General features: G+C 36.2%; 1 protein-coding gene across 6 annotated transcripts; it reads right to left on the reverse strand.

Annotated features, from left to right (window-relative positions):
• Positions 1 to 6,516: 6,516 nt before the first annotated feature.
• Positions 6,517 to 82,378, reverse strand: SUCO (SUN domain containing ossification factor). Of its 6 annotated transcripts, none has more exons than XM_053606307.1 (24): positions 82,004 to 82,378; positions 55,219 to 55,333; positions 53,506 to 53,616; positions 51,350 to 51,504; positions 50,619 to 50,756; positions 50,242 to 50,392; positions 43,147 to 43,270; positions 42,327 to 42,451; positions 41,775 to 41,842; positions 40,820 to 40,927; positions 39,235 to 39,340; positions 36,851 to 36,871; positions 36,614 to 36,669; positions 36,026 to 36,117; positions 34,711 to 34,776; positions 29,159 to 29,227; positions 28,317 to 28,407; positions 24,717 to 25,880; positions 23,653 to 23,740; positions 21,701 to 21,805; positions 19,947 to 20,101; positions 19,368 to 19,459; positions 9,477 to 9,532; positions 6,517 to 8,549 (listed from the first exon to the last, which is right to left on the reverse strand). In XM_053606307.1, the coding sequence occupies exons 1-24, from the start codon at positions 82,063 to 82,065 to the stop codon at positions 8,106 to 8,108; spliced, it is 3,762 nt and encodes a 1,253-aa protein (XP_053462282.1). In that variant the 5' UTR covers positions 82,066 to 82,378; the 3' UTR covers positions 6,517 to 8,105. The 6 variants fall into 6 exon arrangements, with proteins under 6 accessions (XP_053462282.1, XP_053462281.1, XP_053462280.1 ...); XM_053606306.1 differs by having other exon boundaries at positions 9,477 to 9,529; positions 42,327 to 42,463; positions 82,004 to 82,333; XM_053606305.1 differs by having other exon boundaries at positions 42,327 to 42,463; positions 82,004 to 82,333.
• Positions 82,379 to 115,262: the final 32,884 nt, after the last annotated feature.

Genomic DNA, 115,262 nt, shown 5'->3' on the forward strand with positions numbered 1-115,262 from the left:
CGAAGAGCAAGAGCATACGTATGTTTATTTTATATGACATGTGACATGATGTTGTCTACAAAGTTGCTGCTCAATAACTATACAATCAAGTTCCACCAAAGAAATTACATTAAAAATCTCATGGTGTTTTAAGTAAGTTTACAATTTTTCTTGGGCCACATCCATAGCTATGCTGGGCTGCATGTGGCCTGTAGGCCATGGGTTGGATACCCCTGGTAGACGTTTTGTCCATTAAATCAGCCTGAGTGCCATTATCCTTGTAGTGACACTTTCTCACCTTCCCAGCCTGAGGGGGAACATGCTTTCTCTCATCAGTGAACTGTTACTTTTCCCAAGTGTCCTTATCTTTTTTTTTAATTGAGACAGTTTCACTTTGTCATCCTCAAGGGAGTGCAGTGGCCTCATAGCTCACAGCAACCTCAAACTTTTGGGCTCAAGTGATTCTCTTGCCTCAGCCTCCCTAGTAGCTGGGACTACAGGTACCCACCACAACACCCGGCTATTTTTTCATTTGTTTAGCAGGCCCCAGCAGCCTTTGAACCCACCAGCCCCGGAGCATGTGGCCAGTGCCCTAAGCACTGAGCTAAGGCGGCCCAGCCCTTATCTCTTTATTTATCTTCCTCTAGAACAAAGAAGCCCATGTAGTTAGACACCTCATTTTGGTGAGCTTTTCCTCATGCTTTCCACTTTTACCCTTTCTTCTAACAGCCATGCTTACTGGTGCCACCTGCTGTGTTTGTGGGTAAAACCTCCCACTTCTAAGCAGGCTCTGTTTGTGTCTGAGTGAGGGTAGAACTATGGGCCTCTGTAGATGTGGGCCCCCCATTTCTTCTTCATTGAATCATTTGTTGTCTACTACCAGGATTTTGAAAGTGGCCAGATGAAAGGGCTCTGGTGTGATTTTTCCTGTGTCCTCCAGGTCTCTTTTCAGAGGTCAGTTTCTCTTCTCCCCCCTTCTACTCCCACCTCCAAGGAAAGGAAGCAGGGACTTAAACCACATTGCATTAAACAGGTTTTAAACCTGTTTGGGAGTTACAGAGCCCTTTGTGAAGCAGGGAAAAAGACTCCAAGTATCCTAGCACCCTGGAAGGCCGAGGTGGAAGGATTGTTTGAGCTCAGGAGTTTGAGACCAGCCTGAGCAAGAGTGAGACTCCGTCTTTCAAAAAAAAAAAGAAAGAAAAGAAAAGAAAGAAAGAGAAAGAAAGAGAGGGAGGGAGGGAGGGAGGGAGGGAGGGAGGGAGGGAGGGAGGGAGGGAGGGAGGGAGGGAGGGAGGGAGGGAAGGAAGGAAGGAAGGAAGGAAGGAAGGAAGGAAGGAAGGAAGGAAGGAAGGAAGGAAGGAAGGAAGGAAGGAAGGAAGGAAGGAAGGCCAAGATGGGGCATATATCTGTAGTCCCAACTATTTGGGAAGCTCAGACAGGCGGGTCGCTTGAGCCTAGGCATTTGAAGTTGTAGTGAGCTACGATGATGCCACTATGCTTTAGCTGGGATGACAGACAGAGATTCTGCCTCAAAATAATAATAAATAAAATTAAAATGCATTTATAAAAAAAATTAAAAATTGTGCATTGAATTTCAGGTTTCCCACACACCCTCTTTCAAGCCCTGATTAAGAACTCCCATCCTAAACCAGTGACTCTGGAGGGCCCTTGAGATCCATCATATCTTTGGGAAGGATGCTTCAAATTCTACCCCACGTTCCCCTCTCACTCTGAGACACATGCCGGCACCATCCTCTGGGAAACCTTTTGAATAATGAAAAATGGATTCCACATGTGTCCTCATATTATTCAAGAAAAGCATTTCCCCAGGCGTGTTCCCTCTTTGATCGGCAATCTTTCTTTCTGTAAGAGAGAATTATAACAAAAGCACGATATTGTTCTGAGATAAACACCTATCAAGCTTGATCTGGTCCTTGATTCAGACTTCTGAACTTAGTCTCTCTGGTCATTTATGTCTTTAGTTTCCTCCACATCGATTACATTTAAAACTAAGTTCTCATATTTACTTTGGAGGTTTTTATAATGTGCTTTATGGAGAAAGTCAATGAAGTAGGTAAAGAAATAACTCATGTATCTCCATTCCTTGCCTAAAAGGAATTAAAATGCCCACGGTACCCATCGATTTTAGGAACAGAAATTTATTGTTGATTAGCCCAGAACAGGATCCTAAAGTATCTTTGACCACAGACAACAGCTGCTCTCCTAACCTCAGCTAGCCATCACCTCAAACATAAGCTTATGATCCCCAGGGGGCTGACAGCAGTTTAGAGGCCCCACATCTCCTGATTTTCATGAACAGAAAAATTCATGATGGTTGTTCAGGAATGACATCTTTGTATGCTAAGAGACGGCCAAGAGGAGGTATAGAAATCTGAGGATCTCCTTCCTAAGAAAGAAATAGAAATTCATCTGGTCAACAACCAGATGAAATCTGTTTGCCATTACAATATGATTGACTAAAAGAGATCTAGTTAGCACCAGGCACAGACTCTCCATCCTAATAACATATGAAGAGGCTTACTAAATGTTCACAGTCATATAAACCAATAGAGATGGCTTTAACTTGATCTATACCCCTAGTAAAGATTTAAACCCTCTACAACATCCAGTTTTACTTCCTTGATAGAATTGTAACTAGGCAAACAAGGGTGTGCCACAGCTAGCCTGGGATAGGCAATTTGGCACTGTGGCAAATAGTCTGCTTATTTGTGGGCAACTCGGTAAACTCAATTGCTCTTAGACGACAGACTTGAGACCTGAGCTAATGAAGTCCAGCGGGGCTCATGTGACACTCACGAGTGGTGTTGTGGGGCGTTAGGGGGAAATCAGAGACTCTAAGGGTAAAACGACAGCCACAACTTCCGTTCTCTGCTGTTAGTAGTTGTTATTTTTAAGTAGAGATTCTTTGATCTGATGTGTATTACCATTTCATGATTCCTCAAATCAATACTCTTTTTCTTGTGGGGATTTTGAGTCATTTTAGTACTTTCTCTTTTAAAGTTCCATAAACCCCAATAAATAAGAATTCTGATTGCCTGCTAAAAATCTGGGGAGGGCAGATTTTTTTCTTTACCACTGATATAAATCCTGTTTGCTGCCTGGACCTTCGAATAGAGTTCCTGTCACCTTAAGGCTAACAGCTGTGGCAATCCCTGTCTAATCTATAGTGTCCATAAAACATTGCTTTTGCTTCATGAAACAAAATGCCTCTTCGAAAGAACATGTATTATTATCTGTTGACTGCATGCTATTTATAGTTTTGGCACATTTTTCCTCAATTGGGCATGTTCTCTTAAGACTTTTCATTTGTTTCACTTAAAGGACTCTTCAAACTTCCGATTCCCTTTTTTTTTTCTTTTTTCCATAATAAAATTTGGTGCCCATAGTTTGATCTTAAAGAGTACTCTGGTTTTTCCAAAAGTTCTATTACAAAATGTTAAGTTTGGAGCTTTCCTGACAACTAATTTTTTAAAAAAGTAATGCTCAGAGGACAGATATTAAGTGCAATATTCTGGCCCAAGTGGCTGTTGAGAGTACAGGGTTACTGCATTTCTGAGTCCTAAGTATCACCAGGCTGTGACTATAACATAAGGATTTTATGACATAAGTTCTACCAGCTTAATGCCAGAAATCAGTGCTTCTACAAATGGTCCCCTGAATCCTTCTGAATTCCTCAGAGGGCTGCCTCAGGTATTGTCGGGTGGTGTTCCACATGACTCCTCCAGGGGGCGTTAGCATGGCGGTTAACTGCTTAAGCATTGAAGTCATGCAGACAAATGGAGGTTGAATCCTTCCTCCTCCACTTCCTAACTTTATGACCTTCCTTTCAGTTTACTCACCTTTAAATTGGGACAATAATAGACTTAAACATATAGGCCATTAAATGAGAGAATATACGTACGGTCCTTTAGCACTGTCTCGGCACAAAGTGAGTGCTACTCTGTCCAACGGGAATAAGCATTTCAACTAGACAAGGAAGAGGACTAAAGGTTGTGAGAAGTTAAAGATTTCAGGGAATTTTACTGATGATTGAATTTGAATTCCAGAAATGAGAATATTAATAGCCATAATATGAGGCTTCTTGTGGTTCTAAAATAAATAGGCATCTAGGATATATGAAATTCACTTTAATGGTTTTCAGGCATAAAACTGTGGTAAGGCTTTATATACTGGGTAGTAGAAGAAGGTGGCAAGGTCTCTGCAGCAGCCCAGCAGAGTTCTGGAGGGGCCTATTAATCCTTCTGATGGAAAAACTGAGGGCAGTCTTCCTCAGAGCACACTGGGCTCAAAACTCACTTCAGTGGTGTGGACTGAAGCCGGAGATGATACAGTGACACCAGGCACAATGTGCTCCTTTCTTGAATCCTGCTGGCTTGATGTAGGGAAACCAGGGATGAGAGAAGCTGAGCAGCCAGACATTAACAGCTCCATGGAGTGCGAGTGATGGGGTAGTTATTAGCACACCTGATCCTCAGAACAACCATTTAAGTAGGTGCCATTATCTCCATTTACAAATGAAAACCTGATGTTTAATTGGATTGAATTCCCCAGCACTATATCCAGCAAATAGGAAATCAGGCCATCTCACTTCAAAGCGTCTACTCTTATAACATCTCCCTGGGAAGTTGGCTTTTTTAAAACCATTCTTGGATTAAAGCTTATTTTTTAATCCCCTACTCATTTTTCTTTTTAGAATCACAAATGTTTGCGTTTGCTCAAAAAGATTTCCCAAGTGTTACAACAGAAGATACTTGTTTGGATTTTAGTATTTGCTGATCTACTTCTCAAAAAAAGTGAGAACGATCTGGCAGTCCAGGGTATATGACTTAACAATAGCAAGTGATGAACTCTCTGATAAACAAATACTCTAAAATTAACTTTGAAATAGATTAAGTAGAGTATAATGCGCAGGTCATGAATGTATGTCTTAATATTACATAAATATTTACAGATTGAGGTAAAATTTACAGTGGTAACATCAACACATAATTCAAAAAAACTCTTTTGAGTGCTCAGTTTGGTAGCTCACTCACTAAAACTGAAATGATTCAGAGAACACACAAATCCCACGTGAGGAAGAAATGCAATGTAATATAGTCTGTTATTTTTTTTTAAAAAAGACTAATCAGACAATACAGTCAAATGAACCTTGACTGTATCCTGAACCAAACAAAAAAGTATATGTATGTGTGAGTGAGGGCAACTACAGACATTTTTTATTATAGACTGTAAATCAGATATTATGGAATTATTTTCTTAGGTATGATACTGGTATCGTGGTTGTGTAGGCAAATGTCCTTATTCTAGGAAAATACATGTATTTAGGGGTAAAGGGTCCTGATGTCCCAACTTACTTTCAAAAGCTTCAGTCCCCCCGATTTTTATATATACAAATAGGTACACACACATAACACACACACACACATTTTATCTATACATATGTAGACAGACACAAATATATGTATATAAAATAAGATACAAAGAAAAATGGTTACAACTGGTAAATCTGCGTAAACGTATATGGGTGGTTCAACTTTTCTATGGATTTAAAATTTTTCAAATCAAGACGTTGAAGAAAAGCATGTACTAAAGTTTTTGTTTAATGAAATGAGTTAAAAAAGCAGTATTTCTAAAGTGATATGTTACTTAATATACTGTGACTTGAAATAGATAAACGAGGTTAAGTTTATATCTGGTTATTTTATGTTCATGCCTACAAGTATATACATTCAAATTGAGGACACACTTAAAAATGGAAAAATCAATGAGCAGCAAAGATAAGCAGAGGAAATGGAGACACAGAGTCGAAAATGGTTGCTGCCAGGGGAAGCAAGAAATCCTCGGTGGCGAAAGGCAGGTGGCAGTGGGGGTGGGTATGAAAAAGCACAGAATAGAAACTGCTGTTTTTCTGTGCAAGTCTTGTAAACTATTTTATTTCTCAAATTGTATGTATGTATAACTTCAATAAATATTTTTTAAAATCCAATTAAAGGAACTGTTTTACTTTGCAACCTTGTCCTTACCAATCACTTACTTTCCTTTCATTTCATGCTGTTTTAATGTCTTACTTAAGATTAGGAAAAAATAAAATTAGGCTGCTCATCATGAAATATTAAAACCCTATTTATACATACACACACGATTTGCTTCTAGTACTAGGCACAAATCTACTAATGGAAAGAATTTTCACTCCTTGTTTTAAAGTTTTTTTTCTTTTCAAGTAGTTCTGAGAGAGGAAAAATAAACCCCCAAGTTGCAAAATGTTAGGCTCTATTTAGACAAAGAAAAGTAAAAATAAATATTAAAAACTGTCATTTTAGTATTTGAAAAGCTGAAATTATGATAGTATTAGGGAACAAAGTATTCACGTGAAAGCCTAATCAGTTCCTACTTGGCTAAAATGTGATGAATATTTAATGGGAAGCTTAGCTTTAAAAGTAGCAAAAACTCACATCTCTTTTCAAAGGTCAGTAATAAATTTGTGAGTTCTCTTTCAAAAGACAGAAGAACCAGTAATTAATAAAGACAAGTGTTCAGATTTATTTGGAAATTCACAGTTTCTAATGGCACTACAGCTCCGTAGTTACATACTGAAAGTCCTCTTTACACGCACACAGATCACCTAACTTCCCACTCTGTATCTGCTCTGCTCTCATCTGGACCTCTTCTCAAGGGGCTTCTATACAATCAGGCCCTCTTGCTCTGAACGGCTAACTGTGCAGACTAGAAAAATTAAATCTTCTAAAACATACTGTTACCCTAAAGCAGCAACTTAAACAAACAAAAAAGGCTTTAAATAAGTCACATTACAAACAATACCTAAGAAAGGTATTAGACAAGTTTAAAAAGTTATTACTAAAAGTGCTTAATAAGTTATAACTTAAATCTCACAACACAAAATGGTCACTTCTCTCCCTTTCAAAAAGAAATGTGTTACACTTTTGCTCATTACTGTATAATCACACACTGAGAAATCACTGAATTCAAATACAGTCACTGCTGATTATTTTTAAAGACACAAATGAAGACAGACGCATTGACATCACACATATATACCTCTGCACATTTGTAGCCAATATGAAGCAAACGTCAAGGAACAATGACCTCTTTAGACTTAACCAATTAGACAAAGCTTAACAAACTCACTAGCTGGTTCTGAGTTTATGTACATAGGCAGTGATTATATCAGAAAAACCTGGAGTCATTTGCCAAACCTTCAAATTTTATATTTGTAGTAATAGAAAACTGTGGGGTGAATGTTTAGAGAATTAGTGTTTACTGTAAATGTTTAAAATGTAATGTAGCTAAAGAAAACCTTTGTAAATGGTTAAATGTGTTTAAAAGGTAAATTTATCAAAAATTTGTTCACAAGTACTAGTTATTTGCAAAAAAAAAAAAAAAAAAAAATACCGTAGCTTGTTTTTTTCCTATTGAGTTTGTAACTAAGGAAAAAGTCTAAATAAGTCTAAATGAAAATAACATTAACATCATCACCATTTAGCTAGAAGAACAGAATTTAAATTGCAGCAAGTGTTTATTTCCAGTGAGTTTGCTAAACAGAGACTAGTTGGCAAGTCCTTAGGATTGTTATACTGTCTGACCCACGCTGCCGAGCTTCAGACACAGACCATCTTAAAAGTCTTGTAGTGTTTGCAGCTTCAAAAATCTAACAAAGTTATAAAAGAAATCAAAGGACAGAAAAAGTTCTCCCTCCTCTTCCAGTGGCATTATAAATAGACAAAAGGCACATAAATATGGGAAGGTGCAAGAAATAGGAACAAAGCTAAAGGAAGAGGTTTAGGCTTTCATTCCTATCCCACCCAAGGACTGGGCTTCCAAATTACTTTTGTCCCAGTAATTAATCTGTGAAAAAAATCTTTATAAAATGTCTACCATTGTCCTTGTAGGAAGTGATCAGCCTTGTAAAACTGCAGCTCATTAACCAAGATTGACACAATCCCATCTACTTTTTAAAAAGGCAAAAACCATAATTTCTGAATACTTTTCCCATTAATATTTTCTCCCTCCCCCCAAACCCTTCAAATACCACAGACTGTTCTTCAGAGAACAAAAAAAAGTCTCCAGTATGAAAAGTTCAATTAATTTTAGGTATGTCCCGAGACTGCTGTAACACCAAATGTTCCCACGGTGATCTCTTTGTTTCCTTTGATTATGTCATGCAGGCTCGGCAATGATCCTGACTTAGTCTGTATTAGAGTTTTTATCAATTTGCCTTGGTCTTGGACTTTAGATCGCCTTCGTTTTAAAGCCCTCTTCTCAGTTTTTGTCTTTTGAGACTGTCCATTGCACAGACTTGTGCAAGCTGAAATGCCACAAAAATAGGACTCTTCTGACTGTGATGAAGTTTCTGAGCTTCCTTCTGATGGAGGACCCTTGTAAGAAGAGTGATAAACTTCTCCCATATTAGAAAAATCTCTCTGGTTCGTAAAGGGCTTCTTTCCTTTTATGTCTCCATTAGCTACAGGGTGCAATGGATCTGCAGACTTTATGGTCTCAATTTTTTCAATTTTGTACTTGCAGCGTTTCTTCTGTAATACAAGTAAAACAAACGTTAGGCATGAAAATACCCATAGATACCTTATCAAACATCTAGAGAGCTGAAGTACTGGAGAAAAGTGCCACCTCCTGGTGAAAATAGAACAGTGTTATCAATAGCATGTATACACACACACACAGTTATATTCTATGTAGACAGTATCATCACCTTTCCTTTTTGTAAATATGTACTATTCACTCAAAACTCTTTAAATTGCTTATTTGCTACCTGTAATTTAAGGAGTGAAAACTAACATTTGAATATCTATTATGTGCCAGATATTGTACAGGCAGCTTTTATGTGTATCTTATTTACTAACCCTAAGAGGTGGTTATTTTATCTTTGGTTCCTAAAAGAGAAAACCAAAGTAAAGAAGTTTGATTCTTTGCCTAAGGTACATAGTAAGAATCTAGGTTGAAATTCCATTTTAGGCTATTTGGCTATAAAGCCCAAGTTCTTTCATCTAGAGAGAATTATTGCTAATCAAAAGGAGTATAACTTAATGTGAAAATTACTAGAATAGTACATGCACTTTGCCTGGCATGTATTAGGTACATAACAAATAGTGACTATCATCCAAAGGTCTGTAAACTTTTTCTGTAAAGAATCAGATAGTAAATAGGGTTCACATCCTGTCTCCCGCCTTGCATATTCTTCGTTTCATTCATATTTTATATCCCTTTAAAAATGAGAAAACTCTTCTAGGCACTTGGCCCATCTAACAAAATAGGCCACAGGCCACAAATGGCTTGGGGGTTATAGTTCATTGATCCCTGTAAACATTTATTTATATCATTACCATGATTGAAAATACATGTAAGTTAAGGATTACTTAAAGGTTATGTTAAACTTTTCAGCCTATTTCTTCACTTATTACCACATAGCACACCAATAAACTTAGAAAGAAACAAAGTATTACCTTTTTTTCTGGAGAGAACTTAAGGGGTTCTACAATATACAAATCATTTGGATCTACTGTAAGAAAAAAAAGCAGATACAAAATGAAAAGTAGATGTTACAATTAAATACTAAAAAAAAATCATACTTTAATGACCTTATTAATAGAACTAATGAATTTATATCAGATTTTAACTACATATTTATGTATTTTAAATTAGTAAGCCAAAAGAAGCATAGATGGCATCATTCTTATTTTGCATCTTCAAATAACTAGGCCTCCATGTTAAGTTTTCAACCAATATTTATTTGGTTATCAACAGCACTGTAAGAATTCTTCTTTAGGCCTTACTTTCTTATCTGATAACTCAATTCTACACTGTGTTGAAAAGGTGGATTAAAATGTGCAACAAGCAGCTGTGATCACATAGGAAGCCAGTTAGAGGGACACACACACAACAAAAGAAATCCAAGAAATTTTTGTTTAATTGTTTATTATTATAATCAAAACTATGAACTCCAAAATTTAAAAATAGCTTGGAACATGTAACATATATATATAACCAAGCAATAATAAACAAGCACTACCAGCATGGTAAGAAAATTAGATCTATTAGTTTTAGCTAAAAGTTTCTGCAGAAATATAAAACAAGAATAAAAGACCTGGATGATTTTTTTAAAAAACTATGAAAAGAACTCCTAAAAATGGAAAAGATAACTGAAATTAAAAACTCAATGAATTAATTTAATAACAGATTTGACACAAATGACTGTTGGCCTGGAAGATAGATCAGAAGGAATCATCCAAAACACAGCACATAGTCTGGGCATGGCTCACGCCTTTAATCTTGGCACTGGAGACTCAGGAGGACTGCTTGAGCTCAGGAGTTTGAGACTAGCCTGAGCTGGTCTGAGTAGCACGATCCTAACCCACAGCTAATATTTTACTGAATGGAGTAAAACTGAAAGCTTTTCCTCTTAGAACTGGAACCAGACAAGGTTGTCCTCTGTCACCTTTACTATTCAACATAGTGCTGGAAGTTCTAGCCAATACAATTAGGCAAGACAAGGAAATAAAGGGAATCCAAATGGGAGCAGAGGAGGTCAAACTCTCCCTCTTTGCTGACGACATGATCTTATACTTAGAGAATCCCAAAGACTCAACCACAAGACTCCTAGAAGTCATCAAAAAATACAGTAATGTTTCAGGATATAAATGTCCACAAGTCAATAGCCTTTGTATATGCCAATAACAGTGAAAATGAGAAGCTAATTAAGGACACAACTCCCTTCACCATAGTTCCAAAGAAAATGAAAAACCTAAGAATATACCAGATATTATACAGATATATTCTTTATAGAGGTGAAGGACCTCTATAAAGAAAATTATGAAATCCTCAGAAAGGAAATAGCAGAGGATATTAACAAATGGAAGAACACACCATGCTCATGGATGGGAAGAATCAACATTGTTAAAATGTCTATACTTCCCAAAGCATTCTACCTATTCAATGCCATTCCTATCAAAATACCAACATCGTACTTTCAAGATTTGGAAAAAATGATTCTGCGTTTTGTATGGAACCAGAAAAAACCCCGTATAGCTAAGGCAGTTCTTAGTAATAAAAATAAAGCTGGGGGTATCAGCATACCTGTTTTTAGTCTGTACTACAAAGCCATAGTGGTCAAGACAGCATGGTACTGGCACAAAAACAGAGACATAGACACTTGGAATCGAATTGAAAACCAAAAAATTAAACTAACATCTTACAACCAATAAACCAAACAAGAACATACCTTGGGGGAAAGACTCCCTATTCAATAAATGGTGTTGGGAGAACTGGATGTCTACATGTAAAAGACTGAAACTGGACCCACACCTTTCCCCACTCACAAAAATTGATTCAAGATGGATAAAGGACTTAAATTTAAGGCATGAAACAATAAAAATCCTCAAAGAAAGCATAGGAAAAATACTGGAAGATACTGGCCTGGGGAAAGACTTCATGAAGAAGACTGCCATGGCAATTGCAACAACAACAAAAATAAACAAATGGGACTTCATTAAACTGAAAAGCTTCTGTACAGCTAAGGAGACGACAACCAAAGCAAAGAGACAACCTACACAATGGGAAAGGATATTTGCATATTTTCAATCAGACAAAAGCTTGATAACTAGGATCTATAGAGAACTCAAATTAATCCACATGAAAAAAGCCAACAATCCCATATATCAATGGGCAAGAGACATGAATAGAACTTTCTCTAAAGAAGACAGACGAATGGCTAACAAACATGAAAAAATGCTCATCATCCCTATATATTAGAGAAATGCAATTCAAAACAACCCTGAGATACCATCTAACCCCAGTGAGAATGGCCCACATCACAAAATCTCAAAACTGCAGATGCTAGCGTGGATGTGGAGAGAAGGGAACACTTTTACACTGCTGGTGGGACTGCAAACCAGTACAACCTTTCTGGAAGGAAGTATGGAGAAACCTCAAAGCACTCAAGCTAGACCGCCCATTTGATCCTGCAATCCCATTACTGGGCATCTACCCAGAAGGAAAAAAATCCTTTTATCGTAAGGACACTTGTACTCGACTTTTTCTTGCAGCTCAATTTACAATAGCCAAAATGTGGAAACAGCCTAAATGCCCACCAACCCAGGAATGGATTAACAAGCTGTAGTATATGTATACCATGGAATACTACTCAGCTATTAAAAAAAATGGAGACTCTACATCCTTTGTATTAACCTGGATGTATTCTTAGTAAAGCATCACAAGAATGGAGAAGCATGAATCCTATGTGCTCAATTTTGATATGAGGACAATTAATGACAATTAAGGTTATGGGGTGGGAGGAAAAGCAGAAAGAGAGACCAAGGGAGGGGGGTGGGGCCTTGATGTGTGCCACACTTTCTGAGGGCAAGACATGATTGCAAGAGGGACTTTACCTAACAATTGCAATCAGTGTAACCTGGTTTATTGTACCCTCAATGAATCCCCAACAATAAAAAAAATAAAGAAAGAAAAGAAAAATTAGCTGGATTGGGTATTGTTACTTGGGAAGCGGAGGCAGAAGGATTGCTTAAACCCAGAAGTTTGAAGTTGCTGTGAACTAGGCTGAGGCCAAGGCAGTCTAGCCTGGGGCAAGAAACTGAGGCCATCACAAAACAAAACAAAACACATAAACAAAACAAAAAAACCCCACATAGCTGGGCACAGTGGCTCCAACCTACAGTGAACTGTGATGATGCTACCACACTCTAGCCCAGGCAACAGAGCAAGGACTGTCTCAAAAAGCAAAACCAAACAAAAACACAAAAAACAGCAAAAAAGGGGGCAAAAAGATGGAAAATGGACACAACAAAGAGGCATAGGGAGAAGGACTAGGATGTCTAATTAGATTCAAGAATTTAAAAGAGAATGGAGAAGAGGTTACTATCTGGCATACAAAATGATGGCTGAGTTTTCCACAACTGATAAAAGATATCTACCAATCCAGAGATTCAAAGGGTCAAAGACAAAAATCTCAAATAGGATTAAAGAAAAAAATTACATTTCACGGCACTCTACCGAGGGCCATAAAGTGAGACTCCGTCTCTACAAAAAAAAAAAAAGAAAAAGAAAAAAATTACATTTCAAGTTAAAGGAAACTAACGACAAACTAAAGATCTGAAGAATAAAGTAATTAGAAGTGTAAATTCAAATGAACATTAAGTGCAAAAAGTAATAATAACCTTGTTGAGTTAAAATTAAGCAAAAAATAAACAATATAACAAGAACAATGATTATACAAATCAGGTTAGGGATAAGTAAAAGTTTTATGATCTCTGTATTGTATAGGAGGAGGAAATATTTGTAGTTTCTAGAGTAACAAATAAAAGAATAAAAGCAGCACATAACTTTCAACCTAATGGAAATATCAACTTCCTTCTCAACCAAAAATCCTAACAAAGAAAAGGTGGAAAAAAAGAACAGATTAACAAAAGATAAAATGCAAACACCTTTGTGCTAATAAATTTTAACATTCAGATGAAATGATTAAGTTCTCAAAATTTGTAATTTAAAGTGACAGGAAAACCCAGGTCCTATATATAACCTGAATAAAAGGTCCAAAACTCATTTTACAGAGAAAATTTCAGACCTATGTAACTTTACTGACTCAAACATGAAATAATCTTAAGGTCCTCCTGATAACAGGAAAAAAAGAAAACAGGGACAGCATTGCCTATCTTTTATCAGTTTTATATATCAAAGCCCAACATGAAAAATAAAATATTACATGCCAACCCTTTTAAGAGTAGGTACGAAATTCATGATTACCAAATATACTTATGTAAAAATAACATATACAGTAACAAAATTCATATACATTTATATCATGACCAACTGATATTTAAGAATGCAATAACAGTTCAACATTAGGAAACAAATTAATGTAATTCATTTCCATAACCTAACAAGATGACTAATCATTTCAAAAGAAGCTAAAAACTATATGCAAAATTAAACAGATAGGCAAGCTACAAAAAAGAAAGGAACTTCCTCAGATAAAAGGTACCTACAAAACACTTATGACAAATAATGAAACACTGAAAACCTTCCCTTAGGGAATAAGGCAAAGATGCTCGTCAACCTCTTTTATTTATCACTGTAGAAAATGCCACCATCACAGTTAGTTAGGAAAGCAAAGGAAAGCTATTAAAGATTGGCAAGAAGAAACAAAAACTGTTTTTATTGTCAGAAGATGTGCCTGAATTCAAAGAAAATCTAAAATAACCTATAAATGAACTACTCAGTTAGATAATATTGCATATATAAACATCTAGGTTTCTAGTCCAGGATATAAGACGCTTAGAGGATACCACTTTGTCCAACCAAGTAAAAAGCTTGAACAAATTGAAAAACCAACATGTCTTTTTAGATCTATCAGAGATGTGTAGTCACAGGACAAACTATTAACCACAGACAGATGGATACAAAGAATCATAACTTACTGGAAAAGAAATCCAGAAGCAGAAAACTCTTGAGGCAGCGGTTCTCAACCTGTGGGTCACGACCCCTTTGTAACAATGAAAATACTCCTGCATAGCAGATACTTACATTACGATTCATAACAGTATCACAATTACAGTTATGAAGTAGCAACGAAAATAATTTTATGGTTGGGGGTCACGACAACATGAGGAACTGTATTAAACGGTCTCAGCATTTGGAAGGTTGAGAACCACTGTTCTGAGGGAACCAGCACCCGGTTAGGAAACCCTACACTGTAACTGATCAATTAGAGCAGGGGTCCTCAAACTTTTTAAACATGGGGCCAGTTCACTATCCCTCAGACCATTGGAGGGCTGGACTACAGTTTAAAGAAAAACTATGAACAAATTCCTATGCACACTGCACATATCTTATTTTGAAGTAAAAAAACAAAATAGGAACAAATACAATCACACTGCTGTATGTGACCAGCGGGCTGTAGTTTGAGGATCCCTGAGTTAGAGGCTCACAGTGGACAAGATTGTGAGTTAAAAGCCTCAGGAAGTCTGAGTCATTGTAGGGGGAGGCTTATACTTTAATAAACTTTACTACCAGGAGCACTACCATCCTTATCATTTTGAAATATACGATAGCATTCTATTCTTTTTTTTTTTTTTTGCAGTTTTTGGCTGGGGCTGGGTTTGAACCCACCACCTCTGGCATATGGGGCCAGCGCCCTACTCCTGTGAGCCACAGGTGCTGCCCAGCATTCTATTCTTAACAAGGCCTGACCTCAGGAGAAACTATTAGGAGGGCCTCATCTGCTAGTGTTTTAACAGAACCTAACTCACCCGGGAAAGAGAAATACTCACCAACTTGTCCCACCTCAATGGGGTTGGGGAAGGAATGAAAAGCACTGGCAAAGGGGCAGAGGCTCATCAAAAGACTAGGACCTAATCACAGGATTACCAAATGCTTCCCTGACTCCACACCTTACTATTATACATTACTAAAGGCCTATTTTCACTTTCAACAAAAAATTATAAGGAATAATTAAAGAAAAAAAACAGAATTATAAAATCAGAATTTTTTTAAATTATAATTTATATGCTAAGGACTTCAAATGAAAAAAGTAGACAACATGCAAAAATAGATGGATAATGTAAGCAAAGAGATGAAATTCTAAGAAGGAACAACAAATGAATGCCAGAGATCAAAAACATGATTGCCAGAAACAAAGAATGGACTGGACATGACTGAAGAAAGCATACCTTAAACTTCAGGATATGATGTTATTTACAATATCAAAAAGAATAACATACTTAGGAATAAATCTAACCAAAACGGTTAGAAAGAATGAAAGAAATTAAAGAAGATACAAATAAATGTAAATACATTCTGTGTTAATTAAAGCCTTAACACTGTTGTATATACTACCCAAAATGATCTGTAGATTCAGTGCAAGGGCACTGTATGTCAAAGTAGAAAAGTTCACTCTAAAATTCATACGAAATCTCAAGGGAACCAGAATAACCAAAAGAATTTTTAAAAGAACAAAATTAGACAACTCACACTTCCAGACGTCAAAACACATTACTACATACATATAATGCTACAGAAATCAACAGTGTAGCAGTGGCATAAAGACAGAGCAATGGAATAAAATAAGGCGGCCATCCTGAATATGGTTAAAAGATACTCAACAAGAGTACCAAGAACACTCCAACATAGAGTGCTGGGAAAACTGGACAGTCACACGCAAAAGAATGAAACTGTACTCTTACAATATATACAAAAATTAATACAAAATGAATTAAAGACCCAAATTTCTAAAATTCCTAGAAGAAAACAAAGTGGAAATGCTTCATGACCTTGGACTTCAGTGATTTCTTAGATATGATGCCAAAATTACAGGCAACAAAAAGAAAACAAACAAATGGAAACACTTCAAACTTTAAAACTCTGAACATCAAAGGATACATTCAACAGAGTAAAAAGGTAACATAATGAAAGAAAATATTTACAGACCATACATCTGAGAACTTCAAAATAGAAAGTTAAATAATATGTTGAAAAGACACTGAACATCAATAATCATCAGAGATATGCAAATCAAACTCACAATAAGATATTACCTCATACCCATTTGGATGACTGCTACCAAAAAAAAAAAAAAAAACCCCCCCCAAAAAAAGAAAGAAAATAACAACTGCTAGTGAGGATGGGGAGAAACTAGAACCCCTCTGCATTGTTAGTAGAATTATAAAATGGTACAACTATGAAAAACAGTATGGAAGTTCTTCAAAAAATTAAAAACAGAAATACCATATGTTCAGCAATCCCACTTCTGGGTATACATCCAGAAGAATCAAAAGCAGGGTCTCGTAGAGTTATTTGTCTACCCATGTTCATAGAAGTACTAGGCACAATACCCAAGAGGAGAAGCAACCCAAATGTCCATCAACAGATGAATGGACCCAAAAATGTGGTATATACGTGCAATGAAATATCATTCAACTTTACAATGGAAATCCTGTCACACACTACTGGATAAACATGAAAGACATGCTAAGTAAAGTAAAACCAATCACAGAAAGACAAATACTGTACGATTCCACTTACATGGAGTATCTAAAAAGTAGTTAAATTCATAGGAACAGAAAATGGAATAGTAGTTAGCAGGGGTTGGAGGGGGGAGGAAAATAGTTGTTTAATGGGCATAGAGTTTCAGATTGGCAAGATGAAAACATTCTGGAGTTCTGTTTTATAACAATGTTAACTTACTTATTATTACTGAACTGTATGCTTAAAAATGGTTAAGATGGAAAATTTTATGTTTATGTGCTATTCACCACAATTTAAAATAAAACAAGACAAGGTCCCTTCTCACAGAGATTGTAAGCAAAAAATAAGGCAAGTAAAAGAGTTCGAATCAAAGCAAATTATATGATAAATGCCATAAAAATAGATCTAACTTAAACAAGAGAAGAAATAAATTAATTGACTAACATAAGAATTAGGGCTAAAGTCAGTCCTGTACCTGCCTATTGTACTCAGCTTTCTTTACTTGTGAAGATAAATCAAGATGACACTGTTGTTCAAAATAGAAATAATTCTATTATCAGGTATAAAAGGCTTCTATTTGCACTTAAAGAGCTAGATAAAAATGGCAGTTATAGTAAAAGTGTCATGTTTTCACTTAATTTAAAATAAAACTAAAAACACTGGGAAGGAAAAATATCTCTAACATATTTCCTAATTGCATGAATATGCTTAAATAAGGAATAAATACACATCTGCCAGAATGGCTGAAGACCAAAAATACCAGATGTTAACTAGGATGTGGAGCAACTGGTACTCTCACACACAGCTGATGGAAGGGCAAATCCACATAACACTTTGGAAAACTGTGTGGCAGTGTTTACTAAACTGACCTGTTATCCACTGACTCCCCTTCTAGGTGTGTACCTAACACAAATGCACATGTGTGCTCACCAAAAGATATGTAATAGCCTCAAAAGGAAAATAACCCCAAATGGAAACGAATAATGTACACTATACAGAGGGCACCAAGTAAATGTATACTTGTTTTAGGAAAGGAAAAAACTATATTAAAATTGTAATACTCAAGTTAGCTTTGACTTCTGCAATTCTAAGACGTGCTCAAATGTGTGGTGTAGTCATCTTCTGTTACTGGTATATACTGAGTATTACAATTTTAGTACAGATTTTTCCTTTCTTAAAATGTACATACTTTTTTGGGCACTCTCTGTATTTGTATAAAGGAATACGGTACATAAATAAGAACAAAAAAAGGAATACTCTCAATAACATGGAATCTCACAATAGTTGGAAGTCAAAACACTGGCCACTCTGGGAAGAAATGTGTCACTAATGATTGAAAGAGCACTTTTTGAGATGCTAGATGATGTTCTGCTTCTTAATCTGGACATTGTTTACACCACTGTGTTCAGTTTATGAAAATTCATCAAGCTTTACAAATAATAATTAACTCTCTTGTATGTAATAATTGAATTAAAAATTTCACTTATAACCAAAACAAAGATAAAAAAGAGAAAGAAGCAGAAAGGAGGAAGAGATTTATTAGCCCTAAGTAAATATACATAATAATTCTATAAGCTTTGTGAGTAACAATAAACCATTGAAGGTCAGGAATGATTACTTAAGTGGTTAAATCAGTGGAAACTTGCTACTCAGTTACTAAATCTTAAAGAAAGAGATAATAGTTAATGATTATTAAGAAAGCACTACTAATTGAAATATGTAATTAATTTGGTTATTTTAATATTGCTATGAAGACAAATTTCTATGTCTCTTAATAAACATTAATTAATTACAAAGATACTGAAGAAAACAGCCACTCAGAAAACATCTATTCATTTAACTGGAAGTATTTATAGGTATTGAGTGTTAGACAATGGAACCAATCAGACTCTGAGGCTATAAAAGAGACAGATAAGACTTGCTCAGAAAGTGCCTCATAGTCCTAAACTGGAGACAAAAGGGGTCCTACCTGTATAAGAAGAGGAGGCAGATAAGCACAGGATGCTATGGGAGCACATTCAGGTTTTCCATATCTGTTGAACTTTCTCAAACACCCCTTTCTAAAAAGAAATACTTCTAAACAGGAGCATGTGCAAACAAAGCTAACGAATGCTAATCAAACATATACTAAAGCCCACCTCCCCACCCTCTGGGATTTAAGAAACAAAGACATAAAAATGTGAAAATGATAAAGCGGCTTTGACACAGAACAAACACAAAGGCTATATATGTATGCATTTTTCGTTGCACAGGTCACAAACACAATACTGACATTATACTTATGCCAGAAGTAAGCTAGTTTCATGTTTTTATGCGCGCGCGCACACACACACACACATTGCATAGCCATGAAAATCTACCTTCTTTGCCAGTTAACTGTAGGGACTTGGATCTGATGAGTGGGAATGAAGTTCTTCTTTTCAAATTCATATCATCATAGGAAGAAAAACACCTAACACATTAAGAAAAATTAATATAAAATTAATAATTATTATTAATTATTATTTTTATTAATATAAAAATTAATATCTACTCTGGTAGATGATGCTCAATGGAGGTGACTGAGAACAACACATACCACATAGGACTAACTGTAACACTCTAATCATTGCTAATGTAAGTTAAAAAACCAAAGATCTTTGTCTACAAGGTACTAAATTAAAATATTTATTTTCTTCCTCCTTTTGAACAACTTTCTCAACCCAAATATTTCGAGGGTTTTAAGCACTTACTGTTAGTGTTTTTTCTATTATAGTCCACAGAGCCAATCAGGCATAGGACCAACTCACTAGTCCATGAGTTTTTGTTAACGTTTTGGCTTCAAAATAATCAAATAGCAGAAGAAATTACCTCAATGTCCCCTTATCTGCTCAAAATTTCCCCCAAATATAAAAGGCATAGTAAAAAAAGAAAACTGTAAAATATAATGCTGACATTACCTTTTAGGGCTTGGATACTGGTTACTTTTAGGAAGTTTTGAAATATAATCTCCATCAAATTGAGAAGTGTTTCGACAACGCTGCATACAAAGCATCAGTCCCAAGACAACACAAAGAACTAAAGATATGACAAGATAACTCTGTCGATCTGAAACCTGAGATGAGAATAGGGTTAAATAATAATAATAGTAAAATCATACTAGAAAATATGTAGTGGCATTTAAAATTCAAAGGACAAATCATTTTAATTTTTTCAGTTTGTTTCAAAACCATAAATGCAGGACATGCTTTGAAAATGAACTATTAAATCAATGTTTTTCTTCTTCTCTCCCCACTAATTCTTTCTTTGAAAAATTTCAAACTTACGGAAAAGTTTAAAAAAATAGTACAATAAACGTATTTATGCCTTTCGTGTATGTTTGCCAATTGTTAATACTATCATATTTGGTTTGTCTTTCCATTTGCACTATTTCTTCCTCAGGGAGAAAAAAAAAAAAAACTCGTGCTTCACTCATTCTTTCCCATTTTATAAGACTGAACCACCAACCAGTTATTTAAGGCAAAAACCTGGAGACCATCCTTAATTTCTCATCCCTTCACACCCAACATTTCAACAAAGCTTGTCACTGTCTTTCTTCCTCTTAAGTATATCCTGAATTCAATAATTTTATATTATACTCCACTTCTAAAATCCTAGTCTAAGCCAGCATCACATCATCCAGGTTACTGCAATCACCCCCTAATTGGCTTCCTCTCTGCTGCTGCTCTTGCTGTTCCCCAACAGGCAATTCTCCACAGAGCAACAAATTGAGGAGTTTCTCACAGTGTTAACCATTAGGATACGACCCACACTTCTTTACTCAATACATTCCAATGACATACAATGATTCAAATAATATTCAAAGTCTAAAATGCCTACAAAGTGCTACATGACCAGGGCTCCGATATCTTCAACCCATATCTCAGCCTCACTTTTCTCACTCAATAGGCTCCAGCCATCTTAGCCTTCTTTCCGCCCTCAAACACGTCACACTGTGTCAAATCTCGGGTCCTTCATCCTAGTTTTGCTAATAACAAGTTTGTTCTCATCACAGGCAATAGGTGGCAGCTAACTCTTCTTGAACACTCAGTTCTAATGCCACCTCTTCAGATAGGCCTTCCAAAATCACTCTAGCTAAAGAAGCATTCCTACCACCACCATACACACATGCTGCTTCTTCGTTTTTTTTCCCCCATTTATTTCATGGCATTGGTTAGGAGAAATTATCACTTGTTTACAAATTCACTATATGTATTCTATCCCTCCTCCATAACACAAATTTTGTGAGGCCAGACACGATTCATTGTTATATACCACAACCTAGAACTATAAAAGCCCATGTCTCACATATACTAGATACTAAATAAAATTCTTATTAAACCAACAACATTTTTGCTTTGTTAAGCAACTTTATAAGCCTTTTTTAACTGAAAATGAAGTGTAAGCTGCTATTCAGTGCTTGCAATGATGGCCTATCAGAATACTCTTACACTTACAAGTAAGGCCTAAATTATGAAGTCATGCTTTATAGTGATTATGACAATATAGTCCCCAAACTTAAAATACTCCACATTCTGGTATTCTGAAAAAGTTCTCCATAAATGATAATTTTGTTTGGTTGAAGTTTATAGGTAGCATATTCATGTTAATAAGCTTGCCTTCATGACAACCTCCATATATGTACTATGTCTCACAATACTGGAATAACAATTACCTCCTGTTTTAATTCTACCACTGTTGTTGATAAATTTGAAACCAGTTGTGTCATGTTAGTCAACTGTGCCTGTAGCAACTGGATGGCTTCAGTTTGCCGCTGATCCTATGATAAAGAAATAAATATTATTTTTCTTTGTGTTTCATTTGTATATTAACTACGCTATAAATTAAAGTAAAATAATCTGGAAAAATCACTATGTTTTCTAAAACAAATGTATTAATAATAAGCTCTTAAAAAGAAATATTAAGAAGAAATATTATAAACTTTGACCAGATATTTAAAAACCCACCAAAGCACTTCAAGAATTTGGGAATGCATTCAACTCTCCCTTCCCCCCAATTTTTTCTGCCTCGTACTGCTACGATGTGAAATACTGTATAATAGAAGTTGATAAATTACTTTTCAAATTAATATGGGCAATATATGCTTCTAATCAAGATTTACTTCCAATAGTGCTAATATACATCGAAAAATACTTAGAAAAGTCTTTGAGACACATAAAAAGGGAAAATACAGAAGAGGGGAAATCATTGTATTAAAATTAATGAAGACCTAAATACTGTGATCATATGTCAGAAGACTTACTGTTACTACTTTCAAGATGTCAATTCTCCAAATTCATCTATGAATTTAGTATAATCCCAATCAAGATTCAAATAAGATTTTTGTGGGGATTTTGTTTAATTTTTTTTTTTTTTTTTGGTAGAGACTGACAAGCTAATTCTAAAATCCATATAGCAATGTAAAAAAACCTAGTCGAAAAAATCTCAGAAAAGAAAAATACTGGGGGACTTAATGCTACTGGACTTCAAGTGTTACAATAAAGCTATAGCAATGGCAAAATAGTGGTATTAGCATTAAGATAGACAAACAGATTAACAGAAGCCAAGAAACAGACTCATGGTCAATTGGGTTTTTTTCAAAAGTGCAAAGGAAATTCAGTGGGGAAAGGACAGTCTTTTAAACAAATGATGCTAAAACAAATGGATATTCACATGCCTTCCCCTTCCTACCCACCCCCCAAACCCTTTATCTATACCTTGGAAAAGGAATCACAACCCTGCTGTAAACCTAAAACCATAAACCTTCTAGAAGAAAACAAGGGAAAAAAATTGTGGTTTTGCATTAGGCAAAAATTCCACACAACAAAGAGAAAATTTATAAACTGGGCTTCAATAAATTAAAAACATCTGTTCTTCAAAACACACTCTAAAGAAAATGAGAGAACAAGCAATGGATTGGGAGAAAATATTTGCTAAGCATATCTCTAGTAATGTAGTTTAAAGAACTCCTAAACCTTAAAAACAGAAAAATAAACCAATAAAGGAAGAATCACAATCATAATGTCCCATGAATAGGAGAGTAAAACTAAACTAACTAAAACAAACCCTGTACAGCCTCAGCTTCTTCTTACCTCACTGTGCCCTAGTCCCAAATAACTTCTTAGAAAATCTCAGTGTAAATTTCTTTACTGTGATAATCCATATATCACATTTAAATCTATAATACTGAACTTTTTCTCTTAAACTCAAGATACAGGAATGAGCACTACCACTAGTTCTATCGCATCACTATATATATAGCTCTAGCCAACAGATAAGAGAAAAAAATAAAACGTATGAGGATCAAAAAGAAACAAAGCTGTTCTTATTTGCAGTCAGTAAGATTATTTACATAAAAAACCACAGAAGATTTTACAGTTTAATGAAGCTAAAGTCCACTGTACTTCTTCTACCTATATACACACACAAAAAGGGTAATGTGAATAATCTTTAAGAAAATTTTTTCTGAAAGAGATGATGATGCTAACATCTAGTTTTCCAAACAAGAGGCCATAATTAGTTATCAGAGGAAAAGTGAACCAACCCTACTTATCTTTTTACCAGTGAAATTCTATAAAATTTAATGAAAATTTATATAAAATACAAATAAGTATGAAGGAGACCAACCTGCTCCTCTGCTATTCTTGAAGTATTCTGAAGTTTTACTATTGTTTTATTAAAAGCCTTTTGCATTTCTTCCATTTGTTTTCGGTACCTACAGAATAAGAATTGGTTTAAATTAACTTTAATTTCTTATTTACTCACTCAGTACTAGAAACACTTCTCATTTCAATGTATAAGTCCATTTTTATAAAATGACCTTATTCAGACCTGTGTAACACAGGAACATGTGCAAAGGTATAATAAAGAGGTCCCTTGAGGTATTTGTACTTTGACATCAATTCTATACATCTTAGGGCTATATAAAATTTAGTGGAGTAGAGAAAGGCAATTAACTAAGTGGACATACACATACACACACAATTGCCAATAAACTGTATGTATGAATAAGAAAGAAATTCCATTTAGGACATGACTAAGTGACGTCTTATTAGTAGTGTTTCAGTTTAAGGTGTAAGAAAAGGTGGTATCTAGATATTTGGTGCCTAGATTGATTGTAACATGTTGGGGGAGAAGCCCTAAGGACAGTCAATGGGTATTTAAGTGATTAAAAAAAATACTGTGCCTGGGGTCTTCATCACTGCAAAAATGTACTGGCACTATCTATGGCATTTACAAGCACAGAACATAATTAGAACTAGAACTAGAACCTGTTTAAAAGAGTGAAATGTTGCCTTATCATCCAATTCAATCCATCCATTCTTGCCTTCACTTATCTAAACTATTAAATGATATAGGGTCCAGTTCCACTAAGAGCTTTAAGGCCTATATACATTAAACAACAAAAGTAGCTAAAGTTAAGCAAGAGAAGAAAGGAAAAAGTGAGTATAAATAACTCAAACTTGTTACTAAACTAATAACAAAGCTTTTATGCCATTGAGAAGTACTTCTAAAACTTTTTTTAAAAGTTCGTTCATTAAGTCTTCCATCAGCAAACAGCTTTCTCTAGCTAAAACTGTGTTTATTACTACTACATCATGAGATAATTAAATCCTTTTCTTCTGTAATCACAGATCACATTTTGCTACTTAACTTGTGATACAATTGTGCTAATTCAAAATAAAGTTTACCTTTGGCTAAGCTCCTCCAGATAGCGACCACTGAGAGACATGTTAACTTCTAAGGCTTTAATACGATTATTAAGTCTCATAAATACTGACTCCTTTTGGTTTGATCCATGTACAAGATTTCCATTAGCATATCCTAGATCTGTAGAATTTTGCAATTCAGCATAAAAATCTGTAGCTGTCCTCTGTAACCCTTTCAAAAGGGCATCTTCGGGAGATTGTTCTTCTTCTTTTACTTCAGGTAGTGAAGAAGAATCCACAACAGGAGTCAAAATTTGCTTTGGTGTGTCAGCTATATTCATTTTGGCTTCCCCATCTTCATTGTCTGGCACAGTGGCTGTGTTTAAAGGTGGCACTATTGTTTCAGATAACTTTGTGGTAATGTGCATGGAGTTCATATCTTCTTTTATTACATTATCTATTACCTCATTAACTTTGTTTGTTTCATAGATAACAGATGGCTTCTCTATAGAACTAAAGCTCTCAGACTTTTTTCCTGTTTCATTATCAACCTCAATAGAGTGTTCCTGGGGAATTATTTGTGATGGTGTATGTCCTGCCGTGTACTTAACAGATTCAGATATTTCTATGTCAGATAATGAACTAATTTCTGGAGTAATATCTAAGAGAACAGACTGAGAAAGAGTTTGTGGATGGCTTGGTTCAAGTTCAATTGCATCTACAGTGTGATTCATCAAATCACCTTGGTGCACACTACTTAAGTCACCAAGAACAACAATTTCAGCTTCCCTTTCCACATCTTTACTGTCCAATTCTCCTTTTGAAGGTTGCAATACTGAAATTTCTACTGATTCTGCAGGTAGCAGTAATGGTGGCTGAGCTGACACAAGATAATTTTTTCCTTTACTCCAAGCAGTTCTGCTGCGCTGCCAATAAAGAGCAACTCTAACTGAACACCATTTAAATATATATTCAGAAAAACTAGAAATACAACAAACTGTGGTCAGTTCACTGCAAAATATTTGTGTCTCTGACTCAAACCAGGGCGATGATTCATCCTCCTGTTCACCGCTGCCCAGAAGGGTCACTGTAGATGGACTTGCCTCCTCTTCTTCCTCTTGAACTAACTGTACAATGGGACTCTCTTTTGCAGTATCTGGTGTTGATGGCTCCGTGTCATGCATGTGTATTTCAGCAGTTATATACCTAAAAATATATATTACAATTACAATCACTTTACTTGAAAGTCTAAAGTTAAAATATGTTTAAGGAAAATAAACATATACATAAGATTAAAGGAAAGCTGGAAATACAGAAGAAATTCAAATTATTTTTTGATGAATTTTTTACCTTCATTTTTATTATAAAAACAAATACTGCTCAGAATTGGCAACAGAAAGATCATTTATCAAGTTACCAGTCAAATGACTCAAACCACATTTAAACCTATCAAACTTGCTTTCTTTTAACCTGTTTAAGACTTATAAGTGAATAGTTCCGTTCACTGAATGTATAGTATACCTTTCCTCCTATAAAATAGTCACCAAATCTTTACAAGCCTCACAACCCATTACAGATCAGAATTAAGGTAACCAACAGCTATAAGCTCCAGAACTACAACTAGAATCCAGGATTTTTAATACTTATAAGCATCCTCTGTGCTTGAATAACCTATTTTCAAAGGGCAGCTAGATTTCTCAAAGATAATTTTCTGAAGATGATCTGAAGAACTTCAATCTGGCATTAAAGACACACACAAGATTTTCTGCTTTAGGAAGAAAAAACATCCTTCCCACCACAATAATCTTAATGTTGCCCATGCTAATTTTCTACTATTAAAAGCCAAATACTTAAAAACATAAATAAAACTTCTGGCTTAGGATAAACTAGCAGTGTCACTGATTCTGTTCTATTTGGGGGCTCGAGTACATATGTGTATGCAGTAGAGGCAAGTGGGCAGGTAGAATTGATGAGAACAGTGTTGTAAATTATCATGTCTGTGGTTCCTTCCAAGGTAAAGATAATTAATTTTCAAATGCAGCCTTTCAGCACAAAAGTACAATATGAAAAAAATACAGTAATTTGAATACCAAAAATGTCTTCAAATAAAGACTAATGTCATAATAGCAAAGACAGGAGGTGATAAAATACTATCTACAAAGTGAACTTTCAGGGCGGTGCCTGTGGCTCAAGGAGCAAGGTGCCAGGCCCATATACCGTGGGTGGCAGGTTCAAACCTGGCCCTGGCTAAAAAACAAAACAAAAACTGCAAAGTGAGCTTTCATTTTATTGACAGTGAAATAGTAAATGGACCAAATTAAAACAATTAGGTCATGCTTTCTACAGAGAAAATTATTTATAATGCTGTGTGTGTGTGTTAAAAATTAATGTATTTGAATACCAAAAATGTTATACACCAATATAGTAAGATCTATACTTAAACTCAATCAAACCTAGGAAAAGAATATAAGTCAGCTTTTCAAAATAACTTTAAAAGTAACACCCTGTCCTGGATTCTCTCATTTTCATATATTTTCCTCAAAGGACTGCTATATAAAAGTATTATATAGGACTGCATTAAAAAGTATTTAAGACAAATATGAAGAAACATTAAGTAAAAAATTGTGAGAAAGTATACCTAGACATACTTCACACATCAATTTTATCTGCAATTCATATAGTTTTTGGAAATGATCGATTTTACTTCCACTAAGATCTCTTAAAAAGTGTATACAAATTTTTGGCACCCACCGTGTATTTCTCATTACACTTTTCAAAGCATAAAATCTCATTTTTGAGTTAGTAAGTACTTAGGAATTGCAGTTCAAAGCATACTCACTGTAGGTCTCCTTACATACTACCTTGAACTATTTCATGTTCAAGTATCTGAACCTCTTAAGTAGAGTTCCTCTAAGAGAAAAGATTTTCAAAGTTTTGCAGGGAATATATCTAAGGAAATATAAATTAAATCTACAAATAACTGTAGAACTATTCACAATCATTCAAATCATTAGAGACTAAGAAGCGTCAAAAATTAAGCCTCTCTGGTAGAAAAGACAAAAAAAAAAAAAAAGAGCATATTTTATCCGATACCTATATCTATATATGTCCCTGCCCAAATCCTCCACTGCAACCTGGAGAAAGACCTATATGATTCAGAGAAATGGAACACTATGAGAGCTCACTCTGTGACAAACACAAAACTCAAGAACCACTACTCACTAAGTATTCCAGGTATCCTGAGTAGCTTTCTAGGGATACCAAAGATACATAATCAACACTTTTCAACTTGAACTTAATAAACAAAAGCTGGTCTTTATAATTTGTTCTCAAGCCTATACCTGTAGAATCAGGTCAATTACTTGCAATGGGGAAAAGATTAGTATTGTAAATAATGGAAGCAATACACAATATAAAAACAACAAATATTTACTCTGGAATGAAGTGTACTCCCACAGCACAAATGCTAATGGAAGAAGCAACTCACAGATGCTGTAAGTGGCCAACAGAATGTCTGTCCCATGATTCAGAGCTCACTATAAATAATCATTTCACACACAAATCACAAGTTCTTTTTGTTATACTAGTATACTTAGCTCTCCATTTTAACAGAACTCTATTTAATATCACAGTATAACTTACTCAGGAGGTGGAACAGGAGTTGAAACAGGAGTTGATTCAGGCATTTTAGGTGCAGGTGTGGCAGTGGCATTTTCAGATATACTTTTATTTCCTATTTTAAGAAAGATGCCCATGTTGAGTTCAGTTTTTAAAAGCTGTACGATGAAAATATTTTACTATAACAAAGAACTTTAGTTTCTTGTAGAAGAAAAAAGTCAAATAGGTTTGCTATTGCAGAATTTTTTTTTTAATCAAAGTTTTTTAGAAAGAACTGATCATATACGATCATTGCTACAAGTAATGCATATTTGCATTTTCTCAGATAATTAAATCAAGTCAGATAACTATGAATTCTGTATAATCTTATGTGATTAGTAGTCTTTTAGATATTCAAAGTTTTTAAAGAGAATGAAAGAAAATAAATAGGTAATTTGAAGTGTGTTTAGAACTAAGCATTTTTACAAAAAGGGCAAGATTACTTCTCCTTCCTAATAATATTTTATTTGCTATTCTCCAAGGAAAAGATGGCTTCCTAAATCTAGTAGTTATTTGATACACAGAAGGAAAACATATTCAAAATATCATTAGGATATGAAAACCTCAGTAAAGAGATAAGGGATAAAATCATTACTATTACAATAGGGGAGAATAAAAATAAATTCATGAATTTTATACAGACAAGATCCTAGAACTTGCAGAATTCAAATAAACAATGAATAATAGAAGATCAGTAAGCTCCTTTGAGCAATTTTTATATTTCTAAATGAAAATTCTTATTTTCTTGGCTCAGTACTTGAGTTTCCGAACTAGAAAGACTCCTTGGAATACTAGCTCTTTAAAAGACCCATAAAGTGATTAGGTACCTTCTGTCAGGTCTTCAGTTTTTGCTCCCAGAATATTAGCAGCAATATTCACCATATTTAGAATGGCATCTAAAACAAAATTCAATCAGAAAAAATACCAATACACCTAAATATTCTCTTATACATTAATATCAGATAGTCAAAAAGTCATTTATAATGATCTTTTTGCATGTTTTGGCAAGTTACCTTTTTATTCACCTGACTACTAAAGTCCAGTACAGGACACAAATAAATTTCAGCTAAAAGTTTAAGTATAAATCTGAACTTTTGTATTCAGAAGAAATTTTAAATTTAAATATATGTTGGGGAGGTTGGGGCGGGTGAGGCTTCCCCAAACCTTTTACCAAACACTGTTTTCAGCATATTAGAAAATTTAAGTATAGGGGCGGCACCTGGGGCTCAAGGAGTAGGGCTCCGGTCCCATATGCTGGAGGTGGCAGGTTCAAACCCAGCCCCGGCCAAAAACCAAAAAAAAAAAAAAAATTTTGAGCATACATCCTATACTGGGAGAGGGAAAAAAATGTGATAATCAAAATCCACATTTTAATAGAAAAACTTTTTTCTTTAAAAAGGCTCTACAGTTTAAAAGAAAAAACTTGACAAACAAAAGTATTCCCTAAATGGGTGATTATCACAGGAAAAATTAAAAAAACAGGCATATTATCTTACGAAAAGCAGAAAATAACTAGTAGCATATAATATCTATTGGTAGTATAATCAAATGTCGACTGACACTGCATAGAATTAAATTTCTCTAATAACTTTTAAAAACTGGCTAAAATGTTTTTAGAATATAAAGCGTACAAATTCTTTTGTGAATTAGGGGGAAATGGATATGGGGCAGATTAATTAAAAGTTAATATCACAAAACAAAGGATTATAGGTAGAACTGCATGCTTGCTAATCTTGCCTCTCTTTCCAAGGAGGATATACAAAAAAGTGGTACAAAAACCTCAAAATCTATGTAAACAGACATTATTTATACATGAGGACAACAAAATAGTAGAACTCCATAAAAAAGTTAGTGCTAGGAATAAGGAGGCTTCCTTCCAGTAATGTAATGTAATATAATTTCAAATGATACTAACTTCCATCCCCAATCTAATCTTTGAAATTCCACTAGAACAGCGGTTTTCAACCTGTGGGTCGTGACCCACAGGAACTGTATTAAAGGGCCGCAGCATTAGGAAGGTTGAGAACCACTGCACTAGAAGTACACCACTCTTCTGTTACAATACTAAGATCTCCCAGCTACTTATTAAGGCTTGTAAGTTATTTCCATCTTAGTTTCCTTTCCTAAAACAGATCCACAAAAAGAGAGAGAGACATCCACAGGGTTTCATCATACTTTCAATGAAAACCAGAGATGTGACAAGCAGGAAAGGATCTAACAGAGAAAAATTAGTACATCAAGAAAACTGGGATCACTGTCACACAGAGCTGATCCTACAAATAAAAGTTTTAGTGTTGGAGAAAGCACTAGGAGATTTCAGACTGTTTTAAAGGTGATTTCTAGGAGACAGTTATAATTTTGATCTTTACATAATTAAGATTCTAAACTCTGAATGATAACAAAGCATGGTAATTTGTTTCCAATCAGTATGACACAAGGGCTTGATATATGCCATTTTAAAATATTTAAATAAAACATTTAAATGCATGGCCTTTCAACCTGACAAACTGTTGAATGGAGAAGCAGACTTGGTTCTTATTATGGCTAATGAGATGTCTCAGCAGGAAATAATGACACAAATGGAAATTCCATATTTCCTCACAAACTAAGATAAAGTTAGGAATGGAGGATGTTATTTCCTCATAAACCCACTTTTATTTAATACCAACCAATACTGTAGTATTAGATATGACTCTACTTACGCTGCAGCCTGAAGTTTAGTCAAAGCTGACTACTTTACAAAACCCAAATCATGGAACCAACAGTCTACTTCTTCAGTGCTTTAAAGTGAGATTTTACCTTAGACTTCAAATTTTTTGGCATTTATTATTAATGAATTCAAGAAAAGAGCACATGTTAATCTGTATAAATTAGCTTTAGAGTATTTTTTCATGAACCTGTATTTTGACACTAGTATCTACAAAAAGTTCATTTATTCTATCCCCGCTTTTAAAATAGTATTTATTGCCACCATTTTGGGGGACTTGGTAACAAAAGCAAAATTTAGCAAATTTCTAAATAGTTAGTGGCCCATCTAACCTAAAAGAAGTAATTTCTCCACATTCACAAAACATTGCCTAATCTAGTCTTGTTTTTTGTCTTTTGAAAGAAAGAATATTTGTAAATATTCTACTTTGACCATTCTCAACTTGCATCCAAACAGATGACAGCTTGTTACCATGAATATCTGGCCAATGAAGTCTCCAAAATAAGTAATAATTTCAAATACAGTCCCAAAATAGATAATCGTCCCTAATTTCTTCTGGATTAGTCAACTCCTTTAATTTCTGAATTGAGCAATTTATTCATCCCACCTAATTCCTTTAGAAATAAAATTCTAAGGGCCAAATATCTTCATGTTATTATTCAATCTCCAGTATACCAATGATTCCTTTTGATACAGAAAACAAGGAGGCTGCTGAAGGGTTTATATCTATGCTGTAACATAACAAGATAAACTAATAAAGAGCTACTACCTCTTATGTGTACTATCTCTGAAGTATGCCCACTTCCATCTTCTAGGAAAATGGTCCTCCTAGGACCTTAATAATTATATATATTCACAAAAATACTGTGACTTAAAAGAAAACAAAAACTACATTTTGCTTTAAACATGCACATATCTACATGTAGGTGTCATGGTGATTTTAATAAAATACAGACCATATATGTGAGAGTAAAGGGAGACGTGCACAAATGTTGAAGTAGATAGCGGCCTGGCAAATTCAGATAACAAAGCACAAGGAAAGCAGAGTAGTATGAAGAATTCTCATTAACATAAGAAATTCAAACCTTTTAGTTTAAGAATGTAAACAAAAGAATAAGGCAGAGGAGCTGCCAGAACTGGCATACACATGAAACCAAGAATGCAGTTTTAAGAGTTTTTTTTTTTTCTTTTCAGCAGTTAAGTATATTACATGGTATCAACAAAGTCTAAATAGGCAGTGTACACGCTCTGTGACAGTGGTTCTCAACCTTCCTAATGCCACGGTCCTTTAATATAGTTCCTGTGGGTTGTGACTCACAGGTTGAGAACTGCTGCTCTATGACATCCAAGTCTCATCAGAAGCAACAAACTCTGGTGATATGCATTTCCTTTAATGGCTAACTACTTAATAGAAAAAAAAGGGAGGGGGAGTTTATTTTATGATCAAAGCCACAGAACTCTATTTTCTAGGAACTATTTCTTCTTAAAAATAAAAAAATGAGTTAGGTTTAAAATAGGTTAATTTCAAGCTAATTTAGAAAGTGATGATGATAGTCAAAATTAGACATTATCATGCCAGATAACTACTATTTGCTTCTTAAAGTTATACTGTCTTGGAGGGTATAGCTAAATCAGACTGAAAAACGTCCCCAACTCTTCAGAGAAGACTAAAAGGACACACAGATACAGAAGACAGCAGTGTCAGACCATGTCTGTAAGGTTTTGTGATGGCAGTCTTACTCCTCAGTTCCCACTGTCTATCTTGTTCTCAAACTTAAATAAGAGGAGATCATTTTAAATACCATTTCCCATGCTTATTCTCAGATACCAGCTTCCCATCCATTTTGTCTTACTATACAAATTCTTTCAACGTTTAAAACACTGGAAGGTAAACACTGCCTTTCCAGAAATTATTGAAAAGAAAAACTTAAGTGATGTGTTACCAAGAAACACATCGTCAAGGAGAAAGATCCAAAAAGGAGGATCTAAACAAGATTCTATGACTAATAAGCTTAAATAATACATTGGTCAGAGAACAGATTACGAACAGAGAAATGTCCTCCACTGATACACAGTTATGTTTAATGGCATCCTGGAATTAATCCCATAGGTGCATAGAGAAATAATATCCAGAACATCAACAACGTTTTCCTTTATCTTAAACTACGGCAAGACATTACTTCCCTAAGGAGCCTCCTCCTTTCCAGTAATCTTTTAGTCTGGGGAAGTATTTTCTAATCCTATAAAATACTGATGCTTCTAGAGCTAACTTGGTATTATTAAGCTTCTCATGTAAGTGACAGAATAATGACTGACAAGTAACACTCAGAATACAAATTTAAAGGAACAACAATATTACTATCCAGCCAGATAAAATAGCATAATTTCTTTCACTAGTAAAAAAATCACATCTCAAAGCAGCAACTGAGACACCTATGTTTATATCATCATCTACGTAGGTAAGGTTCCTATTTAGAAGTAATCACTAATACACATATCTAAAAAGTCAAGCAATAAAGTAAAATAAAGTATATTGAACTAATATATAACAAATAATACTTTGTAATATGAGTGTGTAATCAAGGACTCTCCTTCTGCAGTTACTTTTTAATACTCTTCCTCCCATCCTTTACAAAAAATCTACTGAAATCCACATTCCTCTATGAGGAGCAAGAGGGAAAGAAGTGAGAAAAGGTAGGAAGGAAAGATGAAAAGAAAGAGAAGTGATTGCTAATTCTATACAGTATGGCTATACAAAATACTTAAGTGGCTATATAAAGGGTCTAACTAAGTATATATACACTATTGGTGGAATATCTAAAAAAGTTATAGTCGATGTGCACAGTGATACTAGCATTCAAGCAATTCAACAAGAGCAACAAGTGAAAAGCATGACAGCTAGTTTCCTTGCTTACAAAATTTATTTTTATTAAATTATTAATCTCCAAATAGAAAACTCCTCCGAGTTAGTCTAATATTCTTCAGGAATAACCAAAAATAACATTAAAATATACCTATCCCCATTCTACCAGTAAAAATAAAGTGCCAGTCAGGTAATGGTCTTTCCTGTAGTCTCCATTAGGTTCAGATACTACTTTGGAATAACAACAAACTAAGCCACTAAGTGTCTTAGCATTGTTTCTTTAGTTTACAGAGAGTACATTAGCCATTAGCAATAGCAGAATCATTATTGTTATATAATATTATTATGGATAATATTATTATGGATAAGAACAGTCTTCATATGTTGTGATTAAATAGGAAACGAAGCCTACCCATAGATTAACAGATCCTCATTTGCTAGGATTTTACTGATACAAAAACCTTGTTAGTAATTCTATCCCAGGTAAATTCACAGCCTTTCTTCATTACAAGGAATGGGCCTCAAAATATGAGTACTTAGAAACACCTTTATAATCTTCCATTTTTCTCTTTCTTTTTATCCATGCTTCCTATTTCATGTCCATAAAAATACTTTTCTTTTTTTTTAATTTTTTTATTTAAAAAAATAAAAAAATTATTTTTTTCATAAAAATACTTTTCAAGTAGCTTTGGTTTCAACTCAAAGTTCAACATTGGTAAACCATATCACAACAAAATGTCCGTGTACATCAGAATGAAAAGTTGAGAAACACATTAGTAATGTGAACAGGAAAATCTCAAAACACTCACTTGTAGCAGAACCAAGAAGATTTTTCGATGATTTATCTTCCCCAGTATTATAATCCAGTGGATAATCTGTTTAGAGAGAGAAAATGAAAGTACTTACGCTGAGAACTACCCTGTTTCCCCGAAAATAAGACAGTGTCTTATTTTAAGGTGTGCTCCCAAAGATGCGCTAGGTCTTATTTTCAGGGGACGTCTTATCTTTCCTGTAAGTAGGTCTTATTTTCGGAGGATGTCTTATTTTCGGGGAAACGGGGTAGCTCCAGTAATAACTGTTTAAAAAGCTCAAATTAAGTCCTGTCAAAGTCAACTGACATTTAAAACATTTTATAATAAATATGAATTATACATCTAAAACAAGTTCCTAAAAAGTAAATAAGATTCGGAAATCACTTAACAAACTGATACCAACCAAGGAAATTAATTGCCATGCTTACCAAAATTTTAACCACATTTATAAGACTTTTATTCAAGCTTTCAATATACTTTCCCAACTCTTAGTCAACATCTTCGTTTCACTTATGGGAGAATTAAAAGAAGGAAAATTCAGACTGCCCAAAGTATGATTTAAGACAACTTGAACTAGGACTTAAAGCAGAAATGGAGTGTGCTATAAAACTTTCCCCTACCTCCTGAAGCTCATGGAAGTTTTTCAAAAGCTCAGGCTTTAAGCTCTTTGGCTCATGGCAAATCAAAGGAATTAATGCACACAGCTACCTTATAAGTTTAACAGTTTGGGGGACCTGGCCCAGAGATATAATCATAATTTATAGCACTGATTTTATGGAAGGGAATTTCAGTTATAATTAACTGATTAATAAACCTGGAACACAATACAGTAACAGAGTAATTATACTGGTGAGTGGGTTGAAGAAAAAAACTTGTTATTAGGATTGAAAATAAGCTAAAGTCTAAAGAGCAGTCATACTGATTTTAATCTATATTCACCATTAGATTTTAAAAAGTAAAAAAATATGTATTATCAGGGCGGTGCCTGTGGCTCGGTGGGTAGGGCGCTGGCCCCATATACGAAGGGTGGAGGGTTCAAACCCGGCCCCAGCCAAACTGTAACAACAACAACAAAAATAGTCAGGTATTGTGGCGGGTGCCCGTATTCCCAGCTACTTGGAGGCTGAGGCAAGAGAATCACCTAAGCCCAAGAGCTGGAGGTTGCTATGAGCTGTGACACCATAGCACTCTACCCAGGGTGACAAAGTGAGATTCTGTCTCTTAAAAAAAAAAAAAGTGACACTCTCTCAAAAGAGGGGAAAAAAAAAGAAAAAAAAATATGTATTATAGTCACCTATTTAAAGTTACTTACCATAGTCTTCATCAAATAGTTCTTGACGTTCTAAGTGATACTGGGAATCAGCAATTTCTTCATATTCTTCTACCATGCTAGTGCCAAATACCCTATCAACAACAATTTTATTAAAGACTTCCAAAACAAAACAGTTAAGATATGTCTCTTCCAAAAAATAACATCAACTTTGGTTATGTTTTGAGGGCCAGTGGCCTTTGGATTCCAAAATAATGGCCGTTCCTTACATTTTTACTTATTTACTATTTCCACTAAAATGTAAAACTAATCTATTTAAAAATATTTAGAAATATAATGACAAAGTTTTTATATGTGTATCAGTCTAAAATGTTTCTATATATATTATCATCATAGCAAAACAGCAAGCAATTTAAACCAAATACAAAAAATGAGGTTTATTTTTTAACAGAGGATATTTTGACTTTTTTCCAAAATGCATTCAAGGGAAAGAAAGGTTTCATGGTTCCTATTTCATGGTATGAACTTCACATAAGAAAAAATTATTTCTTCACTTGAAATACATTGGAATTTTAATATCTCATTTTTTAAAAAATAAATACCCAGAACATGTATTTTGTTCTGCATTACCTTATAAGACTTAATGGACAAAAGTGCTCTGATCCAAAATGTGATACCAGCTCCACCTAAAGAATAAAAAGTACATGAAATGGGAAGCTAGGAAAGTACATATACTCAGCTTTTTCATTATAACATTTCTAAAAATAAAGCCTTCATTTCCCCAAAAATCAATACTTGTAAAGTTTTTGTAATGCATTAATACACTATGTCCTGTTACTCAATATTGCAAAAGAGAAGGTTGCTAACCTTTATGTACTTGATGAACATCTGAAGCAAGAAAAAGGAAAAGAAAAAGAAATCAGTTCCAAAGTCCAGATAACATGCCACAAGCAACTTTAAACACGTGTAAATTATACCGCATAAAGTACAGAAAGCAATATACTGTAATGGATAAAACTGTAGTATTCTCAATTCTTTGCAGAAATTAAAGCAATGATTTAAATTTTTACCACCACAACTAGAGAGTATTATCTAAATAACTGTAAGGAAAGAAATTAAGTCATATAATTAACTAATATAAAATTCACTGCCATTTTATCTGTTAGATATGCAAGCATTCTAAAAGCAATAAACTGTATCTAGAAACAGTCTTAAATTACCTTAAATACTATAGCTATGTGTTGTGTACATATATATATTTGAATTCATATATTGATACATATGCAGATATATAAGCACTATACTATGTATAGACACTGATAAAAGGAATAGTATATTATGAAATATTTACACTTATAGAATACTGTATACAAGTTGTTTCATAAATAGAACACATTTTTGGTATGCAATGTTATTTCAAGTATAATTTATAGGAGTAGAAGATTGTCTATTGATTCAATACGGCACCAGTCACATATACCAAAGGTGGTGGGTTCAAACCCAACCTGGCCAGCTAACCAACAATGACTACTGCAACAAAAAATAGCCAGGCGTTGTGGCAAGCGCCTGTAGTCCCAGCTACTTGGGAGGCTGAGGCAACAGAATCACTTGAACCCAAGAGTTTGAGGTTGCTGTGAGCTGTGACATCACAGCACTTTACCAAGGGCAACATAGTGAGACTCTGTCTCAAGAAAAAAAAAAATCAGTTTGTAGATTTCAGGTTAGTTCTTTTAGGAAAATGAAATGTATATAACGTTTGTTGCTACAAAATGACTCAGAAAGCATTTTTTGCTTCTAGACTCAATTCAACCAAACATGATTTTTTACAAAACTAATCATCAAAATGCTCTAGTCTCTCACCATAAAAAGGACAACATAGAAGAGTTTTATATGGTATTATTTTATGCTAATGAAATATTCTTCTGTTGTTAGAAAAGTAGCCGGTCGAAGGAATGATTTTCTACTATTTCATCACATGTAAACTGTTTTATTTGCAAAATTAAATGTATCAACTGGCAAATGACTTTTAACATTTTTTCCTCTTCACAGTATAGGAAGTATACCAAACAGATCATTAAATAATTACTCAGTATTCATTCTAAAAGGAATTGAAGATGATCTTTTATATTTTAGAATTCTATTGAATTATTAACTGAGAACATCAATTAATTTTCAAAACAGAATTTAGCATTTTTATGCTCAGACTAAGAATACTACAAGTTTAACCATTTATAGAAGTCAATTTATTACATGCTTTAAAGAGACAGTAAAATCACAGAAGACGAAATTAAGTAGCAGCTGTAAGTTCTCACATTCAAAGAAGAAAGGACAGAAATCTGAATTGCTGCCGTTCCAAAAGGTCAAATTATGAATAAAACAGTACTCTATGGTATGGCTACTATTTTAAAGTAAAAAAGGGGAGGATGGAAGGAGAGGAGTAGGAATTTCTCCTACCTTACCTAAATCTAATTCAAAAGTGATCATTCTACTTGATTAGTTGGTAGAAGCAGCAGAGGGAATATTTAATATCAGTGCTTAAAAAGTCACTTCATTTGAAACTGATACTTAGACACAGAATATTTCATTTGAAATTACAAAAGAAAAGGTTTTAAAAGCCTTTCCAATCAAATAATTGGATATTACAATTAAAATGATTCAGGAATCAGATTGTAAGACTTCAGCAACTAGTCAACAATTTGGATTTCAAAATAGAAGTATAATACTATGAGATGACATTTGCATGAAGAGTTATAATTTGAAATCTTATCAGAACCACAAATAAAAAAGACTTGCCTAAGTTTCCAGTGACATACAAGGAAATGTATTAACATTTTTCTCATAAAATAATGTACATGGTATCCCAAAGGTCACCTCTAAAAGTCATCATACATAGGGAAAATGAGAAATTGTAGCTCAATGCACCTTTACTTACAAAATATTCATTATAAAATTCTACAAAGAGGTGCCCAACACGTAGAAAATATTTTGTAAACATTTTGTAAAATTTTGTAATGGATATTTTGTAAAATAAAGATACATTTAGCAACAATTTCCCATTTTCCCTTTATAGTGACGTTAGAGGTGACCTTTGGGACACCTTGTATATCCAAGCAACAACTGTTTTATTAAATGGTATATTAACAATCAATTTCCTCTGAATTTTTATGATTTCTAAATTGGCTGGGGTGTATAAAGTGTGAATAACAGACATATTTTTTTATAGAACATAGTCCTGTATTTGTAAACATTACCTTCACATATTTTGCATACATTTGTTCATCTAAAGGGAAACTCTGGACATTCCGCTCATCTCTACCATGGAAAGTACCCAACTTAATCCATTTATTTGTAGGATATCTAGGATATAAAGTATAAATATTTTTGAAAAATTATAAACCACATATTAAAAGAAATTCCATCATATTTTCAAAATATATCCTGTACATTTTTTCCCTCTCCAGGTGAACACATTAACTTAACATAGTTTAAACAGATCATGACCCTGAATTACATAAATACATTATCTTTTCTAACTAAACTGATAGGCTCCTCTCTACTGAGAAAGAATACCTGGAAAAATCACACCATTAGACAGAAGCAGGGCCAGTACAACTTTGGGGGCTTTGAGAGGACTTTGTGGAGGTTTTAAAATAGAAAGCAAACAAGACATTATCTTGGGAGAAGGTGATACAACTCTGCACGTACTGACAAGTTATGATGATGTAAAGTATAAATATAAGTACTGATGGAAAGGGAATCAGAAAAAAAAACACTATTATTAATCATATTTGAATTTGACATAATATAGCTCTTCTCTTTTAAAAGGAAATATAATATGAAAATCTAAAACTATTGTTTTTGTTTACTGCAACATTTAAAGAACTCAAAATAATGAGCTTTCTTTCCACACATTAAAAAAAATCCACTTTACTTGTCAGTGCTATATATGTTCATGTGACATGTAAGAAAACTGCAACTTACAGAAAAAGGAAATGATGTGAACAATATTAGTGGCAAAATAATAGATGGAATTATCAGAGATATTCAGAACTTATTTCAAAAACTATTATCTATGTGATGCAGAGTATAAGGTAAAGGAAGAAACACCACGGAAAACCTTTAATGATCAATGACAGAAAAGTTACATAAACAAAAGCACCCTATATGGCATATCGTGGGTGCCCAATAAGTGTTAATGGAATGATTAAACACCTCTGCTGAAGAAAAAAATACTAAGTAAACATTAAAAACGGTATGTTTAAAAGACAAAGGGATATTCTCAGGATGTAACAAGTAAAAAAGGAAATATTTTTTATAGAGTAATTAAATGCGTAAGAAAGACTAGAAGGAATATAGTATCATGCTAACAAGGGTTATCTTTAGTTGATGCAGTTCTTTTCCAAATTTCTTACAATGTTTATTTCTTTCATAATCATACATACAAAAAAGGGTTCATAATATACTTTAACAAAAATATAACTGATAATATGTAGAATAAAAGGAAACTCCTGTACATGTATGTTTTTAATAACTTTTTAAAGAAATATTTGTAAATAATAGAGTATAATGAGTAGGAGTAAGGACTTAGAATTCACAGAATTCTGCATTCCAATCTTGGCTGTGTAAGTCATTTGACCTAGGCAAGCTTTGTAACCTCTTCATATCTGTTTCTTCATCTTATATAAGTTATATAAGTTAATGAAAGTAATTAACAAGAGCCTACAATACAGTAGTACTAGTACTGTCACCATAAACCAACAATAAAATGTTGAAGTCAAAAGAGTGACCCATTTCTTTTATTCTAAAGATTCAATATCAACCAGCTTTAAAACGTACCTGTCACTGATAGAAACCAGAAAGTCTTTAGGAGTAGAAGAAAATAATTCATAATTTGCAATATCAAACTGTTTTACTTGAATTGGTTCACAGAGTTCAATAACAAACCTTCAGAAAGAACACAAGACAATTATTTAGATAAACCAACTAAAACAACAGTATTAAATACATTCAATTTGTATAAACCAGACATCCACTAAAAGTTACTCACTAATATTTTTTAAATGCTAAAGGCATATTATAAAGTTACCGCAACAAAATATTAGGAAAAGAGGAAGATTTTTTTCTCTACTTCCAATTCCATTCTACTAAAGGCCATCCTTTAAGGACAAGCCTTCTTAAAATGCCAATGGGATCATGCCACTTCCTTTCTTAAAACAAATACTGCCCTCCATAATCTTTTATCTATGATAAAGAGTTCAAAATGTTTAAGCTGGGCATATAGCATTGGATGACATAATTATAAATAAACTAAGTGCCCATCTTATCTATCTTATCTCTACTATTCTAATCGTACCTTTACTCTTGTCACACTTAATAGCCCCCCCAAAATAATTATAAAAAATTATGCTCCTTTTAGCACTGTTCTTTTATTGTTACAGTTCCTAAATACTTATGCCTCCATCTGCCACTTCCTTCTTGGATTCAGCTCAGAATTATCTCTTCTAAAAAGCCCTCTCTCATACCCTGTGGTTATCCATCATTTCTCTCTTTCTATAATACCCTTTTAACTGTATTTTTTATAGCATTTCATAATTGCTTAATCAAGTCTGCCATTGTTTGCTTTTTATGACCTCCTTAAAAGGAAAGGCATTTTGTCCTTTTGCACAGTACCAACACTAATAAATCATAAATGTTTATTAAATGATATAAATAAACAATCTAATCCTAATATAAAAGCTCAACATTATGTGTACACACATAGAATTACTTTTTAAAATTTTGTATTACTTACCAAATTTTAGTGCTACAAGGATTCAACATATAAAGATCCATATTTTCTATAAGAATAGCAGATGTGCTCTATTTTTTAAAAAAAGGAAAGTGAATAAATTACTTAAGGAAAAATAATGAAAAAATATTTATTTCAATTCTAAAGATTTCTAGGACTTACATATTTTTACAATACACCACACCTAAGATTCTGAAATACTCATCTGGGAAAGTAGCTAAGATTTTACCAGTTATGACTACGGCATTAAAATTAGCCTTATAACAACACATTTAAAATTCATTGCCTGTTACTGTAAAACAAAATAATTTTCTGCTAGGTATTTCCTTTTTAAAATTTCATACATGTTGTGAAAGTTAAAAAACAGGGTACTATGTATAAGCCAATATAACTAAGAATTCATATAAGAAAACATCTTAAAAGGCATATCCTATATTTATTAGTGATCTAGGAAAATAGTTCATGTTAAAATATAGCTCCCAATAACAAATGTTTATATTTTAACAAGTCATTGGTTTCCATTTTGTTAAAAAACAAAAACTTAAGTTAAAGTACCTTGGCTTCCGGATTAGCTGCCAGAATTTTGGCACCACATTCTACTGAGGCATAATTATTTCGATTTTTCTGGACCTTTTTCGTGGCATGTGAACCTCCATTAGAAGATGGATGCATTGACTGACCTGCAGACAAACCTTATTATAAACACATATTTGATGATTAAGATTGAAAATATCCCTAGCAATACAATGATCTCAAAAGCAACAAGCTACCTTCTACAGAAAAATAAGTTTTAATGCTTAAGGAATATTTTAAAAGTCTGTAAGAAATTCAAAATGCTTTACCTCAATAAACAAATCAACTACAAAAACCGTATTACTTGATTTCCTTCAAAGTAATATAACTCACAAAATGAAGCTTGTACATGAGAATAAAAGCTTTTTGTATTTACATTTTATTCTATTAAGCATAATTCTATGTGTAACCCCAAAATAAAGAATTCTTTAACTCTTGAGACTTATTCTACAAAAGCAAAAAGAAAATGTAATACTTATTCCAATTGTAAATGGATAGGACTCAGAACTTTCCATACTTCAATTTTCTTATAAATTGAGATGAAAATCGCAGTTCTGCCTTCACTTTATCCTTACTTAATCATGTGCAAGAATGGCTTTTAATTAAGATTAAAACAATTATATACAGATAAATGCATATGAGTAATCAACAGTAGCTTGTAAGTTTCACCTTTAAAGAGTTTTCAAAAGTAAGTGTCATTTTATTTTACCAATTAAAAAAAGAAAACCATATTCAAACCACCCCCTAAAATTTAAAAAAAAAAAAAAATTTTTTAAATACTCCTAGTTAGTGCTTCCCTTACTTTTTTCTTTTTCTACTTCCATAACTTTCTTCTTCCATTCATCAAATGTTGGTATATCTTCTGGATCTTTGGGACTTGCTACAGATGTAGGGTCAATTTCTCCTGGTTTTGCATAATCAGAACTCTAAGAGAAATGCCAAAAAAGAATGAGATTTCAACTTTCAAACACAAATTAATAAATTATAAAAATAAATACAAATGTTTTTATTAAATAAAAGTCCAATTTTATAATGAATGCTATTTCAGAAAAAGGAAAAAGGTAAACAGAAAAGTTTTAGTTTACTTAAAAATTTAATTTTTCCTAAACCTCTGATTTAGAATGTATTCCTACAAATGTTAGCAATGTAAGCAAGGGTTGTTAAAAAAAAAAAAAAAAAGAAAGAAAGAAAACTTATATACCATGCAATTACTCATAAACTGTACAAATTAATATTTTACTTCTAGTATATCCACCTTAAAATCTAAATTATTTTAAAATAACACATCCATAAAATAATCTAAGATATAGGATATATTATTTCCAGAAAATCCTTAACAAGAAGTATCATGCATACAAAACTTTTAAGGTGAATTAAAAAACCTCAATGTGAACAAACAAAACTTTAAATTTTAGAAGAAAAACTTCCTTTATGAATAAGGCTCATAAAAGGATTTAAGAAGATGTAAAATGCATAAATAATTTTTAAAAGATGATAAATTTAACTAGATTAATATCAAAAAATTAAATAGAAGACCATAAACTATAAGGATCAATAAGCCAAAGAAAAACAGAGTATCTGCAACACATTCAGCCAACAGATTATTATTACCACTATAAAGAGTACCTATAAATAAATAAGCAGAGGAGATGGGAGAAAGGATAAAAACAATAAATTCAGCAAAAAAGATATAATTTCAGTAGTAATCACAGAATCCAAATGAAAACCAGAGATATCACATAAATTATACCAAGATAATGGAAGTTAAAATTTGACCATCTATGGCCAAGTATGGCATGACCCTGAAGGGAATTTAAAAAATGTAACAATTTTAAGTAAAGATGTGTATACTCACTAAATCCAGTCCTGAGTATAAATGCCAGTGAAAATGCACACATGCACCTTCAAAATATGCATAAGAATGCTCAATGTAACATTTTTTTAATATCAAAAATAAAAAACAACCTAAATATCCATTAATTGAAGAATGGATCAACTGTGGCAGAACAGCTACAACAGAGCAGTGGAAATAATGAAGGGACAAATCTTAAAAACAATGTTAAGTAAAATGCTACATAAGGCAAGAAGAATGTCATTTCACACTGTTTCAAAATATGGGACATAACAGCACATATTGTTTATAGTTATTTGGAAATCTCTAAAATTAAAAACAAAAGAAAAAAACCCCACCAAATTGAAGATAGTGGTTAGATCTGAATAGAAGGAATGTAACTGAGGAAGGAAATACAATTTTGATTTTTTTTTTTCCTTAAACAGAAAAATGAATGCATAGGCCAGTTGCAGTGGCTCATGCCTGTAATCCTAGCATTCCAGGCAGCTGAGGCTGGTGGATCACTTGAGTTCAGGAGTTCGAGACTAGCCCGAGCAAGAGGGAGACCCCCATCTCTACTAAGTGTTATGGCTGGTGCCTGAAATCCTAGCTACTCAGGAGGCTAAGGCAGGAGGATCACTTGAACTCAGGTGTTGGAGATTGTTGTGAGCTAAGCTGCCGCGAAGGCACTCAAGCCTCAGCAACAGAGTAACACTCTGTCTCAAATTAAAAAAAATAAAAGGAAAAAATGAGTACATATATGTTTATTCAATTATTAAAGCATTTCTGTATTCCTAAAACAATGCTTAATGTGACCATGTCTTAAGAAGTATACAGTAAAGTCTATTTAGACAGCTAACTCGAGTAAATAGCACAAGTCTCATTTGGTATATATTTGCTATATTAAGTCATGCTTTTGAGTACTAACATGAAACACCCATAACTATAATTTCTTTTTTCTTAAAAGGAAGTAGAACAATTTCCAAACCTCCCTTCAAGAAGATTTCCCAATTTAGTCCCCACCCAACTTCCATCCTAAATTGCTTAATAGACCAAGCTAACTTACTTAAAGTCCATGGCTATTAAAAAAAAAATGGCAGAAAATAAAAGATTGAAGAGTGGCACCACCAATTTTATTTTTTAAAAAAATGTAATAAAATCTAGTTTTAGGCCGGGTGCAGTGGATAAGGCCTGTAATCCTAGCACTCTGGGGGGCTGAGGCAGGCAGACTGCCTGAGGTAAAGTCAGACCCCATCTCTAAAAATAGGCAGGCAATCTTTACCTAGCAAATGCAATCAGTGTAACCTAATTCTTTGTACCCTCAAAGAATCCCAAACAATAAATAAAATAAAATAAAAATAGCCAGGTGTTGTGGCGAGCACCTGTAGCCCCAGCTACTCGGGAGGCTGAGGCAAGAAGATTACTTAAGCCTAAGAGTTTAAGGTTAATTTTGAGCTATGACGCCACAGCACTCTACTAAGGGTGACAACATGAGACTCTGTCACACACACACAAAAAAATCTAGTTCTATATATTGAAAACATAAACAAGAAACAGTTATAAAAATTAGCCTAGCTAAAATTCTGAAGAGTAAAGCCCAAATACAGTAAGAACATACACATACCCATTGAGCCCCAGGCAAAACAATCAGTATTTCCTCTTAACAAAAAATAAGAGAACTAAACAATACAATAAAATCACTTTGGCAATGCAGTTATCTACAAACAATATGATATAATCATTTTATATGGATTGTCTATAAGTATGGCAAATAGTACCTCAGATCCTTTAGATCCTCAGATCCTTTAGATCTGTGTCTGTAATCCCTTAGGAACTGAGCCACATAACAAGAGGTATAAGTAGCTGGCCAGAACCAGAGAAGCTTCATCTGTATTTACAAGTAATCCCCATTGCTCGCATCACGGCCTGAGCTCTGCCTCCTGTCAAGTCAGCAGTGGCATTCTCACAGGAGCGGGAGCCCTACGGTAAACTGTGTGTTGCAAGGGATCTAGGTTGTTTAATCCTTATGAGAATCTAATGCCTGACGATCTGTGGTAGAGCTGATGTGGGGATGCTAGTGCTGGAGAGTGGGCTGCAAATATAGATTCTTGTTAGCAGAGAGGTTTAACTGCACAGAGACCATAATAAATCAACTGCTTGCAGACTTATATTAAAAACCTTATCAGTGAGTGGCAAGTGACAATTAAGCATCTTTCTTCAACTGTAAAGCTGCAGCTGGTGACAGGCTTTATAGTGGCAAGCGAGTTGATGTACTTGAACTGTACAGCTGCATCTAATGGCAGACCTTAGGACACAATCCAACACTAATTTTAGTTCGTGTGTGATCTGCCCATTATTTTATTTATCACTTCTGTCCTCACCTCTTTCCCACACTATGCACTTATCTCAGTCATAGTTTTGATAAGCCCACAAGCCAAGCCTAGCAAAAATGAGTAAAAAACAAATGCCTCTGGAGAACTTTTACAGAAAGAGGGAAAAGACCCACTGATGAGACAAAAAGACTCTAAAATAGTTACTGTAGCAACAAAAATAATTTTATGGTTTGGGGTCACCACAACATGAGGAACTGTATGAAAGGGTCACAGCCTTAGGAAGGTTGAGAACCACTGCTCTAAAGGGTGCCGACAAAATGAAAGCTACATTTAAAAGAAAATACCAAGAATGCTACTTAAATTATGGGCTCACTGCAACAGATGATTCGCATTGTCCAAGTTTGTTTTGTATAAGACAGTAGAACTTCGATAGCTATCTCCCTTTATTGACCACCTCCTTAAGCTGACCTAATTTTCTCACACTGTACATGCACCACTTGTATTATTACAGTAGGCCTAGTTCCTTATTTTGACCACCTAGTTATATGCTGACCAGTTAGTTACTGTCTCTAGGGTGATCTACTGTATGTGGTAACCAGCTATCCAATGAAGCCACAAAACTTTCAAAACTGCTCTGCCACATAAAGATTAAGCACCCTGCATTAAAATACAAGTCCTTGGAGTTTTCAAAAGGAAAAAACGTGAACATGAAAAACAAGCAATTATTGAAGTCCACCACTTCATCAAACATGTCTAAGAATGGAGCACCATTCTTATGGGCTAACTGCATTACTAAAGCCAAGAAGCCCTTTCCTCTTGGTGAAGAGTTGATCCCGACTATTGCTAAGGACATTTAACATGAACTTTCAGGAGAGAATGTAAAGTAGCACATGTTCCTCTTTCAGCTAGCACCATGAGGAGATGAACTGATGAAACAGCAGAGGATATTGAAGCACAATTGTTAGAGGATTAATGAGTCAGCAGTCCAGGTTGAAGAGTCTACTGATGTTGACAACAAAGTAACAATGCTTGTGTTTGTGCAGTATGTTTTTAGCCAGGATGTGCATGAGGATATGTTGACTTTTGTTGCCAACCAACACCATAGCTACAGAACCATTCAAGTCTTTAAATGATTATATATCAGGAAAACAGAATTGGTTATTTTGTGTCGGTTTATGCAAGAACAGAGCAGTTGCCAGGACTGGACAGCTTTCTGGTTTCACTACTTGGGTCAAGGATATTGCTTCTGAACGTGAATCTACACACTGTCATCCATACAGAAATACTGGCTAGCCAAAATATGTCATCCAAACTAAACATTTTATAAGATGTGATTAAAATTATCAACCACATTAAAGCATTAATACATGTTTTGCTCAGCTCGGTGAAATATACACAGAGAACAGACAGAAGTGAGATGGGTTTCTAAAAGCAGATCATTGGCCCAAGTTTTTTAGTTAAAAGAGCAGCTCTACAGATTTCTTTTAGAAAATAGTCACTACTGGCAACACATTTCAGTTGCAGAGAATGAGTCCTAAATCTTGCATACTTATGTGACATATTCAACCAGCTCAACAAACTCAATCTGTCACTTGAGGGGAGAATAACAACTGTATTCAAGTCGGCAGATAAAGTGGCTACATTCAAAGCCAAACTGGAATTATGGGTGAGAGAAGTGAATACTGGGATTTCTGACTTGTTTCAAACATTAGCGAAGATTTTGAAAGAGACTAAGCCAGGGCCTTCCTTTTCCCAGGTGGTGCATGATCACCTGTCTCAACTTTCAGAAGAGTTTTAACAATACTTTCCAACTATAAAAGACCCCCAAACTAGAAAGGAATAGATCCATGACCCATTTGCGAATAAGCCAGGTGAATACTTGAGATCACAAATGATGAGGGCCTTAAATTATGTTTAAGACAACTTCAAGTCTCCATACGTTCTGGATTAAAGTCAAGGTTGAATATCCTGAGATTGCAACAAAAGCACTGAAAAGCCTGCTTCCATTTCCAATATCCTATCTTTGTGCAGCAGAATTTTCTGCAGTGACAGCAACCAGAACAAGATTACAGGGTAGATTGAAACATAAACAACACACCTCAGGTGTCACTGTCATAATCCGTAGATGATACCATGTAGTTGCAGGATATCAAGCTCAGGGCTCCCGCTGGTTTCGCATTAGAGTGAGTTATATGATTATTTTATTATATATTACAATGTAGTAATAACAGAAATAATAACGCACAATAATGCTGACCAGTTAGTCACAAGTGCACCATAAATGTAATGCACTTGGATTATCCCCAATCCATCTCCCTAGCCCATACCATCACTCCATAGGAAAACTATCTTCCATGAAACCAGTCCCTGGTCCCAAAAAGGTCGGGGACTACATCTAACTGCAACAGATAGAAATTTCCCCATTTACACAAACTTAACTAGTCCTGAATTGAATACTACAATAAAACTATTGGCTATTACTCATCGTGTTTTCATTATCTGTGACAATCTTTCTGGGATACCAATTTATTTAGCAAGTAATTAATTTAGTTAATTAAAATTCCACTCCTTTGCCTATTAGCAGAAGCCAAGAAGCCCTCTGTGAAACTCACTCACAACAGTTTAAGTCCCTTAGATAAATTACAAAAAGGCGTTTCCCCATTTGCAAAGTTAAGGAGAACAAGACAATCCAGGACAAAGTTGGTTGCCATGCTTGACTTTCATATTTGATATTTAAATAGCTCCAAAAAAGATATGTTTTAATGTGTGTCTAATTTTATTTATGGATGTGATATTTGAAAATTAAACTTTAACACATGCTTGATTTTGTTTCACTGGGAAAATTTGTTTCTTCAAAAATGTTGGACTATGAAAGACAGAGCCCCTATATTTATAAGATGCATCACAGAAACCGTTTTAGTAAAAGTCTACAGAATGAAGTTTAGTTAGTTGTAAGTGCAGAGTCACTTGAAACTATGGGAAGTAGAAAATAGAGAAGACCCCAACTTTAAGAAAGAACAAATGTGGATACAGTACTAAGCACTTTTACTCTTCTCACTTGTTTTTATCAAGTTCATGGAGTGACCTTCATCTCTTTTCCTTAATTATTTCTACCTGAGGGGAGACTAAATTGCTGTGTTAACACTTCTTCAGGAAATTTATTCTGGTCTTTACATGAAGTCAAAGTAGAACTCAGAAGGAAAAAAGAAAGTAAAAATGCTCCACTGTGATAAGATTTGTCTTTATTATAAGAATCATACTCTAAAATATAAGTTGATCTACTTATATTTTGCACACAAATAAGGCAAAATGTCCCACAAAAATTCTTCCAGTTGAAAAGCTTAAATTTAACCTTATATTAATGTATATTTTGAAGATATTAAAATTTAATAGTCAGAGCTTATTCTACATAATTTTCAAAGAAACTGCTTAAATAAGGACTTTATGTATTTGGCATCAAACAGCTGATGATGGCAGAAAACCATTTAATAACATACAACCAAAGAGAGTTCATACTTGAACAACAATTTACATGTAAATACTGTTAATATATTATAAATAAAACCATGAAGTAACCATTGTTCTCAGAAAGCACAGTTTATGTCAGTTCCACATGCCACTATCTACTTAACATCCTTGATTACATGACAAATGTGGTTAACAAATTACTACAAGGTTAGTTCATAACAAAAATGCGTAATAAAGTAAAAGACAGTATAAATTATATACCTACCTCATTTTTTAAGTTATCTGAAGAATTCAATGCAGATTTTGAATCATCACTACCCTGTTCACTTGCTCCAACTTTTGATTCAAATTCTGATTTTGTTATCTTTCCTTTGCCATGTGAAGATGATGAATTTTCTATATGCTGGCCAACAAGGCTATTTGAAACCAAATAATATATTAAATTTTAGCTAGCTAACAAGTTTTATACAATCTAAACTGTTGCCACTATCAAGTACAAAGTAGTAAGGCCAAGAAAAGAACACAAACACATAAGTTTTCTCTCTCATAAAATGGAATTAAGCATGCACCAAAGTCCATTCAAACACAGTACTGCTGTTATTATAGAATCATACCAGCAACAAACAACTTGCTCATATCTACCTTTCAGGTGGACTGACAAAGGAAGGTTGTTCTATTGGAGCATTTGCATCAAGGGCCTCACCAACATCACAATCAGTTTCAGACTGTTCCGTTTCACTTGGTTTGGCTACAGATATAGTACCAGATTTCTCTATTTCACTAAATAAATACACAAGAAAGACAATCTGATTATTAAATGAATTTCACGTAATATAAACTAAAAATGCTATTAGTGATTTCCAAAACATAAGCTAAGTCAAAGAAAGAAGAATGCTTCACCATTCTTTTATATATTTTATATACACTAACTCATATGATAAAGGAAATGCTTAATGTAGCGTTCTGTTTTGTTATTTGGAGTGTAGTTAGAAGGAGCTAGGAGGAATATATCCCAGATCTATTTAATTAAAAATAACCTAAACCTAAATATTCTAAGTATTACCAAGCTGAAAAAGATGTAACTTTCAAAAGATGAATAGAATGGATACTTAATGAAACTGAATACCTGACATTTCAGTTTTTGATAATTTTAAGAACGATTATTCAAATAAGCACTGTGATTCCTACATAAAACCTCACTTTGCCTAGATGATATAGAGGTTTCACAGCTGGGATCTAGGACTTCACTGAGTTAGCAAAATGAACTCATTATAATATCATCATTATATTCCCAACACACACACACACACACACACACACTTGAGTATTCAAGCTGCCTTTCCTTATTAAGATTTTTTTTTGTAACAACTTACTCAAGCTTTGAGACAGGAGTGATTTCTGAGGTAGATGAGCTGGAAGTATTTTCAACGTTTTCATGGCCCACAACTACATTGGAAGAATCTTCATGTAAATCAACTGTAGGGAGTGTCTCAACCACAGGTAGACTTAACTTTTTTGACTCCATTTTCTGTTTTAAAAGAAGTCAGCTATATTAAATGTTGAGAGTTTACAGAAGGTAGTTCAAAAAAAAATGACAATATAAAGAATGTTCATTAAAAAATACTTCTATAAAAATCCTTTCTTCTAACATTACCACCCTAAGAATTACATTTTATATTAAAATACAGGCCCTACATATTTTCATGACATTTCATAAACTCAGACAAAGAGCTTGTCTCTTTCTCCTTTTCTATTTCCTACTTTACTTTAGGACCTACAAATATTTCCCTCTTGCTGTAATTAATGAATTCTAGGAGCAACAAAGAAATCCTATGTAAATACATAAAACAGTACAACATAGGGAAATAATATTATCAATAAATAACAATATAAGATGTGTACAACTAACATCACAAAGCAATAAATGATTCTTGCTGTTCCTTCATTCCTGAATGTCCTGGGCCATTTACCTCGCCAAAGCATAATCTGAAGTCTACCCTAATATCTACTCATTTTTGAAAACCTCTATCAGCACCTTCTCCCCCATAACCATTCCTCTCCCTGTAGCCTCCACTGTTCTCTGTGCAGACTTTTATCACAGCATTTATAATACCTCAAAATTGCCATTATTCAAGCCTCCCTCTCCTCAACTATACTATAAATGTCTTGAGTAAAAATCATGTTCTCTTGACAGGCATTTTAAATATTCAAAGAAAGAGAGAGAGAAAGAGGGACGGAGGAAGGAAGGAAGGAAGGAATGTATTCAGACTCAGTTCAAGAAAAAGAGAAACTGTGGACTATCATGAATTAGAATAGCTAGGCCCAAAGAAAAGAAGGGCCGATATGGGAGCAAGAGAAAAAAAAAATCATAAGGCATGGATGGAGTCAGCAGAATACAAAGTATGATACTTTAGAAAATTATTTACACCAAAAAATTCACAAAGGACTAGAAATCGCAGTTTTTATTTTTATGGTAGAGGCCTTGAGAAAAGGACTACTGCTTTATCACTGTGTTACCATTTCAACAAGTAGTCAAAATTTAAAAATTAGGTAATTTACATTTTTAATTAAGTTTTCAAAATCCAATGTGCACTTAGAGTCTAAGTCTTAGACCAAATCTCAATTTGGACTAGCCACATTTCAAGTGCTTGATAGTCACATGTGCCTAGGCAGTACTGTTCAGGATAGCCACATAACTGGAAGCAATACACTTCTTTCTTATTTTTATGTACATACCCCTGACAAATGTCTTCTAGAATCCAATAAAATGAAACTCACTCTCTTTAAGTAACCCAGTAAGTTATAAAATAGCTTTGGTTGTATTGAGAGAGAGAGAGAATTCTCCCTCACTATGAGCTGAAATTTGGTTTTGTAAATATTTGAGACATTTAATTTTTCCTTAGTCCTTCTGCCTCCAAATCAAATATCCCCAGTTCCTTCAAGCATTACCAATAGTAAGTGGCTTCCAGATGCCTCAGCATTCTGGTCAGTTTACAGCATATATATTCTACTTTTTAATTTTTTTTTTTTTCCGCAAAATCTGGTATACAAAATAAAAAACAATACATAGGATTTTTAACATGAGATAGAAAGGGAGAAAATGTATATTAACCTATTATCTATTAATGCATATTCCACAAGTAAAAATGTTGGATCAAAATACTGTGTTCTCCATACAAATACTTCCTTTAGCTGTAAGTAAAGCAGACTAGAAAAATATTTCCTGACATCTGACAACCTTAAGAGACAAAATACATTATAATGACTGAAAATGAAACCTAAGAAGAAATAAGGACTTATACCCAAACTTTAACTTCAAAGAGAAAAGTCACATTTACTACTCATTCTGAAACTTTATACTTTCTCAAAAGTACTACTATTAGCAGGTGAATGGCTTACGTCCAGTTACACGGTACTTCAAAATGAAACCATAATAACTATATATATATGGGTGACCAAACAGAGGTTTTCTATCTTGTAAATTAGTTTGAAAGGGCGTATTATTAAAAATTAAAGCAGCATGGCTTACTTGTACATCCACAATGTAATCATCTTTCATTTTATGTTCTTCTGGAGGAATAGGTAAATTTGAACCCAATTTTCCTGATAATTCAGCATTGATAGATCCCTCTCTTTCAACCTATGGACAACAAGAAAAAAAAAACTGATAAAATTCAGTTCTAAAGCAACATAAAAGATCATCTCTTTCTACTTTAAACCCCCCCCCCCAAAAAAAAAAATCGACCTGCATATATTTGCCTCTAATTACTTTCATTTGTTTACAGGTTCATTAATAGCCTACCTCCCTGCATCCCCTCTTTGCCAATACTTAAAATGCATAATACATGATTTGAAGAATCACATTTGATTTCTTAATAAACACAATAGTCCTACCAGCCAGCACTATGTTTAAGTGTATAATAAAACTTCAATAAAAATCTGACAAATGAATGTACATAAAGCTCTTTCTTTCAACTCTTGTTGACAATTTATATTCAAGTTAGGACTCTTGATACCTTTATGTCTTTAAAAGTGTCTTCTAGAATATTAATTTCATAAAAGCTAAGTTTATTTTCAACTTCATTGACTTGAACCTACCTAGCACATTTAGGTATCTAAATGTTTGCTGAAAAGATGATTCCCTCACTTAATGCTTTGCTAAAATTCATTTTTACATTATCTAATCAAAAAGAGATTAGATCTACATCTCATAGAAAGCATAAAATTATGGCTTTTTTTTTGATATTTAGCACGTCTTCAAAATTTTACATGCTCTATCCCAGAAATACATTCTATATAACTCAAAAATATAAATAATCCGCTTCAAATAGCATGCCAAAAAAACCCCAAGCATGTAAAAGTAACTGTAAAGACATGTGTTGCTACACAGGCACTTCTGTTGTGCCCACACGGATGGGAAGACAATGCAAAAGTCTGTGAATAGAGAAATGATTAATAAATGGCATACCTATGATGGAATAAAAATGCAGCCATTAGGAGAAATATAGCAATATGAAAACATGATAAATAAGATACCATTTGGACAGAAGAGGAAGTCAATTTGTGGACTATCTACATGACATTTTAATGGAAATAAAAAAATATTAATTTGTATGTGTTTATAAAGGTGTATCTATAGAACAAGGTCTGAACATTTCACAAGACTGTTATTCCTTTGGGGAGGGGAATGAAACACAAATATGAATATCTTAGAGTCAGTATAAATTACTTCTATAATTATAAATAAATACACTGAAGTTAAGGAAAAGACTAAATCTAATCAATACCTCACCTTTTATCATTTAAAATAATTTAGAGACCAAGTTTTTTACTCTGTTACTGCACAAAACCACTGGTCGTAGATTTTCCCTATAATATTCATTTCTAATAGTTTTTAATTTATTAGATTGCGGTTTCTTAGAAGGCCTTTAAGTGCTTTATTTTATATCATTAAAAAAAAAGCACGAGTTTTCAGTTCAGTGAACATGCACTATATTTCTTCTCACTACTGGACTAACGATGTTACAAAATTCCAAATACAAGCAACAAAAATAAATACACAAATACCTCTGAGTTATCTTATGTCAGAATTACCAGAGTAACTCCTAAGATCACAGAAAGAAAAAATACAAATCTCCAACAAAAATTACGGCATAGTATTTCTAAAATTACTTTTATTCTTAACGTTTTGAGATAGTCTTAGAAAGCACACACATTGTAATGTAAACTTTATTTTAGGTACCTTTTTCTGGAATTGTACATCTTCATTTTCTAGCGCACAATTGTCATCTTGAGAGTAATATGATGACGCCGAAGCTGAAGAACTCTCTTTACAACACACACGCCAACTGGGAAGCCTGTAAAACACCCACCGCCACAGCCGCCGCCGCCACCACCACCACCAATAACAGAAAAAAATAAATAAAAAAAGGGAAAAAGAAAGAAAAGTTGTTGGGTCAACATACTCCCTATATGGCTAGAATTTCAGGCAATAAACATACATATGGTTCCATTCTAATACACTTAACAATTTAATGATGAAGACAAATGCACTTAAGGGCTTTTTATTTAATGCCCTAAGAAAAACATTTATGTTTTTCAGTGTTCTAAGTAAGACATGAATTCTACAAAGATTCAACAGACTTCATAGAATAAATATCTGATAATTATATAAAAGGAACACAGAAATTTGTCAGAGCTAACCTCCTCAGAAAGTATCAAATGCCAATGTTATTCTAAATCCTACTAAATATTTAATAATAAATAATCCTAAAGTTATCATAACTGTTGCAAAGTATAGAAGTAAAGCTTCTGAATATTTTTACATAGGGAATGTAAGAGTGATAGCAAAAGATAACAGAAAAAGCACACACAGGGAAGAATACTACAGGCTGGCAGTACTTAGAAACAAGATGCAAAACTTCTAAAGAAAACAATAAAAAAGAAAAACTCCCCAGGAGCATACCAAAGGAGAAATATACCACTCTTATAATCAAGTGGAATTTAACTCTGATATTTAAAATTGGTTTGATATAAAAAAAATTATTTAATTGGCCATGCAAAATTATCTTATGATTATCTCCAGGGACACTGAAAGACATCTAACAAACTTAATACATCCATCAAGATTTCTTACATCAATAGTAACATAGGAATAAGTATATACTAAACATGGGAAATACATGCAGAATACATAAGCCTAAAAGTCAGTATCCTACGTAGTGAAGAACATAAATATACCCCCATATACCCATTATCGCTGGTGTTATAAAAACAGGACAATAAAAAATTATTACAAAACACGAGATTAAAAGAGATACAAAAATGGAAAAGGAAACAATAAAATTATCGTTAGTTGCAAATAATGAATTCATCTGCAATAGCTACAGATAATGAGTTTATATAATTGGAAAATTAGAAAGAATTACCTATTAAAAGAAGTTCTAAACATAAAAATTGTATTTGTTATAAAATTAAGAACCAAACCAACAGACTCCATATTCAAATCATTATCATCAGTTATAAAATCTAATATGAGTACCTATTTACAATAGAAACAATAAAATACCAAGATATAAACTTAGCAAGAAAGCTATTAAGTACAACTGCTTAAAATTGCCAATATTTGGGTGGCACCTGTGGCTCAGTGAGTAGGGCGCCAGTCCCATATACCAAGGGTGGCGGGTTCAAACTCAACCCCAGCCAAAATGCAACAAAAAACTAGCCGGATGTTGTGGCGGGTACCTGTAGTCCCAGCTACTCGGGAGGCTGTGGCAAGAGAATTGGCTAAGCCCAAGAGCGAGAGGTTGCTATGAGCCGTGACGGCACAGCACTCTACTGAGGGTGACAAAGTAACACTCTGTCTCTAAAAAAATAAATAAAATTGGCAATATTTAACAATTCTTTTACTTGGAAAAATGTCAAATTCACACATGTCAAAATAATATAAGATTGAAAAACATTATTATTTATTTTACAGACAAAGAGGTAAATATCAAATTAATCAAGTAAGTGGTTTCCTTGAAAAGAGAAAATGAGTAAAGAAAAGGGAGAATGGCTTCTTTGAAAAATTAAAAAAGAAAACACTTTTAGAGCTATTTGACTTTTTAAACTTCAAATACACTAAAAAATAAATAAGTAAAAGTAAAGAACATAATAATATATGCTGTATGCTACCATTTGTATACATGTATGTGCATAAATATCTCTGGAATAATTTTTTTTGTAACACATCACTTTATACCTCTAGAGGAAAACTATGTGGGTGTGTTATCAAGGGCAATAAAAAGATATTTTTCATTGTATAATCTACAGCTTTTGAATTTTGAACCACAACAATGCTGGATCACATATATAAAACTTCAAGGAAAATGGGGGAAAAAAGCAAAATAATATTTAATCTTTATTGGATATTTTCATTACACAACATTATCAGGACACAAAATTTATGCACATAGCAGTATCTTAGCATATATATACTTTTGGACAGTTAAGAGTTTGCAAGCAAACATCAGAAACTGTGAGTATAAAAAACAAACCTGCGAGTAGCAAATTTTGATGATTATGCCCTTCAGTTTTTCATCCACTTCTATTACTTTAATTTCTACCATTAGCACGCATTAGTTTTATAATGGGTGTGTGAACTGTTGTGTGTGGGTAAGCCCTAATATCCACAGTTAGTGTGAAAAGATAGCCAATGGACATTAAATCTCATAATCCTTGTTTTTACTCAAATTCTATTACACTAAATTCTAAATTTTTAGAAACAAACCTTTAATTATTGCCATTATCCTAGATATTCTCCCTACCTTAAAAGGGCTGCCGAAGTATTTTTCCCTGATTAAAAAAAAAGATGATGTAGCATCTCCTTAACCTTGGAAGAGAACCCCAGTGGGTGCCTCAAATCAAGAATAGCAAGCATCACATTCACTGCCACCATGAGAACATGTTTCTGTTCATGTCTTTCATCCAAAATTTTAATGTCTTTTTCCATCTTAACTAAGCACTTAAGCACTGTGGCCTTAACTTTTGCAGTTTACAGAATAACAGCAAAAAATAGCACACATTTCTTCCTTCTTTACAATTTCACATAAAATTTGTTCTTACTATAAAGCAATCTCAGCAAACAACCTTTTTTTTTTCTAATTAAATCAGGAATTTTTTTTACCTTTTCACTTTAAAAAAAGTACTTCTACAGTTTCTTAGGGACATATCGAAATTGCCGCCATTGCTACTCTCACATGATGGGACTATTACTAAGTAAAATAAAGACTACTTGAACAAATACTGTGATGCCACAACAGTTGATTTGATAACTGGAACAGCTACTAAGGGAGTTATAAGAAGGTAGCACAGACAGCAAGGAAAGCCTGGACAATTCATGTCCTGGAGGGAAAGACTGGGACAATATGAGATTTCAGCATTCTACTCAGAACAGCTTAAGATTTCCATTTAATATTGTAGCTGACCACAGTTAACTGAAACCATGAAAAGTGAAAATTGTGGATAAGAGGGACCTATTGTATATAAAACAATTTGCCCTGCCCAGTCCCCATTGAAGGGCAAATGTTCATAAAAGCATATATACTGTTACAATTCTTTTTAGAAAATATGAATCCTCACAGGAAAAAGTACAACTTAAACAGGAGATTCAAAGCTATATGGCCCTGAAGGACTCACCATCTGAGTTACAGAAAGCATGTATGTACACAGCATTAGTGAGTCAACCTGTTATATGTGTCAGATCTCTGAAATATCAGAGGAGAGATATACAAGAAATAACCTGAATATTCTGCATAAGAAAAGGCCTAAAATAGATAAAAATTGTCACCGATACCTGTAAAGAAATTTTAAATCATCAGAGCAAAATGAAATATCTCAAACCCACAGAACAAGAATGTATCTCTATTAATGGAATCCTTACTATCAACAAGTCTCCCCAGGTGAATAAGATACACACTTCCTGATTGAGAACGAGTGGATTACACTATAATGGCTTTATGGCACTTTGTTGCATGACTAAATGGGCCAATTTCCATGCTACTTAAGCAACTTCCTAAAATTGTATAATGAAAATCCTAATCCTAATTAAATGAGTTTCTTTTTAGACCTGTAACAAACTCAGTACCAGAATCACATCAAGATAATGGCAATTAGTAAGTCTTTGACATTTTTCCTCAGTTTAAAATGAGTGATAACTTTTATGTTACTATTTGGAAGTTAATTATGTATATATACAATCATATGCCACATAACATTTTGATCGATGATGAACCACATATATGAAGGTGGTCCCAAAAGATTACAATACTTTATTTTTGCTGTACCTTTTCCATATTTAGGTATGTTTAAATATATCAATATTTATCATTGTGTTACAATAGTACAGTAACATGCTGTACTGGTTTGTAGCCTGGGAGCAACAGGCTAGGTGTACAGTAGAATATAGCATCTAGGTTTGTGAAAGTATACTCTCAGGTTTGTACACTCATGAAATCACCTAATGATTTCTCAGAATCTCAGAATCTCAAAATCCTATGTTTTTATGTTTCCATAAGAAAAAATTTTAGAACTCTTGACAATTTTTAAAACAAAAAGAATTCAACTTACTTTCCACGTATATTATTTTAATACTCAGCCTGTGTATAGCTGCCTGACTGGAACTCTTTCAAACAGACAAAAATTAGAAATAAATTAGAAACTGCATAAATTAGAAGCCAAATAGAGCTTAAAAGGAATTGAATTAAGAACTGCTGAATGCTCAATTTTAACTTTTTTTATTTACATCATTAACATGTTCCATCCTTTTTATTCACTCTATGTACATGAACTACGCTTCATGTTTACATAGTATATTACTAGACTGCACATGCATTAATTCATAGTAAGACTGTATATGTATTAATCTATCTTAATATTACTTGCCTATAATTTTTTTTTTATCATTTTTATTCTATAATTTCATAATACCTCTTTTAGATATGGATTAATGGTTACTAGATGATAAGGAATGAATGTTGGCACCCACACATCACCAGAAATAATGAATACCTAGGTTCAACAAGCATGCTCTAGGGATTTAATGTTTTCTTAAACCTAATTGCTTTCATTTTAGAAATTATTTTTTCCTGAAAGAAGGTTTTCAACTTGAATATACAGTGACTGAAGTTTTTCTTGCAGTGGCAACCTACGATATTTAATATTCCTAAGCGTGATGCTATTTTAAGGGTGTGTTAACAACTTTGTGTTTCAAAAAATGTTTAAGACTAAGTGTTAGAGTAAAGGGGAAATCAATTATTTCTTACCAAAGAAAACAGGAGACAGACTTGGAAAAGTTTTTCTAGAGGAGGTAGCAACTAAAGAGCCAAGAAAAACTTCATTTCAGAAGACAGGAAATACTCTTTAATGTGCCAAGGAAGACATCATCAAAAAGGTAAAGAAGGTATTCGTTAATGTGAAATTAACTGAAAAAATACCTTTAAAATCACATTCAACAGCTTAGAATGACAGCTTTCTACGTCTGCTTAGCACAGAAATACTGAACTATCTTTAACAATCACTTTTATAATCTTGTCAAAAAAATTAGCAAAATAAGGCAATGATTCCAGAAAGATGCATTAATATACAATAAACAATATGCTAATATGCAAATGGACCAAGCCTGATAATTGAGAGAAGGGAACAAAACTAAACTGCAGTCTGTCAAACTTTCAAACGGGTTGTTTTCCTTGAGTTTTTAAGAGAAACTTTAAAAGCACATAAGACCACCCATAAGTAGCAAATATCATATTAGATATATAGCCCTGTTAAGAAACATTAGGAATAATTTTCAACTCATTAAAAACTTGAGTAAATACATATAGTATTAAGAAAACATAAAAAAGTAGCAATTTTAATTAAGACCAAAGAAAGATGAAAAACCTCACTAAGTTTTATTATTAGGAAAAAGAAATGGTGATTATAAATATATATACACCTAACAATATAAAATATCACAAGCACTAACGAAGCTACAGGCAGAAACATAATCATCTGAAAGAATGGTTGCCTATTTTAAATTAATTCTCACAAAGTAAACAAAGTGGACAAAACCTACTTGGAAACAAGAGATTTCTAGAATATTTAAGAAATGAGTTTGATTAAATATACAGAATGTTATACAATGTACGAATTAAACACACTTCAAGCACACATGGAATATTTTCCAAATATCAGAAAGACTCAGGTGGTGCCTGTGGCTCAGTGAGTAGGGCGCCAGCCCCATGTGCCGAGGGTGGTGGGTTCCAACCCAGCCCCGGCCAAACTGCAACAAAAAAAATAGCTGGGCGTTGTGGCAGGTGCCTGTAGTCCCAGCTGCTTGGGAGGCTGAGGCAAGAGAATCGCGTAAGCCCAAGAGTTAGAGGTTGCTGTGAGCCATGTGATGTCATGGCACTCTACCCGAGGGCGGTACAGTGAGACTGTCTCTACAAAAAAAAAAAAGACTCAAAAGAAGATCTAACAGACTTTCTCTCCAACCACATTGCAACAAAATTTGAAGTAACCCCCAAAAAGTTTACATTTTCCCAAGCCTGGAAGCAAGACATAAGTAGCAAAATAATCCTTCAGTTAAAAACTATGAAGAATATTAAAAAATAACTACTAAAAAATAACTTTGCTGAAGACTCAAAATTGTGGAATCCAGACAACAGCAAGAAAACTATGCTTTTGAACGCATTAGGAGTTAAACACTGAAAATAAAAGATCTGATCTTGACATTCAAACAGATAAAAAAACAGTGCAAATGAAAGGATATATGTGAACAGATAATCCTAAAATAGAGAACAATAACAAAAAAATAGCAAAGAAAATTAAGAAAACCAAAAGTCGGTTCTTTGAAGAAAATATTAAAAAAGACAAACCTCTGGCAAAGCCAATCAAGGAAAGATGGTGATGCAAATTAACAAAATTTGGAATAAAAAGAAGAAATAACCACTGACACAGCAGATTTTTTAAATTATAAAATATTAAAAACTATGGCCAGTTGTGGTGGTTCACACCTGTAATCCCAGCACTTGCAAGGCTGAGGTGGGTGGATTGCCTGAGCTCACAGATTCAAGACCAACCTGAGCCAAAATGAGACCTCATCTCTAAAAAAAGCCCAGCATTGTGGTGGGCATCTGTCATAGCTACTTGGGAGGCTGAGGCAAGAAAACTGCTTAAGCCCAGGAGTTTGAGATTGCTGTGAGCTATGACGCCATAGCACTCTACCAAGGGTGACAAAGTGAGGCTCTGTCTCAAATTAAAAAAAAAAAAAAAAAACCTTGAAAACTGTATGTATATTGGAAAACCTTAGGAGAAATGGATAACTTTCTAGAAAAATAGAAAAATTGGCACAAGGAATAGAAAAAAAAATGGAACTAATAACAATAAAATTTGAATTTATCTACATCTCTAATAAAGAAGGGGGAAATCCTACCCAAGTTTTAAAATTTTTTATTTGGAAATAATTTCAAATTTTCAGAAAAGCTGCCGCCAGCATAGAACAAAAAACATCTATGCGCTTATACCCCGTATCAACCTGTTGTTAACACTTTGCCCATTTGTTCCCTCATTTTTCATTTGCTCATGGTATGATGGTATGCTCATCCACCCTTCGCTTCCCTTTCTCTCACTTTCCCCATAAATTATGTATAAAATACTTTGGTATGTATTTCCTGAGAATAAGGATATTCTCTTACATAACTATAATGCAGTAATCAATTTCAACAGATGATATACCTGCAGAATACATTAATCTTACTGTCCATATGCAATGTTGTCAACTAACCCATAATGTCCTTTATAGAATTCCACCAACAAAGCAGATTTCCCTAGTACCAAAATGAGTCTGTGATCATGTCTACATTTGTCATATCTCTTCAGCCTCCTTTAACTTGGAATAGTTCTTGGCCTTTATTTTGTGTAGAAATCAACATTTTTTTAAAGAAACAGTCCCTTTTCTTCTTAAATAGTCTGGCCATCCTTACATGTGGTTTGTCTTATGTCTCATCATAGCCAAATTCAGGTTATACATGTATATTCCTGGCCACAAGCCTTCATAAGTGATATTATATCTCTCCCAAGTTATAACACCCAAAAGCATACCATATCCATCTGTTTCAACAGTTGCAGTTGCAATTCCACTTTTAGGTACTTTTCAAGATCAATAAAAAGTATGATTTTAAAAAGCCTTGTAGGCTGAGCACAATGGCTCAAGCCTATAATCCTAGCACTCCGGGAGGCAAAACTGGCAGATTGCCTGAGCTCAGGAGTTTGAGACCAGCTTGAGGTAGAGCAAGAGCCCATCTCTAAAAATAGCTGGTCGTTGTGGCAGGCACCTGTAGTCCCAACTATTCAGGAGGCTGAGGAAAGAGGATGGCTTGAGCACAAGAATTTGACATTGCTGTGAGCTATGACACCCTGGGGGCTTCTCTACCCAGGGCACAGAGGGAAACTCTTTCTCAAAAAACAAAACAAAACTGCACTGGGTCTGAATTTATGTCTACAGTTTATTAGTTTCCCTTATGGACTACTAATCTGCAACAAAATCCTTCACAATTGCACACCTTTCCACATTCTCTTGAACTAGAAATAACCCAATACTTCATATTAGTCCTTAAAAATCCTGAGTAAAATAACCCGTCAAAATAATATTAATCATTTTCTTAGCTGTTCCAAAACAACAAGGTAAAGAATGCACAGATACCAGGAAAGTGCTACCTCTATTTTAACATTATTCCAATTTAGCCATGTTTGAAAAAGCACTGATTTCAATAGGATAGATACCTATTAAGTTTCAGAAGGACCAAACACTGAATATGAGGTACCTTTTTATTTTATTTTTTTTTAGAAAAGCCATTAAGACTCTAAAATGTGACTTTTTAATTAAACTCAAGCACAATGTGCCAGACAATTCTTTCACCTGAAATATAAAATTCTATCCTTATCATTTTAAAATACTCAGCCAGCTATGGAATAGTGTGCACATTTATGTCTACCAGCAACCTAGAAATCGACTGCTTTCATATATTGTACCATTTTCCAAGTTACCTGTTCACCTAGTACTGATTGTTCTGGCCCTGAACCCTCTGACTTCCTCAAAAACACCTCTTTGTAACTTTCATTTCTGCTATTTTTTTTAAGCCTGCACTTTGAGCTTCCCCAACATCCCAGCCCCTCTCCCTGACCTTTTAATAGCAATGTTAAGATAGACAGCATGTTTCTGACAGTGTCAGGCACCAGCTTAATATTTAGCAAAAAAAAAGAGAGAGACAGGCCATCAAAATGAATTATCCCCTATTGCAGTGGTTCTCAACCTTCCTAAGGCCGTGACCCTTTATGGTTGGGGGTCACCACAACATGAGGAACTGTATTAAAGGGTCATAGCATTAGGAAGGTTGAGAACCACTGTACAGAAACTAAACAAAGATGCAAAGGACTTAGATATGCCGCTAGAACACATGGGATTAATAGACATATACAGAACACACCATCCCAAAGCTAAAGAATATATATTTTTCTCCTCAGCCCATGGTACATACTTCAAAATAGATCACATCCTAGGATACAAATCAAACCTCAAGCAAGCAAAGTTAAAAGAACAGAAATTATGCCTGTATCTTCTCAGACCACAAGACAATAAGGGTAGAACTCAACTCCAACAAAAACATTCATCTGGCCATGCACAGTGGCTGAGGTCTGTAATCCCAACACTGTGAAAGGCCAAGGTAGATGGATTGTCTAAGATCACAAGTTCAAGACCAACTTGAGGAAGAGTAAGACTCCGTCTCTAAAAAATAGCTGGGCATTGTGGTGGGTACCTGTAGACCCAGCTACTTGGGAGTCTAAGGCAAGAGGATTGCTTGAGCCCAAGAGTTTGAGGTTGCTGAGAGCTAAAAAAAAAGTTCATCCCCAAAGACTTGGAAATTAAACAACCTTGAATGATAGTTTGGTTCAGGAAGACATACAAGAGGAAATTATTAAATTCCTCAAACATAACCACAATGAAGACACAAATTACCAAAACCTGTGGGATACAGCAAAAGCAGTCTTAAGAGGGAAATTTATCACATTAGATGCCTATATTCAAAAAACACACAGAGAGTGCATCAACAAACGCATGAACCATCTTATGGAATTAGAAAATGAACAACAATATAATTCCAAACCCTGCAGAAGAAATAAAATTAAATCAGAGATTAATGAAATCGAAAACAAAATAGTCATTCAGAAAATTAATGAAACATTTATTTTTGAAAAAATAAAACCGATAAATCTTTGGCCAGATTAACTAGAAACAGAGAAGTAAAATCTCTAATAACCTCAATCAGATATGATAAAGGGAAAATAACAACAGATGCCATGGAGATATAAGAGCTCATCTGCCCAGAATTTGACAAGGTAGAGGAAATGGATCAACACCTAGCATTATAGCCTCTCCCTAGACTTAACCAAAAAGAAATAGATCTCTTAGACCAATTTTAAGACTTGAGATCAAAGAAACAATAAAAAATCTCCCAAGAAAAAAATGCCCTTGTTGTGCAGCGCCTGTGCTCAAAGAAGTAGAGTGCTGGCCCTATATACCAGAGGTGGCGGGTTCAAACCCGACCCTGGCCAAAAAAACTGCAAAAAAAAAAAAAAAGCCCTTCTCCAGATGGCTTCACACTAGAATTCTATCAAACCTTCAAAGAAGAACTTGTACCCATGCTGCAAAATTAATTCCAAAAACTTGAGAAAGAAGGAATCTTCCCCAACTTGTTCTACAAAGCAAACATCATCCTGGTACCAAAACTAGGAAAAGACTCAACTAAAAAGGGGAACTTGAGACCAATTTCAATAACGAATATAAATGCAAAAATTCTCAATAAAATCCTAGACAATAGGTTACAGCTACACATTAAAAAGGTCATTGATCATGATCAAGTAGGTTTCATCCCAGAGATGCAAGGCTGGTTTAACATATTCAAGACTGTAAATGTAATTCACCATATCAACAGAAGCAAAAACCAAGACCAAATGGTCCTCTCAATAGACGAAGAAAAAGCACTCAATAAAATTCAGCATTCTTTTTCTAATTAGAACATGTAAGAATTTAGGTGTAGGTGGTACATTTCTTAAACTGATCAAAGCCATCTGTGACAAACCCACAGCTAGTATTATACTGAACGGAGTAAAATTGAAAGCTTTTCCACTTAAAACTAGAACCAGACAAGGTTGTCCTTTATCACCACAACTATTCAACATAGTGCTGAAAGTTCTAGCCAATATAATTAGGCAAAAGAAGGAAATAAAGGGCATTCAAATTGGGGGCAAAGGAGGTCAAACTCTCGCTCTCTGCCGACAATATGATCTTATACTTAGAGAACCCCAAAGATTCAACTACAAGACTCTGGGAAATTAATAAAAAATATAGCACTGTCTCAGGATATAAAATCAATGTCCACAAATCAATAGCTTTTGTATATGCCAATAACAGCCAAGATGAGAAACTAATCAAGGACACAATTCCGTTCACAGTAGCCCCCCTCAAATGAAATACCTAGGAAGATACTAAACAAGAGAGGTGAAGGACCTCTACAATGAAAATTAAGAAACCCAAAGAAAAGAAATAGCAGAAGATATTAACAAATGGAAGAACATACCACGCTCATAGCTGCGAAGAATCACCATTGTCAAAATGTCTATACTTCCCCAAACAATCTACAGATTCAATGCAATCCTTATTAAAAAACCATCATCATGCTTTCAAGATCTGGAAAAAATGATTCTTCATTTTGTATGGAACCAGAAGAAACCCCAGATAGCCAAGTCAATTCTTAGTAATAAAAACAAAGCCGGGAGTATCACCCTACAAGACTTTCAACTATACTATAAGGCCACAGTGATCAAAATAGCATGGTACTGGCACAAAAACAGAGATACTGACATCTGGAACCAAATAGAAAACCATGAGATGAAACTCACATCTTACAGCTGCCTGAATAGGGGGAAAGAACCCCTAATTCAATAAATGGTGTAAGGAAAACTGGATAACCACAACCACATGTAAAAGACTGAAACTGGACCAGCATCTCTCACCACTTACCAAAATTGATTCAAGATGTATAAAAGATTTAACTCTAAGGCATGGAATAAAAATCCTCAAATAAAGTGTGGGAAAAACACTTGAAGATATTGGCTTGGGGAAAGATTTTACACAGAAGATTTCCACAGCAATTGCAACAACAACAAAAAATAAACAAGTGGGATTCATCAAATTGATAAGCTCCTGTATAGCTAGGGAAACAACCAACGCAAATGGACAACCTTCAGAATGGGAAAAGGTTTTTGTATATTATGAATTGGACAAAAGCGTGATAACTACAATCTACAAAGAACTCAATCAACAAAAAAAAGACCCAACAATCCCACATATCACTGGGCAAGAGACTTGAATAGAACCTTCTCTAAAGAAGTAAGACGAATGGCTAACAATTATATGAAAAAATGTTCATCATTCCTGATCATCAGAGAAATGCAAATCAAAATTACCCCCCAGATACCACCTAACCCCAGTGAGAATGGCCAACATCAGAAAATCTCAAAGCTGCAGATGCTGGCGTGAATGTGGAGAGAAGGGAACACATTTACACTGTTCGTGGGACTGCAAAGTAATACAACCTTTTTGGAAGGTAGTATGGAGAATCCTCAAAGAATTCAAATTAGACCTCCCATTTGATCCTACAATCCCACTACTAGGCATCTATCCAGAAAAAAAAAAAAAAAAACTTTTATCATAAGAACATTTGCACTAGAGTGTTTTACTGCAGCCCAATTTACAATCGCCAAAATGTGGAAACAACCTAAATGCCCACCAACCCAGGAATGGATTAACAAGCTATGGTATATGTATACCATGGAATACTATTCAGTCATTTAAAAAGATGGAGACTGTACATCTTTTGTATTAACCTGGAGAAAGTTGAAACACATTCTTCTTAGTAAAGTATCACAAGAATGAAGAAGCAAGAATCCAATGTACTCAATTCTAATACGAAGCCAGAAGATGATCTAATACATACCCACACGAGAGAAAAACTCAAATTAATTCAAGGTGGGGGGCAGAGGAATGAAAGAACAGGGAGAGGGGAGAAGGGAAGAGGATGGAGCACTGTAATGGTGTGAGGCACACCTCTTAGGGGCAGGACACAATTATTAAGAGGGACTTTACCTAACAAATGTAAACAGTGTAACCTAATTCTTTGTACTATCAATGTACCTGAAACAAAGTAAAAAAATAAATAAAAAAGAAAAATCAGTACTATGTTTCTGTCTGGACAATCCTTGACCTCTGAGACTGTACCATATATATGGTTTTGGGAAAGTCAGTATCACAGTCAACACCTTTCTGATGATGTCACTAAGGGTATTGATCACAATGAATGTCCTTGTCTGGGCAATTCGAGCACTGTAGTGCACCATGACCAGACCTATATCCACGATGCTTTCCTACTTAAAGAAAACCTCCTCCAAAAAGTCCAGCATGTTCCCAGGGTCACTGGGCACTCCATGTCTGGCCAGGTGTGAAAATGGTACCACCAGAACATTCTTCCTGTGTTCCCTTGTCTGACCTTTGATAGTTTAAGCTCTCTTAATGCATAGTTATAAGCAGCACAACTTCAATGTTCCCAAAGCACAACCCAATTTACTTTTAGGATATAGTCATTAGGGCCAGTATTTGACACATTTGCTCTTTCCTCTCTCTGCTTCTTTTATTGTCATGACAATCACTCAAGTGTTCTCTTAGAATACCACTCATTGAAAGCCATGTTGTGTAGGCAGTCTTGAATGGCAATAGAACTCTTTTGGGGCTCTGAATTATAGCACTTGGTTTCAAATTCAAGCATGATAATATTTGCACTGACGTAATCTGAAATAGGCTCTTTGGGATCACTGTCATATAGGACAACCTTGGTTTGATCAAACAATAGAATATTTTTCTATTTATTTGTTTTTTGGGGTTTTTTTTTGCCTTTGACCCTTTTTTCAGCTACAGAGAAATCTGCACTCTTGCTATAGTGTCTCAATTCTTCCCAAAAGCCTTGTTTGACTTTATCTGTGGTCTCAGCTAATTAATTTAGTTCATGAAACCTGCTTTCTATTTCAATATCATTAATATGGGTTGTGTTGAGGAGCTGCTTCAGATGTAATACTGTGCCCAATGTTTCCACGACAAAGACCTTCTTATAATGGTCCACAAGATCTCAAAGAATCAAAACGATTCTCCTCCACTAATATCATGTTTCAGTTCCTGACAGTTAATCATGACACAGATCACTGTCCTCCCCTTTATCATCACCTGTACACACAGAAAGAACAAAATCTTCAGGGTGGCTCCAATTCTCTCATATAAGAAAACTGCCATGTTTTCCTTTATCAGTTAGTAATTTCTCTGCTTCTTCAGAGATGCCTGAGAAACCATCTTTTAGAGGTAGGATCTAAACAGTTCATAGGATATTTAAGCTCAATAATATTCCCATACTTCCATTTTAATTCTCCATGATGTTCCATGTATACTGGACCAATTAAGCCAAAGTGGCAAACCTCTCCCTTCTGTACAGGTCACAGTAATCACCAGTGTTCTAAATGCTGATGTGGGTGAAGCTTTTACTAAGCCTTGCCAAAAAAATGCTCTGAGCCCTTCCTGTTCACAGTTAAGTTTTCTCCATGTCAGTGAAATTTAAGTGAAACCATGTCTGTGATGTCATGTTCCTCTCACCCTCTGTCTTCACAATGGACCCACTCCTTGCTCAGTTTTCACATCAGGCTGGTCCAGGAAAGGCCCAGAGCAACCAGAAGGCCATATGCAGATCCTCCTCCAGGCAAAATATTCCCAAAGCAGAATATTCTATATCTTGATGAGGTATGGGTTACAGAGGTATATGCATTTGTTAAAATCAATCCAAGTATATCAAGATCTATATACATGATTTAATGTAAATTATCTCAATTTTAAAATATAGAAAATAAAAATTCAATATTTTCTTCAATAGCCAAATAAAAAATAAAAATCTATTAGCCGTAACAACAAAAAATAACTTAGAAATTAAAATAAGAAAATAAAAATAATTTTACTCTGATGTGTAGAGAAAATTGTTTTAACTCTAAAGAATACATATGGTATTTTCACGAATGGAATGATTATAACAAAAAAGGTAAAGACATTAATTCTTCCCAAATTTATCACTTCAAATGTAACTATCAAGATGCCTACAGGATCCTATTATTTTAAATATCATAAGGAAAAAAGTAGGCCAAGAATAACTAAGCTAACAAAAAAGCCCAGCATAGGCTTGACATCTGTAGCTCAAGCGGCTAAGGCGCCAGCCACATAACACCAGAGCTGGCAAGTTCAAATCCAGCCCAGGCCCACCAAACAACAATGACAACTACCACAACTACCAAAAAATAGCTGGCTGTTGTGGCGGGCGCCTGCAGTCCCAGCTACTTGGAAGGCTGAGGCAAGAGAATCGCATAAGCCCAGGAATTGGAGGTTGCTGTGAGCTCTGACGCCACAGCACTCTACCCAGGGCGACAGGTTGAGGCTCTGTTCCAAAAGGAAAAAAAAAAAAAAAGCCCAGCATAGAATATACCTCAAATGTTAGTTACCAACTATTGTATTTTCTACCTACTTTTGCTTACCAAATTTCAGAGTAGTGTATCTCAACAACTTCACCTTCTACTTAGTCCTCGGCCCACTAAAATCTAGTCTCTGCTCTCGATACACCAATGAAACTGTTATCGTGTGGCAGAACTTACCTTTTCTGATTTCCCTGTTACATGCGGCACCTTTGATTACTGCTTTTACTTGAAACCCACTCCTTCTATGATTTGTCAAATTATACACTTCCGCTTCATCTTTTTGGCTCTTTCTTCTCAGTCCCATTTGACCTTCTTCTGTTCAATATTTAAATTCTGACACTCGCAGGACTCTTCTGAATTTTCCTTTTACATTATATATGGGAAACTTCATCTACTCTCATGGTCTTTAGCTAATGGCTATCAAAACTTTTATCTTTACCCCCTTAACATCGTCTCATGACTGGCCCATTTCTTAAAACCCTTCAATGACCCACTATATTTATGATGTGAATGAATAAAGCTCATTTAAAAGTTGGGCCTCTCTTTTACATTCCAAAATATCTCAAAAACAACTAAATCTAAAATTGAACAGATTATCTTCCTTTTCCAAATCTTTTCCTTCTATATGCTGAGGTCCCACAATGTGGTACTGCTATCCACCTAGTCCTCAAATTAGAAACCTGAAATACATCTGTGACTACTCCCTTGTCTGGCTCTCCCTTTACCATCTCCAGTTTATTTTATTCCAAACTCCCTTAAAAACATTTCCCAATCTTCGTTATAACTGCCCTCATCTCTTACCTAGAGCAACCTCCTAACAAATCTTAGTAATTACTATCTTGCTATCTCTGCAAATAAATCCTTCACACCACTGTCAAAAACCCCACACTAAATATCAGATGGTCAGTCACCTGTTAGGGGCTCCCATTATCTACATGACAAAATTCAATTTTCTCTCTACATATTCAAAAATCTCTAAAGGTCTTCTATTGTGTAAGTCTTCAGCTTCATATTCCCTGCCATGCCCTGCTTTCTACTTTATGCTTCAGTGACAAGGAACTACCTATAGTTCTATGAACAGAGACCGTGTGGTCTCATGCTTCCAAATCTCTGGCTCATGCTATTCTCTCTTTCAGGAATGTTCTGCCCCCAATCCTTCTCTCCACCATCCAAAATCTAACTAAATCCTTGTAATTCTTCTTTTCTCTGAGGGCAACTCTAAATTCAAGTAGCCCTTTCGGTATCTCCACCTGAGCACACACACACAGAAATTGACTATTTTTGTTTCTCACAAAAGACTAAATACCTCCATGGCAGAGAACTTACTCCCCTGTTGCCAACACAGTGATCTATTTATTGAGTGCCTACTTTGATTATGGTTTGGAAAAGTTTTGAATACAAGCATGGGAGCCAGGTGTAGTGGCTCACACCTGTAATCCTAGCACTTTATGAGTCTGAGGCAGGAAGATCACCTGAGGTTAGGAACTCAAGACCAGCCTGAGCAACGTAGCAAGCTATTGTCTCTACAAAACATAAAAACTTATGCAGACTAATGGTATGCACCAGTGGTCCCAGCTACTCAGGAGGCTAAAGCAGGAGGATCACTTGAGTCCAGGAGTCGGAGGCTGCAGTAAGCTATGATTGATCACACACTGCCTTCATACCCAAGCAACAAAGCAAGATTCTGTCTCAAAAAAAAAAAGGCAAGTTTAGGAAAGGGAGAATCAGCAAAGACTTTCTGGTAAAAGGATTGAACTGGGCAGTAAAGAATTGCTTCTTAATATAACTTCAAACCTAATCTCTTGTACAGAAATATAGTGCCAGCCATTCAATTGAGGCAGTACATTTAGAGTAACCATGAAGATTATAGTTTTTTCAACATTACTGCCTAGAAATAAAAAAAAAAAAAAATTTATAGAAATCCTACGAAAATGCTGAGAGACTTATAGTAAATAAGTGAATATGGAAGCCATGTTGCTCAAACACATTAGTAATAAAACAAGACCAAAAGATCACTGGGCTTCAGTGCTTTTGTTTAATAAGCACCTATTTTCGTTCAATCACAGTGTTTTATTAAAAGACATTCTTCTTAACCATGTATCAGTCTGGGGTTCTTTTAAGGTTGCTTCTCTTCTGCTTGCTCTATCTGCTAGAAAGTAAGAGCTCACAGGGCCCCTTTCTCCTTTGATTTTTTATTCTATTTGGCTACTTCAGGAGTCCACAGTTGAATCACATAGAACTATAAGCTTAACTGAAGAAAGCTCTGCTCTGGTGTCTGCTTCTAATCAAATCTTTGAATTTCACAACATCTGATGATCTTTAATCTTCACTCTGATGTAGAATGGGTCTTGGATGCTCTTAGCTTAAATATTCCATGTTATCAAATGCTATTAGAAGATTATTTCACTAAACTGGTCTATACTTTCATTGATCCAACATGGAGATGCATTTACTCAACATAGCATGTTCTGTTTTGATATCTCAACTGATCATTAAAATTTCAGCCATTACAATTTGTCCACAAGGCTGCTAGAAATAATCATATACTAAACTCACTTGATAACAATATATTTTAAGAAGTTGGTTAAGGTATATTTAGCCTATAAAACAAGACACAATACTTTTAATTTTCTATTTGAAATCAGTCTCCAAGTAAATTACTACCAGGCCAGATTAGCCATGCTAAAACAGAGAATCTATATAAGGAACAGGGGAAAATGAAGCTGCAACAGTAGGTCTGAACCATTCTTCACACAAATTTAATATAAGAATTTAAATTTTAAAGATGTTTTATTGAGGGACTGCCATAACCAAAATTGTGTCAGTAAGACAAATCTAGAGGTACTTGTAGAATGGGTTTAAGGATGCAAGTGTGAGGCTTTTCCAGCCCTTAACTGGTTTGTTTGTATGTTTGTTAGTTTAAGTACTCTTGTATCTCTCCTGGCTACCAAATAGGTGAGAACTCACGCCTACCAGCTCTCCAAATGTCCACTATTTCTACTCCCAAAGACTTGTCAATTACTTCCCTCTTTTGAAAAGAAGTTTTTCTCAGTTTTCAACTTCTTTTATCTTATCCAAGACATTTTATACTACTGACCATTCAAATGACCTCCTAAATCCCTTTCCATCTTTTCTTTCCAAACAGTTCTCTCCTCCTTTTCAGAGCTTAACTGTGCTTGGTACCCTTCTTTATTCTAATTATCTCTGGAAGTTCAATGTTCTATTTCAAAAGTCCACTGTTCCATTTCAAAAATGATTCCCTGTGTACAATGCCAACCTAAAACTCATCTGCAACAAAGTCTGCATTTTAGTTGCCTATACAATTTCCACTCACATATTTCACTTACCTCCAACTAGCAGTTCCTTCCCCTTCTAATTACTTGCCCACTTTTCCATTTATTTTTCAAAATTTCTTCTAGCTGCCCAAATTCAAAAAAAAAAAATTGAAAAATCAAAAACACTTAACTTTTCGCTTTGAACTTTTTTCGAGATTCACAATTTTAGGCTCTAGAATTTATTCTCTTAATTACATCATACTCCAAGAAAGCAGCAGCTTTTTCTGTTCTGTCCACCAGAATCCAATGCCACAAACAGAAGCCTAATATCTCTTTATGTTGAGATGGGGGGTGTTGAATAAGACCTGTTGAGAGGCAAATTAAAACCCAGTTCTTGTGAATCCTAACCCAATGCTGTATCTAACTGCACTATATTACCAGGTTGCCAATCTATCACAAACCAGATCATTTATTTCCTGAAAATCTCTACTCAATGTACCCTGTTTTCCATTTCTACTGCCAAATCTCAATTACTACAATTGCTTTTAGCATGTTCATGGTCCCTGTTATCCACAGGGGATTGGTTTCAGGACCCCAAACCCCCAAACCAAAATCCACGGATGTTCAAATTCCTTATATAAAAAAGGCATTTGCAGATAACCTACACACATCCTCCTATATACCTCAAATCACCTCTAGATTACTTATAATACGTATAAGGTAAATGCTATGTAAAAGTTGTTACACTGCATTGTTTTTTACCCGTGTTATTTTTATTGTTGTTTTATTATTTTATTGAGGATTTTTAATATATTTTCCATCCAAGGTTGGTTGAATCTGTAGATGTGGAGCCCACAGGTGTATTCAACCCTCTAAGTCTCCCTCCTTTGTAATGCACAATGATGTCAAAATAACATTCTTGAAACACTTTTCTTTGGTATAGCTTGCAAAATCCATCATAATCTCCAAAATATATCTCTTATTTCTTTTTCAGGTTGATTTGATTGTTACCACTCTCACCCAAATCTAACACATTATTTCTTTTACTCACAACTCTCTTTCTCTTTGATAATTAAATGCCATCTACAGGCAAACAAGCAGACAGGGGTCCACACATGCTCGTGTGCACGTACACACACAAAATCATCATTGATGAATAACACCAGTATACTTATTTCAGCTCACAAAGAGGTGCTTCCACAGAAGCAAAGATTATGAATCACACGTCATTTTCCTCCAGCCCAAATTTTTCCCTTCTTTAAGCACATACTATACAATTCAGCTTTCTGTATTGTTCACTAACGTTGAAGTTATGTTAGAATATTAGATGTACAAAAAAAATCTCAGAATTCATCTAGTCCAGTAATACTGACTTGAATGAACAAAAAAGTAACACAAACTTAGAATGTCCAAGCTAAGAATCCTAGGCATGTGTATTTCTTTTAAAAGCTTCATGAACAATTCTAATGTTCATTCCCTCCTAAGCCAATCCAGACACTGTCATTTTCAGAAGAAAAAACTGACACACTGAAAAGCTGAAACCTGACCAAGAATATCCATCCACCAGACTACTGACAGAGTAGCAGAGCAGATAAGGGAACACAGACTAAGAATTTGGCCTACTTAGGTTCTGGTTCTTACCAACTCTAAGAACTTGGGCAAGATGATTAACTTCTTTGTGTCCCTCTTTCTTCATTTTTAAAATACAGTGTCTATCTCAAAAGAGCTGTAAAGAGGATAAAATTTTCGTATATAAAGTACTTTGAATAGGAGTAAGTACTCAATAAATGTTCACTGTTTGTAATTCAAAGAAAGGACTACACTAGAGCTCGTAGTCTACACCCTTTCCACTACATTAGAATCTGTATTTTGACAACCAGCTTCATGCTTCTTCTGATCCCTGGCTATACCAAATACATTGTAGGTAACCAAATATTTTAAATGAATTTATGGTTTCCTATTTCTAATTCTGATAAGTAAGCCACCTTACTTCTACTCAACAAATTAACAAAATATCCAAAGTGAATAAATAACTTACATAATTGCACTTACCTATGACTGAGGCATTGTTCTTAGTACTTTAAATATTTTCTCCCAGCAGATAACAAATACTACGTAACAATACAAAAATTAGCTTAGTACCTATGAATTTTCTAAACAAAGCTAGGCATCACTTTTATGTAAAATATAAAATAACTTCGACTAGCAACTCACTATAAAATAAAGTTCTAAAATACAACCAAACTTTCTTTCAAAAAAATCTACATTTATGAAACAAATTCATCCCAAGGGATTAACATTCTTGTACTGCAAATACTCAAAAGCAATTTCCCATTCCTTGTGACACATGCAATTTTACTTCTCAAATTACTTTAAAATACAGTCTTGAAAATCAGGTAAACATACAACTGGCACTAAACTACAATCTGAAACAAGTACATGATTAAGTTTCCAGTAAAGAGTTTTTGTTTCTTTCTAGTTACATATAAACTAAACTACTAAACAAAAATATTACCTTTGTATAAATGCTTTTACCTGAAGAAAGCTTGAGAGAATAAAGCACTTAAATTTTTTACAAGTTTCTCTCTTCTTTTTATTTATAAGCACAAGAGTATTAGCTATACATACTGACATTTCTCCAGATTGTTGAGAAAAGTGAAAGAATTATTTACAAGTTCATGAAATGAAAAATGAAATAACTAGTGCTCAAAGGTAAGTGCTGATAGCTTTTGTTTTTTCCATTGCCTGCCAACCCTACTACCTGCTTCCATTTCAATATATATTCAAATGTAAAGAGGCAACATGTAACACATCTAGTTCTTTTAAAAATTCAAATGATAATATAAAGAAATTATTTCTCATCTTTTATTGGACACAAATGTTCAAGTTTTACACAAACACCTCACACCTTTCATAAACCTTTTCCTGGCTTCATCTAACCTGTCTGAAGGAATCTGTTAACTGTATATCAGATAATGGTCTAATATCTTTTTAAGTACCAGATGCTTTTGGAATGTATATCCCAGAACAAAGATAAACTTTTTTCCCAGTCTTTCATATTAAGTTCCACTTTTTAAAAAAGACTATTTTTAAAAAGTCATCCAATGATGTGGAGTGGAAGAGTTATTTTACTGTTTTATTAATTTTAAACATTCAGAAAAAAATAGATTCAGAGTTTTTAAAGTTAAGAGACAGATACAGAAAACAAGCAAAAAATATTTCTCCAGCTAAAAGAAATAGGGATTTTCAATGTTTCTATTTATCATTTACAAAAGAAAAAAATACCAGCTTATATAATTTTCTAGCTTTTATTTTTCTGTTCATTAACAAATGAGCAAGAAGCCAGCAAAAATATCAGAGAAAATACAAAATAAAAGGTACAGACATTTTAACCACAAATCGAAAAATAAACTTCTTCAATCTATGAAAGCTGGGCTGACATACTCAGTAAAATTACCACTCAGTAAAATTACCTAAAAAAGGTCAATATACTTTGATTTAGACTACTATCAAATCTCTCCTCATGTGACCAACAGTTAGGGTCCCCTCAGTAGCAATCTAATTAAAAAAAAAAAAAAAAAAAAAATCAATGTGACCTCATGCTCCTGCTCTGTTTAAACTACTTCACTTGCTCATCCTTTATCAGGTTAAAATCAGAATTCAACTGCACTATAACCAAAACCTCCCTCTAGCCTCCCTTCCTATCTCTCCACACATACACTCAATACCCCAAATAACCCAACAAGAATGCTCCCTCTGCCTAAAAATACCACATCTTGAACTATCCACCCTGCAAACCATTTTATAGACAAGAAATGAGACTCACTGAAATAACTTGTCCAAGGATACACAGTTATTAATAGAACCATACTAGAGTATCAATTCTTCCTTTCGTATTCCTAAAGACCTTAGTAAATGTACCTATTATATCTGTCAAATGTATGAGAATTGTTTACACAGTGAGCTCTTCCCATTAGTCTATGAACTTATCCAAGATGATCTTTTAGGATGCAGGAAGAATAGATTAATTTAGTCTAAAAAGAAACCAAATTACGTTATACTAAGATTAATATAAGGATTCATACTTGGTCTGAAAAGGCAGCTTGCCACACATTAAGGAAGAGCAAGGACAATAGCCAGAAACCCAGGCAAAAAGTGGAAGTTCCACAAACAAAAGGTTTAATTCCAGCACACCGTGATAAACTGAGGTTTAGTGTGCCCAGTAAGGTAGATGGTACAGATCATTTTTAACTAAACTGACCCCTACAACATGTAGAAGCTTTAAAAAAATATCTGTGAAGACAATAATAATGTAAGTACAAATTAACAAAACAGGTCTAAGATTTCTAACTAGTTCAAGTTCTATGTTATGATGTAAAAAATTAGTAGATCGATCACATAGCTCTCACTAAAAATTGTTTAACTGAGAGCAAAAAGGTATGTTAACAGAAAATATTTTTTATCTCATCTTTCTTAAACATCTAACATGTTAATTTATTATGTATACTAACATGCTAATATATTTGCACATGTATATAATTTACAATTAAACACTATGAAAGGTGAATGCACAAGATTTTACTAATTAGGGGACACACTCAGAATATCTACTGATTAAGCCTTTTTCTTCTTTAGAGTGATCATCAACCTTTCTAGTTTACCCAGGACTGAGGAGGTACAGACTGAATAATGCCTCTCCCCAAAGATGTCTGCATCCTAATCTCCGAATATGTTGCCTTACAGGGTAAAAGAGATTCTGCAGATGTGATTAAATTAAGGATTATGAGCTGGGGAGATTATCCTGGATTGTCTGGGTAGACCCAATGTAATCACATGAGTGCTTATAAGAGGCAGGACCAGTCATTAACAGACATGAGGACTGAAGCAAGAGGTTGGAGTAGGGATGTGAGGATGGGGCCACAGAATGCAGGAAGCCTCCAGAAACAGACAAACTCAAAATCTCTAAAAGGAAGTACTCCTATTGACACCTTAAATTTTTTAGCCCAAGATTATCTTAATAAATGAGCGTTGTTTCAAACTACTACATTTGTGGTAATTCGTTGTAGTAGTAGTAGGACTAATACAGGGGATTCTTGGGATTTACAGAACTTTCATTGTTAAAACTAAGATGAAATGATCACCCTATCTTTAGATTTTCAATGCTTGTCACAACATTTGGTACACAGCAGGCCTGGGGAAAAACATGGTTGAATGATTTTATGATTCAATATATACATAATATACCCTATTTTATAAAGATCTGTCATATGCATTATTTTATTTCATCCTCCTAACAACCCTTTGAGGTATGAATGAATTAGTTTTCCTATTTGGAGGATATAAGAACCATATATATAATACAGTTCTGACCTACAGTCAAAGAATGATGACAGACAGGTGCCTGTGCCACAAGTCAGACTGCCTAGGTTCAAATCTAAGCTCCAACACATCTGCTAATAAATCTTAGCCAAGTTACTTAACCTTTCTATTCCTCATATGTAAAATGAAGTTAATATCTATTTTATAGGGTTTCTGTAGAGAGTAAAGATGTTATATATCAAGCACACACCACGTGCCTGACATAGATTTAGCTGACAATAATTTCACCATTCCACGCTGCAGCTATAGCGCATGTACACCTAGAATAGTCTGTACTACTTGACCACAAATCATAAAGTATGCAAAAGGAAAAAACAGTAAGCAAAATATATAATGAAATGGATAGGGAGGTTCTTCTCTTAAGGTACTCTAAGGTTAGTACATTATGCTGGAAAGACAAAGAGAAGGGAGACCTAATCATGATCTATATAATTATTAACAGTAGAAATAAGGTGATAACAAAATACAGTAATATTGGTAGAATGAAGGAGAACTTTAGAAACTAAAATATGTATAAACATAGCATTCAATCCATAGAACAGAAATGGATCACAAAATCTGGGGACAATTTCCCAATGATAAAGACAAAAATGGCTACTATGAGGAGCTTATCAACTCTTCTGCAAACCTTCTGTCTAACCCTACAACGGCTTTTTGTACTCACTTCTGTTAAGGGAGGTGCAATGTTGGGAAATAACATACCAGACCAGACTGTAGCACAAGTTAAACCTCCAGATAAATCTGTGCCATGGTTTCACCTCCCCACGAAGAGTCTCCAAAGACAAAACATACAAATTATCACCATGCACCATTTCTCTTGCCCAATCTCATTCATTGTCACCCTTCCAAAGAAACATCAAGGACAAACATCCTAATTTAATGCCTTTTAATAGCTTTACTAAAGAATAATCTGGCAGTCCAAACAAATCTCAAAATATACTAACCCAAATGTTTTTTAAGCTAAAATTTCTTAAAACTTTTCACACTCTTAAACTTTCAACTCATGTTTTTCACTTTCAGAGTCAACAAACTTTGCAAAATTCTATGACTACTATTTTCAATACTAGGCTGACTGTTTTTTCCTTAACAGCTCATGATCTTCTCACTATTTCTAGTGAATAAAGTTAAAACAATTTGAGGTTAACTTAAGCAAAAGACAGAAATCCCCCCAAATAACAAGAGCATGGTTAATTTAAATTTACAAGTGGTTTTAAGAACCACGCTCTACTGCTTGATTTCATTTTCGCCATCCAATAAAAAAAACAAATTAGATATATTGGTGTGTTTCAAACTAGAATGAAAAGTCTAATCTTTGCCGTATAAGCCATTTCATAACATGAAGAATGATACGGTTTAAAGATAGGCAAAACCAAGGAGAAAAAAGGAAAAAAAATACATAATCTACAAACAACTAGGGAATCCCAGAAAGAGGAGGAAATGAATACAAGCTTTCAGTATCACATCTACAAATTTAAATTTAAAAGCAGCCAGTGGACTCATCTCCTTACTACTTCTTAGTACTAAGTAGTAATAAGTACTAAGTACTACTAAGTACAGGAACTTCTTAGTACTCAAAGTAATATTAAAAAGTGGAAAGGAGAGAATGACACTGGTTCTATTTAAGTTTCAGAATGTAAGATAATACACCAATTTTTTTGCTCTCTAAAATTTCTATCACACTATGGATCAAAATTCCTCAGCCAGGGAAGTGTTTTCTTTTCCTCTTTGTTTAGGTATTATTTTATGTGAGCAACAACTCTATAACTTCAGTGCCTTTTGAAACCCTAAGGCATCATAAAAAATTAAAACAGTGTTGGTGCTTTGCATAAATAAGCAAAACAGGAAATTTAGTTTAAATTTTAGCACAAGCAGCAAATCGCTTTGACTGAAAAAGCATCTTTTTAAAGTCATCAAATGTCACACATCTCTGAAAAAATTCCCTAGGAGGAAAGAATGTTTTTTCCAAGTACACTGATGGCAATCTTTCAACTTACAAGCTCTTTCTGTTCCTAAAAAAAAAAAAAGTTCCCAAGGGTAAGAGAAACTCCATAAAACTTTAGAGACCAGGCACTCTTCTTCCTTTCCCTCTTCTAAATACAGCATCTACCCTCCTATTCCTAAGGGACATTACCAAAACTACTGAATACACTACCTGTAAGACACCCTCTCCTCTAAATCAGCTGGAAAAGTGCTTCATAACACCCCCAAAAGTTTCCAAGAACAGAAGCCTCAAGTGTACTTGGGGACAAAACTTAGGCGAGAATGTCCAGGAAAGCTATGGCTTATACATAATTCTTATTCTCTTGACAACTTAACTCTTTTAAAATCGCACGTCCGGAGCATACAACATCTGATGTGCTTTATGCCCTTACCATACCAAGAAAGCAAAGGACCAGCGGTAAACCTGAGCAACCTGGCCACCACCACTCCATATGAACACCGCACCGTCTCCAGGAGATAGGGTAACCGAGTTACAAAAGCACTTGGTGGTCCCTCTACCCAGATACCTCTCCCTCACTTAATCTCTGTCAATTCCAAAATACACCCTGAAAATCTCCGCCGAGGGTGCTACCAAGACAGCCAGAGGAACAGTCGCGGAGTACAACATTGGTCCGTCCCTTACACGGGGGCCTTGGAAACCCGCACCTAAAAAAGCCTGAACGACTTGGGGGTGTGACCTGGACTCCCACCCCGCTTCCGCCCTGAACGAAACTCCCATGTTGTCGCGCTACTCACCAGACCAGGGAGCACAGAGAGAGGCAGGAGACCAGGGCCAAGGCCCGCCGGTACTTCTTCATCTTCTCCTCCTTCTTCCCCCTGCCAGAAGGCGGCACATCCTCCCGGCAGCCGCCACTGCCGAGGCCAAGATGGAGGAGCCGGAGCAGGAGAGCGAGGATGAGAGCGAGAGACCCAAGGGCTGTGGCGCTCGGCGGCTCGCTTTCCGTTCGCTCCCTCCGCGAGGCCCACAGAGGCGCGGGCAGAGGCACTTCACAGGACTCCGGGGACTGCCGCTGCTGCTGCTGCGGCCGCCGGTTCGTCCGCGCCCGCCTCCTGCAGCCGCCGCCGCCGCCACCGCCACCCCATCTCCCCCCAGCCCGCCCCGGCCCTCGCTCCGTGCTGCCGGCGACCAACGGCCGCCGCGTACTCGCCTCTCAGCAGCCAATCGCCGGCGGGGCCGCAACACCTCACACACCGCTGAGCTGGAAAGAGACGCGTCACCCACGTCCCCTGGCACTCGCTGCCCCACCAGCCCTCGCGCGGGCCACGCCCCCTCGGACGCCTCGGGCCGGAGCGGGAGGAGGGGACACAAAGCGCGGGGCCGACGTCGCCGCGCTCCTCCCACCCACGTCCCGCAGTCTGCAGGCTCACTGTCAGGAAGAAGGGAGGAGCCCCGTGACCTTCGGCCTGTCTCCCTACAACGCCCCGCCCCTCGCTCCGGCGAGCCGCTCCGCAAAAGGCTCCACGGGAACTGTAGTCGCCTTCCAGAACCCTTCTTTCCCTTTCCCTGTTGCTCCTAGAATCCACGATTTTGACGGAGAAGTCTGTAGTTTCACTCCTCAACCTAGAGACTGAGGAGCTTTGGAATTGTTACATTCAGTTTTCCTCTTTTTGGAACAGTTCGTGGAAGGACGGACTCAGACTTGCGTTTTCCCGGGGTCAAAGAACTGGCCCATTGAGCTAGATGTTGATTGGTAAACGGAAAAGGGCGTGCCAAGACTTCATCCCACCTGATTGGTTGGAGCGGAAAGCCTTCGCTCTTTATTCACCGCCCCTAGAATTTTGCCTCCCGCCAGATTCCTCAGAGGCTGGGTTGGTTTTCGTTCCGTTGGTTTTGAGCTTTGAGTTCGCTGCTGTGGGACCAGAAGGGAAAACTGCTGTCCCCGCTGGGGGAGCGAGGCTGCCAGGGACTCTCCAAGTCCTGGGGTTCCGCGAAAGCTGTCGCATACACCGCCCTAATGCTGTGGAGAGCAAAACTGTCCCCTTTTCAATATTAGTAACCGTCAGTGTGCCCATTCCAAGTATTTATGCTACCAGGGGTCTGCAGTTGCAGTTGTCTGTGCCTTGGAACACGGCATGATATTTAAAGTAGGTGTTCTTTATTGTTTATGTGGCTGGTGGGAAAGAAGACAGTAAAATGCTCAACCGCTTGAGTCATGGAACTGCCTTCTTTACTTTCCAAGTTGAATTGATTTCTAATTATGTGCCTAAGGAAATGAATGATTTGACCCATTATAAATCTTGAATATAAGTCAGCTGGATGTTAGAGAAATTCTACAAAACTTGGTAATATTGATTTTAGAGGAGTTCACCCTAAACTACTCTTTCTGGCAAAAATTAGGTAACAGTGTAGTGTTGATGTTACATTTAGTGTATGACCATAGAATCCTTTCATCTTCTTCGGGCTCGGCGCCTGTAGCTCAGCGGCTAGGGCACTGGCCACATACACCAGGGCTGGCGGGTTCCAACCCAGCCCTGGCCTGCTAAACAACAATGACAACTGCAACAACAACAAAATAGCCAGGTATTGTGGCGGACACCTGTAGTCCCAGCTACTTGGGAGGCTGAGGCAGGAGAATTTCTTAAGCCCAAGAGTTTGAGGTTGCTGTGAGCTGTGACGCCACTGCAGTCTACGGAGGGCGACACAACGAGACTCTGTCTCCCAAAAAAAAAAAAAAAAAGGGGGTGGCGCCTGTGGCTCAGTGAGTAGGTCCCGGACCCCATATACCAAGGGTGGTGGGTTCAAACCCGGCCCCCACCAAACTGTAACCAAAAATAGCCGGGCGTTGTGGTGGGTGCCTGTGGTCCCAGCTACTGGGGAGGCTGAGGCAAGAGAATCGCCTAAGCCCAGGAGCTGGAGGTTGCTGTGAGCTGTGATGGCCCAGCACTCTACCAAGGGCGATAAAGTGAGACTCTGTCTCTACAAAAAAAAAAAAAAAAAATCCTTTCATCTCTCCCCCATTGCAGGAGGCAAGTATCTGACCTAAGATTAGCGTCAAATGATTAATAGCACATATGCAAGTTTAAAAGAAAGTAAGGGCAAAATATAAATGGGGACTGACATTCTGTACAGTGTCAGGCACCCTTTTCCTCTTACTCCAGGAACTAAGTTATTAAAGATATTCTCCTGTACGAAAAGGTTAACTACACAGAAACTGGGCATCTTAAATCCCTGCCCTGATAAAGATCAGATACTCTGTTTGCTGATGGTGAAAAAGAACAGGCAGATCTCAGTAAAGGAATCAGCTCCTTCTGGCCGTCTCCTTTGTTCATTATCTCATATGCAAATCACATTTAAGATATTCAACTCTTTAATTTGGTGGTATTTTATAAGCAAAGGTTAACGTATTTTGATTTAGTTGAAAAATTATCTGCTCATTTCAATCTTACAAAATGCTGAGATACTATATGTCTCGAGGATCTTAGAAACAGCTGTCACCCAATGACATTAGATGCTTTCAGAGTAAAAAAAGTCTGTTAAAAACAGAAATGTCCTGGAAATCAGTAAAAGAAAAGTCAGAAAATTGAGGAAAGACTAATGTACAATAAAAGGATCTCCCTCAAAAGTAAAAATGGATGAACGTGGCAACCAGCATTTAAAATTTTAGCTACCTATGAATGCACTCAATACAAACAGAACTTTCTTCCTGTTTGTTTCCACCTCATTTTCTTTTTCTTTATGTAGACACAGTATATATGTGTGTATAATAATATATACCTATTTTAATTTAGTTGTTCCCTACCTAGAGAGAGCCTTAACTACTTTGCCAAATCTACCTTAACAGAACACTGATAATGTGGCCACTTCAGGATGTAAAGGTAGAACTCAGAAAGAAATAAGATAATAAATGCTTCGTTAGTACAGCCTGAGAACTGCGTCTCCAAGGATGGAAGAATCACAAAGGACAATGTTAGCTTATACAGTTCTGCTTATACTGCAAATAACAAAAAATAGCATTTCCCAAATATAATGACCCTAAATATAATGTTCTATCACTGGGTTAACAGATATATATTTTGAAGACGCATGAATTTAGTAGACTCATAATGGAGTCAGCCTGAGGAAGGGAATGATTAGAAAGAAAGGTAATGAATAGAAATAAATCAAAGATGATGTGTATCAGAAAGGTGTGTGTCATTATGTGAATTAGAAATTCAGGAGTCTCAAGTTTGCAAGGAAGATTAGTTTGGTTTTGGAACAGATTTGAGTTTCAGGCTTAGAAGTTTTAGGTTTAGAAGTATCTAACAAGGATTTTAAAGTACAAGATAACAGGCCAGTCACTGAGGCACATGCCTGTAGTCAAGAGGCTAAAGCAGGAGGATTGCTTAAGCCCAGAAGTTTGGGGTTGCAGTGAGCTACAATGGTGCCACTGTATTCTGGCAGTCTAAGAAAACCCAGATTCCAAATATGGAGAGAAAAGTAGCAACTGAAGACAACATATCAGAGGTTCTAACTACTGTGTCCTTCAGTGCCTTCTGTGTAATGCTCTCAGACGAAGCTTCCTAAAACTTTGCTATGTCCTTTCTTTGATGCAAAAGTGTTCTACAGGTCTTGAATATTTGTTGAATAAAGTCCTGCCTCCTTGCCCTGACGTTTAAAGCCTTCTATGATACAACCCAGTTGATGTTTCAAGCTTCATTTTCTATTTCCTTTCAGAACTCAACTTTCTCACTAGACCACACTGTTTGGTATGTTCTGAAACACGTGTGCCCTCATGACACTGTTTTTATTTAATATTTGTCTCCTCAAGTAGTGTGTAAATTCCTTATGTAAAGAGGTCATGTGCTATGTGTGTAACATAATTTTTTTATTATAAGAGCCCAAGAAATAATTTTTTACTTAAGTATTTGTTTGATTTGTCTAACCATACTGAATTACAATCTTTCCTGTAATTTAAGTTCATAGGAATACAAGCCCTTAGGATGGGAAAGTTTTGTGCAATTGATTAGCTTACAGCCCCTATCTCTTCCTCTATAAATTTCCAGATCGTTTTTTTTTTAGCATAACATTTAACTTAGGTCTAACTAGATTTTTCTGAGTTCTAGTTACCTCTGAGTAACCTATCAAAATAAAGTATCCAACAAATATTTATTGAGCCCTTTCAATATGACAGGTACTGAAACAGATATTTGCTTCTAGGAAACTTAGTGTTCTAGCAGGGAGTCTTAACCTTCTCCCACACTGCATCCCTTTGGTAATCTGGTGAAGCCCACAGACCCTGTCTCAGAATACTTATAAAGGCATAAAATGAAATACATAGATTATGAAAGAAACTAATTATGTTGAAATATAGTTGTCAAAATATTGCACACCAAATCTGTGATATAATACTGTGTGCTTTTGGACTTCATTATTAATGCATAAATAACGAGGCCTATCAGCATGTCTTATATCTTCAATAATTCCAAATAGTGATGAGTATAAAAGATACTATTAGGATACCTACAATATGCATAATGTGATATGAAAATATCTGTGATTGCTATTGGTGACACTGCTAGTATTGCCATGGGTTGTTACCTACATTTATAATAAAATGAAATTCTAAATTTCAGTAAGAGGTTAGTGAGAGTAGTGATATTTTTTCATCCAAGTTCATGGACCAGTGCCTTTTATACATGGATCTCAGTTTAAGAAGCCTCACGCCAGAACAATGTTTTTCAATCAGTGGGGTCATAAATGAGTAGAAAGTCAAGAAATCAATTTTCAGGGAGTCTTGAGTACTTCTTATAACAAAAAGTAAAAGATAATGTAGAAAATATCTGAGCGTGTATCAGTAATGGGAAGTATTTGGGGGGGGCACTCTTATTTCAGTGATGTGTGTGTGTGTGTGTGTGTGTATACTATATACATTAATGTAGACTGGGCTACAGTGTAAAATATGTCTTAAAATAGGTTGCAGCCAAAATATTGTGAAAGCTAGCACATTAACAGAAATGAGACACATATGATATATGGAATAAATGCCATAAATAATAATAATAGTGGGTGTTATAAGATTTTAGAGGAAAAAATCAGTCTTTTGTGAGGAAATTATTAGGGAAGACTTAAAAGAGGAGATGGATTTCAGGTGAGCCTTTAAAGGTGGGTGTGGTTTTCATAGAGATATAAAGAGAAGGTATTTCAGGTGTAGGGAACAGTAAACTCTAGAATCTAATTCAAAACTATTTTAGCAACCCTTATCATATGCCTTCTAATTTGGTTTGCCTGACATTTACCTGGTTTGAAATAAATAGTGATGGTGACCTCTAATCAAATAAAATAAACATATTTATTGAACATTTCCATAAAATACTTTACTATAGGTTATGCAAAGATTTCAAAGAATAAGCATTTAGAGATTTTATCTTCTATGGAGCATGGCATTCAAGAACATTAAAGTAACAAAATGTGACCAGGGTAGTGGTGCACACATGCAGTCTTAGCCACTGGGGAGGAGAGGACAAGGGGACGGCTGGGAGCTCAAGAGTTCTGGCACTCTTGTGTACCTCATACTATGTACTATGTTCATGGGGTGTCTACACTAAGTTTGGCATCAATATTGGTGACCTATCAGGAATGGGGAGCTACCAGGTTGCCTAAGCACAGGTGAAATAGCTCAGCTTGGAAATAGAGCAAATTAAAACTCCTGTACTGACCAATAATGGAATTAATTGTTCCTGTACTCCAACCTGGACAACATGGTAAGACCCTGCCTTTTCAAAAATTAAAATAAATAATCTAAAATAGTTGTACATGTATAAAGTGATCAAAGTGAGTCAAGATAATTAAATTGGGTTAAAGATAATGTTTTTTAACACATGTAATTACGTTTACTTGTAAAGTCTCATAAAATAACAGGAAAGAGTCTTTTTTATTATATAGGATAATAAGGATAGGAGATCAGGTGAGAGGGCCGTATGAACAAGCCCTTGAAGGTGGAAAGCAGATAAGTAAGAAATGACTTCCTCAAGGGACCATATGCTGCTCTGAAAAGTCTGGTTTACTCCTATTAATAATCCTGACATAATTAATAGTAGTGCCAATTTTTACTTTTGTGGGGGCAGAAAATATGTGATCCCTTTCCTCATCCATCACAATGATTACAGCTGGCACTCCTGTACGAAAGAAAGGTTAACAAGAGAAAAGCATCACAAATTTATTTAATCAAAGTTTTACTTCAGAAATGAAGACTCAAGATGCAGGGAAAACTCTCCATTTTATTCTTACATTCAGTGAAGAATAGACAGTGGTGTAGAAATGTAATTGGACAAAAATGATGTGCTCAGATGATAGATAACAGACCAAGGGGGTAAAACCCAGTAAGGCCCATCTGTTCAGATTCCTCTTGGCCTCTCTGTGTAGCATTCTTTCCTCCCGGGTATAGGGCATGACCAATTCTGGAATGAAGATCTTACCATCTAATATCAGACAAGGTAGGTCAGAGACTTTCTTTTTTTATGGCCATCTACCACCCTGCAAGGCAGGGGAAGGCTGAAGGAACATTTCTAGGTTTTATGGTTAGCTTTGGGGAAGAGGAGTTCTAGGTCCCGTAACCTGCTGCAGGAAAGAAACGGGTGAGAAACAGAAGGGCAGGAAAAGGTCTGAGGAAAACTTGGCTTCTGAGTCCTTCCAATCTCCTTTGGTGAGAAGCACTCAGATGCCAAGGCGTCGACTCATGGGGTATCATTTTCTGAGTCCCAATACATTCAAATGTCTTCTGCTTTGACCAATAAATAATACTGTTATTCTCAATACAACAGAGGATAATTTAGCAATGGAGAATGACAAAAATTAATCCAATGTGTGACACAGAATCTCCAAACAGCTCATTTAGGAAACAGCAGCATTAGGTCCAGCTGGCAGTGAGAATAAAGGTCTGTAAGTCTGATGCTAGTGGTGGTGGAAGGGGATTTCACATAAAGAAATAGATACTCTCCCTAACTTGACAAGGGTAGATGACTCTTCCTCCCTAGCAAAGGACTAGATTTATTATTAGGGGAGGGTACAGGTAAGGCCTAGACTTGAAAATACCAACCATACTTTAAAGCAAGGGTATCATCTAAAAAGATAAAAGAACATTGTTGTGACAGAGACATTTGAATAAAAACTAGTCATTAAGTGATAAAATCATTTCTATTTTTTCTTATATATGATAATATCCCATGTAGGGAATGTATGTAGGGAATGTCCTTATTTTGAGGACTATATGCTGAAATTTTTAAGAATGAAGACCATGATGATGACATCTTACCTTCAAATGTTCAAAAGAAGAAGAAAGAATAAATACAGCAAACTATTAACCATTGTTGGTAAAGGATATGGAGGTAAGTACTGTATTATTATTTCAACTTTTCTATATGTTTTAAAATAGCAATTGGGGGAGAAATTTATAAGCACATATTTAATGCTGATGCCCCAGGAACCTTCCTTCACTGACAGCCAGTCTGTCATTCTTTAGACAAGAGTTTAGAAGAGTCCTCTCTGGGGAGTCTAATCATTTAAAGATGAAAGACATAAAAGATGGCTGAGATCTGACTTTTCCCAGCCAGTTTACCCTGCAGGGAAGGTCATAACCAGGTACTTAAAGAATCCAATCAGCATTTTAGTGTTGTACTCTTAAAAAGGAACAGATAACAACTGATTACCAGGCATGAGAAGACGTTCTTAACATGAAAGATAGTGACACACACAAACAGGAAAAACAAAAACAAAACAAAAAATTAACTTAGAGTAGAAGAAAAATTATGCTGTAAAAATTTTTTCTTTAAAAACTCTAACATTACTAAATGTTGCCATCATGAAACAGGAGCAAGACACAATAAGAAAGGGACCTGTGAAGAACAACAATGACCACAAAATGTCCCCAATAAAGTAAAGCTGTAAAAGCAATAACTACAACTCAGTAGAAGAGTTAAAAAATAAAGTCAAAGAAATATCAGCAAGTGGACAAAAAGGCAAAGGACTGATGTAGGAGTCTAATATAATAGAAAATGGAAGTAAGGAAATAAATAGGTGCTAAGACATTTTTCTAGAGTTGAAAAGTATAAATTTCCAAATTGAAAGTTCCCTAGTCTATGTTCCCAGCAAAAAAAAAAAAAAAAAATGACTGATGGGCTCATCATTGTGAAATTTAAGAACACTGGAAACAAAGAGAAGAGCACAGAAGTCTTACGGTTAAGAAGAAAAATAAACCACACGAAAGATCAGGCAGCAGACCTCTCACATTTACACAGGAAGCTAAAAGCCAGTGGAGCAATGTCTTTCAAATGCTGACGGAAGATTATTTCCAACCAAGATGTCTATGCCCAACCAAACAATCAACTATCAGGGAGAATAAAGACATTGTGAGATAAGCAAGACCTCAAGAAATTTATTTGCTGTGTGATATTTCTCATGAAAGGAGATTTTGCTCTACCAAAACAAGGGAAGACTAAAAAAAAGAGGAAGACACATGATACAGGAAATAAGAAATCCAACATAGAGCACAGAGGTAAAGGGAATCCCTAGGGTGATAGTAAAAGAAGAACCCAGCATGGCAGCTGATTTCCAGCCACTGCAGAGTGCAGCGGGTTAAAAGGCACTGGAGAGATTCTTCAGGAGTATTCAATCACCTGAATACCTGCTGCACCTAAGCATCTTGGGAGCGCCCTTTAGTAGAATTAGTGAAAGATACTATCTTATTCTGTTTGGGCTGCTATAACAAAATATCAGAAAACTGGGTAGTTTACAAACAACAAATTTATTTTTTCACAGTTCTGGAAGCTGGGAAGTCTAAAATCAAGGCACAGGTAGATTTGGGTTCTTATGAGAACCCATTTTCTGGTTCATAGTACCTTCTCAGTATGTCTTTACATGGTGAAAAGGGTGAGGGCTCTCCTTGGGTCTTATTTATTTATTTATTTATTTATTTTTCTTGAGACAGAGTCTCACTATGTTGCTCTTTTAGAGGGTTGTGGCATCACAGCTCACAGCAACCTCAAACTCTTGGGCTTAGGCGATTCTCTTCCCTCAGCCTCCCAGGCAGCTGGGACTACAGGCACCTGCCAAAACGCCCGGCTATTTTTTGGTTGCAGTTGTCATTGTTGTTTTAGCAGGCCCGGGCCAGGTTTGAACACCCCGACCCCAGTGTATGTGGCTGGTGCCCTAACCACTGTGCTACGGGCACCAAGCCACTCAGGCCTTTTTTAAAAGGATACTAATCCCATTTATGAGGGCTTCAACCCCATGATCTAATTACCTCTCAAAGGACCAACCTGTGATAGCATCACCTTGAGAAGTAGAATTTCAACACATAAATGTGGGAGAGCCAAAAACATTCAGACCTTAGCAGCAAGCACTTAGAAACTAAACAAACAAAATAATTTTAAAAACACAGCTACGCAGTCTATCTATGAATAGTATTTCATAATCTTAATAACATACACTGAAAATTACTCAAAATCATACTATAAGTACACCAGGGGAGATGATAGGCTAGAAAGGATTATAGGTCTCTGGTTAGAGTTATCATTTACGGGAGAGGAAAAAGCAAAATCCTCAGCTTCCATAGCTGAATGTCAATAGGGCCTAGAATTCTAAAGAACAAAGAATAACGACACATGCTATTTAGGACATGGGGTAAATACCAAAATAATTGGCAAAAAGAGGTAAAAGCAGCTGCTTTTTGAGTAGGAAGAAAGGGAAAGAGGGTGATAGGGAACTGCTGTTTGTCATACAAACCTCGCTAGAACTCTGTTTCTTGTGTACATATGTAACTTGGGATTTCACAAACTAAAATGTTATGGTGATGATGTTTGCAATTTGTAACTTTTTTCCCTGTCCCATTTATGATAGCTCCATCCTGAGTATGTGGAGCAAAGGAAACTGCTATGATGTATAGATTTTGCAATTTTACCATTTGGTCACTAGACCTTGAAATCTGAAGAGAATGCATGAAAATAACACGGCTGTGGCTCAGTCGGTAAGGCGCCGGCCCCATATACCGAGGGTGACAGGTTCAAACCCAGCCCCGGCCAAACTGCAACCAAAAAATAGCTCGGCGTTGTGGCGGGCGCCTGTGGTCCCAGCTACTCGGGAGGCTGAGGCAAGAGAATCGCTTAAGCCCAGGAGTTGGAGGTTGCTGTGAGCTGTGTGAGGCCACGGCACTCTACCGAGGGCAATAAAGTGAGACTCTGTCTCTACAAAAAAAAAGAAAAAGCAGAGATGCAAATTGAGAACATTTTCCTCAGGATTATTTTCCATTTTAGGATATAAACCTGTTACTATAACAGAACTCTCCTTCCAGAGTCTGCTTTCAGAACCATCTATTTAATGTGTAAAATGTAATTTTTCCTTGCCTTAAATTGTCTTTTCCTGTCTACTGTGTGTGTTTGTATTTTAGAACTATCTCATGGTTCTATAAAGTTAAACGTTCACTTGAATAGTTGAGGAAAACTTACTTTGCCTCAGTTATTCAGTCCTTATCCTGGTTTGAGGATTGAATTATAAAGATCACTATATGGATCAAGTCATTTCTTCTCTTCATTTTGCCCGGGTGAGTAATGTGATATTAAAGTCCGTCCATCTGTAAATCTTCAAAGGATCTACAAGGTAAATCTGTATTGAGGAGTCTTTGCCTTTTCTTTCCATTCCACAACTTTCATTTAGTTACACTTACATGACTCAAACCATTTAATTGAGCCTTGAGAAAGTCTGTTCCATAGGAGAGCATTAAACATTAATCATTTCACATCACCAAATAATTGATGAAGAGTTACAGCAATGCTCCTAGGGAAGGTTAGTGACTGTTGAGAATAATACATTTTTATGTAAAGTTTCTTGCAGGCCAGCTCAAAATCCACTTTCTCCTGAAGGTCTTTCCCTCTCGCAGGACCCTCGTTTGCAATCCCTCTGCTTTGTGAACTTCCATAATACAGGTTATCACATTCTAACTTACACTACCCGTGAGTTTGGACTTCACGGGTAGGATAGGAAATGTATGTTATTTTACCTCCAGATCCCTCAGGGCGTTTAGCATTATCCCTGACACAAAGGAAGAAGTCAGTCCAGCCTGACTATGAGGCCATGTTGACTGATGCTGGCCATGAAGACAATGACTCACTAAGTGGGATAATGAGATACAGAGTACCTTCTGTATATCAGAGTAGAACTTTCATACGTATTCTTTCTTTTAACTAAAAGGAAAAAAAATACCACAAGTAGGCAGTACAATCCTCATTATATTACTTGTGAGAAGGAAGATTAAAATCTGACTTTTCAGAAACATTTGGTCTTTATAAGGACTGTCCGTAGTTACAGTCCTGTCTTCAACAATAACATTGAAAAGAAAAAGTAAGTTTAAAGGGAAAAATGCTTATTGTCAAAGAATAGGGATGAGGAAGAAACAGATTTTTGATAATTCTAAGTGGAATTTAAATTTTGAATCCTAGATTATCTTTAAAATAATTAATTTTGAAGATCACATGTTTTTAGTTTTACCTTTTTAGAGTAAACCTACTTATAGGTTCAGTTTTTTACTGTGATGCGTATATCTGCATAATCGTAATTAACTATATCTACTTTCCAGAGACTTATATTTGCTGGAAATACTTGATAAATGGGCATATTTTTTTTGTTTGTTTTGTTTTGTTAGAACAGACATAATTTTTACTTATTTATTTATTTTTTATTAATATTAAATCATAGCTGTGTACATTAATGCGATTATGGGGCACCATACACTGGTTTTATAAACAGTCTGACACATTTTCATCACACTGGTTAACACAGCCTTCCTGGCATTTTCTTAGTTATTGTATTAAGACAATTATATTCTACATTTACTAAGTTTCACATGTACCCTTGTAAGATGCACCGCAGGTATAATCCCACCAATCACCCTCCCTCTGTCCATCCTCCCCCCTCCCTCCCCTTCCTCTCTCCCTTCCCCATATTCTTAGGTTATAACTGGGTTATAGCTTTCATATGAAAGCCATAAATTAGTTTCATAGTAGGGCTGAGTACATTGGATACTTTTTCTTCCATTCTTGAGATACTGTACTAAGAAGAATATGTTCCAGCTCCATCCATGTAAACATGAAAGAGATAACGTCTCCATCTTTCTTTAAGGCTGTATACTATTCCATGGTATACATATACCACAATTTATTAATCCATTTGTGGATCCATGGGCACTTGGGCTTTTTCCATGACTTAGCAATTATGAATTGGGCTGCAATAAACATTCTGGTGCAAATATCTTTGTTATAATGTGATTTTTGGTCTTCTGGGTATATACCTAGTAGAGGAATTATAGGATTGAATGGCAGATCTATTTTTAGATCTCTAAGTGTTCTCCAAACATCTTTCCAAAAGGAATGTATTAATTTGCCTTCCCACCAGCAGCGTAGAAGTGTTCCCTTTTCTCCACATCCACGCCAACATCTCTGGTCTTGGGATTTTGTGATATGGGCTAATCTTACTGGAGTTAGATGGTATCTCAAGGTAGTTTTGATTTGCATTTCTCTGATGATTAAAGATGATGAGCATTTTTTCATATGTCTGTAGGCGTGTGCTTGTCTTCTTCAGAGAAGTTTCTCTTCAAATCCTTTGCCCAGCCTGCGATGGGATCACTTGTTCTTTTCTTGCTTATACATTTGAGTTCTCTGTGGATTCTGGTTATTAAACCTTTGTCGGAGACATAACTTATAATATCTTCTCCCATTCTGAGGGCTGTCTGCTTGCTTTACTTACTGTGTTCTTGGCTGTGCAGAAGCTTTTTAGTTTGATCAGGTCCCAGTAGTGTATTTCTGAAGCTGCTTCAATTGCCTGGGGGATCCTCCTCATAAAATACTCCCCCAGACCGATTTCTTCAAGGGTTTTTCTAGTATTTTTATAGTTTCATGTCTTAAGTTTAAATCTTTAATCCAGTGAGAGTCTATCTTAGTTAATGGTAAAAGGTGTGGGTCCAGTTTCAGTCTTCTATAGGTTGCCAGCCAGTTCATCCAGCACCATTTGTTAAATAGGGAATCTTTTCCCCACTGGATGCTTTTAATTGGCTTGTCAAAGATCAAATAACGGTAAGTAGCTGGGTTCATCTCTTGGTTCTCTATTCTGTTCCAGACATCTACTTCTCTGTTTTTGTGCCAGTACCATGCTGTTTTGATCACTATCAATTTATAGTACAGTCTCAGGTCTGGTAGCATGATTCCTCCTGCTTTGTTTTTATTTTTGAATAATGTCTTTGCTATTTGAGGTTTTTTCTGATTCCATATAAAACGAAGTATTATTTTTTCAAGATCTTTAAAGTATGACAGTGGAGGTTTAATAGGGATTGCATTAAATTTGTATATTGCTTTGGGTGGACATTTTAACAATGTTGATTATTCCCAGCCATGAGCATGGTATGTTTTTCAAATGGGCATATTTTGAATTAATGTTTTTATTGTACATTAATAATAATGTACAATAATAATGTTTTTATTGTACAATGTTGCCAATTTAGATTCAAACAATTTTTAAAAGGTACATAGACATCTAATCAGCTGTGCTGTTATTTTTTATTTTACCTGTACAAGTAGTATAATATGTTTTCATTTCTCTTTGGTTAATCGCAATTTCTCCTAAATTGCTACATAGTGATTTCCCAAGTTTCCCTTAAAATAGAATCCCTTGTAAAAGTAAGATTTCCAAAGACCCCCCCCACCCAGAAACACAGAATCATCATTTTTAGGAGAAGGACCCTGAAATCTGTAAATAATATGTGAATTTTATCGTCAGGTAAGTTTGGAAACTGCTCTAAAATATTCTTCCTTACATTCCTTGAGCCATTGTTTTTACAAAAGGAAATAAAACATTTTCATTGTAATGTACTAAAAGTGTAGTTGCAGAAAAAGTTGGTAAACATTATTTCTATTCTAATTTCATCCAATGTTTAAACTGTATCACCACTCTGATTAATTGACAACTCACATTTTCATTTTAGAGGGAAAAAGTAAAATGTACCAAGTATATCCTTCTGGGAATGACAACATCTGATACATTCCATGTATAATAATGGTAATATTTGTATACGTTATAATGATACAGATACTATATAATGATAGATCAGGTGTCATTCATAATAACATCTGATGTATTATGATGATGATAATATCTATATAGTAATTCTGCTCTGGCTCAAGCCCTCCAGCAAGTAAACTCTCTGAGACCAGATTCTTGTTTGTTATTTTGCCCAGGCTTCTCACAGACTTAAAACAGGCTCATAAAACATGTAAAATACATCTTTATTGAATTGAAATTAATTGTGTATTATTGACAAAGCAGAAAGCTAATGACAATCATGATGGCACAGCCTTTTCATTCTGATATCACTTGGAGATTATGCTATCTTCTGTCTACCCAAGATTAAGCTACTATCAGTGAAGATTTCCACATGGGAAAGATAAATGAAAGATATTAGAAAATCACTTTCTGGGTGGCGCTGTGGCTCAAGGAGTAGGGCACCCACCCCATATAGCAGAGGTGGTGGGTTCAAACCCAACCCTGGCCAAAAACTGCAAAAAAAAGAAAGAAAGAAAATCGCTTTCCACTAATCCTCTGTCTGTTGATGTACTCACGTTTCTTCTTTCTCTGCTCTTTTTTCCAGTCTTTATTGACTCCATTTTGTCCCTCTACACCCAGGTAATGGCTCTCTATTCTCTCTTTGTCAGTCGCCCCTTCTGCAGATCTTCTCGGCCACCCGGTCTGCCTTCAGATTCTTCATCAAAGCAGACACAAACATGTACACTCCACTTTTTCAAAGCCTGCTGAATTTTATCAAAAGCATCATATTCAATTTTGTTTTCACTGTGGACATAAACTGTCGCCTGACACAGGGTAAGTGCTACCGGTGTCCAGCAGAGAAAGGGAAGCATGGAGCAAGCTGAGCTGCTCAAGCAAAGTGAAGGGAGAGAAGCATCTGGAGCTGGGCCTTCAAGTGCAGATGAGCTTATCTTGGCAGGGTGTGTGCCTATTGAGTTTAAAGTGTGGGCTGGCACTTTCTAGGTATACAAATCAGGACATGGAGGCAATGCATTCTTTTAAGGGAAAAGATGAAAATATATATAACCTTGAGAGAAGATTATTAACATAGCTGGGGGGTGCAGGAGATAAGGCTGAAAAGGCAGTTTGAGACCGATACAGAAGGCCTGGAGTGTCTTATTAAGTCCCTCCCCCACATCTTGGACTCACACACTAGTTCAGCTCTCCTCCTTTTCCAGGGACAGCACCCCTGCCCTGAGTTTTTATTTCCTTCCAGAAGGAGAGAATATAGGTTCTCAGCCTTAATATTGAAAGGAAAAAAAAAAAAAAAGCACCCAGTGAATCTCTCACCTCCTGAAGTCCAACATTACTGGGATGGAGAAGAACTAATTTGCCTGATGGGTAAGCAGCTTACTCTTGGAGAAGAAATTAGTTATCAGGGAACCAGGAAACCCAAAAGAACCCTCCTCTGTGGTCATCAGAACACCTAGATGTTATTTCTTTAATCTGAATATTCTCACAACATTAAAAACCTGCCCAGATAAAGGGACACAGGGGAAGAGGGGAGGAGGAAGAACAAGAACAAGGGACAGGGAGAGACAAAAAGAGGAGAGATCGGGGGGCCCTGGGGAAAGAAGAAGAGGAAGTGACTGGAACATGGCGAGCCCTCTCGCTTCACATTTACCGTGGAGACGCTCATGACGCCATCTCTCCGTCTTTCTGCATGTTCTAAGGAAAACAATCTTGGAAGGATTGATCTATAGGAGAAGGAAGCCCGACGAATAGTAGAAGATATATCTTTTTCCTTTCTCACTACTTTTAGAGGCAGCAATAGAACTACTGTTTTGCGTGTGACCTTTTTCAAAGAAAAAAGAAAGGGAAGATTTACTTAAAAACGCAAAAAGTAGAAGCTGAATTGTGATCAGAGCAATGGGCTGATAAAAATAACATGTGGTAGCAAATAAGGCCTGGACCATTGCTCTCCTGCGCAGGTGCCTAAGAAACTGAAAATGTCTGATCGGGAAGCAGTCCTGGCTTCTTTTTTTTGCACCAGAAATGACCAGTCAAAGCTGGGGGTAGAGAGAAGTGGTCCTTCCTTAGCATACTTGCTTTGTTCTTAGTCTATTTGTTAGAACATCTAAACGCTGTCAGGGAGGGCATAAAAAGGACAAACCACCATACCATCAGGCTTCAAGTGTTATAAAACAAAATGCAGATCAGGAACTCCAACTCTTACAAACTGCCATTTATCGGAAGAGACCACAGGAGTCAAAATGATACACTGAACCAACAAGTCCTCAGAAAGAGAATACACAAGAGAGAAATTAGCTTTATTGTTAGGGTGATATGTTTAGGGATAATTGATTTTTGATCTCTAATAATTCACTCAATACCTCTATTTTAATTGTAGGTTAAAAGTACCATCATGTGTCCATCCTATGTTTGCTTAAAAGAATCTTTGCATTTACCAAAAGGGCATTGCATGTGAACTTGACAAACAGCATATTGGCTAGGGCAGGCTGTGCAGAAGGAGCACTTATCTTTAGGTCCCACCTGTCCACATGACCCTCTAGTATTACTAGTATGATAGTGCTTCTTCCAAGACACAGCTGTCTTCAAACATGATACATAGAGCTTTTGATGAGTAAATAAAATTCCAGAGGCGGGGGCAGGGAGATAGCCCACACCTACAGACCCTGCAATTCAAACCTGCTGTGTTTCAACTTCACATCTTTCTGCAGAATGAATTTGCTTACACTACAAAAAGCAAACACACATCTTGACGTGGGAAAGAACAGATGGTTGTATATCATGCTTCACGACTGCTTAAATTATGGGTTGCCCTATTACTTCTATGCAAACCAACTTTTTGTTCATAAAATATTAATGAAGAGATATTTTTCTCCCTCCTCCCTCATCCATTGCTGTCTAATGTCTAAATATGAATGGTGCTCATGCGACTCTGATAAAATGGAAACAGCCGGAATCCATGGAAGCCACACATGGCCAGGAAAGATGTGATGTGAAACACGGGAACCCCAGCTCCCTGCTCACCACCTACGTGGCCTTCGGTAAGGGTCTTTCTTTTTCTAAGTCTCTGTGAGTTGAGAATAGGGAGAAACCTCTAGAGCTGAAGAGCAAACCAAATGATGTAATAGCAGCATCTAGCAAAGTGCCCTGGACAAAGTCGTCATTTGGTGAATAGTAACTAAATCTGACTCTACATCAGTGGGGTAGAAGATAATACAGAATACATTAAACAAAACAAAACAAAACCAAGTAGGACCATTTTCCCTCCTTAAAGCGATTCTGCTAGTTGAGGAACATTGTTTGTTGTGCCTACTAATATGGAGATTAATAGTAAAGTTCCTCATACGGGTTTTTCTCAACAATGAATCTTTTCAGTATCCCAGGCTAACATCTGCATGTAATAAATTAAACATAAATATTCTTTAAATCTATGTTTCCTTCCTTCCATGGATATATTATTTCTGAAAGCCCTAACTATAGGATAGTCCTTACATTCTGGTTTTGCTTCTAGGTATTCACTAATTACTCTGGCAAATTTCTTTCTTTCAAGAGGAGAAAAATAGCCTTAAGCTGTGTGAACTATGCCAATACCTTTCAAGTGTTTAAAGGTGAAAGAGACAAGTGAACATATGAAGTCTATATTTCAGAGTGTCTAAACGTCTGTATTCTTCCTTGGGTCTGGAGAGGAAGCACACACTCACTTTAAATCAACCATGAAAGATGACATGGTAGTGCAGGGGCCAGACACAGTGGCTCATGCCTTTAATTCTAGCACTCTGGGAGGCCGAGGTAGGTGGATCGCCTGAGCTTAGGAGTTGGAGACCAATCCGCACCAGAGGGAGACCCTGTCTCTAAAAATAGCCAGGCATTGTGGTGGGCACCTGTAATCCCAGCGACTCTGGAAGCTGAGGCAAGAGGATCTCGTGAGCCCAAGAGTTTAAGGTTGCTGTGAGCTATGATGCCATGGCAACAACAACAACAAAAAAATGATAATGCGCGGGCTTGTGTCAACTGGCCAGGTGGAACCGAACTTTCCTATTCCTCAGCTTGCTCATTATGACTCTGAAGGTGGGGTTCTCGCTGAGATCATCCTGAATAATCCAGATGAAGACAGCCCTGTGGCAAGCAACATCTTGCTGACCCAGGACAAACTATGTTATGAGTGTGTTTGTGCTACCTTATGTGAAATAGGGGGAAGCTGATTCTTGAGGATGTTATCTAGAAATGTATATACTGCTATTTGTTTTCAAAGGATAAAACGGGAGAATAGCAATAACTACACCTAAAATGAAAACCCGTTTTTTAACACAATAATTAGAATAATTTAGTATAGAGGCTGGTACAAGGATCTGCACCTATTATCCCTTCTGACTCAGGGAGGTAGGAGTTGATTTTCTGATGCCTCTGTGCTTCACTTTCCCCATCTGCAGAAGAAGTGACTACACTTAATGTTTGTTACTTGTTTCTTTGTTTCTTTTTTTTTTCAGCTTGCTTGTTACTTGTTTCTAACCAGCACCAGTTTTCTCAAGACTTGCTACAGCCTGTACTTCCTGGGGTTCAGCTTTGTGGAGCAGGGCAGTCCTCTTTTGCCTAAGCCAATTCAAGATGAGTTTCTGACCACTGAGATCAAGTGAGTTCCAACTTACATGACCTAACTACTCAGAGACAACAGAAAAATGTAATTCCTCAGATGAAAAGGGTGACAAAATATTTTACATTATAGAGTCATGATAAATCGTTTTTCATTATTATTTAATCACTTTCCAGAAAATCACTAGAAATGGCAGGCAATGCAGTTGTTGATACCACATGACAGAGTTATGAGCATAACTCATAAAAGGAATAACTGAATATTTGTTAACAACTGACTTCCTCAGTGAAATCTAAGTGTTAAAGATGTTTCAAATGAATTTTTTTCCGAATCATCCAGCTCAGCGACTATTTCTTCCTTGTCCTACATCTCAAATTCACTTACCCAGCTGTGTTTGTAATTAGAGCCCCTTCAATGGTTGAAACTTCCCATCAATTAGAATTTATCTCTTTGTATCTTCAACCTCCATCTCTTCTGCTCCTTTTCTGTCTGCTAACATGTATCCTTTTACACCCCTACATTAATTTTAAAAAGCCCCACGACCTCATTTTCCTCATGAGATAAAGATAAAACTAGTTTTCCCTCTGCTCAGATAATCTTCTCAAAAAGAGAGAGAGGCATAATAACCTAGCAGTCAAGAGTTGAACAGCTCTGAGTTTGAATATGAAGTTCGTTAGTTCCACTGTCAGTAATGTAATGTAGTAAATTAACTGGTGAAAATTACCATTCAGTCTGTGACATAATTTCCTCATCTATAAAACAGGGATAATAATATTTCCACTTAATAAAGTTTCTATAAGGAGATAAGTCATGTCAAGTATTTAATGGAGTACTAGACACGTAACCAAACTCTCCAGTAAACTTTAGCTTTCACCATTTTTATTATAACCTCATCTCCATTTCTTCACTGGCTGCTTTTTCCTTTTATTAATTTTTTAAAATAATGTTAAGTAGCCTTGAATTGGACACATTAGATTTCTGCATCATCTTGTTATCAGGACAGCCACGTGGTACCAGCAAGACTTTAAAAAGACTGCAGGGGCTTCATGGACAAAACCTAGACAATTCTGTAAGTTTCTACCTCTGTACTTTATGTTTTCCTCTTACCCCTAAAATGTTTGCTTTTTTGAGGTAAAAGATACTACTGGGTAGATTTACTTCTTATTTTAGTACCTGTTTTTTTTTTTTTTTTTTTTTGTAGAGACAGAGTCTCACTGTACCGCCCTCGGTAGAGTGCCATGGCGTCACACGGCTCACAGCAACCTCCAACTCCTGGGCTTACGTGATTCTCTTGCCTCAGCTTCCCAAGTAGCTGGGACTACAGGCGCCCGCCACAACACCCGGCTATTTTTTTTTTTTGTTGCAGTTTGGCCGGGGCCGGGTTTGAACCCGCCACCCTCGGCATATGGGGCTGGCGCCCTACTCACTGAGCCATAGGCGCCGCCCTGTTTTTTTTTTTTTATTTCAGGTTAATTTGAGGGTATAAAGATATTTGTATTTGTTAGAGTCCCTCTTATAATTGTGTCCCACCCACCCACAAGAGGTGTGTCGTACACCCTAACATTGTGCCCATTCAGTGGGTGCACACTCATCTCCTCCTTCCATCCATCCCCCCTCTCCCTCTGAATTGATTTGAGTTTTTGGTCAAATATTTGACTTGCATTTAAATTTTATCTTTTTATAATCCCTTATTTAGATTAATTTTATACTATACTAACCGGCAACATATTGCTACAAAGTTAATACTGTATATAGGTTATTTCTTGAATCTACATAATGATCTGCCATCCCTCTGCCATTACAAATGCTCCTCAATTCACCATCCATTTCTGTTATTTTCCTGTGCTCTCTATAATGTTATTTCTTCTTTGTATCATAATACAGTCTTGATTCTTTTCTCCCTAAGGCTCCTTAAAATCGAACACGAGAAAACGTCACATCTAAGAAAGTCTGGGAATGAAATCCAAGTCATTTCCAAAGCAGGTATGGAGCTCCATTAATTTGGGTGATCTATTACTTTACTCTGTGAAAAATGAGGTTGATGCAGCTTGTCAAGTGATTAAATTTTTTAGCCTTTGTTCAAACGTGTCTTCTAATGTTTCTGAATTAATCTTGATTATGATACAATTAATTCATTAACTAAGAACTCCTTTGCTTCCTGGTCTGTCCTGTAAACTATTACTCTCTGAAATGTCTAATAAGGGGTAATTGCCCTTGTGAAACTTTCCTTCAAAGCAAGGACTATGCCTTTTTCATCTTGGAAGCCCAATATTATTCATGAGGTAGACACTTAATAAATGCTTGATGTTCCAGGCAGAGGCAGGGAAATATGCTACAGAGATTCTGAAAAAAACCTGCTTTTGCTGTAACAAAAGTTAGTGATCCACTGAGAGTCAGACTCAGGGATATAGTGAGCCAATGAAAACATACAATTTACCTCCTCGTTCTCTTTCTTCACAGCAATTTGCTCCTTTTGCAGTAAAACCTTTCTATCACTTCCCTCTCTCCAGGCCTCTGTGCCCTGGGATTTGGAAGTGGACTTGCAACACTGATCACTAGGTAAGGAGAAAGAGAGTCTCTATTTTTTACTTCTCATTGTCTCATGTGATCCTTTGTACCATCAAGAGGGGTAAGTAGATTAGATATAACCACATTTCATAAACATAGAAATCTAAAGCTTAGAAAGGTCAAGAGAATTCCATAGGATTATTCTGATGATTGCTGAAAAATGGTTGGTAGTCAGGGCTTCTAATTCTCATCCAATCAAATGAAATTCCCACTATCATAGATTTTTAGAGTATTACAATACATAGTATAATATATAATAATACTCTATTATAATGACTACTTTGTAACAACATTACACCCTACAGCGTGTAGAAATACCAGTCATGTTTTCATTTTGCAGATGGAAAGGTACTTTCATATACATTATCTACTCTAACTAGGGGAATAAATCACCAGAATTCCGAGCCACCACCTCTACCAGTTAGGAGGCAATCTTTCTAGTAAGTAGACACACTTACTGATATATTCATTCTGCATCTCAGCAATTGCTTTATAGTTTTCCCCATATTTTAGATGGACTTGTTTTGCTCAGATAAATGTATTTGTATCCAAACAGGAGTAATATGATCCTCTAGGTGAGCAACCTCAGTGGTTGGTTGTATTCTGATTTGAAATGAACCAAATGACTTTTAAAGTGAAAGCTCTTTCTTTAAAAAACCACAAGCTTCTTCAGTAGACTCTAACTCCCTTAAGGGATGAGAAATACCTTACGGATCAGCATCTTTGCTGCCTAGCACTCAGCCTGGTAATGTCGCATGAATGACTTTTGTCATCATCTACAGAGATTCACACTCTACCAGATCAACCAGTCAACTACCTAAGCAACTTCCAAGCTTGGGGTTTTACCACTACCGTAATCCTAGAGCACAAATACTTTTAATACAGAAAAGCCCAGAGAGATATAATAGCTGAGAAAGATACAATGGGGGGCATTAAATTAGAACACCAAGAAAGGTTTAATCTCTAATAAAGATCATGGTGCAAATACTCTTCAGCCTGGCTTTGAGTAGAGAATGTGTAGTTTGTCTAAAGCCACTGACATGTGAGGGAAGTGACCATCCAATAAAGAAGGCTGGGAAGAGGAGACAGACTCTATGGCAGTCGATGTGCTGCAAGATTGGCATGCATTTCTCACCTGGGATGACTTAGGCAGTGTTAGTTGGTGTGTTACCTCTTACTTTGCAAGAGGGAAAATGACATTTTCATGAGTAGTGTTAGAGCCTATTTGTGCCTAATCTTTATACACGTCAGTAATGAAAAGGAGGCTTAGGCCTCAACCACAATAGTTCAAAATCTGTGAAAATCAGGAGGCGCCTGTGACTCAGTGAGTAGGGTGCCAGTCCCATATACCGAGGGTGGCTGGTTCGAACCCGGCCCTGTCCAGACTGCAACAACAACAATAAAAAATACCAAGAGTGATAAAATGAGACTCTGTCTCAAAAAAAAAAAAAAAAAGAAAGAAAGAAAAAATATCTGTGAAGATCAACAAAGGCATAATTCTTTTTCATAGGAGAAATTCCTCCAAGGAACAGGAAGAAACAATCTCTTATTTCCTCAGCAAGGAAGCTTAATGAAGATACTGGTTCTCTGGAATCTGTCCTTTGTGAATGAGAACAGCTACTTGAGAGGCAAAGAAAATTCCAAGGTGTGGCCAGATTCTAGTTTAGGTTCTGCTCTAGTCATTGTGTGGCCAGTGAAGGGTTAATAGCCTCTTCTCCTCTGGTTTATTATTTCCGTCAAAAATGACCTAGTCTTTCCTCCCACCCCAAAGAGAGAAACTCTTTCCAACTAGTTACAAGTCCAGACCTGTTTTCCAAGCACTTTTTGCTTGGCTGGAAAACTTGCCTTATACTAGAGACCACTTCTTTTTTTTTTTTTTTTTTTTTGCAGTTTTTGGCTGGGGCTGGGTTTGAACCCACCACCTCTGGCATATGGGGCCAGCGCTCTACCCCTTTGAGCCACAGGCGCCACCTGACCACTTCTTTATTGTGCAAATAAAGGCCCAGCTATTTCTAAGACCCTGCCTCAGCAGAATAGCAAACTCTGTTAAGCCTAGTGTGGGAGGTCATGGGAGTAAATACAATTTATCCATGTTTATTTCTTCGTTGGATAAAAGAATTGACCTACTTTATATAGCTACCTCTCCCAGTCCAATCAGGTCTAATACATTCACATCCAAGTTATAGAATATTCTCTTGCTGTTGCCTTTGGATTGTCTTTTTCATTTAAGACTTAAGTAATCATCTCAAATGGATACCCAGGACCAAGAAATATATCAAGATAGAGTTACATCTGGCTGACGTGGCAATTCATTGCCATTCACTCATTGATTTATTCAAACATATTACTGAGTACCTACTAAAGGTTATTCCAGGCACTGTGCTAGCCACTTGAGACAAGGAATCAAAGACATGATCCCTACCTTCAAGCTACTCCAGCCTAATGGGAGGTGCTGTGATGTAGTGGTCAAAACCACAGACCTAGAATCAGTCACATCAGTGCTCTAATCCTAACCCTGCCTCTTACTAACTACAGTAGATAAATGTGCAGGAATCCTCTCTGAAGTTAATTTTGCACATCTATAAAGTGGGAATAATAGTCCTAACTCACTTTGAGAATTAATGACATAAAATATAGCATCGGTAACATGGTAAGCACCCAATGGATGACATCTCTATTACCATTATCATCATCATCTTGGGGACAGCCATGTAATTAACAATTACAATATTATGTATGACGTATGAGAATGAGAGAAGGTACTGGAAGAACATAGTCTGGAATGGTGATGAGGAAGAAGTTTACAACCCGATGTCTTTCTGAGCCCAGAAAGATAAGTAGCAGGAAGTCAGGCATAGGGAGGGCATTCTAGGAAGACAGAATAATAGCATGTACAAAAGCCCAGGGGCAAAAAAGGAAAAAAAAAAAAAAAGTAGGCATTTACAGGAAATGGCAACCACTCGGATCTTGGGACATATGGGCAGGAAAGCTAGTGAGGAAGGGAGGGGCCATGCTGTCATCCAGGCAGTGGCCACGGGGCCCTGCACTGTCATACTTCCTCCACTGCCCTTCCCATAAAAGAAACCAGACAATCCCTTGGCCCATAGGTGCCGTCTCCCTCAGTCTTAGGCTTTATAGTTTAGAGATATGGGCTGTTTCTTTCAGTTTTCCATTTCTCCTCATGCCAGCCACTGTGGATGTCATAAGGGTGAAGCAGGGCTCTCATGCAATCTTTAGGAATTTCCCCTGAGAAGAATGACCCACCCACCAACCAGACCAGGATATAGGTCCATTCAATTCCGCAAAGTGCTCTATCAGGTAGGAAGAGGTCCTTACGTCTAGTGAGAGCTTAAGGAGGAAAAAAAGTAACATCTAGTGTTTAACTACTGCAGAAACCATTTCTATGACCAGAGTCTGTTTTTCTCACTGATAGCTTTGACCTAGATGCAGCTTAGAAGGAGAAGCTTTGGACTTGCTGCTGTGTCCTATGGGCAAGTTCAGTCAACTCAGGTCAACAGGCAATAATTGAGCATGTGCCTCATGTCTAAGACTCTGCCAGGCACTGTATAGAAAGACTGAAGCAATGTGCTGAGATTCAGAGATCACTACAGGCAAAGTTCATGGTCACACAGCCCGCAGGCATACCAGCAGAACTAGAAAACAGGTCTGCAGGACTTGAGAACTCATGCTCTTTTTGAGACAGTATGATGCCCTATTAATGTCAAGCATGGCCAGTTTGTTTCAGAGACAGCTAGGAAATGAAGAACAAATCATGGCCAATGAGGCAGGGTGTGGTAGCTCATGCCTGTGATCCTAGCACCAGAGGTGGGAGGATCCCTTGAGCTCAGGGGTTTGAGACCAACCTGAGATTAACCAATTGTTAATTACATGGCATGCCCCATCTCTACTAAAAATAGAAAAATTAGTCAGGCATTGTGGCTGGCACTTGTAGTCCCAGCTACTGCAGAGGCTGAGGCAGGAAGATCACTTGAGCCCAGGAGTTTGAGATTACTGTGACTTAGGCTGAATCCACAACACTTTAGCCTGGGGCAACAGAGGGAGACTAGACTCTGTCTCAAAAAAGAAAAAAAAAAAAAAAAAAACATGGCCAATCCATATGTATATGTGTTGTTCACTTAACATGAATGAGCCTGGCACAGTAGAGGTCTTCATTGGTGGAAGGAATGTTGATTGACCTTGCAAAGTATAATGATGCACAGTATGACCAGGAACCTCTTGGAAAGCTCCATTTTCCCTGAAGGGGCCACAGTTTGGGGCTGCCATTCAACCCAGCTCTGAGCACATCAGGAGGAACTGTAACTGACCTTCAAATCTGCCCTCAAAGTAAGTAAAGCTCTAAGGAGCTCCTGGGCAGGAGATCTAGTCTCCTACAGTGGGCTATGGAGAGCTAAAGGCAGTAGAGATATTAGTGGAATTAAGAGAAAAGAATTCATCAGACCAACAGACTGAACCTATATTAAACTACAAATTCACTTTGAGATTCTTGTGTTATTTGGCTCTTTTACCTTTAGACAGAAAGAGTGCATTTTAGGCATACGTGAGAACTGTCTGTAACACTAAGAGAGAATATATAACCTGTCTACCTTACCAACTGACAAAGTGGAGTCATGGCTTTAAATCTAAACCTAGAAAGGAACATCTACAGAATTATGCAGAATGGAAATTAGAACACTCCCTACACATTAACAAGGAGAATTGGTTCCAGGAAAGGTAGACTGAAGGGAATGGCTGGATTTCAGACCAAGAACCACAGCTGGCTCCCCACAGAGCTGTGGGATGAAGACGCTCTCCATGCCTCTACCTTAGTTTCACTACCTACATGATGGAGATGATGATACTTCCCTGTCCCTGCTTCACAGAATTGCTGAAAAAACAAATAATGCAGCTTTTTAACATGCTTTGAGACCTTTGATGGATGCCTTGTATAAGGGCTGGGTATGATTATTAATATTACCTTATCACTTTATCATTGCAGAAAATCATGCTTGAGAAACTTGCTGGTTATTTTGATAACAATTTCAGGCCAACTTTTTCTTCCTGTCTAATTTCTTTTCATATTGATGGAATTAAGCCAATCAGCCATCTACTCAATCTCCCCAACACACTGTGAACATCCTGACCTTTGACCCTCTGCTCACATCCTGCCGGGAGGGCTCTTTTGCTCCCTCTCCATTCTTCTAAACCCAAATCTTATCTCAAGGCCTAACTCAAACTCCCTGTCCTCTGTGAAGTGACCATCTTCTTATTCATCACACATAACAATAAGCATCTGCTGAATCCCTAAGTGTAGTTAGGCACTGTTCTAGGTTCTGAGAACGTGATACTTTATAGTTTATATAGAAAAGGACGCTGTTCCTCCCTATCCTCAAAAAGCACATGGTCTAGTTTTGCATATTTCAAAATTTCTTGATGATCTAGTAAGGAGATATTTTACATCATAATTCATTATACACATATATTTTTGTCTCATGTTTTATATCTACTATATATATATATGCTTCACAATATAAAACTTTTTATGTATGCTGCCATCTGACGTCTTCTATTTCATTTTAAATGATGCTGGTTGTAACTCACTAGTATGATTTCATAGTCCCTTAATGAGTCTTGACTCACAGTTTAAAAACACTGGTCCCACTGAGATACAAACATGCATCTCATGGACAGTCATGTAAATGAGTAATTACAGTCTTGGGTTAGAAGCATATACTTTCTTTTATGGTCCACCATTGTATTTGTAGGACTCATATTACCTAGACAATGAAGGTAGGGAGCATAACCTATAATCTCTTTATTCTAAGATAGATTTGGCCAAGCTTGTAGGGTCCTTGAACCACCGTCCCATATTGGAAGAGTCATGTGTCTTGCAGGAATAGGCCTTCTTCATACTCCCTCTGTGCTCCATCAGTGGCTGCAGGCAGCCTGCAGCCTCCACATGAACATGGTGGGGTGTTCCAGAAGGTAGCAGCTGGGGCTGTCACTCAACCATGCTCCCTGCAGAGGTCTGAGTGGTGCATGTTCAAGGCCACCACAGAGATGATTGTATTACTCTGATAGCTCTGATTGGATAGGCTTTTCTTTTCAACTCAAAGCAAGTGTAAAAAAAAAAAATTACAGGCATGTGTCATTTTCCTGCTGTACACTGTGGTGGGTTCTTCTCTGGTAGTCCTCTTAGGCTACCTCTCTGGCAGCCGTTACTGCTCCATCTAGCTCACTTGCCCTGGGAGAAGCTTTAGGAGTTTCTTTTGACATTGTTATTCCAAGATAGTGTTCCTTAGGGGTGGGATGTGGGAGCGACTAGTGCTCATAGAAGTAGGTAAAGGGAGACCCTTGAGATGAGCTGCGAACCCCAGTGAATCCTGTACAAAGAGGCTGGAACTTTATAACCCAGACCCACAGATCTGAATTATTTCCTACTAGTGACTTAGTTCTCTCCTATCCTCCTCACCTTTACATCTATTGCAGCCCACAAAGACGATTTTGAGACCTAGGAGATTTAGGACCAAAGATTGCAATGGATGAGACAAAGCTTCCTTACATCTTTAGCAGATTGTAAAGTTACTGGGGGAGTTGGAGTCAGCTCCACTTCTGCTATTCTTTTTGTCTACTGCCTTAGGAGAGTTGCCAGGTTGGGACACTTTTGAACACTATCTGATGGCCATTCAGGCAAAGAAGGTGGTTTTTCTCCAGAAAACCATGAAAAAGACCTCTCAGTTATATGAACTTAAATGTGTCACAGCATATTTATAACTGTCAGAGCAATCAGGCAAGATTCACTTTGGCAAGAGACTTTTTAAGCGAAAGAGCACTAAGTAATTCACTTTAGTTAGTTCACAACCTCTTAGGACATCACTACTTAGGAGTAACTGTTAAAAAGAATGTCATTCAGGGCAGCGCCTGTGCCTCCAAGGAGTAGGGCTGCAGCTCTATATACTGGAGGTGGTGGGTTCAAACTGGCCAAAAACTGCAAATAAATAAATAAATAAGAATGTCATTCAGATTAAATAACGATTACATTCAATATTTGCTTAGTATTCTGCTTAGCAAGAACTCAAAGCCCTGTACAAACATAAACTCACTAACCCTCACAACAGTCCTTTACAATAATTGGCAGACATATTTGTTGGCCAGTCTAGAGAAAGAAGACTATTGAGAATTAAAACTGACTCAGTCACTTAATCACATAATGATGACACATTGTTAGTGGCAGTGTGGCACCTGGGACAGGGAGGAGGTGAGGACTGAGTGTGTTCCTCTCAGACTCCATCAGGTTGGAAATTGCTAGCTTGTGCCTCAGGTCATTCCAAAGATCATCAACTTGAAATACAACTTGCACACTCTCCGACTTTATTTTGTTAGAGAATTAATTCCTCTATCTCAGAATCGAAACTGCACATACCAGGAGCATCATTATGACAGCACTGGGGTGGCTTTTGGGACACCAAACTTCAGAAGCATGTCTGATGTGTCAGAATTGGGCAATGGCTGCTTCGGAGTGGAGATGTCATCTGAATTACCTTCTTCTTCCTAAACCTAGACCATATACCCTGATTTACAGTAACTCAAGAAGTTTGCAAGGACCTGTTTTAGTTCAATCCAACTACATCTCACCTTGGATTTATAAGAAATAAAGTGATCTAACACATGCAGGATAAAAGGCTGTAATTTACTAGCTCTCTCCTTAAAGCTAGCTTTCCATACTAGCCACAGTCTTTCCCTCAAATTTCCCCAGATTTTTGAGAATTTTCTGTATTACACAGGCTACAGCATGCAGAGTGATTTTCAAACAGCACACTCTGTGGGGACCTGAGTCTGACCTAATTTTTATCATGCCGTCGTTTGGGGGATATTTTATGTTTGTGGTTTTGGTTTCATGATTTGGGAACACTTACTTTGGCTTTGCCCAAGTGTCAATGAAGCTTCTAAAGTTCATCGTCCTGCCCACTCTCTTATCCACTAACCTTTTTTGTATATGAGGCAGTTGGCATGCTCTTTGGCAGGCAGCTGGGATGGAAATTTTCTCCCAAGAAGAAGTAACCTTTTGGGTTTGTGTCCACATATTCTTAAGAAAGGTACCTGATTAGAAGAAAATTCTAGCCATTACCTGGAAGTGCTAAGAAAGGATCACTCAAGGCCACTCTGTATCAAGAACCAGTACAAAAGTACTCGCACAGAATGGGAGATGGAGAAGCTGGTCCTCCACCACTCTTTCAAAATCCTCCTCTTTCTAAATTGATTTCCTTACCTCTGTATTTCTGTATACTTTGTATTCGTCTTAGGAGATTTGCCACATTTGCATTTGCATTTAATAATTATCCGTTAATTTAATAAAAAATCAAATAACAGCATTTTATTAGTAATCAAGAAAACCTTGACTTTACAGCCACATGATATTTTACAATGCACACAACTTGGCTACACATTAGACCTTTATATCTCCTTGGGCAAGTTACTTGATCTTGTAAGCCTCATTTTTCTCCTTTGTAAAAAGAAGTTATTCCTCCCTCCCTTTCTTAAACAAAGGGGAACATATGTCCATGTTGTCAGTCTGCGGGGGGGAAAGGATTCATCCAAATTAAGACTTAGAAAATCATTTGACCAAGTAATAATGTTCTTGAGGTCATTGTGAGGAGCAAATGAGCCAAGGGAATGTGAAAACAATTTGTGAAATGCCCGGGCGTATTCAGATACAGAAACACAAAGACTCTTAAGTTTTCTGGTGTTTGTAACTGAGTGCCAATACAGAGACTTGAAGCAACACATATGAGGGAGAAGATTTACCTGTTTGAAATGAATATCTCATGGGACATCAGACTTTATGGCTGGTACTCAGGGGTGTCGGTTCTGCTATGTCACCCTGACACCACACGCAGGAAACAACCGGTACATGGACTGAGGAATGTACAAGGTTGCAAGAGGTGAGGCTCCCCAGAGGTGCAGGAGAGCCGAGCCACCAAATAACCTCTGTCGTGGCTGCAGAAATGCCCCAAGATACCTCTGCAACCAATATTTATTGAAAGTCTTGGGTGGCACCTGTAGCTCAAAGGAGTAGGGTGCCGGCCCCATATGCTGGAGGTGGTGGGTTCAAACCCAGCCCCAGCCAGAAACTGCAAAAAAAAAAAAAAAGAAAGTCTATACAACAGGTGTGGGGCCGTCCCTGTACAAGGACTACATGCTTAAGAATTGCTACATGCTCTTCCCCCCCTGGGCTCTACTCTCACCCCTATGCACCCCAAATGTTCAAGGTCCAACACCTGCTTACTAATGGGTACCTATCTTATCTCAAGTTAGACCACTCGATTGCTTGAGGGCTTGTCTCCAGGCCGCAAAACAGCTCCATACTGGCCAGGAGATTGCCCTGCTCTCAGCATTTCCCTCAAGAACCGGTGACTGTTCCTATAAGCATAGTCATCAGTCTACTACCCATGGGAAAATGTCACACTTAATAGATGTGAGAATCAATGAAATGTAAGCAATAACTGAAAGCAGGAGTATGGATAACACCAAAAGGAAAAGGATGTGGTATGAGATGCTAAGGAGACCCCTTGGGGTGGAGTACACAGAAAGGAGCTGGCTGAGGAGGAGCGGAATTGGCAGGAAAACCAAAGGGAGCAAGAGATTCCAGGTCATATACTAGATGTTAATGAAAGGAGGCTCGGCGCCTGTAGCTCAAGTGGCTAAGGCACCAGCCACATACACCAGAGCTGGTGGGTTCAAATCCAGCCTGGGCCTGCCAAACAACATTGACAACTAGATGTTAATGAAAGGAAATGAAGGCAGCGCCTGTGGCTCAATGGAGTAGGGCGCCAGCCCCATATGCCAGAGGTGGTGGGTTCAAACCCAGCCCCAGCCAGAAACTACAGAAAAAGGAAATGAAATTTTGGATCAGCACCTTAAGAGGCCACTGCCAACTTTGAAGAGGGCAGTTTCAATATTATAATGGGTTGAGGGGTGAAAGGGACATGATGAAAGGGTCATAATCAGTGAAGAAGTCGGCATTTGGGAAACTTGGTGATGAAAAGAAATAGATTAGATGGTAGCTTTGGAAAGAAATAGGACCCAGGAAATGAAAGAAATAACCATAGCATAATTATTTATTTTCAATAACAAACACTTAAGTCTTATAATACGCTGGGCTAAGTGGTTTACAAAAGTTAGTTTATCCTCATCACTACCACATGAGACATTATTATTATCCCTACCTTATGGATGAGGAAACTGAGGCATAAAGTGGTTAAGTAAATTTCCTAAAGCCACACAATTTGCAAAAACAGAAGTGCAGACGATGTGGTTCAAGAGTCCATGTTTTAACTCATTTCCTTTCCCCCTTTGGAATTGTTTGGTAGTAGCCAAATCAATGAGAAAGAAGTATCGAGATTTTTTCTTATTTTTACTGGGGAGATTTCAACTTGCTTGGATGCTAGGAAGAGGAGGCCAGCCTGTTGAAGAAGAAACAAGAATTTGGGGATAATGAAGAGAGGAAGATCCCAAAGCATATAGGCAGCCATGGTGAGAAACTGTAGATGAAGCCGTTCTCTTGGACAAGAATAAGCAATGATTCTTTCTTAAACAGGAGGAAACTGGTAACAATAGGGATTTAATTTTGAGGTAATGAAAAGGAAAATGTCAGGTGGATTCTAGTTAAATTTTTGCTGAAAGAGGTCGGAGAAGTGGTTCAGGGCTTGAGGAGAGAACGCTGCAGCTTCCTGGAATGGAATAAGGAGTCAGCTCTTTCCAAACTGCACTGGGGCCAACTGCAGCCACCTGGTATGATTGCCAAACACGTCCTAAAGTCTAAACCAGATGCAGCCTCTCTCAGTCGAAGCTTTTAATTAGTTGAGAAAGGTATAAAAGAAGCACTTAGCAAACAATAGAAAATAGATCAAATAGCACTTGTTTGGCTTAATGTGTTTCATTGAGCTCAGAGAGGGGAGAGAACTGTAGACTTTGGAGGAAGTGGGGAAAGGCTGGCTCTTGAGGTAATCATTGAAGATCAGGAGACTTGGGGAGGTAGAAGAGGAGGCACACTTTCTGGTGGTGGAGGAAGTGAGAGGAACAGAATAATCAAAGGAAGAAAGGCAGGTATTAGAGGACACTCTTGGTAAAAACGTTGGAATTAGGGGTTGCGGCAACACTGATATTCAGGCCAAAAGATAGCCCCACCCAATGGCCCACTCCTGATTTGGGTCTCCTTGGGCCATCACTTCCTAATATATCATATTTAAATATTAAATATTAGTTTCTTTATATTTACTAGGACATAGACTCTACAAAGGCAGGAATAATGGTCTTTTTAGTTCACTAGTGTATCTTCCTGGTCTAGATCAAGTCTGACACTTACCCCGTTTCCCCGAAAATAAGACATCCTCTGAAAATAAGACCTGCTTACAGGAAAGATAAGCCATCCCCTGAAAATAAGACCTAGCGCATCTTTGGGAGCAAACCTTAATATAAGACACTGTCTTATTTTCGGGGAAACAGGGTAGTAAAGATTTGTTCAATGAATGAATTCAGCAGCCTGTCAGAGTTTACGTGGGGTCCGTCCAGGGTAGGCTAAAAGTTTTTGGCTCACAGCCTGCTGTGAAGAAAATCCTGAACTAAAGAGAAGTGACAACCAACTTCTCAAATAGAGGCTCTTTAACACCCAAGTGCCAAGAAAGCACTCTAAAATTAAAGACAGGACTTCCCTTATACCCACCCAAAGAAAATTTCCCTGAGGAGGTAGGAGAAAGTGTTTAAGAACTGGTAGATTAGCTCAGTGCCCATAGCTCAGCAGGGAGGGTGCCAGCCACATACACCAAGGC

Source organism: Nycticebus coucang, chromosome 10 (assembly GCF_027406575.1).
Source record: "Nycticebus coucang isolate mNycCou1 chromosome 10, mNycCou1.pri, whole genome shotgun sequence".
NCBI lineage: Eukaryota > Metazoa > Chordata > Mammalia > Primates > Lorisidae > Nycticebus > Nycticebus coucang.

What these genes read in the sequence shown, in the direction of transcription:
- SUCO (XM_053606305.1), bottom strand. Translation starts at nt 82,065, where the DNA reads ATGAAGAAGTACCGGCGGGCCTTGGCCCTGGTCTCCTGCCTCTCTCTG. An exon ending in ATGTACAATTCCAGAAAAAG is followed by an intron (nt 53,617 to 55,218) that starts GTACCTAAAATA and finishes TGTTGTCCATAG; the next exon opens with GTTGAAAGAGAGGGATCTAT. An exon ending in TGTATGCAAAATATGTGAAG is followed by an intron (nt 36,872 to 39,234) that starts GTAATGTTTACA and finishes TTCTTGCTTCAG; the next exon opens with ATGTTCATCAAGTACATAAA.